The sequence below is a fragment of the Emys orbicularis genome, chromosome 23 (genome assembly GCF_028017835.1).
Source record: "Emys orbicularis isolate rEmyOrb1 chromosome 23, rEmyOrb1.hap1, whole genome shotgun sequence".
NCBI classification, from domain to species: domain Eukaryota; kingdom Metazoa; phylum Chordata; order Testudines; family Emydidae; genus Emys; species Emys orbicularis.
In genome coordinates this window covers 19,355,949-19,500,127 of record NC_088705.1, presented here as the reverse complement: position 1 = coordinate 19,500,127, position 144,179 = coordinate 19,355,949, and the positions used below count along the sequence as shown (strand labels likewise).

General features: G+C 44.6%; 1 protein-coding gene across 4 annotated transcripts; it reads right to left on the bottom strand.

Annotated features, from left to right (window-relative positions):
- Positions 1–53,403: 53,403 nt before the first annotated feature.
- HNRNPR (heterogeneous nuclear ribonucleoprotein R) lies at positions 53,404–121,759 on the bottom strand. Of its 4 annotated transcripts, XM_065421850.1 has the most exons (12): positions 121,624–121,755; positions 114,015–114,183; positions 111,567–111,685; positions 111,041–111,148; positions 109,709–109,822; positions 94,746–94,922; positions 76,904–77,039; positions 71,438–71,643; positions 61,963–62,112; positions 58,914–59,035; positions 58,193–58,734; positions 53,404–53,456 (listed from the first exon to the last, which is right to left on the bottom strand). In XM_065421850.1, the coding sequence occupies exons 1-12, from the start codon at positions 121,699–121,701 to the stop codon at positions 53,443–53,445; spliced, it is 1,935 nt and encodes a 644-aa protein (XP_065277922.1). In that variant the 5' UTR covers positions 121,702–121,755; the 3' UTR covers positions 53,404–53,442. The 4 variants fall into 4 exon arrangements, with proteins under 4 accessions (XP_065277922.1, XP_065277923.1, XP_065277920.1 ...); XM_065421848.1 differs by lacking the exon at positions 53,404–53,456 and having other exon boundaries at positions 56,568–58,734; XM_065421849.1 differs by lacking the exon at positions 53,404–53,456 and having other exon boundaries at positions 56,568–58,734; positions 114,015–114,180.
- Between the last annotated feature and the right edge of the window lie 22,420 nt (positions 121,760–144,179).

Sequence of the window (144,179 nt, the reverse complement as noted above, 5' to 3'; positions counted from 1 at the left end):
TTCATAAGTTTTAGAGTTCCTATGCCCTCCTTGAATACTCACAATGCCTGACATAGTGTCCCTTTCAGTGGTTGTTTGACTGTTTTAGTGACTACAGCATGTTTATAGAGTCCTAATCCAGAGGAATCTTAGGTAACCATTCACGTCCCCACAGAGCCAGTCCCCGCTTCTCAACAACATACAAGTCTAAAAAACACTGCTTATTGTTATACTCCAGATTTACTTGCATCACTCCGGTTGGCACTATTTTTTCTCCCATATATTTTTAGTAATATCAGTGGCCCCTTCAGTTTGGTATTTAGAAAAGTTTTCTCATATTCCGAACGTGAGATAACAGACATGGCAGAGCTAGCATTCAATTCCATTCTGAGCATTTTCCCACCACCCAGGGTTTCAACCAGATTGCTGACTTTTCATTTTTGCTCACCCTATATACATCCAGGCTGGCCACTCCACTCTCAGTGTCACTACTGCCTCTGGCTACGGAATGTTCAGTGATATTCCTTTTTCTGTATTCTGATTGGGTCTCTTCCTTATTTCTCTTAGTGTGACAAATTACTTGGATTTGACTTTTTTTATTACAGCAGCTACAATCTGCATCTTTGAATTGGCAATCAAAAGAAGTGTGGAACTCTTTTCCACAGTGAAAACATGAGTCTGTCTGCCGAGCGGACCGGCTCTTGCTTTGAGTTACAGATAGTTTATGCGTTCCTACTTCAGTTTTAGTGCTGGTATGCAATTCTATTGCATCTCTTTCTGCAGTTTTCATTGCTACTCCAATTTCTACTGCCCTTTTAAAGGTAAAATTTCCCTCAGGTGAGAGCCTCTTCTGTATGCTTTCATTAAGCAGTCCACACACAAATTTGTCTCTTAGGGCCTTGTTAAGCCCATCCTTAAAAGCACAGTGTTCTGATAATCTTTTTAATGCAGTCTCAAAAGAAGAAACAGATTCACCTTCAAGCTGATTCTGCTTATGAAACCTGAAACTTTCTGCTGTAATCAGGGTCTTGGGTGACAGGTGCTCTTGAACAATCTGCACTCTCTCTTTTAAGGTTTGGCTGGCTGGCTTCTCTGGGGTGATCAGACTGCGTACTAAACTGTAGGTTTTCCCCCCAGCCCACTCAGTAAAGCTGCTACATGTTTTTCTGGGGAATCTCATTTACTTCAAAATACTGCTCCAGCCTCGCTGTATATGACGGCCAGTCCTCCATGGCACTGTCGAAGGCCTCCATTTGTCTACTATAGCTGTCATGTCAGCTCGCTGCTGTTAGGTTAGTTGTTCAGAGTACTCACAGTTGTAGCAGGCTCCTCTTTCCCACCAGGACTGCAAGCAATGTCACCCATTGTTTCACTAGTCAGATGTACAGAGGGTTCTTGAAATCCTCCTCAGCAATTGTTGTGTCTTATTCTCTCTTGCTGCAGATTAAGACAATTACTTTTTGTCCTCCCTTCAGTGGACATGGAGAAGAGGAAGTTACTCACTTTGTGCAATAACGATGGTTCTTGAAGATGTGTCTCCCTATGGGTGCTCCCCTGTAGGAATATCTGTGCCCCTGCACCTCTAATCAGAGATTTTTGGTGGCAGCCTCCGTTGAGACCGCACATGCGCTCTCCCTCCCTTATGGTCTGCCTCGAGGCTATCTAGCACTGCATGGGCAAACTGCCCCCCCTCAGTTCCTTCTCTACCACAGAGCCCTGTGGAGAACTCAGAACTCAGAGGGGAGGAGGGTGGGTTGTGGAGCACCCACAGGGGACACACATCTCGAAGAACCATTGTTACTGCACAAGGTGAGTAACTTCCTCTTCTTCTTTGAGTAGTGTCCCTATTGGTGCTCTATTGTAGGGGACTCCCAAGCAGTACCCACCACTGGAGGCTGGACTTCAGAGTGGAGTCTGTTACCACAGAGAGTACTGGAGTCGAAGATGGCATCAGAGGCTGAATTTCCAGTGATCGCATAATATTCTGCAAAAGTGTGGGCAGAGCCCAAGTCACTGCTTTGCAGATTTCCAAGATAGGGACATCTTTAAGGAATGTGACTGAGGTAGAGATTGACCTCGTGGAGTGCATATGGACTCTGGATGGAGGCAGCAGGTTGCACCCTTATAATAATAATTAATGGAGATATCCCATCTCCTAGAACTGGAAGGGACCTTGAAAGGTCATCAAGTCCAGCCCCCTGCCTTCACTAGCAGGACCAAGTACTGATTTTGCCCCAGATCCCCAAGTGGCCCCCTCAAGGATTGAACTTACAACCCTGGGTTTAGTAGGCCAATGCTCAAACCACTGAGCTATCCCTCCCCCCAATCCCTTGATAACAGTGATTAATGCAACCAGAGACGCATTTGAATAGTGTTTGAGCCATTTTGTGCAGCGTTTGGCTCTTTCTGTGAGCTAAAGGAAGAGCTTAGGAGACATCCTGAAGAGGCTAAAGAGAGAGCCTCTCCACCCCCAAAGATACCTAAAAAAACCCCTGAGTATTATGATTCCTGATGTCAGATTTGTGTCCATTAATTCTTTTGCGTAGAGACTGTCCGGTTTGGCCAATGTACATGGCAGAGGGGCATTGCTGGCACATGATGGCATATATCACATTGGTAGATGTGCAGGTGAACGAGCCCCTGATGGTATGGCTGATGTGATTAGGCCCTATGATGATGTCACTTGAATAGATATGTGGACAGAGTTGGCATCGGGCTTTGTTACAAGGATAGGTTCCTGGGTCAGTGTTTTTGTTCAGTGATGTGTGGTTGTTGGTGAGTATTTGCTTTAGGTTGGGGGGTTGTCTGTAAGCGAGGACAGGTCTGTCTCCCAAGATCTGTGAGAGTAAAGGATCATCTTTCAGGATAGGTTGTAGATCTCTGATGATGCGCTGGAGAGGTTTTAGTTGGGGGCTGAAGGTGACAGCTAGTGGTGTTCTGTCCTATCTCGGGGCCTCTCCTTTTGTCCCTCCAGACCCACGAACATGATACAGTTCTGCGGTGACCTAGAATCCTACTTTCGACTACCAATGCCATCATGTGCCAGCAATGCCCCTCTGCCATGTACATTGGCCAAACCGGACAGTCTCTATGCAAAAGAATTAATGGACACAAATCTGACATCAGGAATCATAATACTCAAAAACCAGTGGGAGAACACTTTAACCTGTCTGGCCATTCAATGACAGACCTGCGGGTGGCTATCTTACAACATAAAAACTTCAAAAACAGACTCCAACGAGAGACTGCTGAGCTGAAATTGATATGCAAACTAGATACAATCAACTCAGGATTGAATAAGGACTGGGAATGGCTGAGCCATTACAAACATTGAATCTATCTCCCCTTGTAAGTATTCTCACACTTCTTATCAAACTGTCTGTACTGAGCTATCTTGATTATCACTTCAAAAGTTTTTTTTTTTCTCTTACTTAATTGGCCTCTCAGAGTTGGTAAGACAACTCCCACCTGTTCATGCTCTCTGTATGTGTGTATATATATCTCCTCAATATATGTTTCACTCTATATGCATCCGAAGAAGTGGGCTGTAGCCCACGAAAGCTTATGCTCTAATTAATTTGTTAGTCTCTAAGGTGCCACAAGTACTCCTGTTCTTTTTGCGGATACAGACTAACACGGCTGCTACTCTGAAACCTGGAAAGTCTCTGTTAACTAAGAATCCCCTGAGCTGAGTGCATCCCAGTTTCAGTGAACTGCAGAGGGGGTGTGGCCCAGCACAAGAAAGCAGGAAAATGGCTACCAGTGAAGCAGCAACTAAACTAAAGCTGGCTAGACTGGAAGCAAAAAAGAACAAAAACAAAAACATAAAAGACTGATGGAGAGGGAGGAGGCTGCCCACAAGAGAGCTATGGAAGCAAAAACAGCAAGGGTGGAGGAAGAGGAAGCTGCCCACGAGAGAGCTATGGAGGCCCAGAGGGAGGCCCAGAAGCATGAACTGGCTGTTGTGGAGTTGAAGAGACAAAACCCTCCACCTGCTGGCTCCACTTCCCCAAAAATCCATAAATGGGAGTGACTGTGTCCACAGTATGAGGAATCCAGCAATATTGCCAAATATTTCATCACCTTTGAGAGACTGTGCACCCTCCAATCCATCCCTGAAGCAGGGGCGGCTCCAGGCACCAGCGCATCAAGCGCGTGCCTGGGGCGGCAAGCCATGGGGGGCGGGAGGTCCGCTGGTCCCGCGGTTTCGGTGGCAATTCGGCGGCGGGTACGCCAAAGGCGCGGGACCGTCGGACCTCCCGCAGGCATGCCGCCGAAGGCTGCCTGACTGCCATGCTTGGGGTGCAAAATACATAGAGCCACCCCTGCCCTGAAGATCAAAAGATGACCACATTGATAGCAAAATTGACTGGCAGAGCTCTGGACATATTTAATAAAATGCCGATTGATGATGCTTCAAACTATGGTAAATTTAAGGAACTGGTTTTGAAACAGTTTCAGGTTACACCTGAAACCTACAGGGTTAAATTCAGGAGTCTTAAGAAGGGATCTGGTTTGAGTAATGTGGTTTATGTAAATAAAATAAGAGATTTGGTAGATAAGTGGGTAAGGGGGAAAGGCATCACAAGCTTTGAAGGAATGTGTGATTTGGTTACTCAGGAACAATTCCTGAATATGTGCAGTGATGATGTAAAACAGTATTTGTGGGACAAAAAGGTGAATTACCTGGGTATGGGCAAGCACAAGCTGCAATCAAACATAAACCACTGGCAGAGGGGTACAGGGTTGGGGGAAAGCAGAATCACCATTTTACCCCTGGGAAAAAGGAGGCTGGGCGGTCACCTCCTCATTCCCCTGTTACTCGTCCCAAATTTCCTGTACAAGCAGAGGAGCCCAAGAGCTATCATTGTAAGTCCACTGAGCACCTGAGGAATAAGTGTCCCTTGCTGAGTAGGAACAAGCAGTAAGTAACACATAAAGCTGCTACTTCTCAGAGCCAGGCTGTGGCCTCTTTCCACACAGGATTTGTAAAGCTTGCTTCCACACAACCAAGCAATTAGCATATGCATGCTGTTAAAATCAATGGTGAAGTGCTTCTTGGATTGAGGGACACAGGTGCTAAGATTTCTGTGGTCAGGAGGGACCTGATCCAGGAGAAGGATTTGTTGCCAGGTAAAATGGCAGAATTAGAACTGGTATGGGGTTACAAAGTCCTGGCACCTTTAGCTAAAGTACACATGCAAACTAAGGATTTGCAGGCTGAACTAACTGTTGCCATGGTGGCACACAATTTTGCACCATTTCTACTGGGGAATGATTTCTTTAATGTGGCAAGATCTGTCCCAGGGTTGGTTAGCAGTAAGAAAAAATCTTGTGCTAAAAGCCCCAGGGGGTGTGTGAAGTCACATGAACTGCTGGTGGAATAGGAGAGTGTCTCTTTTTAGATTCCTCTGTAGCAGTAAAGAATGCAGCTTTGGGGGCAGGGATGGTTGTAGCCAGTTCCTGTAGCCTCGGGGCTCAAGGCAAGTTCCAGAGGGAGGGGCTGGAGGAAGCCAGCTCCTGTCCCGTAATCAGCTCCCTGGGAGAGAGGGATGTACCACCTTGTAGCAGGGGGGCCACCCCAGATGCTGACTGCCAGAAAGTTGCAGGTCAGCAGGGGGCAGGGCCTGCCCTGGGGTGCACAAAGACATGTGTCCCGAAGGTGTAAGCTGGGGTCCTGGTGACTGCTGGCAAGCCCAACCTGAGTGAAGAGAGACCCTTTACTGGCCAGCAAAATTCCCCTATCAGCTTTGGGGCAAGTAATTCAGTCTGTGTTGAAGCAGATGGGTGTGTATGGCTCAGCAAGACAGGGTGCTGGGGTCCCGAGCTGGCAGGGAAAGCAGTAGCAAAGGTAGTCTTGGCACATTAGGTGGCAGCTCCCAAGGGGGGGGGGGCGGGTCTGTAATCTAACCTGTCACAGGTGGGTGTGCCATCATTTCTCCTATGCAGCTAGCTCAGGTGATGGCAATTAGAAATACTGTCTTCATGGACAGGTGTAAGAGAGAACAAGTTGCCATGGACTCAAAGGGAGGTCTAGCCAAAGCCCTGAGAACTAGGTTAATATCCCAGGTTGGAACAGGTGCTCTCACATGCGGGAAGAGATTCCCAATGCCCTTAAGGAATCTACATGTCAGCAGGTGAGCAAATACCAATTATCCATCTACCTGGCAGTGGAAAGCCATTTTTGCCAAGAGATGTACCTTAAGGGAGCTGAGTGAGAGTTTTGATCTCTTGAGTCTAAAATGTAGTGTAAAATCAGAGGGAGGGAAGATGAGGTTGGGTCTATGTGCTTAGAATGACACCAAACTTGGAAATGTTTCCATATTGTAGGTAAATACATTGAGTGATCAACTTTTGGCTGTGTAGCTACATGTCGTTCACCTCGTCTGAGAGAGCAGGTGAGGAATGGGCCAAAGAGGAACCAGAGGAACAGGAGGACATATTGCCATCTGTGTCAGGTAAGGGGACCAGACTTGTCTTGGCCAGGAGGGGCAATCAGAATAACTCTCACTTTGTCTCACTGAATTTTCAACAGGACCTTGGATAGAAGAGGAAACTGGAAAAAGGCATACAAGAGGTCCTCATCCCATGGGAGGATGAGGGCATCTCCCAGTGAATGTTTCACCAGGCCAGCCCTGGAGCAGCAACGAGGACATTTCTTGTTCCAGTAAGTAGCAAAGAGATCCGTAGTCAGGGATTCCTCAGTGGATGAATATATCTTGAAGCACCTCTGAGCTTAGTTCCCATATGTGGTCGTGAAAAAAATTCCAACTGAGACTGTCAGTTGTCACGTTCTGTATCCCAGACAGCTGAGATGACCACATTGTGATGGATGCACCAATTCCAAAGTTTGAGGTCTTCCTTGCAGAGGGAGGGAGATCTGGCACCTCCTTGATGATTTATGTAAAATATATAGGTCATGTTGTCCTTCATGACTTTCGTGTGGGTGTTCTTGATGAAAGGCAAAAAGTGTGCACAGGCATTCCTGACAGCCCTTAGCTCCAAAAGATTGATATGGAGGGTCAGTTCTGCCCTGAACCTTGTGGTTGTGTAGGTGAGCTCCCCAGCCTATTAAGGAGGCGTCTATCCAGGACAGTCTGTGTAGCAGGAGGAACGCTCTCACCTGTACTGCATCAAGGCTGGCACTGATAAACTTCAGTTGTTATACCGGACTTAGTGTGCCGCTACGATGTAGAGCGCCTTGGAGAATACCCTGGGTGGAGCAGTCTGTACTGATAATGGTCTTGCCCAAAGGTAACCCGTAGGATTGTACGGTTGGTTGTATCGAGATATGGAAGTAGACATCTTGTAGGTCGCAGGCTGGAAATCAATCTCCTTGCTCTAGAGCTGGAATAATGGCTGCTAGCATGACCATCTTGAACGTCTGTGCCTTCCCGTATTTGTTTAATGCCCTTAGATCTAGAATGGGCCTCCAACCTCCCTTCGCCTTGGGGATCAGGAAATCATGGGAGTAAAACCCCTTGCTCCTGAGCTGCACCAGGATTGGTTCTATAATCCCTAGGCATAACAAATGATATATTTCCTAATGAAGTAGGTTCTCATGAGAAGGGTCCTTGAAGAAGGACAGGGAAGGAGGGTTGGGATGAGGGTGGAACACAAATTGAATTGCGTAACCGTTTGAAATAATCTCCAGGACCCATCTGTCAGAGGTGATATTCTGCCAACTGCTGTGAAAGAGGGCCAGGCAACTTCTGAAGGGGTGTGAGAGGTGTGTAGATGGCAGCTGATGTTGCAAGATATACATGTTCGGGCCCTCAACCAACCCATCAGAAGTGCTTAGAAGAGGCAGTCTGAGAGGTCATGGACTGGGCTGCGGACTGCTTCAGCTTTTGAGCCCTGGCCCTCTTATGCTGTGACTCGTAACAGCGCTGAGATGGTAGGTATTGAGGAGGTTGTGACCTGTGCTGTGGCTGAGAGCTATAGCTTCTCTTCTGTCCCACAGTGTGGATTCCTAGGGAGTGTAATGTGGCCCGGAAATCCTTCAGGGTATGGAGAGAAGACTCTGTCCTCTCCACGAAAAGCTTGGGCCCTTCAAACTGGAGAGCTTCTGCAGCTCTTTGGGCAACCCAGAAATGTGTAGCCAAGAAGCCCGCCCATTACCACTGTCCTGGAGACCGGGCGGGCTGCTGTATCGGCTATGTCCAGTGCTGTTGCTAGACCCTCTCTGAGAATGGCCTGAAACTGTTCCTTTTGTGTCTCTGGTAAATGTTCCAGAAACACATTGAGTTTCCCATAATTGATAAAATCATATTTGGCCATGACAACTTGGTAAGTAGCAACTCTATACTGTAATGTTGCCGACAGATAGGTAGTCCTCCCAGGCAGGGCCGGCTTTAGCAAGTGCGGGGCCCGATTCCTGGGGCTTGTGCTCACCGGGCGGCGCTCCCAGTCTTCGGCGGCACTTTGGATTGCCGGCCGGGGGAGGGGAATCGCGGGGCTTGCGGCACTCCGGCCAGGGTCGCGGGGCCATGGGGCAGCCGTGCTCCAGCCGGGGTCATGGGGCCACGGGGCTGTCATGCTCCGGCCGGAGCTCCAGCCGCAAGAGCGGGGGGGGCGCGGGGCTTGCGGCGCTCCAGCCGGGGTCACGGGGCTGTGGGGCAGCCGTGCTCCAGCCAGGGTTGCGGGGCTGCGGCGCTCCAGCCAGGGTTGCGGGGCCGCAGGGCTGTCGTGCTCCGGCCAGAGCTCCAGCCGGGAGAGCGGGGCCGCGGGGCTTGCCGCGCTCTGGCCAGGGGAGTGGGGCCGCCGAAGACCCCAGAGCGGACCACCGCCGCCCGCCAGAGTGAGTAAAAAAAATTAAAAAGGTGATTAAGGCGCGGGGCCCTCTTAGGCATGGGGCCCGATTCTGGGGAATCGGGCGAATCGGCCTAAAGCCGGCCCTGCTCCCAGGGCTGATCGTATGGGGTCGACTTGGCATGATGTTGCTTGCCTCATGCATTAACCATATCCACTATAATGGAGTTGGGTTGCAGATGTTGAAACAGGAAGTCTGCTTCTTTGGGAGGGATGTAGTTTCTACTAACTTGTGATGTGTATCCGCCAATTCCTGGAGGGGAATCTGCAGCTCATCTGCCATCCTCTTGGTAAGATCCAGAAAGTTCTTAAAATCATCACCTAGTGATGGGGGGGTAGGCATTACAGCCTCATCTGGTGGAAATGAGGGGAAGTTTGCTGGAGGGGTAGCTTCCCCTTTGAGCCCTTCTTCCTGTTCTGAAAAATCCTCCTCCTCCCCTGGCTCAGGAGCTCTGGACATCTAGGCTGTAGGAGACCATCTGGTGGACTCTCTCTAAGAGACACTGGACGGCCACAACATGTGGGATGTGGTCACCCAAGGATCACAATACAGCCATATGGGGAGGACGGTATGGGCGATGGGGTTACTCCAGTGGGCCCATACCACGATCATGGGTCAACTTGATGGAATTGAAGAGGACCCTTGTATTGTGACGGTGGGCCACGATGAGGGGCCAGGGAAATGACCTCCTCTTGGCCACTGTCAGACTCGTCACTAGGTAAGGGTGGTGCTGACTGGGGTATTGGTAGTACACAGCCTGGTGCTGAGAGCGATTCTGGGTGCCAAGATGTGCTCAGTACCAGGGGCCCAGTACCAAGTATTGAGGATTGCGGTTCTTCCCCAACCATCAGGTCTCCAGGGTACTGGAGTTTATGTGGTACTGTGGGCTCACTCGGCACTGCAGAGGAGTGTCCATGGTACATTGTTAGTTGAGAAGGTGCAGAGGACTCCCTAGATGGGAGTTTTGTCACACCTGGTATTGAAAGTTTTTTCTATGCCACTCTTTTAGAGATGATACAGTAATTGTCTTTCGCCTTAGGGGGGTGGTACCACTGCCTCAGAGCTTCAGCCCCTGGCTTCTCCAGGCAGTGTGGCAGAGCTCATAGCAGAGGTCCCCTTCTGGGTACTGTGCCTCAGAGCTGCTGGTGCTGTTGGCACTGAGGTGGCCACACTGGGGCCAACTAGTTGGAGCCCATGTTTTTTAAGGGGACTCTGCTGGGGGTTTTTCACGACTCTACCCCCTTTGAAGTTAAAGGCTCTGGGGATGATCTGGGGTCAGCACTGGAGACCCCTGAAGACTGAAGTGCCCTCTCCATAAGGAGGAGTTTTAACTTCAGCTCCCAGTTCCTGCAAGACTGCAGCTTTAGCTGGTGGCAGGGGAAGCACTTCTGAGGGATATGGGAGTCTCCCAGACACCAGACACAGTCAGAGTGTATGGCCATTACAGGAATCAACTCCTGGGCATGTCCTGTTTCAGTGAGGAATGCAGAAGAAAGGTCTTCTTTCCCTCTTTCTGTTTTTTCAGATAAAAAAAAAAATCTTCTAAACCTTCGGGGTGGGGCGGGGGGGAGGAATCCCCACAGACAGGGCAGGAAATGTAAACTAAAGTTCTTTTTTTTCTTTAATCCCAATGGAGTAAAAAGGAAACACTATTAAGGAGAACAAAAGAAACAAAAACTACTACTTATGCTAATGACATATGCTAATAAAGGAAGGGACAACTGCTTGCTCCGTTTGAGGCCAAAGGCAGTTGAGAGGGACTGAGAAGGGTGTATCGGGATGTACCCCCAGGGTACAACCTGGAAGCTATTGGAACCGCTGTGCTCCCAACTATTCAGCTAGGTTGACCTCCCACACTGCTTTGCTGGTGATAACCAGCCAGCCCGTTATCACCCAACATGACAGCAGATGGCACCACATACCCAACTGAGTCACCTGAGTGCTTTACCTAAGCCACTTATGGACCAACAATAAAGGCACCAGCCAATTTCCCAGCTCCCCAGCCTTGCACCCCCTACTGGAGTATAAACCTAGAATTATACCGTCTTGCACTGCACAGGGGTCTGTACGGTGCAAGCTCATTAAATTAGTCTGCTCTCCCCTCAAAGTGGGGAAGATATTCAACAGCCCTTGTTACCAGAGCTAAGATTTCCAAACACTTCAATCAAAACACACTGGTTAAGATAAAACATAAAACAGGTTTATTAACTACAGAAAGATTTTTAAAAGATAACAAACAGATCAAAGCAGGTTACCTAGGAAATCAAAAAAAACCATAATCTAAGTCTCATACAAACTAGGTAGGATTTGGATCAGCAATATCTCACCCTGACTGATCATACAAAGTTTTAGCTTCCTTACACAGGTATTTCTTCTTTCCCTCCTGGGATCCCCTTCCCTAGTTCAGTCTTTGCTCCTCCGGTGTTTCCAGCTGTTGTCTTGTAGGGGAGTGAGTCCCAGTCATGATGTCACTTCCCTCTTATATAGTTTTTCCACAGGGCGGGAACCCCTTTGTTCTAAGCCAGGTTCCCAGCCCAGTTTGTGGAAAAGTACAGGAACCAAAATGGAGTTCAGCATCACGTGGGCTGGTCACATGCTCTTACAAGCCTTCCTGAGCAGCCATTATTCATAGACTGGCTGAAGCATTCCCAGGTGAGGACAAGCCTTTTTCATGGTCCATTATCTTTGTTGATGGGACATTAGCACTGTTTAGCTTTTTCGTTGATGTGCCTGAAAAGCTAGTTGTGAGTGTTTCGAACTTCACAAAATCTTTCAATAACATACATAGCAAAGCTTCATAACTTCACATACAATGACAGCACATGCAATCCAATGAGATTTTAATGTTTAGCAGATCAAGACTTTTAAAATGATACCTCACAAGGCATATTTTGTACAAAACATATAATCATATCACCATGGTAAACATGGGGTGCAGAATGTCACAGGGGGGGTTGCCCGCACAGTGCTAGATAGCCTTGAGGCTCTCCTCGAGGGAGAGAGAGTGCATGTGCAGGCTCATTGGACACTGCTACTAAAAATCCCAATTAGAGGTGGAGGGGCGCAGATACACCTACAGTGGAGCACCCAGAGGGACACTACTCGAAGAAGAACAACTGATCACCACTCTCTTTGTAACAGCTCTTAACATATTTGGAGGCTATCAGGTTCCCCCTTTATCCCTCCCCCTCCCACACCTTTTTTTTCATGACAAAACATAACCATTTAAAAACAAATCTTTCACCATAGGTCAGGTTTTCTAAACCTTTTATCATTATTGTTGCTCTCCTCTGGATTCTTTCTAATTTGTCAACATTGTTCTTAAAGTGTGGCACCCAAACCTGAACACTATACTCCAGCTGAGACCTCACCAATACTTACTAGAATGTAACAATTAGCTCCTGTTTACATACGACGCTCCTGCTGATGCACCCTCAGAATATTAGCCTTTTTCACAACTCACTGACTCATATTCAATTTGTGATCTATTTTAACACCCAGATCCTTTTCAGCAGCACTGCTGCCTGCAGTTGTTCCCCATTTTATTGTTGTGCATTTGATTTTTCCTTCCTAATGTAGTATTTTGCACATCTTTATTGAATTTCATCTTATTTTATCTTATTCTCCCATTTATGAAGATAATTTTGAATTCTAATCCTGTCCTGCAAAGTGCCTGCAACCCCTCCTAGCTTGATCTCACCAACAAATTTTATAAGCATACTCTTCACTCCATTATTCATGTCCTTTGCATTTATCAGCATTGAATTTCATGTACCAACAAATTGCCCATTCAACTGGCTGAATTAGGTCTTTCTCAGGTTCCTCATAGTCCTCTTTGGTCATGACTGACCTAAGTTATTTTGTGTTTTCTGTAGATTTCACCACTTCACTCCTTCCCCTACCCTCTTGGCAGTGCCAATATGGAACCTTCTGCCACTGACCTTTTGTTTTGTGTATTTAAATCAGTGGGATTAGTCACAAAGGTTTGTATAGTGCTTAATACAATGGGATCCTTGTCCATGATGTGGGCTCCTGGGTGCTATGATAATATAAATAAAGTTATGCAGGTGCTTAAGTTCTTTCCTAGACTGGGGGCTACAAATGACTTGTTTAGCGTGATGTGGCTGACTGGAGTACAAGTAGGACTAGGACATCCCTCAACCAAGAAAATGAAACCTGATTAACTTTTTTATTCAGACACTCTGGTTTTTAAAACCTATTTAAATAAGAGCTTGTCTATCCCTGGAGCTCTTCCTGACTAGCTCCATGGGAACACTTATTCCAGAATAACAGTTTAAGCTAAATCAGACAAGGCACTCAATGTATTTTCCATTGTAGGTCACCATTAAGGAACACTTTAATTCAAGGCATCTCTAGCTTTGCCTAGTGCTAAGGGGCGTTCATTTGATTCTGCTGTAGCTGGTGATACAGCTGCTGGGAAGCAGTCACCTTATTTTGTTTTGAGATTTGTCACAGCTAACTGGACTTTCCTTTCCATTTTTCTGTAGATGCGGTGGCGCTCAGCTGCAGGGACTAGGCTCAGGCTGGCAATGGGTTTGAAACTCCCCGGCTCCTACTGTGACACCCTGGCACCTTGATGTCATAGAATTGTTTTGTACAAAGTGTGCCTTGCAAGGTGTCATTCTAAACATCTTGATCTGCTGAACATTAATATCTCGCAAAAAGAACGAGGAGTAATTGTGGCACCTTAAAAACTAACAAATTTATTTAAGCATAAGCTTTTGTGGGCTAAAACCCACTTCATCGGATGCATGCAGTGGAAAATACAGTAGGAAGTTTTATATATACACACAGAGAACATGAAAAAATGGGTGTTGCCATACCAACTCTAACAAGAGTAATCAGTTAAGGTGGGCTATTGTCAGCAGGAGAAAAAAAAACGTCTGTAGTGATAATCAGGATGGCCCATTTCCAACAATTGACAAGAAGGTGTGAGTAACAGTAGAAGGAATAGTTCTACTTTGTGTAATGACTCATCCACTCCCAATCTTTATTCAAATGGTGTCTAGTTTGCAAATTGGATTGTATGTGCTGTCATTGTATGTGACATTATAAAGTTTTGCTATTCATGTGTTACTGAAAGATATTGTGAAGTTGGAAACACCCACACCTAGCCTTTCAGGTACAACAATGAAGAAGCTAGACAGTGCTAATGGCCCATCAACAAAGACAATGAACCATGGAAAAGCGTATCCTCACCTGAGGACACTTCAGACAGCCTATGGATAATGGCTGCTATGACTCAGCAAGTCATGCAAGGGCATGTGACTGGTCCACATGATATTGAACTCCATTTTGGTACCTGTATTTTTCCATAAAAGGGCTGGGAACTTGGCTTAGAACAAAGGGGTTCCCGCCATATGGAGAGACTATAAAAGATGGGGAGTGACATCATTTTGGGGCCTCACTCCCCATACAAGAGAACACCTGAGGAACAAAGACTGAACTGGGGGAAGTGCTGGTACAAGGCTAAAGGGATTTCTAGCCTGTGTATGGAAGCTTAGTGGACTGCTTGCATCATCAGTCAGGGTGAGATATTGCTGATTCAAATCCTATCTAATATATTAGGCTTAGACTGCAGTTTTATTTGCTCGGTAATCTGCTTTAATGTGTTTGCTATCACTTAAAATCTATCTTTCTGTAGTTAATAAACTTGTTTTATGGTTTATCTTAACCAGTGTGTTTTTGAGTATTTGGGAAAATCTCAGCCCACTTAACAAAGTGCATATCCCTCTCCATGTGGAAGGAGAGAGAATAAATTCATAATGGTTGGGTTTTTGACCAGGGCAGGGTAGTACAACTCTGGAGTCCTAGGCTGGGGAGCTGGTGGTATTTTGGCTGTAGCCTCTCTATTGTTGGTTCATGCAGTGGCTGGCCAGAGCCTGCATGTAACTGCAGCTGGGTGTATCCCTGCCAGTATGAATGCTGGTGGGAGTGTAGGACCAGGAGCAAGCGATCTGTAGCTTGTCACAGCAGCACAGTGTAAGAGAGAACCCAGGCTAGCAAGTCAGAGGGCTCAGTGGTACCCCAGTTCTAGGTTGCACCCCAGGTGGGACCTGCCACACCTACCATTCACATCATCAGATCTTGGCAGGCCCCACTCAGCTCTTCCCTCTCCAGCACAGATAAACAGAGTACCAGGCCCAACTGACCCCCACCATTCCCCAGTGCCTGCCAACTCTGTTTTGTGTATAGAAAGGCACACGGGACTCTGTTGCTGTGGGATGATGCTCAGATCTAACAGAGTCCTCTGCAAGGGGGAGATTTAGCTGCACCTACACACACTGTCCCAGCCTGAAAACTATGGGCACTTTTACTGCTGGAGGGCAACTGGGTGAAGGAGCATGCTGTGGTGCTGCACGGGGGGGGGGGGGGGTGTGAGAGAAGAGGAGCATCTGATAGGAAACAGAACTTCTGGCATTCACAAAGATGTAGTGGTTCATTGCTACCCCATAACCTTGTGGCAGCTGCAATACAATATCCAAGTGTGTATAAAATTTCTCAAGTAGCAGGAGAGCAGCTGTATGCATCCATTAAAAGTTACCTTTCCTAGCCATGAATAACTTGGTTGAGACTGAAGGAGCTCAGTCAATTTAGGTTACTGAAGAGAAGGTTAAGAGGCAACTTAATCATAGTCTATAACAGGGGTCGGCAACCTTTCAGAAGTGGTGTGCCAAGTCTTCATTTATTCACTCTAACTTAAGGTTTTGCGTGCCAGTAATAATTTTAATGTTTTTAGAAGCTCTCTATGTCTATAATATATAACTAAACTAGTGTTGTATGTAAAGTAAATAAGGTTTTACAAATGTTTAAGAAGCTTCATTTAAAATTAAATTGAAATGCAGAGGCCCCCGGACCAGTGGCCAGGACCCGGGCAGTGTGAGTGCCACTGAAAATCAGCTTGGGTGTGGCCTTTGGCACGTGTGCCACAGGTTGCCTATCCCAGGTTTAGAAGTACCTTCACAGGGAGAAAATAACCAATACTGGAACTTTATTTTAATCTAGTAGACAAAGGCATATCAAGATGCAATGAGTGGGAGTTGAAGTCAGCAATGTTCAAAATGATTTTTTTTTTTAAAGTGTAATAAACCATTAGAAGGGATGGAGCAAATTCTCTAATCATAGAATCTCGGAAGCCACTTGGTGTTTCTAAGATTGAACTAGAGCCTATCACAAATCATTGACCTAGATACAGGAATGTGTGCATATGTTTTAACAAGGCAGTTTAACTTCATTTTCAGCCAAATCTTCTAAAATCAACCCTTGATGGGACGTTTCATTAACTGAGCCCAGGAATGATTTGGTGGTGCCACCTGCAGATCTATTGTCTAATAAATCCACAGATGACTCCTCCCTGCTGCTAGAGATGGGACTGATATGCCCCACCTCTACAGCAATGACACAGCCCTTACCTTCCTCGAGATGTTGCTTTACTCCACACCATTCCCCTACCACATTCGCATAGTTTATGATAAATAACCTGATCCAAACCACCAAGGACATTTCAGCCTTGGTATTTAGAAAGGGTATTCAGAAGGGAGGAGGGTATTGAGAGGGGATTCAGAAGGGAGAAGGTAGATCAACACACAACTGTGAAACTCTTCACAGGGAGGTTTCCATAAGAGTGGCCACACTGGGTCAGACCAAAGGTCCATCTAGCCCAGTATCCTGTCTTCCAACAGTGACCAATGCCAGGTGCCCCAGAGGGAATGAACAGAACAGGTAATCATCAAGTGATCCACCCCGTCGCCCATTCCCAACTTCTGGCAAACAAAGATTAGGGACACCATCCCCATCCTGTCGAATAGCCATGGATGGACCTATCCTCCATGAATTTATCTAGTTCTCTTTTGAACCCTGTTATAGTCTTGGCCTTTACAACATCCTCTGGCAAAGAGTTCCACAGGTTGACTGTGCATTGTGTGAAGAAATACTTCCTTTTGTTTTAAACCTGCTGCCTATTGATTTCATTTGGTGACCCCTAGTTCTTGTGTTATGAGTAAATAATTCCTTATTTACTTTCTCCACATCAGTCACGATTTTATAGACCTCAATCATATCCCCCCCATAGTCTCTTTTCCAAGTTGAAAAGGCCCAGTCTTATTAATCTCTTTTCATACGGAAGCAATTCTGTAACTCTAATACGCCCTTTTGTCACCCTTCTCTGAACCTTTTCCAAATCCAATATAGCTTTTTTGAGACGGGGCAACCAAATCTGCACACAGTATTCGAGATGTGGGTATAGCACAGATTTATATAGCGGTAATATGATATTTTCTGTCTTATCTATCCCTTTCTTAATGATTCCCAACATTCTGTTCGCTTTTTTGACTGCCACTGCACATTGAGTGGATGTTTTCAGAGAACTATCCACAATGACTCCAAGATCTCTTTCTTGAGTGGCAAATCATTTTATATGTATAGTTGTGATTATGTTTTCCAATGTGCATTACTTTGCATTTATCAACACTGAATGTCGCATGCCATGCTGTTGCCCAGTCACCCAGTTTTGAGAGATCCTTTTGTAGCTCTTCACAGTCTGCAAGGGACTTAACTATCATGAGTCGTTTTGTATCATCTGCAAATTTTGTCACCTCACTGTTTACCTCTTTTTCGAGATCATTTATGATTATGTTGAATAGGACTGGGCCCAGTACAGACCCCAGGGGGATACCACTATTTACCTCTCTCCATTCTGAAAACTGACCATTTATACCTACCCTTTGTTTCCTGTCTTTCAACCAGTTACCAATCCATAAGAGGACCTTCCCTCTTATCCCATGAGAGCTTACTTTGCTTAAGAACCTTTGGTGAGGGACCATGTCAAAGGCTTTCTGAAAATCTAAGTACACTATATCCACTGGATCCCCCTTGTCCACATGCTTGTTGACCCCCTCAAAGAACTGTAGTAGATTGGAAATCATGCCTCACCATTTACAAAAACCATGTTGACTCTTCCCCAACAAATTATGTTCATCTAAGTGTCTGATAATTGTTTTTTACTATAGTTTCAACCAGTTTGCTCAGTACTGAAGTCAGGCTTATCGGCCTGTAACTGCAGGGAGCATCTCTGGAACCCTTTTTAAAAATTGGGTTTACATTAGGTATGCTCCAGTCATTTAATACAGAATCTGATTTAAATGATAGGTTACAGACTACAGTTAGCAGTTCTGCAATTTCACCTTTGAGTTCCTTCAGAACTCTTGGTTGAATACCATCTGGTCCTGGTGACTTATTACTGTTTAATTTATTAATTTGTTCCAAAGCCTCCTCTGACACCTCAATCTGGGGCAATGCCTCAGATTTGTCACCTAAAAAGAATGGCTCTGGTTTGGGAATCTCCCTCACATCCTCAGCCGTGAAGACCAATGCAAAGAATTCATTTAGTTTCTCCGCAATGGCCTTATTGTCCTTCAGTGCTCCTTTAGGCTCTTGATTGTCCAATGGCCCCACTGGCTGTTTAGCAGACTTCCTGCTTCTATACTCAAAGTATTTTTTTTTTTTTTTTGAAAGTGTGTCTCTGGCTAGCTGTCCTTCAAATTCTTTGTTGGCCTTCCTATTTGTATTTTTACACTTCATTTGCCAGACTTTATGCTCCTTTCTATTTTCCACACTAGGATTTAACTTCCACTTTTTAAAAGGATGCCTTTTTGCCTCTCACTGCTTTTACTTTGTTCTTTCGCCATGGTGGCACTTTTTTGGTTCTTTTACTATGTTTTTTTTAATTTGGGGTCTACATTTAAGTTGAGCCTCTATTATGGTGTCTTTAAAAAGTTTCCATGCAGCTTGCAGGGATTTTACTTTTGGTGCTGTACCTTTTAATTTCTTAGAGGGGTAGCCGTGTTAGTCTGGATCTGTAAAAAGCAACAAAGAGTCCTGTGGGACCTTATAGACTAACAAATGTATTGGAGCATAAGCTTGTGTGGGTGAATACCCACTTCGTCAGATACATGTAATGGAAATTTCCAGAGGCAGGTATAAATATGCAGGCAAGAATCAGTCTAGAGATAACGAGGTTAGTTCAATCAGGGAGGATGAGGCCCTCTTCTAGCAGTTGAGGTGTGAACACCAAGGGAGGAGAAACTGCTTTTGTAGTTGGTTAGCCATTCACAGTCTTTGTTTAATCCTGAGCTGATGGTGTCAAATTTGCAAATGAACTGAAGCTCAGCAGTTTCTCTTTGAAATCTGGTCCTGAAGTTTTTTTGCTGTAGGATGGCTACCTTTAAATCTGCTATTGTGTGTCCAAGGAGGTTGAAGTCAGTTTTAAGAAGGTTATAAACTAAGTCAAGAACTTCCCAGCTCATGCTGCCCAGCACTAATGAGAAGAGCCTGCAGGGTCAGGATACTCTGTTTCCTTTAATTCATCAAATTTTCCCACATAGGTACCAGTAAACATTCCATCCTCAACATCTTGTCCCAGATCTTGAACTTTCATTTCTATTAAGTTGATAGGGTTGACTGATTTTTTCATCTCTGTGGATACTGCTATATTGGCATGGTGGTAAACTGCACTGAGAAGACAGTAAAGGAAAAGGAATCCACTTCTGTCTCTGGTAAGGTATGCATTCAGAATTAAAAATAAAGTCCAGCTGATTGTCATGACTGGCCAGAACAGCTCCCATAGGTGAAAGGGACTATAAACTGCATCTGTGCCTGCATTTTGTAGGGCAATTCCCTTTCTCCACATTTTTGGTACCTAACACTCAATGCCTGAAGTCAGTTCAGCACGTACTTTTGGCACAAGCAGCGAGTGTTGCAGTTGTGGACATCTGCATTCCGGCAGGTATTTTGATTAACTTTTTTTTTTTTAAATTGCACCACTGCAACACATACTGATGATACTAAAATCCTCTTTCAGTCACTGATGTAAGTTCAAAGTAAGTGACTCTTACACTACTGTAATCCCAATCAGGACTTGGCCCTTAATTGGGGCAAAGAGACATGATCTCAACCAAGAACGTTTGAGTTTAATTGTTTTGGGGATTCTTCCCCCCCACCCCAATAGCCAAAGTTACTGAACCATGCTCCACAGGAATCACTGGATAAAGTTTAATTTTATTGATATTTTAACAGTTGAGTTGAGCCAATACAACATCTTCAGAACATCTAAATGAGCTACATGTATTTTGAAAACTAGGGTGGAAAATATTTTAGTTGAAAGCTGAGAGCTCGTATACAGATTGCAACCCAAAATGAATGGTTATGACAGAGGATTCCTCTTCTCCTCTTGGTTTAGCAGGGAAAGGGTGCTGCATTGAGATCAGGTGACTTGAAAAACACCCAGACCTTTGGAAAACAGCCACAAAATACTGACTTTAGATAGATGTTTATTAGAGGAAACTGGCCATTACAAAAAGGACCAATAAAAACATACAATACATATACATAGTTTTCAATACACAGCAAACTACAACAGAGAACACTGTAAATACACTTACAACACCCACCTGATATTTTGATACACATGTAGTTCATTTCTTGGATCACATGCTGTCTGATCAGCAGGTACAGGAACTCCTCGAAGAGGACAGCAGTCTAAACAATGCTATTTTTGCATCATTTTTCTAGCTGTCATTTGTCCCTTTTTAATAGTGCCAATGTATTCCAAGACAAAAGAAGGCCTTTTTCTTCCAAAATATAGATTGAATACATTGTTGTAGCAGTTAACGCTTAACTTGAGAATACTTGTAGCAACTCTGTTTAACCTGCACCATTAACGTATCCACAATGTTCTCCTGAATCTCTTCCTTTCTAGTCTGAATTCTCATGACTGATTTAGAACAGCAAATAAAAATACAAGATCTAATAAAAGGAAATTTGGGATTGTGCCAATGATCTCATTTTCCTGCTCTCAAATTCTTATGGTTCATTATTCCTCATTGAACATTTCAGCTTCTAAATAAACATTTATCTAGTCAGGGTATCAACAAGACCAATCACTTTCATTGGTATGAGGGTAGCAATTCAGGAATTTAAACTGAAGTCCCCTATAAATGAGCAGTCTGTACAAAAACTTGTATAAAGAATCTTGCCATACTTGCCACAGTCACTTTTCATTAGGCTTCACAGCAAACACTACCTTAAAACTTCAATGAACTTAATTACCTGTCCTTAACCACCTATCCGTGGTAGAAAGCTGCATTCTCTCACCACAAAGCAGGCAGTGATACCTAATTTGAACATGTACGCAAGCTGCCTGGAGAAAAAAATTGGTACCTATACAGTGCTTTCCATGTGAGATAGGTGAATATGCACTATTCCCATTCTGCAGATGGTGAAACTGAGGCAAAGAAGTGAAATGACTTGTCAAAGGCCACAGAGCAAGTCAGTGGCAGACCAAGTCCTTAATTCCAACCAGTGTTCATTGCTCCAGACCATGCTACCTCTAGACAGCTAAAAATGTGTTCCTAGCTCTTCTTGCATTGTTCTTTAGATCTTATCCTGGTTTCAGCTGCTTCCCATACACTTCACACACTGTTCTGGGAATCTAAGATGAGACAATGTTAAGGAAAGTTAAGAGTACAGGCTTTTTGCTGCTTACGTATCATTCTCTGTTATCAGCTTGCACCTCAACAATGTTTCATTACTTCTTAAAAAAGACATTGCTATTAAGATTTGGAAAATATATAGCAAAACCACAATAGAGAAAAGATATTAGCCAAGCAAAAGATGTACTTAGCATCCAAGTCTTCCCATGTTAGTACATTACAGAGGTTTTAAGTTTGATTCATTACCATTAACATTCACAATATTGGCTTCCACTTCTAGTGTAGACTCCAATTATTTGTAGTGTTGCTAAACCAAGCTATCAAAACAATGAATTGGAAATAATTAAACTCTAAAACTAAACAACAGAAGGATATAGCAATTATAAAAAGGACACACAAGGAAGAAGAGATGTTTTAGATTATATTCATAACAGATAAGGCAGCCCTAAAGGAGAGTGATAAAGGAAGACATAAGAACATAAGAATGGCCGTACCGGGTCAGACCAAAGGTCCATCTAGCCCAGTATTCTGTCTACCGACAGTGGCCAATGCCAGGTGCCCCAGAGGGAGTGGACCTAACAGGCAATGATCAAGTGATCTCTCTCCTGCCATCCATCTCCATCCTCTGACAGACAGAGGCTAGGGACACCATTCTTTACCCATCCTGGCTAATAGCCATTAATGGACTTAACCACCATGAATTTATCCAGTTCTCTTTTAAACACGGTTATAGTCCTAGCCTTCACAACCTCCTCGGGTAAGGAGTTCCACAAGTTGACTATGCGCTGCGTGAAGAACTTCCTTGTATTTGTTTTAAACCTGCTGCATATTAATTTCATTTGGTGACCCCTAGTTCTTGTATTATGGGAATAAGTAAATAACTTTTCCTTATCCACTTTCTCCACATCACTCATGATTTTATATACCTCTATCATATCCCCCCTTAGTCTCCTCTTTTCCAAGCTGAAAAGTCCTAGCTTCTTTAATCTCTCCTCATATGGGACCCGTTCCAAACCCCTAATCATTTTAGTTCAGAAAAGGGCAACCTTTTCTAGTGCCAGTATGTGTTTTTTGAGATAAGGAGACCACATCTGTACGCAGTATTCGAGATGTGGGCGTACCATCGATTTATATAAGGGCAATAATATATTCTCATTCTTATTCTCTATCCCCTTTTTAATGATCCCTAACATCCTGTTTGCTTTTTGACCGCCTCTGCACACTGCGTGGACATCTTCAGAGAACTATCCAACAAATTCTTGGACTGCATTGCAGACAACTTTTTATTTCAGAAGGTTGAAAAAGCTACTAGGGGGGGAAGCTGTTCTAGACTTGATTTTAACAAATAGGGAAGAACTCGTTGAGAATTTGAAAGAAGGCAGCTTGGGTGAAAGTGATCATGAAATCATATAGTTTGCAATTCTAAGGAAGGCTAGAAGGGAGAACAGCAAAATAGAGACAATGGATTTCAGGAAGGCAGATTTTGGTAAGCTCAGAGAGCTGATAGGTAAGGTCCCATGGGAATCAAGATTGAGGGGAAAAACAACTGAGCAGAGTTGGCAGTTTTTCAAAGGGACACTATTAAGGGCCCAAAAGCAAGCTATTCCGCTGGTTAGGAAGGATAGAAAATGTGGCAAAAGACCACCTTGGCTTAACCACGAGATCTTGCATGATCTAAAAAATAAAAAGGAGTCATATAAAAAATGGAAACTGTAATCTGTCCTAAAGGATGAATATAGGCAAACAACACAGGAATGCAGGGGCAAGATTAGAAAGGCAAAAGCACAAAATGAGCTCAAACTAGCTACGGGAATAAAGGGAAACAAGAAGACTTTTTATCAATACATTAGAAGCAAGAGGAAGACCAAAGACAGGGTAGGCCCACTGCTTAGTGAAGAGGGAGAAACAGTAACAGGAAACTTGGAAATGGCAGAGATGCTTAATGACTTCTTTGTTTCGGTCTTCACCGAGAAGTCTGAAGGAATGCCTAACATAGTGAATGCTAATGGGAAGGGGGTAGGTTTAGCAGATAAAATAAAAAAAGAACAAGTTAAAAATCACTTAGAAAAGTTAGATGCCTGCAAGTCACCAGGGCCTGATGAAATGCATCCTAGAATACTCAAGGAGCTAATAGAGGAGGTATCTGAGCCTCTAGCTATTATCTTTGGAAAATCATGGGAGACGGGAGAGATTCCAGAAGACTGGAAAAGGGCAAATATAGTGCCCATCTATAAAAAGGGAAATAAAAACAACCCAGGAAACTACAGATCAGTTAGTTTAACTTCTGTGCCAGGGAAGATAATGGAGCAAGTAATTAAGGAAATCATCTGCAAACACTTGGAAGGTGGTAAGGTGATAGGGAACAGCCAGCATGGATTTGTAAAGAACAAATCATGTCAAACCAATCTGATCGCTTTCTTCGATAGGATAACGAGTCTTGTGGATAAGGGAGAAGCTGTGGATGTGGTATACCTAGACTTTAGTAAGGCATTTGATACGGTCTCGCATGATATTCTTATCGATAAACTAGGCAAATACAATTTAGATGGGGCTACTATAAGGTGGGTGCATAACTGGCTGGATAACCGTACTCAGAGAGTTGTTATTAATGGTTCCCCATCCTGCTGGAAAGGCATAATGAGTGGGGTTCCGCAGGGGTCTGTTTTGGGACCGGCTCTGTTCAATATCTTCATTAACGACTTAGATATTGGCATAGAAAGTACGCTTATTAAGTTTGCGGATGATACCAAACTGGGAGGGATTGCAACTGCTTTGGAGGACAGGGTCATAATTCAAAATGATCTGGACAAATTGGAGAAATGGTCGGAGTTAAACAGGATGAAGTTTAACAAAGACAAATGCAAAGTGCTCCACTTAGGAAGAAAAAAAAATCAGTTTCACACATACAGAATGGGAAGAGACTGTCTAGGAAGGAGTACGGCAGAAAGGGATCTAGGGGTTATAGTGGACCACAAGCTAAATATGAGTCAACAGTGTGATGCTGTTGCAAAAAAAGCAAACATGATTCTGGGATGTATTAACAGGTGTGTTGTGAGCAAGACACGAGAAGTCATTCTTCCGCTCTACTCTGCTCTGGTTAGGCCTCAGCTGGAGTATTGCGTCCAGTTCTGGGCACCGCATTTCCAGAAAGATGTGGAGAAATTGGAAAGGGTCCAGAGAAGAGCAACAAGAATGATTAAAGGTCTTGAGAACATGACCTATGAAGGAAGGCTGAAAGAATTGGGTTTGTTTAGTTTTGAAAAGAGAAGACTGAGGGGGGACATGATAGCAGTTTTCAGGTATCTAAAAGGGTGTCATAAGGAGGAGGGAGAAAACTTGTTCACCTTAGCCTCTAAGGATAGAACAAGAAGCAATGGGCTTAAACTGCAGCAAGGGAGGTCTAGGTTGGACATTAGGAAAAAGTTCCTAACTGTCAGGGTGGTTAAACACTGGAATAAATTGCCTAGGGAGGTTGTGGAATCTCCATCTCTGGAGATATTTAAGAGTAGGTTAGATAAATGTCTATCAGGGATGGTCTAGACAGTATTTGGTCCTGCCATGCAGGCAGGGGACTGGACTCGATAACCTCTCGAGGTGCCTTCCAGTCCTAGAATCTATGAATCTATGACTCCAAGATCTTTTTCCTGACTTCTTGTAGCTCAATTAACCCCCATCATATTGTATGTATAGTTGGGGTTATTTTTTCCAATATGCATTACTTTACATTTATCCACACTAAATTTCATTTGCCATTTTGTTGCCCAATCACTTAGTTTTGGGAGATCTTTTTGAAGTTCGTCACAGTCTGTTTTGGTCTTAACTATCTTGAGCAGTTTAGTATCATCTGCAAACTTTGCCACCTCACTATTTACCCCTTTCTCCAGATCATTTATAAATAAGTTGAATAGGATTGGTCGAGGACTGACCCTTGTGGAACACCACTAGTTACCCCTCTCCATTCTGAGAATTTACCATTAATTCCTACCCTTTGTTCCCTGTCTTTTAACCAGTTCTCAATCCATGAAAGGACCTTCCCTTTTATCCCATGACAGCTTAATTTATGTAAGAGCCTTTGGTGAGGGACCTTGTCAAAGGTTTTCTGAAAATCTTAAGACCATCCCAGACAGAAAAATCTGTTAAGACCCATGTTGCGTCAAGGCAAAGGAGGCTGGTGCTGGATGAGTAGATACAATCTGATATACAACTGTCAGTAAATAACATGGATGGATGAAGCCTCACAGCCAAGTTTTGCCAGGAAACCACTTTGTTCCTCTAAAGATGTGAATATGATATTCTGTAGCCAATGCCTCCCTTCCACAGCAGATTTTATTAGGTATTAGTAATGAAAACACTGATCTCCCAAAGGAAATATCTGGCAATGTACAGTAGAACCTCAGAGTTACAAATACCTGAGTTATGAACTGGCCAGTCAACCACACACACCACACTTGGAACCAGAGCAGGGGGGGGGGGGGGGGGGGGGGAAATACAGTACAGCACTATGTTAAACAAACTACTAAAAAATAAAAGGGAAAGCAACATTTTTCTTCTACATAGTAGTTTCAAAGCTGGATTAAGTCATTGTTCAGCTGTAAACTTTTGAAAGAACAACCATAATGTTTTGTTCAGTTACGAACATTTCAGAGTTACGAATAACCTCAATTTCTGAGGTATTCGTAACTGAGGTTCTACTGTACTGCAAACTGGCAGACCTTATGTATGTGGGGTCTTTGGGTTCTACAGATAAGCCAAAATTGGAGTTGAATAGAGAAAATATTTGTTTTGTATCTGATTAATTAGGCATTATCTTGAAATGGTGTAGTATGAAGAACTGGGGAAAACACCAAACACTTTAATCTGAGCCAGACACTAACAGGCATGTGTGCTTACAAAACAACCAACCAACCAAACCCACTTTCCAAGTAGCAATCAGAAAGGTAGAGATCTGGGAATGGTGTACAGACTACTTACTGTGTGTTCTTCCTGCTGTACAATGGAAATCTCATGTGAGACCACTAAAAGATCAGCTATAGAACAGATTGTTACTTTGGTTACTGTCCCTTACTGTCTCATTGTGTCCTTGGGTATGGACAGATTGACAGGTGTACACTTGCTGTCTTCTACTTCAATAGTAAGCTCTTTGGGACCATTTTTTGTTCTGTGTTTGTACAGCACCCAGCCAAGTGGGGCCCGGGGCCATGAGTGGGACTAAGCACTGTCGCAATACCAATAAAAGGCAATCTAACAATCTTGGACTCAGTAAGTACGGTCTCTCCTAACACTTCTGAAAACAGAATGAATGGTATTGCACGACACTTCTCGCAGGCCTTGTATGCAGAAGGAGTTTTATCAAGCTGCACTGGTGGGAGCCCTACTGTAGATGGGTCTGTTGGCATCAGACACTACAGTTAGACTAATAGCTAAAAAACATTTGTTTGTTTAATTCCCCTGTTGTCCATAAGGCCTTAAAGTCCCAACTGGGCCCGATGGAACCACAGGAGGCTGAGGGGGCACATGAGCTGCAGAGAATTACTTAATACCGTGGAAGGGATTTTCAGTGACGAGCACAATCCATGACACTAAAATTAAAGACAGCAGGCAACATCATATGTAACAGTGTTCCACTGAGTTTACTAACAGAACATCTTGTAGCTAGTCAGGATAATCACAAGGGGTGAATGGGTGAAACGATCACCAATTCTGCAGAAATTATGAATTTTAAGATTCCTCAAGAACTACTTGGCAGCTGTGATTCACAACATGGGGCCGTTTCTCTGCAAGATGAAGGCAAGCAGAGAAAACTTCAGTGTGTGGAACTTTGGGGAAGTATGAGCTTGCCAAATCACACAATTCCTTCCCACTAAGCCACTCTGCATCTGCTGTGCTCCTCCCTCTGGGAAAAAGCAATGGCTGATGGATTTGCATAGTCACAGATCCACCAGTGCTGCCTCATTCCTCCCATCTCTACACAATGAAGAGCAAAGATGTAATCCAGACTGAACAAGGGATTCAGAATTTGCAAACTGCCCCGCTCCCACAGAAAGCTGCATAACATAAGGGAGGTATTATGGATCTAACAGTTGTGAAGCAACCTGTTTATGAAATGTACTGACAGGGATAAGGATTTTGGAGTTCACTTTACCAATGACAGCAGAGTGTGTGATGGTTCATTGTTTAATTGGAGAAAAAACAGGAACAGAAGGGGTATTATAAACAAAGGAAGTTATTTATTTAGTATTAAAGTGCTGTGAGGTCTCCACAGAGATGTATACATATTTGGAGAAGGTCTTCTAAATGACCTTATTTTGGTGACAGGAAGCTACAGAGGACGACAGGGGGATTCTTCTTGCTTAGTGTAAGTACTACCTATATCCCAGATAGAGATTCGAATGAGGATACATGTGAATTAAATGCAAGCAGCAGCAGATGTGGATCCCCTTGCAATTAAAAACAAGATTAGATTTGGAATTTTGCTGGCAAAATCCACCTTATCATGGTTCTAGGAAAGAAGAATTCCTTGGAAGCTAATGGTACCTCTGAATATAAATGGAACCAGATGCTTAACTATGTATTCATGAGTATGTACCACCGTGAAAATCTTACAATTCTGGAATGAGGAAGATGTTTCCTGCAAGACAGTGGCAGGGGCCTCAGGGGAGGGGTTTACCTTCACTTGGAGCTCAGATCATGCCTCAGAAACAGGTAAATGTATTCCCTAAAATGAAAGGGTGGGCCACCTGTGCACCTTGATGGTTTTTAACCTTCTCCGCTTCTATGTTTATTTCAATTTTTTTGCTAAGTGAGAGTTACAAAGAAAGTTCCTATCACAATCAGGAAATAAGTTCCTCAGAACCGCAGGCCTTTAGTTTGCTTGACGAAGTGTAAGAGCAGGTTACAAACAAATGGAGGTCATTAAGTAATGGTTTGGAAGCATAATGTATTTGTAGCCACTTTGTATCCAAAAAACTTAAGTCAAACTGAAAAACAGAACATGAGCAGAGGTTTAATCCAGAAAATATGGGCCTCAAAAATACAAAAAAAGAGAGGCTAAAGATCAAAACACACAAGAAAATCCAAGTACGCATACTGTCAGAACCACGTTAGATCTGGAGAGAAAAACAAAGGGAATCATAGGAAACACTTCATTCTGAAGTTCTAGTAGAACTCTACCCACTCCCTCCACTGCTAGCGTGTAGGTAAGGTTCAGTTGATACAAGTCAGTGCACTTGATCTGTCGAACAGTTTATTAGACCTCCACCTGGAAAGCTGACTAAACATCAAGCCAACAGAGCCCAAAGAGGCAAAACTCCTGCCCTTTTAATGGATGTTCATGCCAAAGGGGAAAGTAGCACTAAGATCTCACCTTCCAAGGGCCTGCCCATGCAATAGTGTCTTTGCTATTCAGGAGGTTTAAAGCCAGAGTGCTGCACAGGCAGGAGGCTTTACTTCAAGCATGGAAGACTCAGGGAAGCGGTCATGAACAAGGAGAGAGCCAGAGTCATTCCCGAGGTCTGCTTTCCCTCTCACAATCCTAATCAGACACACAGTAAGGAAGAAGTGGGCTGTAGCCCACGAAAGCTTATGCTCAAATAAATGTGTTAGTCTCTAAGGTGCCACAAGTACTCTTGTTCTTTTTACAGTAAGGAAGCTGAGCCTTCCTCAGTCACTGAACTCTCTACTTAGCTGACAAGGGTGGTGGGGTTTTTACTCTACTTTGCCTTCTCCTTCCTTCCATCCCCTCTTGCATGGCATCAGTCACTTGCACTAGTACTGCAGTATTACTGGGAGTGAGCTCCCCAATGATACATTATAAGTGCGCTCTGAGGTTCCCAGTCATCACTTTAAGCATCAATGAAGGGAATGAAGAAAAAATAATCCACAATAGCAGAAATATTTCCCCCGTTTCCTGCCATAGAAAGTTGTTTAAGACTGAACCCTGCCCAGCTAAAGAACTAACAGTGTGAACGGTCTTAAAAAGATTAGCTAGATGCTGAAGATGATTCTGTGAGCTAGACAATTAATTTTCTACATTTGCTAACAGAATTAGTTCTAATATATTAGTAAATGGGAGCTTAAATTTTTCTGACAAAGCAAGGACTGTGGGCCACAAACTATGGTTAGGCTCCTAGATAATAGAAATCCAGGCAATCTAGAAAGTTAAAAAGGAGAAAGATTTTTAAATGAATGTAACAATATTCAAAATAGTAAATAGAAGAGGCATACAACTTCCTCTACCTTTCATTTATCCTTCCACTAGGTTTTCAAAGTGGAAGGATATATTGCATAAACCCACCAAAAGTAAAACTGTTTAAATATAAATATTGTGAGTCATGTTCTAATAGCAATTAGCCACTCTAGAGTGCAAATCAGTCTGCTATTGGTGCACTTGTTGGGTGGCAGAAGGCATTCAGCCAAACAGCACATCCTGTCAGTTCACTGCTACAACATAGCATTGGAACTTCATGATTTCCTAAATTAATGTGCAACAAAGCTCAATTGTTATACAAACCTTGAGAAATTAAGACAAAATATATCAAATTAATTATCATCACAAATTAAACCTTCCACCTCAGGCTATTTTAAATAAAGAGCTACTGGACCAAAGATAAGCCTGGTGTAAGCAGAGATTCACTGCAGCTACTTCCCTGTTATTGAATTTTTCTCGTTGAATGTACTGCAGAGCACAACACTAAGAAAATTTAAACATTTGTGCTTTACTAAACACCCCTCCACCCCAAGACACTGGCTTACAAATGTCATGTCATATATTTTAGGAAGCAATGCAGTGCAGCATAAAGCAGATGAAAACTATACCCATTTTGGAGGCCTGCTTAAATTGTTTGGGACATTACCAATCATATTTCTGCCTCTGCATCTCAGTGTTTCTCCCAGAATGGTGTTACATTATTCAAATGAAACATGCAAATTTTGATTGTAAAATATTGTAGAAGTTTTTCCAATATAAATTCAAAGCTTATCCAAGATGCAATTCAACTGATCTAGCCTGATTTCAAATGGTGAATGTATTGACATGGAGATGAACAGAACAATTATTTGGATGAGATGATTCAAGAATGCCTAAAAACAGTAATAGGGAGGAAATACAAACACAAAACTACACTGTAATTTGAGTCCAATTTGCTCTTCAGAAGCATGAGAATGAAAAACTATTACTACTTACCATACATCTAGATTTGTAGCATCTGATGAATATCCTAAAGGGAGGGAGGCTAAAATGTATTAGTAAACATGGGAGAGAAGACATTTTAAAATCAGACACTACTAAAATGTCATGAATAAGATTAATTTCTGACTGGTGTTTCTCAGTGAAACAGGAGATTAGTTAACCATTTCCAAAGCATCTGCTCATTTAATAAGTCATTAACATGGCCATCCCCACTAGTCATGGAAAAATTTTTACACACCGCTACCTCGATATAACGCGACCCGATAGAACACGAATTCGGATATAATGCGGTAAAGCAGTGCTCGGGGGGGGGGGGGGGGGCGCTGCGCACTCCAGTGGGTCAAAGCAAGTTCAATATAACACAGGTTCACCTATAACGCGGTAAGATTTTTTGGCTCCCGAGGACAGCATTATATCGAGGTACAGGTGTATTAGGACATATATAACCAAAAGGTTTTCACTTCTCCTTTCCTTACACCAGCATCTGCATTCTTTCAGAAAGGAGCAAAATAGCATTCAGCTCATTGACTGAGCTGTGATTAGGGCATAATTTAATATCACAGGGAAGTAAAGGGACCATAAGCACTGGTATCACACCACTTTTGCAGATATTTATAAAGATGTCATTGTCCAGTATACCACAACTGAAATGTAGTCTAAGTATCCAGGTGCCTTTGGCACTACAGTTCAGTCCCTTATTATTATAATTTGGAGCTAAAGATCTCATATTCCTTTTTTCCAAAGAGCTCTCTCTGAGTGACCAATACTATCAAAGGCTCTATGCTTTGAAGGCAAAGCATCCCCCCCTACACTAAGCCACAGCAAACAGACTTGGTGCAAGAAGGTCCCTGCAAGGGGGAGGGAATACAGAAGCTTTCCCATCCAGGCATACCCCCTTCGATGAGAGTGACCAGTGGATCCATGTAATTGCAGATCCAGACCCCATTCCTGGCCTGACTCTCCTCTGGTGTCCAGAATCTCCCATAGAGCAGTACTCCATGGTACATATCATCCCATGCAAAGACACTAGGAATCCATTTCAAATGGAACACTGAATCCACTGCCACCAGGGTATTCCATGCTGTAGAAAAGATTTGCCCCTTAAAAACTGTAATAATCACAAGTAAAACCAATCTGGAGGTTGACCCTATCCCCTAATAGACTGCATCTCCATTTGTGAGCATCAGCTCTCCCCCTTGTCCCTCAGTGCTAGCAGTCAGTATTACCTGGCTTCAGCTGATTTATCCAGAAGGAAAGAGGCATTTTTGTTCTTTGCTATTATGGACTATGTATTCTTATTCCTTACCCTACCCTATTCATTCCCCACTGACTGCTGCGATTGCAACAACACACCGCCGGACGTGAAAGACAGAATTGGTTTAGGATACTGAAGCAGAAGTGGGACATTAGAAATGCTAGGTGGTTGTTCCACGTTCCCAGTGGATCGACTATATTCAGACTGTCTGGTCTCCTTCCTCTGAACAATGGGCCACCCACTAAACCATTAATGCAATTTACTCTGAAGGGAATAGGTGTTAAATCTTTAATATTAGCAGCCTAACACTTTTCTCTGATATACAGTATGTCCCACAGAGCAACCATTCACTAGCCCTAGGGAAATGAACTGGATGATCTCATAGTTGGTTTCTTTGTTTTTTGTTTTTTTTTTTAAATAATATCTCTAACTTTTGTTATACTCTCCTGGTTTTAACACAACTCTAGTAGAGACTTGTTAATCAAGAGCATTTGTAATTGTTACTGGCTATATTTTCATTGTGAATTAACGTCTACATTTTGAATGAGAAATGACTCTCACGGTGTGCTTATACAGAAATTATGTAAGTTTTATAGGGTTGCTTGCCTCTGGACTCTTGATATAGTGCTCTGAAGCCTTCAGTAAGTTACCAAGCATTGATTTGAAGTGTCCTTTTGAGTCATGCCATCTGCAAGGATTGCTAATTCAGAATTACTACACAGCCACACCCCTCATTGGTAATTCTGACAACTACTCTTGTCATCAAGATTTAGTTGGGAATTGGTCCTGCTTTGAGCAGGAAGTTGGACTAGATGACCTCCTGAGGTCCCTTCCAACCATGATATTCTAGGATTCAAGAGCAAAACTGCAGTCATCAGAACTCAGGGATTGCCTTATTCAGTTTTCTGTGTCCAGTTTGTTGTATATCACATCACACAATTTTAATCTGAAGTCATACAAAATGACTTTTTGCTCTCCTAAGACTTAAATTTATTCATTGTCAGATGCTTGGTTAGAGATCTGAGATGGCAAAAAGGTAGTACATACACTTCAAGCCAGTAAAATGCCTCATTGTTGGCAGGTGAAGGAATTAAGACATCAGATTAAACTAAAGCAGTAAGCATACAGATACATCATTTATATGCTACCACTCTGTTGGCTGCCATGCCTACAAGCAGTTTCTTCTGTCACACTTTTGAAAAGTCAGATTTCAGTCAGGAAACAGGATATTTTTATTAGCCAACAGATTTTTGACATATTTGTATATCCCCTTAGCAACCTGACTTGTGATCTTTATTTACAAAGATCCATTCAGTCCAATGGGACAAACTAATGCAAACAAGACTTGTAGTTATAGGCCCAATGAAAGAGGGCAGGGCTGAGATGATACTATCCACACTTTAATAGTTTATGTGCATAACCTATCTCAGTTACCTTCTTAAAATCTAACGTGTGATCCCAGCCATGCCCTGCTTCCCCCCCACCAATAAATCACTACTGCCACCTCATCCTATTCCTCAACACCTGCATTTAGGAAAGTTGAGACGTAGGGAAGACAGGCCTGGAATCCCTAGAATCCTCCAATTTGTTGCTACATTTCCTCCTTCAGGACTACACTCAAAGGTAAGTACCAGAAGAAGTCCAAGGATATGGGAATGGAGTTCTAAGAAGTCTTTAGTCTTACCACTTTGGGCACTGCATGACTTGGCTGCAGCATTTTCAAGTAAGCAGACCACACATCCCCCTTTCTATGCATACCGTCCCCGCAATTTGCCTGTTTTCTAATACTCACTGGTTGTTATTGTGTGTTTGATCTATCACAAGTTATATCAATTCATTCTATCTGGTAACTCTATTTTAAACAGGGACCACTGATAAAGGAACTGAGGGAGCTGTGCTGCCTCCGTTCTGTAGAATTAAGCTGCTGATGTAAGTAGTTTGGTATTAAATATATATCCCCCAATGTCTAGACACATTAAGACCCAGAAAACATTGGGCCTACCAGAGTGGGAGATGACCTCTGTACATGGGGTTAGCAAGCAACCTCTGCCTACTCTAGGGATTCCTTGACAGGAGACAGGTGGATGAATGGATTGCTATAGATAGGAAATGCAATTTTACTTAGAAGCTTGTTCATTAGAATAATTTTGAAAGAGTCTATCAGTGGCTTTACTTTGAAAATAAGGGATGCTTTATATATCATCACCTCTAGCATGTTCCATTAGTTCTCTGTTGCCCTCTAATGGCTCTGACAATAACAGTATTAAAGAAACTGCTAAACAAAATGCAATGCAATCGGATTAAACATTATGCTTGACTCACTTGACACATGCTTAAGTGTTTTGCTGAATATGGATAAGCTTAATCACATTCCTGAAGTTAAGCATGTACTAAAGTGCTTTGCTGAATCAGCACCCACATAATGAACACCCAATATGGCACGTATGGGGTGCACTTGACCAAGAGTATAGCACTAAGAAAAAATGCACCAAAACCAGAGTCCCTTTGGAACAAATCTTAGCAGTATTCTAACAGTGCCCCAGCAGGAAGCTTGGTAGCCACGCCATATATAATTGGTAAAGTGTATTTCAATTCAAGTTTTGGTTTTTAGGGGGTACTTGAGTCTCCTGTTGGCAGCCATCATCTATTGAAAGAGGACATATGTTATCAAATGGAATCTAATGTCAAAACTCCCATGCTGCTATAATACCAACACTACCACTCCTGCTTTTATACAGTGCTTTCATCAGTAGATCTCAAGGCACTTTTAGAAATGAGTGCAAGTATCATTACCTCTATTCTACATGTGAGAAACTGAGGCAGAAATGGAAAGTAATTTGCTGGTTTAAGGTTCAGAAAAAACACTTTTGTAAATAAGCTGATTTTTAGGACTGTCAACTAATCGCAGTTAACTCACGCGATTAACCCAAAAAAATTAATCGCGACTAATCGCAGTTTTAATTGCATTGTTAAACAATAGAAGATCAATTGAAATGTATTAAATATTTTGGATGTTTTTCTACATTTTCAAACAAAAACATTGATTTTAGTTACAACACAGATTACGAAGTGTACAGTGCTCACTTTATATTCTTTTTATGACAAATATTTGCACTATAAAAATGATAAAAGAAATCATATTTTTCAATTCACCTCATACAAGTACAGTAGTGTGATCTCTATCGTGAAAGTGCAACTTACAAATGTAGATTGTTTTTGTTACATAACTGCACTCAAAAACAAAACAATGTAAAGATTTAGAGCCTACAAGTCCACTCAGTCCTACTTCTAGGTCAGCCAATCGCTAAGACCAACAAGTTTGTTTACATTTACGGGAGATAATGGTACTCACTTCTTATTTACAATGTCACCTGAAAGTGAGAACAGGTGTTCGAATAGCACTTTTGTAGCCGGCATTGCAAGGTATTTACGTGTCAGATTACTAACCAGTTGTATGGCCCTTCATGCTTTGGCCACCATTCCAGAGGACATGCTTCCATGCTGATGACGCTTGTTAAAAAAATAATACGTTAATTAAATTTGTGACTGAACTCCTTGGGGGAGAATTGTAGGTCCCCTGCTCTGTGTTTTACCTGCATTCTACCATACATTTCATATTATAGCAGTCTTGGATGACGACCCAGTATGTTCATTTTAAGAACTGTAGTGGTCGTCCCTCCCCCTCTGGGTCAAAGGGAGGCCATCCCGCCTCACTACGCCGTCAGGATCGCCACTTAGTATCTGGGGGAACTAACAAATAGGCGTTAGCGTTCCCAGCCAGTCCCACCGGGCTAAATCCCCAACAGTCAATGGGCTCTGGCCCTTAGGCATAGACAGGACCTCCCAGGAGTCCATATGCTCTGGCCCTTAGCCCACGGCAGAGCAGCCAAAAGTCTTTAGTCCCTGGGCCCTTTAAACAGGGGCTGAACAAACACAGTAGTATACGGGTTCTGGGCCCTTTAAGCAGGAGCACAGCAAACCCAGGAGTCAATCAGCTCTGAGGCTTTTAGGCACAGGCAGAACAAACCCATCAGTCAATTAGCTCTGAGCTCTAGATACAGAGGCAGAGTGAACATCCAGGAGTCAATGAGGCTCTGGGTCCTTAGTCAGGGACAGAGCAAACCCAGTAGTCAATAAGCTCTGGGCTTTTGATGCAGGGACAGAGCAAAAGCCCCAGGGGTCAGACGTCCTAGCTCCAGCAGATGACCGACAAACGCAGGCCTCTGGACCTGGCAGGGGTGAGGTGGCAGGTGGGCTCTGGGCCTGCCCACCCTATTCCGCGGGACCCCAACCCAAGGACTTAACAGTGGTGGAGTGGTCTGCCACTGGGTCAGCAGGGATTCCAGCTGCAACATGGGCAGAGCTACAGCCAGACTGAGGTTGTCTGTCCCTGGGCCTCTTCCTCCCCTCGGGGTATACCTGGATCACCGGGGAGTCCTCAGTCTCTTCTGGGTAGGTGGCTAGCGGCAGCCCCGGCAGGTCCGTGGCAGATGCAAGTTCTCTGGCAGGCAGGGTGCCACTGGGCACGGCCGCAGAGTCAGCAACCAGGAACGAGCAGGGTTCGTCTGCCTCCCTCGGTGTCTCAGCTCCAACTGAGCTGAAGGCCCCGCCCTTTATACTTCCTGTCCCTGTTACACAATTCCAGTGGGAAGGGCGAGGCAGGCCTGGCTCCACCTACTTGGGCACAGAGGGTGGTTCCTCCCCCTCTGGCTCGGAGGGAGGCCACACTGCCTCACTACAGAACACTTTCACTGCAGATCTGACAAAATGCAAAGAAGATACCAATATGAGATTTCTTAAGATAGCTACAGCACTCGAACCAAGGTTTAAGAATCTGAAGTGCAATCCAAAAATCTAAGAGGGACGAGGTGTGGAGCATGGTTTCAGAAGTCTTAAAAAGAGCAACACTCCAATGCGGAAACTACAGAACCAGAACCACCAAAAAAGAAAATCAGCCTTCTGCTGGTGACATCTGACTCAAGATGATGAAAATGAACATTTGTCGGTCCACACTGCTTTGGATCATTATTGAGCAGAACCCATCATCAGCATGGAATGGTGGCCGAAGCATGAACAGACATATGAATCTTTAGCGCATCTGGCACGTAAATATCTTGTGACACCGGCTACAACAGTGCAATCAGAATCCCTGTTCTCACTTTCAGGTGACACTGTAAACAAGAAGCAGGCAGCATTATCTCCTGCAAATGTAAAAAAATTTGTTTGAGTGATTGGCTGAAGAAGTAGGACTGAGTGGACTTGTAGGCTCTAAAGTTCTACATTGTTTTATTTTTGAATACAGTTATTTTTTGTACATAATTCTACATTTGTAAGTTCAACTTTCATGATAAAGAGATTGCACTACAGTACTTGTAATAGGTGACTTGAAAAATACTATTTCTTTTGTTTTTTTTACATTGCAAGTATTTGTAATAAAAATAAAGTGAGCACTGTACACTTTGTATTCCGTGTTGAAGTTGAAATCAATATATTTGAAAATGTAGAAAACATCCAAAAATATTTAAATAAATTGTATTCTATTATTAACAGCGCGATTAATTGCTATTAATATTTTTAATCACTTGATCACCCTACTGATTTTATATTGAATCATTATGAAAGCAGATTCCCAAATGAGATCAATTTTCAAGCAGGAAAGTCCAGAAACGCCATTAAATTAAAATCTTATTTTCAAGTATAACGTCCAGTTCTTGTATAGCAAGAAGCATGTCTCTATATGGAAGTTTAAGAAGTTGTGCAAACTAAAGGTAGTTTTATTCAAGTACAATTTCATTCACTGATACTGTCTACATTTGCTATAAACTGAGGCATAGGAGAGATTTGTTTTGGCCAACTCTGGGGTGGAACAATCATGATTCCTCTCAGTCAGAATGCCTGCTGGCTCACTGTTAGAGAGCGATTGGGACAGTGAAGATGTAGTCAATTCACTAAATAAGTCAGTCACTAAGAAATATTAGATCTGTTTTGCTGTAAACTAACTAGTATATATTAGGATCACTCCTTCCAGTTTTTTTTTCTTGTTTAGTAGAAACCCAGTTTCATTTTTTACCTCATTTGAGCCCCGACCCTCCCTTCATTTACAAACATAATAAGGAAGTCCAGAAGTGCAGACTGAATTACTCTATACAAAGTAGACAGTGCTGAAAATATTTTTTTTATGGATATACAGTTTCAGTTATTCTTGCCAGCCACCTCCAGCCAAGTCTACTGGAAGCAGACCAGTCCTTCACAGATCAGGTCACTATGAGCACGTGAAGTAGAGTATATTTAGAGAGGGCAACTTGTATCATGGCCCCAAAGCACTCACGGTACTCCATTCACATTAACTAGATGGCTAGAGAATGTGAATCTGCAGGGTAGTGATAATTCCCCCTCCTTGAGGACAATATTCTAAATTCTACTTTTCCAGCAGAGCCATGTCAAGTAGCTACTAATCAGGCGTGTCAATTTTATGGCAGTCCAAGTTATAGGATTTAAACAGAAATAGCAAGAACTATGTTGTTTAAAGATGGTCTGACACGCTGCACCTCTCCCCTATTGCCACATCCTGCTTATGGAAACAAAACTCCGAGATGGGAACGTTTACCTGTTAACTGGGTCCCAGCACACACATTCCTGACGGGTTGATCTTGCTCTTGACAGGCAGCAAACTCACCCAACTGGAGGAATTAAAGTCTCTGGTGTCCTCTGGGGGTTTTCCTTCACCAGTTGAAAAGTGATTCTATAATACATCTTAATTAATAGAACTAATTAAATAGTTTCATAATTAATTCTGCACCTTACTTTCTAGTCCAGCTGTCTTTTAAAAAAAAAAAAAAAAAAAAAAAAAAGAGGAAATTTAGTCAAGGTGTAAGAGCAGAGAAACGCAAGCTGAAGTCCTAATTCGTATTCCAGCACCGTCCCTGATTCATAACTGGACAAAATACCTGATTTAATCTCCTTGTCTGTAGAAGATAGATAATACAACATCTTGTGAGCTGGGGAAGACTCAATGAATGTGTTATAAAATTACCTGGAGATCCTCAAACAGAAGGTGCAAAACAAATAAAAAAAGAGAAAAGAATGCATGCAGTATCCTGCACTCTTGTGAACTACTTTATGTTTATGAGAGTTGCCAATATGAAAAACATTTTACATTGTACAAAGCAGTGAACATTTACTGGCATAAACAGGCCAGATTAGCTTCAAAGTTAATTGCACCTAAAAAAAGCCTGCACTGCTGTTTTGAAAATAAATGGATAGTACAGAGATGACCAAATTATTCAAATATCAACCTTTGGGCTTATCCTATAAAAAGTGTATGGTAACAAAGATACTGGACTTTAATAAGAAGAAAATTCACGTAAGCAAAATTTAAAAGGTATCATAAAATACTACATTATGTTCTTAAGACTGTAGAAAAACATTGTAAGATACACTATCGTCTGAGAAACAGCAGGGTCAGTTTTAGCAAATCTGAAGCTCACTGACAAGCCATTCATTTGTGGTTCCCCCTCCCAGCTGCAAACATCAAGATTTAGCGTGCAAGCTACTACCATCCTTCCCCAAGCACCCCGAATTCCTTTAAAATACCAGTCGTCACAGTTAATTGTGTCCAGAACTGAAAGAAGATAGGTAAATAGTGGGTGGCAGTGTCCAGCTAAAAAGGAGAGGAGAAAAGAGGAACCTGTAGCACCTGACAGCCAAAGCCACAATGGAGGAGATATCTTTATTTCCCAGGGGCCTCAAGTTATCACTTCAGGACTTTTTCAGTACAAACCAGCAGAAGTAGGAGCAATGAACATCACACTGGCATTTCAACCTCTTCCTTGTGCAAGCACCCTACGTGTGGCAGTTTCAGTCTGAATCAGTACTGAGAAGAAAAAAAATTGGCCTTATAATTACAGGCATAGCCACAAGGGGGCAGTTACGATTGCATCCTCAACTTTAACTTTGGCATTTTCTTATCTGAGAGCTTAACGCTGCCATGTTCTCTAAATGATAATTCCACAGAAAAGCTTACTTTAAATTCTTTCCTGAAAGACTAAAAAGCTTAAGTGTCCTAGGAAATTACAGACATCTGAATTTAAGGAAAAAAATCTCTTGAATTAGGGAAAAGAGAAACAGAAATCCAATCAGAACAGGCAGATTATCTGTTTCTGTATCTTCAGGGGATTAACTCAGAACCAAGTGGATCTTTGCAGCAATCCTTAAATAAAATCCAAAAGCAAATGGGGAAAGAGGGAAAGCAAAAGATTTGAGGGAACACACTCCCAACTGCACTCTAAAGTCACATCTGGTGAGAATTCAGTGTCTAATTTGTAATGGTAAGAACATGGGAAAAAAGACAACTCTGGAATACCACTTGTGCTGTTGGGCAGCACGATGGGAGTAGAAATATTTGTATTATATACAAGCATTTCTGTAGTACTGAGCACGACAAAATGACTTCTTAGTCCTCTAAATAAGTCTACGTAGGCCTCTGTGATGAAATTTCTGATCTAGGTTTTTAAAGTTGTATTCGACCAGTGAGTTCCTGGTGCAACCATGAGCATCCCAGGCTTTATTTTCTTCAGATCTGGGCTCAAGATAGGAACTCAGTAGAGACTGGAGTGAAAAGAAATAAGCACAAAAATGGTCTGAATGACTTTCCTTGTGGAAAACCAGGAAATGGGATTTTCAGGAAGGGGTTCACAGGTCACTTATTTTGCATGCAGGAAGACTCAGGGAGCAACTTAAGCAAGAGCGTATCATTCAGAGCTGCTGCATTTTCCATCAACTATGTGCTCCACAACTGAGATAGGCTTATGTCTGAAGGATCTCCCAGAGTGGCTCAAATAGGCTGACTGACTGCCCTCTGGCTTCCTCATCCACAAGTGCAGGCAAGTCGCTCCAGTCACTCAGCCATGGGTTGGACAGGTGGGAGAGATGTTCCCGGACACTAAATGTGCTCTCTCAGTTTGCAGAGCTTGCAGCTGTTCTATCTTTGGGACAGTTAGCAGTATTATAATAGCATGAACAGAAAAGCCTGGGCCCCTGTACTAACTTATGGATGATGTGCTTGGGTAAACAGGAATGGCCTCAAATTCAGAGTCTCTTGGGGTCACTGACATCAGCAGATGCCCACATCACTAGCTCCACATGGGAGTGCTGCCTATTACAGCAACTTGATCACTTTGTGTTGTGAGGATCTTGGTTACTAAAAAATAAGACCACCCAAGTTTTTCTGGAGAGTGGATAGTTATTCTGGTTAGAACATTCTCTTTGGGGATCCTCTGACACTAAAGAAAAACTTATTAATTTTGTGGTAACTAAGAACTCTATATTCTGTATCTCCTCATGAGTGCTAGTTCCTACTTCTCCAAGGGGAATGTGGCCCAAGTTTCTCCTATCTATGAGGTTCTCTTCTCAATGTGATGCCGATGGATGGGAGGGGGTCCTCTGGTGTCTGATAAACAAAAGAACCTGATTTGGATCCAGACTTTTGCAGATGGAGTGACCATCACAAGAGAGGTAGACAGACAGATATGATGGACAAGAACTATTTCAAGCAGCTGTTCTAAACTGTCCCCAAATAACAGGTGCCTCCTTTATAGCTTATCTGAGAGATTCTTCCCAGCTACAATACCTCTGTATTTTTCCATACTGCCTCTCGGTATGCAATGGACCTCCATAGACTCATAGAATATCAGGATTGGAAGGGACCTCAGGAGGTCATCTAGTCCAAACCCCTTCTCAAAGCAGGACCAATCCCCAACTAAATCATCCCAGCCAGGGCTTTGTCAAGCCTGATCTTAAAAACCTCTAAGAAAGGAGATTCCACCACCTCCCTAGGTAACCCATACCACCCCCCTAGTGAAAAAGTTTTTCCTAATATCCAACTTCAACCTCCCCCACTGCAACTTGAGACCATTACTCCTTGTTCTGTCCATATCCCAGCCCAACAAGCCACATACCCCCTTTCTCACACTTTTATAAGCTCACCAATGAGTATTTGGGAGAAATTTGAATGAAGGGGGTGTCAATAGCAGTTAATGCCTGTGATTAACTGAAAGCAAAGTTAGTGTGTTAATTTTTTTAAACACTTTAATTGCAGACCTCTGAGCAGGAGGGAGGCATCAGCAGCGGGGTGGCTGAAGCCCCAGCCTGCAGCTCTGGGGGCAGCAGGTAGGCTGAAGTGCCGGGCTGGAGCCCCGCACGCCGGGGAGGGGGCGGGCTGGAGTCCCGAGCCGGGCTTCAGCCCCCCTCAGGGCACACAGCTGAAGCCCTGAGCCCTGCATCCCACGGGAGGCTGAAGCCCGCAGACTATATTTGAAAATATAGAAAACATCCAAAAATATTTAAATAAATGGTATTCTATTCTTTAATAGTGTGATTAAAACTGCGATTAATTTTTTTAACCTCACGATTAATTTTTTTAAATTGCTTGACAGCCCCAATTAAAACCCTACATCTGTACTCCCTGTTTCCTGGTATGATGTCTTCTAAATCGAATTATCCAGTATAGAAGGCTGTAAATGAGTGAGTCAATCGGAACAGAGTATGGGGAGTTATGAAACCCAGATTCTATGTCAAGTTGATAATGGTCCACAGCATATTGGGCAACACACTAAAAAAAAGTTGTGTCTATTTCCCCATTTCTAGAATGGAGAAAATATATAACCACCATTATCAAGGATTTGAGACCCAACAGAGGAAATATATTACAAGAGTATTACAGTTAGCCCTGTGGCTATTGCCGTGAGCTCCTTTTAAAGTTCCAGTTTTCTTTTCAAATGAGTCATAAGAGTATGTCTCATGCCCTCCCAAAGGAACTGATGCAGGTGTTTACTAAGAAATCAGTCTTAAGGAACAATCCATGTATGGTCTGATACTCACTTGGGAGTTTGACTCTCCTGGAGACATTAAGGTCTTTCTAAATAGGAGCAACTTAGTGTTTAATTAAAATATGTTTAAAAACAATTTAGACTGGTGTAAAACCCTATGTAGGTGGTCTTAAATTCATTTACCCCTTGCTAATACTGATCCCTTACCACATTACACTCAGCTGATACAAGGTACTTAAAACCCATTTAAGAACATCCACACTGGTGTTTGCAGTGGTTTAACTAAATTTTAAATATAACTCTCTAATTTACACTGATGCAAGTAAGCTAGTGCCTCCCAACCCTTTGAGTGGGAGAGAAAGCTAGCCTCCATTGCAGTCTTCCACTCAGATAAGTGGAAGGAAGTCAGGTCCTGAAAGAGCTGTATGTAACAAAGAATTGTTGTGGAGGCCCAATGAGAGGGCCTCACATAAGTTCGGGCTATTGTGGAGAGAAAAAAAAGAAAAGAGAAGTGCTTGGCAATTAAGCAGGAAATAAAGGCCTCTGCTTTGTGATGGAGGGGCTGCTAGAGACTATGGGTTTAACTTCTCTGATTGTAGCAATTATTCTAGGGGAAGAACTGGATCTTTTTCTTCGTTTTGGTCTCTCCCCTATGGAACCTTTCAGGTGATGGGGGATCATCAGGAAATTTTTCTCAATACCCTCCCAGGCTGAAAGCAATTTGAATATGAGAAACTAGTCTTACTCCTCCAAGTCAGGTGAAAAGAAAGTCTCCCAGCTTTACATAATATAGCCTTTATTCTGCTGAGAGAAATGCATTTTTATAAAAACACAAGACCTTGACCATCAATGCAACTGGGTGTGAAGAAGGCAAAGGAGAGAGGTGGAAAAGAAACATTGGGAAGTTAGAGGAGTTCCTTTCCGCTGACTGGCTGGTGTCAAGAGAGAAGAGCAACGGTCTTGAATGAGTGCACTGAGGTTACAGTGGATCTACTAACATGCAACAATCGTCTAATGGGAAAGGAAGTTTACATGTTCAGCTGAAAGTTTTATTGGCTTAGTTAAGGAGCTGAAGTTAAGAAACCTGTGTCTGGTAAATGAAAGGCAGACCTGATAGTGCTGCCTTTAGTTAAGGTTGCCTATCACTTTTCATTATAAGACCCAGTTTCAGTTGCTTATAAAAACTTTGCCAAAATTAAGCCCAAAACAGTAGAACTTCTCCATCCAAGGCTAAATATTTTGGGAACAATCCAGCTAAAATAGTTAACCTGTATGAGAATACAATAATGGGGAAACATCTTCCCCATATTTAAAAAAAGTTTGCAACAGTTTCACTGTAGCGCCTCCACGATTTGGAGCAAGGATTTGATGTGGCAGAAGGGTTGCACTGCTGTCAGGGTTGTGCCTTTTGCCGACCCCATGAAAATTTCCCCAGATTTGGCCAAGATTTATTTATTGGGGGCTTATATCCCACATGATCAGTAGAGACTTGAGTTTGGCTGCCAAATTTTCCAAAGATTGTCTGCACTGAACGCTCCAACCTGAGAGCTGCAGGGCTGAGCAGAATTTTCCCTGCAATTGTGCCTCCTGGCTGCTGGGCACAGAACTAAGAGCAAGGAGACACTGCTGTGGTCTCAATGCACCCCCCTCCCGTACCGGCACCCCGGTAGTATGGACAAGGTGTATGCAGAGCCCTGCAGAGAGGGGTGGAGAGCAAGTTAATGTGCCTCTTTACCCCCCACCTCCACCCAGGTAGGAGGTGAAAAAAAATCTCCCCCCCCCCCCCCATGGCTATTAGTCAGGATGGGCAGGGATGGTGTCCCTAGCCTCTGTTTGCCAGAAGCTGGGAATGGGCGACAAGGAATGGATCACTTGATTATCTGTTCTGTTCCTTCCCTCTGTGGCACCTGGCATTGGCCATTGTCGGAAGACACTACACTGGACTAGATGGACTTTTGGGGTCTGACCCACTATGCCATTCTTATGTAAGGAGGAAACACTAACTAGAACGAAGAGAGATGAAAAATGGGAAAAAGGACAGAAGCTAGTGAGGAGGTACAAGGACAGAATAAGCATTAGAACACACTCCCTCCAGAACCTGGAATTAAACTGACAAGTCCCAAGTATCTGCTGGCAGAAATGTGGGGTCTCATCCTATTCAGATTCACAGACAATAACTGACTACTAATGCTACTAGTTACCCCATTAGCTCAAGCAGTAGATGTCTGTGCTGCTGATCTGAATTTCCAAATCCTGCTGTTGACCCAAATTGGGAGTCAATATGGTTCCATGTGATGGAATTTGTTTTTCCCCCCCAGTCTGCTTCTTTAAAAGTAAGGAAATTGCATCCAAAAAACTACATTAAAAGAATGTTATGGTTGCAAAGTCAAGCACTCAAGTTGGAATGCCCAAATTAAGATTGCCTGTGCAACCTTAATTCAGCCCCATTGTGCATATGCATTATGGTAAGTCTTGAATTACATGATAAAATACCTTTTGCCACAGGACTCCTGCCTTATCCAGTCTATGGCATGGCTTCCGCTATGGAAATGAATTAGGGTAATCTGCAGGACTCCTGCCTCACTTGTCACAGAGGCTGGAAGGTGCACAGCAAATGAAGCAGTAGATAGTGGGGATAAAAGGATGGCATAGCTATGGTGTTGAATGCTGCCTTGGGGAACTGGATTTTACCCGGTTTCTGCCAGAGTTCTGTATAAATCCCCAGCGTGTCACTTAAACCAAACTTTTCACAAATGGCTGTTAAGTGCATGTTCCCAACGTGAAATGTCTAGGCCCAGATTTGCAGAAGTGCCAAGCATTCACAACTACAACTCAAGTCAATGGGATCTGTGCTTTGAGCATATGAAGCGCTAGAAAAATGCGAACTATTCTGAAAAGAATTAGGCCTTAGATGTCTCAAGTTGGGCATTCAAAATTAGTGGACACTTGACAACGTTGACTAATATCTATCTCAGTTCCCCACCTGTAAAATGGGAATATGACCACCAGTTTCACAAGGCTGTTGTGAAGATTAATTCATTAAAACATGTGCAGCACTTATACTAGAGTTACCACCATAGAAACATTCATGAAAAAGTTAATGACTTTGTATTTTATTTTAGTGCAGGGAGTTTGAGTGGTGTGAAGTAAATAAGGCCTAGAGCCAGACATGGAAAGAGGAGCATGAAAAGTATTGAGTAACTACCCATTCACTGAAACCAGCAGGAGTCCTATGGAAGAGATAGTATGCGATTACGTAATTAAAAACTACTAGGGCGGCAAATTAAAATTGCAAACAATTTGGGCATTTTCAAACTTGAGTGTTTGACTGTGCAGCCTTAATGTTTTTAAAATAATTTTTTCTATGTAATTAACCTCTGAGGATAGGACAAGCAGCAATGGGCTTAAATTGCAGCAAGGGCGGTTTAGGTTGGACATTAGGAAAAAACTTCCCATCAGGGTGGTTAAGAACTGTAATAAATTGCCTAGGGACACTGTGGAATCTCCATCATTGGAGATTTTTAAGAGCAGGCTAGACAACCACATGTCAGGGATGGTCTAGAGATAATACTTAGTCCTGCCATGAGTGCAAGGGACTGAATTAGATGACCTCTCGAGGTCCCTTCCAGTCCTATGATTCAATATTCTGTTATGAGCTACAGTATTAACTCAAAATGCACTCACTGACATGAAGACCGCTGGTATTATTTCTCAGAAGACTTGTGTGGCTCCTGTAGTTATTTCCGTTGTGGCTTGCTGTAACTACGTCCTCCATGTGTCAGATAGGGGAGCTACTAACCCACCATTTTGACTGTTCCTGTGATTACACATGATCCTTTCACTTGCTTTGTCTCCAAATGATTGTCTTACAAAATTACATTTAACAGGTCCCATTAGCTTTTATTCCCAGCTCTACACAGCCTATTTGGGACGCCAGTGTTAAAACACAACTGTAAGAGTTTACTTTTTTTTTTAAGCTTGTTAAAAGTATTTTAGTAAAATGATTCAGATTCCAAAGCCAGACGGGACCACTATGATCATCATGAAAAAAGCACCACTCATGATGCAAAAAACCATGCTGAAGTATAAATATGCTAGTAACTGCTTGTAAAGTGACATCTCCAGTCGATGGGCTTGTCTACATTACCCACGGGATTGATGGGCAGCAATCGATCCAGCAGGGGTAGATTTAGCGCAATAAATCGGATTGCCAAGCGCTCTCCCATCGACTCCGGTATTCCACCATGGCAAGAGGCGCAGGTGGCATCGACGGGAGAGCAGCAGCCGTCGACTTACTGCAGTGAAGACACCGCGGTAAGTAGACCTAAGTACGTCGACTTTAGCTATGTTATTCACCTAGCTGAAGTTGCACAACTTAGATCGACTGCCCCACAGTGTAGACCAGACCTATGTTTGCACTTGGAGTTGGAGTACTGCCTCAAATCTGTAGCTCCAAGGAATACAACCAGCCACCAGCTGTGGGTTTTGACATTGTTTTATTGTGGTCGCTGTAAAAACTGGCACAAACTTCAAAGATTTAGAATTTGATCATAATAAATTGCTGCTGTAGGCTATTAGAACTATTAATCTCTAAATTCATACAACTTTAAGAGGAGTTAAGAGGCCATGAAGACAAGGTGAGTTTATCATCTGTATGTTGTGTGCTAGCTACTTGAGTGTAGTATACAGTATGGTCTGTTTGGGGGACCGTGTGCTGAGCTTAGCAGCCTGCAGGACAAAGCTGAGAGCTTCTTAATGAGACTGAGCCCTAATCCATTTAGAGTATCCATTAACTGTTAATCAGGGTCGGTGCTCCTCAGTGAGAAAACAGGTGTTTAAAAAGCCAGTTCCTAAGTGACCAGAGCTACCAAACAGGGCAGTTGTGCAAGGGAGTTTAGAGAAGGAGCAAGACAACCAGGGATACCTAACATTCTCCACGCTTAGGTCAATAAACACCAACAAAAAACCACACACAAAAAAGCTACAGGAGTGAAAAGAATGCAGGCAGAAGTCCAACAGCAGAGTGGAGGGTATCCAGTTTATTGCACTGAATGTGGCATGTATGATTACCTGCCTTATATATGCATTCAGTGCAAGAAGCTCATGGCCCTCAGAGACAGAGTACAGGCTCTGGAGACCAAAGTGGCTAAACTGGAAGCGCAAAAGGAGTTAGAGAGGTACACAGAGGAAACTTTCAGGGACACAGTGGAGGAGTTCCACCTCCAGTCTGACAGCCTCTGTGCTGCTGTAGATGAAAGTCTCGGGGTAGAAGATCATCAAACTGGAGTGGAGGGAAATGATCCCATGGTTGGGACCCTCCTTCCAGATGATGTTTTGGTATCCTCTCACACTCAGGATACCCATCCTGCGGAGGGAATCCCATTTATTAGGAAGAGACAGGTAATAGTAACAGGGGATTTGATCATTAGAAATACAGATAGTTGGGTTTGTGTTGACCGGGAGAACTGCATGGTGAATTGCCCCCCGGGTGCATAGGTTGCAGATCTCTCGAAACATCTAGACAGATGTATGTGCAGTGATGGGGATGAGCTGGTGGCCATGGTAAACGTAGGTACCAATGGACATAGGAAAAGGTAGGAGAGAGATGTCCTGGAGGCCAATTTTAGGCTGCAAGATAAGAGATTAGAGTCCAGGACCTCCATGGTGGCATTCTTTTAAATGCTTCCAGTTCCACAGGCACAGTGAGAAAGACAGGCAGAATTGCAGGGGCTCAATGCATGTCTGAGATGATAGTATAGGGAGAAGGGATATAAGTTTATTAGGAACTGGGGAACCTTTGGGTAAAGAAGAAACCTATACAGGAAGGATGGGTTCCACCTAAACCAAAACAGAACCAGATTACTGGCATTCAAAATTTAAAAGGTCATAAGAGGGGTGGGTTTTTTTGTTTTAAAAAAGGGCTAGGGGAAAGGTGCGGAGGAGCACATGGTTCGGACAGACATCCAATAGAGGAGGATATATTAACAGGGATTCTCTATACCCTAGTAAAGAGGAGAGGATAGAAGTTGATAAAGCAGAGGTACAAACTGAACAGAAACAGTCAAATGAAAAAAGTCCCATTCAATTACATCACATTAAGGGAGACAAATATTGACCAATTTTGTAACTGCATGTATACAAATGCTAGAAGTCTAAATACTAAGATGGATGAACTTGTGTGCCAGATATTAAATGAGGATATGGAGATAGTAGGCATCACAGAAACTTGGTGGAATGATGACGATCAATGGGACACTAATACCAGGTACAAATTATACAGGAACGATGGGAGTAGGTTACAGTGCCATCCACCTACCAGTGTATGTGAAAGAAAGCAGAGTCAAATATAGTAAAAATCAAACTAACATAGAATCTCTCTATATAAGAAATTCCATGCTTGACTAGGAAGAGTATAGCAGTATGAATACTGACCACCTGACCAGGATGGTGGTGGTGAAATGCTCAGGAAGATGAGAGAGGCTATAAAAATAGAAAACTCAATATGGCAGATTTCAAATATCCCCATATTGACTGTGTACATGTCACTACAGGACAGGATGCAGAGAGAAAGTTTGACACCATAAATGACTGCTTCTTGGAGCAGCTTGTCCTAGAACCCACAAGGAGAGAGGCAATTTTTGATTCAGGTCTAGGTGGAGCACTGGGTCTAGTCCAAGAGGTGAATATAGCTGAACCACTCAGTAATTAAACATAACATTGTCGTTGGGGGGAGGAGGGGAAATACTGAAGAAGCCTACCACAGTAGCATTTAACTTCAGAAAGGGGAACTACACAAAAATGAAGCTAGTTAAATAGACGTTAAAAGGAACAGTCACAAGAGTGAAATGCCTGCAAGCTGCATGGAAATATTAAAACCACCATAGAGGTGCAAATTAATTGTATACCCCAAATTAAAAAGAATAGTAAGAGGACCAAAATAAGAGTACTTATTAGCTGGAAGAGACAGCGGAGGAGAAAGACCTGGGTGTATTGGTTAATCACAGGAGGACTATGTGCTGCCAACTTCATGTGGCTGTGAAAAAAGCTAATGCGATCAGGAAAGCCTTTGTACCATTATACAAGACATGGTGAGACCTCATCTAAAATACTGTGTGCATTTCTCATCTCCCATGTTTAAGAAAGATGAATTCAAAGTGGAACAGGTTCAGAGAAGTGCTAGTAGGATGATCTGAGGAATTGAAAACCTACCTTATGTGGGGAAACTCAAAGAGCTTCGCAATCTTAGCTTAACCAAACGAAAGCTGATGAGAGATACGATTGCTTTCTCTAAATATATCAGAGGGATAAATACCAGGGAGGGAGAGGAGTTATTTCAATTAAGCACCACTGTTGACAAGAACAAATGGATACAAACTGGCCATCAACAAGTTTAGGCTTTCAATTAGATGGAGGTTTCAAACTATCAGAGGAGTGAAGTTCTGGAACAGCCTTCCAAGGGGAGCAGTGGGGGCAAAAAACTTAACTGACTTCAAGTTCCAGCTGGATAAATTTATGAAGAGGATGGTATGATGAGACTGCCTATAATTATATGTGGCCCATCTACACCTGCTAGAGGCAAATATTCCTAACAGCCAGAGATGGGGCACTAGATGGGTACGGTGCGACATACTGTACCTCAAAATAGCACCCTGTACCCACATATTCACCACTGTTATAGGGTTATGATATTTTGTACAAAGAATGCTTTGCAAGATAATCATATAAAAAGTCATGATTGCTAAAACTCATTGTTCTGTCAAAATACGTATATCATCATTGTATATGGATTTGAGAGATTTTGCTATATGGTTGTTAATGAAATATGTTGAGAGTCTGGGAGATGCCCACAGCTAGCTCCCACAGGGGCAACAAGGGAGGTGGGCCCACACCTAGACAGGTGTTAAGAGACCCTCACCAGCCATTGACCAGCAGGGAAGAGTAAACAGATTTACAATTCAACAAGAGAATTGCTCAAGCTCCACACAATAGGGATTGTTTAACTCTCTGACTCAGCAAGGCACACCCAAACACCCGATGCTTGACTCTACTTTTGAGCAAGTTATTTTTCCAGGCACATGGAGAGTATAAAATAAGGGACAGTGGCATCGTGAGTCCACCTCTCTCCATCTCCATAATTGGAAACAAGAACTTTTGGAAAAGAGAAGCATGAGTGAACTGAGGAGGGATGGTCCTAGCTAGAATGCTTTCTAGTTAGTATGAACTGTGAATAGAATTCTGCCTGCAACATCTAGTAGAGTGATTCAACCTTGCTTGGTCTGATAACGTTCAGAATATAGACTGCAATTTTACCTTTTATTTCTTATGTAACAAACTATGACCTCTATGCATAACGCTTATAATCACTGAAAATCTATCTCTGTAGTTAAACTTATTTTAATGGCTTATCTTTACCAGTGACTGTCTAAAGTGCTTGGGGAATCTGCTCAGATGACAAAGGCTGGTGCAGGTCCACCATCTTTTGATAAAGCGGTGAACGAATTAATGACTTTATATTGTTCAATAGAAGGTCTTTAGCAGTGTAAGATGGTATATTTCTGGGGTGCAACACTGGTATTTGTTTGTATTTTTCCTGTGTGGGGTTCATGAGTGGCTTAGAGAGCATTCATACAACTTAGCTGGGTGTGTCCTTGCAGCATGTTATTGACGGAGTGATCACAGCACCTGGATGAGTTTGCTGCTTGACACTAGCAAAACGTCATGAGAGAGCGCCCAGGCTGGAGAGTCAAGAGAGTACAGTGGTCCCACAATTCCAGGTTGTATCCTGGGGATCTGTCACAGAGGGTTGAGTTACTACAGAAAACTCTTTTCCAGGTGTCTGACTGGTGGGTCTTGCCAACAAGCTCAGGGTCTAACTGATTACCATATTTGGTGTTGAGAAGGAATTTTCCCACAGGTCAGATTGGCAGAGTGCCTGGAGATTTTTCACCTCTCTCTGCAGGTCACTTGCAGGTTTAAACTAGAGTAAATGATGGATTCTCTGTAACCTGAAGTCTTTAAATCTTGGTTTGAGAACTTCAGTAATTCAGCCAGAGGTAATGGGTCTATTACAGGAGTGGGTGAATGAGGCTTTGTGGCCTGCTAAGTGCAGGAGGTCAGAGAAGATGATCACAATGGTCCCTTCTGGCCTTAAAGTCTGAGAGTCTATGAATGCCGCCAAGGCTAAACAGAGTAAAAAACTGTTAGAGGCAAAAAGGAATTGTTTAAAAATTGGAAGTCAAATCCTACTGAGGAAAATAGAGCATAAACTCTGGCAAGACAAGTGTGGTAGCAAAAGTCTCAAAAACTAACAGCAAAATTTTTTTAAAGTACATTAGAAGCCAGAAGCCTGGCAAACCATCAATCAGTGGGACCACTGGATGATCACGGTGCTAAAGGAGCACTCAAGACAAAGCCATTGCAGAAAAGCTAAATGAATTATTTGCATTGGTTTTCACTGCAGAGCATGCAGGGGAGATTCCCACACCTGAGCCACTCTTTTTAAGTGACAAATCTGAGGAACAGTCTACAGTGGTCTATAAATTCATGACTGGTGTGGGAAAGTAAGTAAGGAAGTGTTATTTACCCCTTCTAATAACAAGAACTAGGGGTCACCAAATGAAATTTAATAGACAGCAGGTTTAAAACAAACAAAAGGAAGTATTTCTTCACACAACGCAGTCAACCTGTAGAACTCTTTTGCCAAAGGATGTTGTGAAGGCCACGACTATAACAGGGATCAAAAAAGACCTAGATAAATTCATGGAGGATAGATCCACCAATGGCTATTAACCAAGATGGTCAGGGATACATGGGTGTCCCATGGCCTCTGACTGCCAGATGCTGGGAGTGGATGACGGGATGGATCACTCAATTGCCCTGTTCCGTACATTCCCTTTGAAGCATCTGGCATTAGCCATTGTCAGAAGACAGGACCCTGGGCTAGATGGACCATTAGTCTGACCCAGTATACCCATTCTTATGTTATGTAGGGAAGCAGATATTGCACAAGCCAAGCACAGTACTAGCAGGTATTGTACAGAATTCCCACCTCAATCTTGTCAATGAACTTCCATCTTGACATGCAGCACCTTCTATTTAACTCGTTTCCTCAAAGTTTTGCCAACATACCTCAACTCTGTCGCAACATTGTATAGTTGCAGGCTTTCCATGAACAATGCCCATCTGTTCTAGATTGCATGATGGTTTCGCTAGGTGCTTAAATGTTCTAGGACAGTCTAGTTGAAACCTCACAACTCATTTTCAGGTGTCCAGGTTCAACAGGGACATGCACTATGCTATTGCCACCTCTATTTTAGTAAGGTCTCTTAAAACTATGGTTTTATGAATTTAAAAGGCCTACTGGGAAAAATTCTTCATCAGCTTTCTGAGACTGGTGAAGAATCATTTTATATGCTTCATTAGCTTGTTCCTGATGTAGCCAAAATAAGCTTGTTTTAATTCTTGATACACTTTTGAAGTACCTAGAGCCTCCTATGTCTAAGACACCTATAGAATAGTTTGTTTTCAAATATTATGCAATCCTAAGTAATTTCGAAGAGAAAAAATAAAGATCATTTAGCTAAGAAGTTCAACTGCAGAAGCCAAGTCATGCTTACCTCTTGGATATGGACATGATGATTTTAACTTCAAGCATTACCTTTACATTTGGAAACTCTCCGTTGAAATGGTGGCTCTCGACAAATGCTTATAATAAAGGAACGAGAGCCTGGTTCCTCCCTCCACCCCCAAAAGCCCTTTCATCTTACTGAAGAAAATTAGAAATAAAGTTCTCTTACCGACAACTCCAATGGTTAATGTCCCCTGCGAACCCCACCTAGCAAGTCGACATCATGACATGTCAGGTCAGGGCAGCCTCAACCACGCTTCCCTGATAGTCAGGTAATAAAAGGAAGGCATTAAAACAGGAAAGGGACACTTACAGGTTTCTGGATAACATCAGAAAATATGATGCAATATATTCTGACTTGTCACTCAGAGCTTCTGGTAACCTCCAAACAAGATGTTAAAATATTTCTCCAGAGGGACTCAACTACGTTAAAATTTCACAGGTTCCTGACCGATACTCAGTTATTTGACAGATACACCTTGCCCATGTAATGTTTTGCTTTAAAAAAATAAATAAAAAAAACTACTACAATCAAGATTTTCATTTTAAAGATTAAGATACTCTTTTCTACTCAATAGATTTTAGATGCTAAATTAAAATATACCAGTTTGTCACTCTAGACTTTGTCCAGACAGATTAAGTAAGCCAATTCATTACACACAAAGCAGCTTCATACAAGTCTTAAGTTAACAGAAGCTCCCATTTTTTAGAGAAATAGGAAAACACGCATCACCCAGTGCACTCTTTCTATAAGGCTCTTGGCCACTCTCACAAATAGTTCACTTGAGTGATTGAGAGCCCAATTTTGCAAGCTGTAGTCATTCAAGTTGCCTTACTCACACAAATTGTTCTATTTAAGTCAATGGGTGAGAAAAGATTACAGATAGGAAATTTTCAGGATTTGACCTATATATAGGAAAACAGTAAGAACCCAACCTTTTAGTACTTCACCAAGCAAAACTCCTGTTGAAATGAACGGAGGTTTTGTTTGCATTAGGACTCCAGGATTGGGTGCTTAGTGTAATACTACTTCTATACTAAAGCGTAACATTCCCTCGCGATACTTTGCATTTTTTTTTATTACTAGCCTTATAGCAAGAGTGTTTATTGTTTTTTTATTATTCAAATACAACAAATGGGCTTAGATAATGGGGTCCAAATGCAGAGGGGGCAAAAATATAACCAGGTGTCTATAAATACAAAAATCACATTAATGTGGCTATCTCCTAGTCCTTTTGGATTTAAGAATTTTGAATAAATACTTAAAACAGTATGCTTATTGAAAGATTGTCATCTTGTATCAATATATACACTAATGAAACTGAGTCCTGTTAGAATAAATTATAGTACTAGAAAAGACATTTAGCCCTTTGTAAATGCAGACTAACCTTAATGAATTGTTAAAATTAAAATTTAAGAATTTAACCTTTTCAATGTGAAATTAAGTCTACCAGAACATAATTGCTTTAACATTTTTGCTCAAAAAGTTTTGGAATTACTAGAAATCTGGCAACCTATATTTTTTTTTTTTTTAAGTCAAACACCTTCATATCAATACAGACATTTAAGCAACTGCTATAAATGAGTGATCAAATAATTATAGGAATCCCATTTCATGGCTCCCCCACCAACCCCAGCAGGACACTTGCACAATTGAATTTAAACATGGGTGTGTGAGGAGAAACCCACTTTCAAGATGAAAAATCCTGCCATAAAACAAGTTATGCAGAAGGAAAGGTCAAGACACAGATGTGCAAGAGTAATTTTTTTTTTTAAATTTTCTTTACTATTTGGTTCTGTCAAAATGGTACTGGAAAGGTGGTATAAAATTCTTCCTGTGTTTGTCACTGAACATGCTATGTTCTTCCATTTTGATATTATGGTATGTTTATGGTGATATCTTTTGGTGCAGTTTTCTCTAACTTCAATGTATACCACTGATTCTTTCCAATAGTTTAGTGTGTCTTCTAAAAAGAAGGAGTTTTATTTAAAGAGTTTTTGCAAGTTTTAACTGGTGCATTTGGGCATCCACAAGTTGCATAAAGAAATCAGTGCAGCTTGTAAGTCTTGCAAGTATCAAAATTAACTGAATTTCATTTTAAATTTGTGTAAAATAGATCACTTCACTTCCAGTGTCTATCAAGGCATTAGAATAACTTGTATTTTGGTGTAAAGGTATCCAAAAATGCAGCTTTGTAGTACAGGCAATCAGTTTTAATGTTGTCAAGTGGGGTAGCCGTGTTAGTCTGTATCCACAAAAACGACGAGGAGTCCAGTGGCACCTTAAAGACTAACGGATTTATTTGGGCATAAGCTTTCGAAAGCTTATGCCCAAATAAATCTGTTAGTCTTTAAGGTGCCACCAGACTCCTCGTTGTTTTAATGTTATTTCTGTTCCTTGCTATTTTCTGTAACAGATTATATTAGAGTAACTTTAGCCTTTGTCCATATAAACAAATATTTTGACACTTTCCCTCTGTCAAGGGTCTCTAAGCTGTCTGAAATGTGCATTAAGTAAAAGTTCTGTTCCTTCCAGGGAGGGAAGGCAGTACTTAAATTTGACTCCAGTTTATCTATACCAGATTTCCTCCCCCCATCTTTATAATTTACTAAAATGGGAATACTATTTGGGACTGTGGGATTTTGTTTGGTTACCAAAAAGAGATACATCTTTTCATGACAATTACTTTAACTACTACAAAGCCAGACTTTGATAGAAGAGGGTAAGATGTATGCTTCTTGTATTAATAGAATTACAAGCCAGATAGTCACTATAAGCGTAAACCTGCAACCCTTACATAGGCCGTAGTCCCACTGACTTCACTGCTTGAGTAAGGAATAAGGACTACAAGATTTGGCCCAATGATTTAAGGCAGGTTTTTTTTGTTTTTGTGTTTGTTTGTTTTTATAAACTGGCATACCGTGACTAGAATGCAAGTTAAAAAATGCTTTATGGACTGTTGTATGGCTGATGTTTTTATTGGATCTGTACCCTTTAAGTTAGTACATGGACACAAAGGGAAAACTCATTTTGAGAAGCAGGTATACATTTTCTCACTCCAGTTCGGTCAGGTCAGAAGCCATAAAACCCATGCAAATGTCTACCAGACTCACAAAAACAAAACGGTATGTGGGGGAAGAAATAGTCTCTACATTCTGATCTAATACAATTGTTATGAAAGACACCAAACAGCACCGAGAGGCAAAGGGAACATGTGCCCACTGAAGTTTAATGTCCCCAACAATTTGTGTGTTTAGAGTATTGTAAAATAGTTTGATCAACATATCTGAGGGAGTGTGTTAATTTGGACATTCAGCAGGTCCAGAAATGATATTTTTTCCTTGTAACAGAAGTTTTAATCCTTTTGTTTTTCTTTCTTGAAAAGCAAGTGTTCACTGGGGTACAGCACAGCCCAAAAGATACCGAGAAAACTAATTTCAAGACTTGGCAGTCAAAAAGACCTCCAGGATTGTCAAAGGTAGAAGTCAATAAAAGCAACAAAATACTCCAAAACACATAGCTAGTAATCACCCAGAAAGATGGTGACTAGCATTTTTTTAAATTTAAGCCTTTATTAAAAGGCATGAGAATTCTAAGGCAAATTGTTAATCATGGCAGATCATCGAAATGCCAGTGACTGAATTAAGCAGAACGTAGAGAACATGTTTGTGTTGTCTGTAGCAAACTCAGTCTATATTGCCACAGCACTTTAACTTACAAGTCTCAACCTTGTCATAAACATTAGCAAACACAAATTTAACCATTTGACCTAAACTAAGATTCTTGGGACAGAGACTCTCTTCCTATATGTTTGTACACCACATAGTACAATAAGGACAGATACCTATGTGGGGGCTGCTAGAGGCCCCAACAATACACAATATTAACAGAAAGGAACAGGGGCTAACAAATTGCAGTCTCCAAATTCCTTCTCCATACGAGATAATTATAATTAATAACTGTTAACAAGCTCTGCAAGAACATTCAGATGCATTTGAACCCTTTTAAAAAGCAAAGCAGTAAGTATCAGAACTAGATGTGATTAGGTTATAGAACACCAATTAAACAACAGTGCCCCCTTTGGACTATTTGTAATTTCGCCTAGCTTTGTCTGATGTCCACAATGCTACATGTTGGAAAGCACAAGAAATTTGAATGAATTTGATCACTCACATAGGCAGTTATACTTTGAAAACAATGTTTCTTCCAAGAATTACCAATGAAATAATGTTTTAGGACACAATTGAATTTGAAATAGGTAATGTTTTGAATAGATTTTTGAGTTTTATTGAAATCTTACATGAACAAGAAATTGGAAATACAATCACATCAAGGAACAAATTGCCACGGCTTTGACGTTTAAGCCAAACAAATTTTGTAGGGCAGATTTTCAAAAAGGTGTGAAGTAATAACAATTTAAAAACACAGTTAACCTACTTCTAGGAATGCAAAACATACAATCATGTTATTTTCAATACAAGAAATCTTAATTTTTTTGTTTTAATTTCTTAAAACTACTAAGACAAAGCACTAGCTTTTACTTTTATGTACAGCATACTCCTATGTAGTCTACCCAAAATCCGAAAAAGGAAACTGTCCAAAACCAGAGGTTCTGCAAAATCATGATTGAACAGTGTGCCCATCCTGCTTTTAAACTGCTAAAATGAAACCTAAAACAATAAAAGCACTGAAACCCCAAATGGAGTTTGGGAATTCTGCAAGCCCAATAATGTCCAAGTGCGTTTATGAAAAAGGAAAATAAAAGACTCGAATATATACACAATAGAGTGATTTCAGCCCAATACAAATGGCAGCCAATTGCTACTGAAAGATGAAACATTAAGCCAATTAATTTATTTTTTTTAAAGGGTGTAGAGCTATAGCCAATTCTATGTTGCCAATATCATTCTCAAGCCCTCCTCACTTGTCTACTTCCACTGTTGCCCATAAGTATCCTGATAAAATTCCTGGTTGTCATTATTGTAACCATAGTTACCGGCATAGTCACCACCTTGCTGGAGCGGCTGCTGAGCGATGGGTTGGGAGCCCCAGTTCTGCTGGTTGTTGGTCTGGCGGCGCTTGGAATCAGGTTGGTTGTACCCATCTGCCTTTCTCTTGCCTCCTACGTTGCCCCCACGGTTGCCCCTGGCTCCACGAGCACCACGTCCTCTCTGCTGCTGTGCAGGACCCCCTCTCCCACCCCTGGCTCCTCTTGGTGGTCCCATGGGTGCCCCCCTCTGTGAATAGCCAGCTCTACCTCTTGGTGGTGGTGCTCCCCGCCCCCTAGGTGGTGGTGGAGCACCTCTCCCACCCCTTCCTCCTCCTCTTCCTCTTATAGCATAGCCATCATCATAGCCATAATAGGGATCTTCATAGCCACCACGGTAGTCATGATAGTCGTAACCATAATAATCATCATAATAATCTTCATAGCCATAGTAATCTGGGGGATAGCCATATCCACCTCTCCCTCCACGACCTCTGCCTCTAATAGGAGGTGGCATACGAGGTGGAGGGTAGTAATAATAGTCTTCATACCTAATAAAAAAAGAAACATGCATTATTTGTCTTGTAAGAGTCTCCTAAACCACCATTACTTTCTGCTTAAATTTAACAACATATGGGCTGGGGAAGGACTGCCTCGGTTAGCTTACGTTCTGTAGCAGCATGAAGTTCTGCTATTTGTACATTACAATACTGCAGAAGTGAAGACTTACGCAGTGCTTCTGGAGGCTTGTCTGGCAGCCTGGCGTTCTTTCCTTTTCTTATCTGGTGGTTTAGCTAACACTATTTCAATTTCTTCCCCCTCTATCTCTTTTCCATTCATTTCATTCATGGCCTGTATGAAAGTCAGAAAAACACCACATTTAAGTTTACTTCCAAACATAAGAAAAATGTTAAGCCTTTCTAAAAAGGTTCACTAGTTCACCAAAAAAGATGCAGTTGAAATTGAAGGGAAAATATAATCAATCCATTCAAGGATTTCACATTGCAGGATATATCAAACAAAATTAATAGACCTTTCACCCCCAAATTTTAACTTCTGCATCTGTTATGAAGGTTACTTGAGCCACTGGAAGTTAAAAACTTCCTTCAACACTCCCATTCTTACACTAGCTATAAGGATGACATGTCAATTCCATTCTAAATCCTTCTATCATTAACACTGAAACATTTGTTTTGATCTCCTTGTCTTTGTATGATAAAGTGAAAAACAAAATAAAATTTTTAAGAGCCCCTCAATAAGAAATCTGATCTTTGCCAAGTCTAGAACTTACTAAAAACTGAGAAGCAACTGAACTGTATACTGCATAGATCCAATACTCCTACTTTCTTTAAAAAGAAACATATATTTCAGATAGATGCACAGAAGCAAGTTCTTGACTACAGGTATGATCAGCATGCCCACCAAAAAAAACAAACACCTATGAAAACCTGATTTGCATGCACATCAGGCATTTATTCACAGAAAAGTAGTCTTCAGCTAGACCAGACATGTGCACACTGACTACATTTCAAAGTCTGGTCCTCCCTCTGAAAGGTATATGGTAAAAGAGGAGCAGAAGGCCATTTTGCTAAGAGATCCCCAGGCAAATGCTACCCATGGGATCCTCCAGGGATGCTCCACAGCCAAAAAGAAAAAAAGTGAGCAAGTTGTAACTCCCTGAAGTCACATAGGGTTGGCTGGAGGGTGGGAAAAGGATCCCTGTGAAAGGGCGGATTTAAGGGGCTCTTGGACAGTGTTAATTGTGATCTCTTAAACCTTACTAGAAAGAGGAATCCAACATTTTGGAGAAAGAAAATCTTAGTAACTGAAGTAGACTTAAAGCTGACTAAATACTTCGTCTGTTCTCAATTGCTCAAATTTTATTCTTGATTTAATGTCATTTCACTAATTCTCCTGGGCAGTAATTTCTATAAAACAGAGCTCCCTTTCGCTTAATTAAAACAGTAGACTCTCTCAATGTATAAACAACTACAGGATACAGCTAAACAGGTGTTCTCAACAAAATTTTTGGTGGACTCAGTACAGCCACCAACTCTTGCTGGTGACCGCTCTGACAAATTCTCCTAAATACTTAATTAACTTAGAGAAAGCAAGTAAATATGTACATATACATGTACAAATCATTGCAATTTATTTATGTAGGGGATTTTTTCGCAGTCAATAATAAAAATAACGTACAGTTCTATTTTATAGTGCCCCAGCCCCCGCTGCCTCTCAACCCATCAACCTCTGGTTCCTGCTGCCTCCCTCCACCCTCCTGGGTGCCCCATTGTCCCCTCCAGGCCCCACTCCTCCCTGCCCCCCATTGCCCTGAGCTACCTTCCACAGCCTCACACCGCAGGCTCAGCCCACTCCTTGCCTCTTGGCCAGGGAATCCAGTAAGACTGGCCCTGCTGAAGCCCCATCCCCAGAGTCCCACAGCTGAAGCCGGGCTGGGAAAGGGGGGGGACCCTCAAGCCCACCTCTGGCTGAAATTGGGGGGGGGGGGGGGAAGAGGGGCTGAAGACCTCTCCCAGAGCCCTCTCCCTGGGCGCTGCAGGGAGGAGCCGCTGCTTTGCCCCCTCCCCCATCTGTGCCCAGTAGGCTGTCGTGGCCTCAGGAAAAACCCCTGGTGGCCGCATGCAGCCACAATGGCCACATTTGAGAAATGCTGAGCTTTGATGGAGAGAAGCCGTATCCTCATCCCCAGGCATTGGCTCAATAGTAAAAAGTTGAGTGCCCGTTCAGCAGGCTGTTGCCAAAAACTACTTATGGAAGAATGAATCTGCAGCCACCATGCACACTGCTCCAGACTCTGGTAGCAGAGCAAGGGCTCAAGTGGTTAAGTCAGTAAGCTTCTTTCGACTCTCCGTCAATGGGAGAGCACGCAGCAAACAAGAGCCAGAAAATTACTCCTGGGGGAATTCTGTGCCCCTGCGCAATACAGAATTTGCACAGAATTAATGTTTGTGCACAATTTCCTGTTTCCCCTCACAGAATTGGGGCTGCAGAGCTGCTGGTAGCCATTAGGGGCCATTGTACTCTGCAGAGCCCAGCCCTGTGGGGATAGAGGCTCTGCATGCTCTGGCTGCCTGGCTTGATCCTCATCCACTCAGGGATGGAAAACGGACTGGGAGACCTGGCTCTGGCAAAGAGTGAGGAAGGGCAGGGCCACACCACACCACACCACATCTCCCAGCGGGACAGTAAAAAAGCTGAGGGGACTAAAGGCTCTGGGAGGGAGGGAGTGCAAGCGTCTTGGCTCAGGGGGTGCCCCCCAACTGGAACTGGGTCATCATAGGGGTTTCTCTCTTTCTACTTCTGGGGGAATCTCCCCCCTCCCCCCCCCCATCTGTATCATGGACATATTTGTTGACAGATATTTCGAAATAAGTGACCAAAATAATTTAAACTGGAGTGAGTCTATTGTTATTTTGACAAACAAAATATGCAGAGTTTTAAAATATTGTGCGCAGATTTTTTATTTTTGGTGCAAGATTCCCCTGGAGTAGAAAATGCTTTTTAAAAAGGAATTTCTGCAACAGCAATGCTTGTTGAACCTTTCTAGCTACTGAAATGATTAGAATAAATTACTGGAGTTTTCCTGTAGCAGGAGCAATATCAAAACAGATCCTACACTATATAGAATTAAATGTACACTGCAATGTACCATGAAGTTGAGAAAAATAATCTTACCAACATACACTTCCTATATATTTTTCACCAAAGGCTAAGAGTTAGTGTTTAGCCATTCAAAGGTAAGAAAGCCACAGTCTTACCTTTACCGCCGCACCTCTATCCTCGAAGTGAACAAAAGCATAATCCTTTAATTTCTTCACTCTTTCCAGCTTTCCAAATTCTGAGAAGGATTTTTCGAGGATTTCTTCTGTCACTGTAGTGGCTAAGTTTCTCACAAACAAAACTTTCACCTAGTGAAGATAAGCATCAAAGATGTAAGTAATTCCAGAACTAAAACAGACATCCGAGGGAACAAACGTATTAGCTGACTTCCAATAAACAAACCCCATTCCTCCACTATGCTCTACTTCCTAATGACAGATTTCAGTTAAGTCTTGAAAAATTCAGTGCCTATTTTCAAAGAAAGCCGGTCATATCCTTTGGGGTTTTCAGTTTAGTTGTTTCCCTTGCTGGGAACCAGTGTTCCCTCTAAGCTGTGCAGCGGCTCGAGAGTCAATCAAGTACTGGGCACTTGATTAGTAGAGCCCCACACAGCTGCTTCCGGGACCCTCCTGCTTGCTATGCGGGGGGGGGGGGGGGGGGGGGGGGGGGGAAGGGGGAGAGAGGAGGAGGAGGAGGAGGAGGAGGAAGGTGGCCCCCACCCATGTACCCCATCTTCACAGAGCAGGGGAGAAAGAACAGGGCAGCTCAGGAGCAGGACAGAGCTGCTTCTGAGTGTCTCTCTGCTTAGAGACAATGCACAATGTCTCATATACTTCCCCAGCAGCCCGTGCGCGCGCGCGCACACACACACAGTCTGTCACTCACCTCCCAATACATACTTGTGTTGTTACTTCTTAGTACTTCCTGCAATGCACATATATTCTCTGTAATTTTATTCTTTCAAAGTGCTGTTATTTTAGTTTTTTGACTGGTCTATGCATTTCGTAACTTTATTTCTCTCATGTTTAAAATTTAATTCCTTGAGTAGTGACTTCTAAAATGTCCTGGCTGGAGTAATTATCCCTATGGTAACTTTAAAAAAATATATATTGTATCTAGGTCTTTTGTTTCCACTGGTGGCGCACATCACCTCGATATTGGTGCACATAACAAAATTCATTCCGCACACGGATACAAAAAAATTAGAGGGAACGTTGCTGGCAACCAGTGTCATGTGCAATATGATCAGGGTTTCTGACTGGGAACTCTAGAGTCTGGGGGCACATTCTTCACTCCATTCTGTTTTTTGATGACACTAAGGCGGTGCAAGAGAAAAAAAGACAGTTATGAAAAAGTAACTGTTGTTTTTCAAGATGTGTTGCTCATGTCCATTCCAGTGTAGGTGTGCGCGCGCTCGCCACATGCACCAGTGCCGGAAGTTTTTCCCTCAGTGGTATCTGTAGGGGAACCAGCTCCAGCGCCCTCTGAAGCGGTGTGCATATGCCACCAGCTCCCCCAACCCTCAGTTCCTTCTTGCCGGAAACTCAGACAGTTGGGAAGGAGGGCAGGTCATGGAATGGATATGAGCAACACATCTCAAAGAACAACAGTTACGAAAGGTAACAGTCTTTTTTTCTTCAAGTGCTTGCTCATGTCCATTCCATTGTAGGTGACTCCCAAGCAGTACCACCGGAGGTGGGTAGGAGTTCATGGACGTGTCGATTGCAACACAGCTCTGCCGAAGCCTGCATCATCTCTGGCCTGCTGAGTGATGGTGTAATGTGTTGTGAATGTGTGTACTGAAGACCACATCGCGGCCCTGCAGATGTCCTGGATAGGGACATGTGCCAGGAAGGCAGCCGAAGACGCCTGAGCCCTAGTCGACTAAGCCTTCACTATCAGTGGAGGCACAGCCTGCACCAACTCGTTACAAGTATGGATGCAGGTGGTGATCCATTCGAAATCCTCTGAGAGGACACTGGAAGGCCCTTCATCCTGTCAGCTGAAACAATAAAGAGCTGGGTTGATCTGTGGAAGGACTTGGTATGCTCCAGATAGAACGCCAGGATGCGCCGGACATCCAGAGCGTGCAGTCGCCTCTCCTCATTGGTAGAGTGAGGCTTCAGACAGAACACCGGGAGGAAGATATCCTGGTTGACATGGAAATGCGACACCATCTTAGGCAGGAAAGCTGGATGGGGCTGCAGCTGGATCTTGTCTTTGTAGAATACCGTGTACGGTGGCTCCGAAGTGAGGGCTTTGATCTCGGATATACGCCTTGCCAAGGTAATCGCTACAAGGAATGCAACCTTCCACGACAGATGGGAAAGGGAACAAGAAGCCATGGGCTCAAAGAGAGAACCCGTGAGCCTGGAGAGGACTAGGTTGAGGTCCCATTGGGAGACCGGGTCCCAGATCGGCAGAAAGAGCCATTCAAGGCCCTTCAGGAACCTGATTGACATTTCATGCAAGAATACCACTTTACCCTGGACACGAGGATGGAAGGCCGATATGGCTGCCAAGTGCAACTTAATCGAAGAGAGGGCAAGGTCCTGGTGCTTTAAGTGAAGCAGGTAATCCAGGATGGACTACACAGACAACTGGGTAGGGGAGATGTTGCACTCAGACACTCAGCAGGAAAAAAATGCTTCCACTTTGCCACGTAAGTCGCTCTGGTGGAGGGCTTTCTGCTTTCCAAGAGAACCTGCTGTACCTGACTAGAGCAGGCCTGTTCCTCCGGATTCACACAGCATCCAAGCTGTGAGGTGGAGAGAGGTGAGGTTTGGGTTCAGGAGCTGACCATGATCCTGTGAGAGTAGGTCCGGGTGGCTGGGCAGTAGCCATGGGGCCATGAGCATGCCAAACCAATGCTGGCAAGGCCACGCCGGGGTGATCATAATGACTCGTGCGTTGTCCCTCTTGGTTTTTGAGAGGACTTTGCTGATAAGTGGATTTGGCGGGAAGGCATACATCAGGGCTCCCTGGAGAAAAGCATCGGAAAGGGAACCTCTGCCAAGGCCTTGGATTCAAGGTCTGATGACACTTTCTGTTCAATCTGGTGGCAAACAGGTCCACTCAGGGAGCCCCCCACTTCTGGAAGAGCGCCCTGATTACCTCCAAGTGGAGTGACCACTCATGGTGAGAGAAGGACCTGCTACGGTGATCCGCCAGCATGTTTTGGACACTGGGGAGATGCGAAGCTTCCACGTGGATCGCATGCTGAATGCAAAAGTCCCACAGGTGGAGGGCATCCTGGCAGAGAGCTGATGAGCATGCTCCCCCCTGTTGACATAGAACATTGAGGTCATGTTGTTCATCAACACCTGCACTACCCGATCGGACAGCGGGGGAAGGAAAACACCGCAGGCTAGCTGGATGACCCTGAGCTTCCTGACGTTTATACGTAACGCAAGTGCCTCTCAAGATCATAACTCTTGAGTTTGCAGTGTACCGAGATGTGCTCCCCAACCAAGGTCGGACGCATCCAATATCAGGGAGACGGTGGGTCGTGGACTCTCGAACGGCACTCCTTACAACACCAACCTCGGATCAGTCCACCACTGCAGAGAGGTAAGTACTCTCGGAGATATGACATGACTTATGAGGAGAGGCTGAGGGAACTGGGATTGTTTAGTCTGCAGAAGAGAAGAATAAGGGGGGGATTTGATAGCTGCTTTCAACTACCTAAAAGGGGGTTCCAAAGAGGATGGATCTAAACTGCTCTCAGTGGTACCAGATGACAGAATGAGGAGTAATGGTCTCAAGTTGCAGTGGGGGAGGTTTAGGTTGGATATTAGGAAAAAATTTTCACTAGGAGGGTGGTGAAGCACTGGAAGGGGTTACCTAGGGAGGTGGTGGAATCTCCTTCTTTAGAGGTTTTTAAGGTCAGGCTTGACAAAGCCCTGGCTGGGATGATTTAGTTGGGGACTGGTCCTGCTTTGAGCAGGGGGTTGGACTAGATGACCTCCTGAAGTCCCTTCCAACCCTGATATTCTATGAGGAACCGTGATGACTTTTGTCCAGGTGATGTCTGGCCAGAGAGTAGACTGCTACTAGCCACATCTGAAGGGTGTGCGGCCTGAGTCTCGCATGGCGGACAACATATGTGCATGCTTCCTGTAGCCCTAAGGATTAATCTGCTGGTCTGTATAAATATATCTTTCTTATAAATTTGAGTATTTGATGTAATAGGCTTATATATTTATATTAAAAATAAGTTTGGCTGTAATGCAAGAGACCTACAGGCCAAAACCCTGTATGTGAAGCGAAGGCAAAATTAGCACATTTTGGGACCCTCACCCAGAAAAGTAAAAATAGAGAAAACACCCACGCAGATGTCTAGAGACCTTTTGCCTAAACCAACAACAATAAAGGATGGCAAAAGGGGATTTTTCAAAGTGCCCACAAATGTAACAAGTACACCACAAATGCGTACTTACCTGTCATCCATACGCACATACATATTAGCCTATGGGGTAAATATACCCTAACATTTCTGTGGAGGAAGGATGAAATTTGGGCATAAGAGGAAGGATTTCCGACTAATGCCCTATAAAAAGGCGAGGCAGATCGCCATTAGGGAGGCAATCTACTCCTGTCTACTCTTCATTGCCTCCACCTTCAACAATGTAGCGATGCTACCCATCTACGACGGCTATTAACTATTAATAGGCTGTACTTTATTTCTTTTCAAACTTTAAGTTTAAGTTAACTAGGCTAAGCTTGCGTTTATTTCAGTTTAAGATTTATAAAGCTAAGTAAAGAGAGTAAACAGCTCTGCATTTAGCTTCCTCTGCCAGGTGTGAAAACCAAAGGCATTGTCCCTTATTTTCCAACACCAGGTTATTAAAAGTGAGTATTAACCAAAAGTGTATTACTACATACATATATACATATCTCTTAAAGAACTGTGATACTTGTAACTCTGTAATCCTAACTGTTTTACCATTTGCTTACTATTTCATTGATTTTAATACAAGGTCTTTATGACTATATCTGTTTCAGTGTAAGCTTCCTGTCATACCCCCGAAGGTCCTTTTATAAACTCTGAAGCCTGATTCAGGCCGAACTTTATCTTCTGATCAAACAAATTGGCAAGCCAAAACCCATACTAATTAATATCCATAATAATAATCATTAATTAATTAAAATTATTAAATATAATTAAATTAAGTGGATACATTAAATCAACACTACTAACACACCCCAAATCAGGCTACATTCCATGTCACCCAATAGTCTGAGACAGACCCGGGCCGTGGTGAGCAGATGTGCAGTGATGCTGGCAATTAGATGTCACACTGCCTTGAACCTGGCCTCTGGCAGAAATGCTCTGGCTTGGGTAGAGTCGAGTACCGCTCCAATAAACTCTAGCCATTGGACTCGATCAGAAGGACCAGAGCTCGACAAGCAGCTTGCAGCACCTCGACACTGCACTGGACCTGGACCAGCCCTTGATGAGCCAGTCAAGGTATGGGCAAATCTGGATACCCCGACGCCTGAAGTAGGCTGCCACCACCGACATGCATTTCATAAACACTCTTGGCGTTGTTTCTAGACCAAAAGGGAGCACTGCAAACTGGTAGTGGACAGTCCCAAATATGAAACGTAGGAACCGTCTGATCATGGAATATCGATATGTGAAAGTAAGTGTCTTTCAAATCGAGGGCAGCGTACCAGTCTCATGGATCTAGGGAAGGAATGATGGAGGCCAAGGAGACCATGTGAAACTTCCACTTCTTGAGATTCTTGTTGAGGCTCTGCAGGTCGAGGATGGGCCATAGACTCCCGTTGGCCTTTGGGATTAAAATAAAAAAATAGCAGGAGTAAAACCCCTTGCCCCTTAAACGTAGCAGGACTTTTTCCATGTCTCCCACTCCCAGAAGGCTCTGCACCTCCTGAGCAAGCAGATGCTCACAAGAAGAGTCCTTGAAGGAGGACAGGGGCAGGGTGGGGTGGGGGAAAAGGAGAAAGAAAAACGGGAGAGTATATCCCCCTGCTACTGTGCTGAGGACCCACCGGTCAGATGTTAGAGAGGCCCAGGCAGGAAGGAAGGGGAAGAGGCGGTTGGAAAACAGGGGAGCAGGATCCAGGACAGACTGGAAGGTCACCCTTGAGTGTACCCTCAAAATGCCTGCTTCCCACCCAGTTGGTTACAGGTGGAGCTCGAGTGAGCAGAGGATGCCAGATGGTGGCCTTCCCGGCACTTGTAGCCCTTTCCCTTTTGACAAAGGGCTCTGACCAGTGTTGGCTCCTGAACCAATTGGTCTGTGGCAGCTTAAATCGCTTCCTCGCCGGTCCCGGTACATACAGGGCCAGGGTGCACAAGGTAGCCCTCGAGTCTTTCAGGCCTTGCAATTTATTGTCTGTTTGCTCAGAAACCAGTGCCAGGCCATCGAACGGGAGATCCTGGATGGACTGTTGAACCTCCGTCGAAAGGCCTGATGACTGCAACCAGGACGCCTGCCTCATCAAAATGGCTGAGGCCATGGTTCGGGCCGCAGAGTCTGCCGTATCTGATGCCGCTTGGAGGGCTGCCCTGACCACCGCCCTGCCCTCATCGAGGATAGCCAGGAATTCCTTCCTGGGTTTCTCTGGCAGTGAGTCTGAGAATTTGGCCATGGACTGCCAAATATTAAAGTCATAACAGCCAAGCAAGGCCTGATGGTTGGCCACACTTAGCTGGATGTAGAATAAATTTTTCTACCAAAGAGATCGAACCTCTTTGCCTCCTTGTTCTTAGGTGTCAATCTCGGTTGACCCTGTCTGTCATGCTCATTGGCTGCCGACACAACCAACCAGTGAGCTTGAAGCAGGGTGGGTATAAAGATACTCATACCCCTTAGTGGGGACGCAGAATTTTCGCTCTGCCCGCTTGAAGATGTGGGTGCAGGGAGGAGGGCGTCTACCACAGGGCCTTAGTGATTTTCACCACTCCCTCGTGCAACGGCAATGCCACGCTGGCGGTGGCTGCAGCACCCCATACATCAAATAGGGAGTCCAAGAGCTCTGCCAGCTCCTCTGCTTCCAGCCCCAGGTTTGAGGCGACCCTCTTCAGGAGCTCCTGGTGAGCCTTGGCATAGTCCTGGGGAACTGGGTGAGAGAGCCCCCACTATCACCTCATCAGGCAAAGAGGACAAGGAGGCAGGTACAGGCAGGTCTGCCAATTCCGCCACTTCTGCCATGGGAGCCTCAGCACAGACTGGCTGATCCTGGGGAGCCCGCTCTGGTTCCGCGTCCAAATCAGGTGGTGGGCGGGAGACTGTCGCCGACCATTTGTCAGATGCCACCAAAGCCGACCTATGCCCCTGCAATGGTTGGGGAAATCCCCAGGGATTCCAGAGATGCCAGGGGCCCATGCTGCCACCGGTGGCCCAGCAGGGAATGCCAGTGCCTCTGATGGGTGACCCTGGCCCGCGGGGATAATCTCCTCCTCGCTGTCAGAGCCCAAGGAGGGGGGGGGACACATGTCTGGGGAACCAGGATGGTGCCAAGGCTGCCTGTCTATCCCTATCCCGTCGGCTCTGGCCCTGGACCTCCGCTGAGGACCTGTAGAAGGGCGATGGCTCTCGGTGCCGTGATCCCGGTGACGGCATTCGGTGGATCAGCAATGGTACCCAGCGATCAAAGCCTTACACTTAGCAAGCAACGTCGCTCCGCTGAGCGGGAATGTGAGTGAGTAGACCGACGTGTCCGAGACCGTTGATGCGCTTGCGGTGAACTGCACCAGCAGTCCAGAGAGCGGTGACGGGGCTCCAGGGACCAGCATCTTGACTCTCCGGAGCGGTGCTGTGAGCTGGGAGACGGGCTCGGGGACTCCCAGCACCAGGGCTCTGGTGCTGCGCCTCTGCGGGTCTGTGCTAGCCCACTGGCTATCAGCGCCTCGAGCCCAAGGAACGCTGCCTGGAGTCCAGGGACAGACCCTGGGAACTCTGGCAGGCAAGCCGACCCTCGTCTGGTGGCGCTGCTCAGGTGAGCGCTGACAGGGCACCCCCTATGGTGAGGAGCAGTGCTGCACTGATGGGGATCGCTGAAAGGGTCCCAAGGCAAGTTTACTCCTTGAATGGGGCACCTCTGTGACCAGTGTAGGTAGCACGGACAGGGACAGAATGTCCTTTGCGGCCTGAAAAGCCTCAAGCATGGACAGCACCACCAGGTGCTGAGTGCCTCTGCTGCTCCGAAGTTGGAGCCTGACCTCCATCTGGATGGCGAAGAGCTGTCCCTCATGGATCTTTGCTCTCTCCTCCCCTTTACGGGGTATAAGAGAACGTCCCCTCCCAGCCTCTCTTTGCTTTTTAGCTGGTACCAGGGATGGGGATCGGTGCCGGTCTGAGGCCAGTGCTGGTAGCGTGCTCCGCACCGAGGCCGCAGTGCTGGGAGTAAAGTCTGATCTGGTCGGCTCTGAGGCCTGTGTAAGGGCCGACTCCATAAGGAGCGCTTGGAGATCAATGTCCTGCTCCTTTCTGGTGCGCAGTCAGAAGCTCTTGCAAATGCGATACTTGTGGCTAACGTGGGTTTGCCCTAAGCACTTCAAACAGCTTCTCTGGGGATCACTGACTGGCATAGGTTTCTTGCACAAGTCACAAGGTTTGAAGCCCAGGGACCAGGGCATGCCCCATCCCTGGGCTAAGTCCCATTCGGGACTAAAACTAACACCTAGTCTACACTAAGGGAACTATAAAACTAACAAATTTCTAACAACTATATACAGAAAGTTCACAACTAGGCAAGGTTGAAAGGAGTAAGCTTGCCGAGGCAAGGAGATGTTCCAGCACCATCACTGATGGTAAGGAGGAACTGAGGGTGGGGGGAGCCGGCGGCACCCCTTATACCGGTGCACATGCATGCCCCTTCAGAGGGCGCCAGAGCTGTTCCCCTACAGATACCACTGAGGGAAAAACTTCTGGCACCGGTGTATGTGACGAGCACACACACCTACAATGGAATGGACATGAGCAAGCACTCGAAGGAGAACTGGTCTCAAATCCCTTGCTAGGGATTACCAATGGAACAGAGATGGCTCTTATGCTTGCTCCCTCCAGTACAGGGAGGGGGGAACGGCTAGAGTGAGATTCTCAGAACTGTGGTCCAAACACATCTCCCTCATACTCAGTGTGCCCAGAGGAAATTGGATGCAGCAGACAATCCAGCCCTCAATATCTGTGCAAGGTTGTTTTTTGTTTTTTTTAATTGAGCAATAGAATACTAAAGTTTATACTGCTGACATAAGCCACATGCCTTGAGGTCAATGAGTTATGGGTAGATTCATCTTCCTCTAAAGCATCCAGTATCTGTCACTGCCAGAGGCAGAATGCTAGAAAAGCTAGACCATTAGTTCAATACAGTAGGATAGTCCTATTTAAATCTACACTAATGGGAATGGCCTCTAGTAGAAGTGCCCTGTACTGCCATACTGGACAGGTAAGTTTGATTTCTAGTGCTAGTTATTTCCACTCTAGGGGCTGGAGTATTGGATGAAAATGCACTCAACTCACAGAAAAGTAAGTCCATCTAACTTTTAGAGATTCCCCAACCAAGTGAAGAGTGACATCATTCAGAGGCAGCACCAAAGCTGCTGCCACCAAGGTGTAAATAAAATCATCACAGACTGCAGAGTAGCTCTGCCATCCCTACCTTTGCCATGACTTCTGGATCTGGTTCCTCTACAGGGTCAGCCCATTCCACAGTCACAACATTTCCCCAGACTTTTACTTTCCCACTCATCAACCGACGTCGAGCCTGTGCTGCAGACTTGTGATCTTCGTATTCCAGGAAGCAGAATCCCCGGTTCTTCTTCTTATCATCAGGTTGATGATAAAGGATTACATCAACCAAACCCTCTGTAAAACCAACAGCTGGATATAGTTTAATAAAATTTAAGGCCAGAAGGAACCATTAAATCATCTAGGTCTGACCTCCTGTATATCTCAGACAAATTCCACCCAAATACCCCTACACTGAGCCCAACAACTTCAATTAAAACCAAAGCATTTTATTCCTCAGGATACTGAATTGGTATATGCCACATGCAGAAAACAGGAGAAACTGAGGTGCCACCAATGCTTGAGGCCCCTGCAATGACAGGGAATTTATTAGGTGAGGGATGCGAAAGTGATCCTAGCAGAAGAACTATGCTTCAGGGGAAGACAAAAAAACCCACCAAGGTACCTGCCAATCCGACCTGGAGAAGATTCCTTCCCAACTAAAAAACTAGAAATCAATTAGATCCTGACCATAGGAGCAAGACACCAGCCAGGCATCTAAGACAGAATTTTCTATACCATCTCAAGAGCACTAGCACACCCTGCCCATCTCTACCCATGGCAGATCTGATGCTTCAGAAGGAGAGAAAAATCCATATTACAATTGGGTATTGGGGGATAAAAAAATCCTTCCTGACCCCTGCAGGCAGCCATCTGAGGCCTGAGATCAGATTATATAGTCACCATAATACAGAGCTACAAGTGTTATGAGGATTTTGAGGGAAATGCAGCCAGTCTCATTCTCCCCCAAACCCCACAAGGGAAGGGGATGATGAGAGGAATTCACAGATTCTCAAGTCAGGAAAGAACACCATGACTATCCAACCCAACTCCAGCACACAGGCCACAAAACTTCTCCCATAAACTGGATTGAAGCATGTATTTCAGGAAGTTCTCTAATCTTGTCTAATCTTAAAGCCTGCAAGAGTCCACCACCTTATCGGGTAAACTGTTCCACTATTTGATCATCCGGACTACTAGGAAACTACAGCATTTCAGGGTTGAATTTGTGCATCTTCAACTTCTGACCCATGCAGGGTGGATAAAAATCAATGTTTTGTTTTTGATACGTTTTTTCCTCAAAAAGCATTTTATCTAAAGATAGTTTTAATTAAGATACATTATAGCTCAAAGATATCCCATCATAGAATAGGGATTATAAATTCTAATTCTATAGTATTAGACAATATATTCATGTAACGTTTAAGAAAAGTTTTGTAAATGAGTTCCAATCGTTCACGGATTGGGGACCAAATCTATACAGAAGCCTGTGTAACGCCATAAGAAGTGTCTCCAGAGGTAACATGCTTGTTAACAGCAAAAATGTTTTTAAAAATACATATATAGAGGTGAGAAATAACAGATGTCAACTCTACTGTCCCTCTGCAAATTTGTGTACACAGAGTCAATCCCTTACCTCTAAGTGAAAAGTTTCAAAAAGTTCAATGAATCGAAGATTGTTGGGGGCAGAATAGATCTGGACAAGGAGAAGTCTGGCGATAAATGTGAGAAGCAAGCTTGTTTTGTTAAAATATTATAGGTTTGCTGTTGAAGAAAAAAAATCCAGACTACTTAATGTTGTTTTAGTTAAATAAAACAATTTAAATGTCTGTCTGGTGATGTTCTCCTCCTAATACAGCATGGAAAGAAAATCCTCCAAATATTAATGATTAACCTGTTGAATTGGAGATATTTATGAAGTCATTGAAGCAGATAGTTCACCTCCCAATTACTTTTAGTAAATGAAAAACAATCAATCATTCATTTTCTGATATAGCTGTAAAACTAATCTGAAAAGTTTTACAAATAAATCACGGTTTAAAAATGTATAGTGCGTACCTTCTAAAAATGAAACCTATATCTATCTCTGAGTTGTGAAGAATATGTATTAAGGTTATAACAACTAACTAGAATGCACTTTTATTTAGAAAACCATGATTAAATCCAGTCTTCCTGACCACTGATTTAAATCATGATTTAAATCAATTTGATTTAAATCATGATTTAAATCAATTTGATTTAAATCAAATCCACCCCGCTACCATGCGATCTTGTTATGCCTCTATCAATGAGATTTAAAAGCTCTGCAGTACACCACATATCTTTTCCATGTGCAAGTACCCATACAGTGAACAAGCCACCTCTCAACATGCTTCCATCAAGTCTCTGCAGACTCAACGGTTGAACACTGAACTAAGTGCATCCAAGTACCTCTGTAAGACAGTCAGATATATGCACACAATTTAACCTGACTTTTTTGTGTGTGGGTATCAGAAATTGGAACTCTCCACCAAAAAAAACAAAAACAAACAAAACCCCACACCACTCCCCTACAACAGATCCACCTTCATGGATTCTGCACACCAGACCTATTAATTGTCAAAAGTGGATAGGAGGATGGGGCATATGATGTACAGCATATTCCATTTCAGCCCTGACTTGGACGTTATTAACCAAAACATTTAGTGACAGTTAAGGTTGCAACGTGACGCATCTGACCCACTCAAAGCCTTAAAGGAAGAGTCTCCTGCATTCCTTGACACTTCCATGCTGCATTACACAATCCAGGAGTCCATAGGACTTTCACTTCCATTCCCCAGCAGATACTGAAAAGCAACACATATCCCAGCTTCAAACCTGTATTCTAACATAGAATTGTGTTGATGCAAAAGTACGACACCACATCTATGCAGTCTGTTAATCTGCCTTAATATTACTAAGGTCACCATTAAGGTTTTGCATTAGAGCAGTGGTGGGCAACCTGCGGCCTGTCAGGGTAATTTGCTGATGGCCCGCGAGACAGTTTGTTTACATTGACCGTCTGGAAGGCACAGCCGTTCGCAGTGGCCACGATTTGCTGTTCCCAGCCAATAGGAGCTGCAGGAAGTGGCACGGGCTGGCCATCGCTTCCTGCAGCTCCCATTAGCTGGGAACAGCGAACCGTGGCCACTGGGAGCTGCGGGCGGCCAATGTAAACAAACTGTCTCGCGGCCTGCCAGCGGATTACCCAGATGGGCCGCAGGTTGCCCACCACTGCATTACAGCGTGATAGGGTACACCAGGGGTAGGCAACCTTTCAGAAGTGGTGTACAGAGTCTTCATTTATTCACTCTAATTTAAGGTTTCGCGTGCCGGTAATACATTTTAACGTTTTTAGAAGGTCTCTTTCTATAAGTCTATATTATATAACTAAACTATCATATGTAAAGTAAACAAGGTTTTCAAAATGTTTAAGAAGCGCCATTTAAAATTAAATTAAAATGCTGATCTTACGTCACCAGCCTGTTCAGCTCACTGCCAGCCTGGGGTTCTGCTCACCTAGGCCGGCAGCAGGCTGAGTAGAGCCTGCGGCCGGGACCCCAGACCTGGGGGTGGATGTTTCAGGGGTCAGGGCAGAGGGCTGGGGGTATAGGGGTGCAGGGCAGAAGGCTGAGTGTGTGTGTTGGGTTCAGGGCAGAAGGCTGAGTGTGTGTGTGGGGGTGCAGGGCAGAGGGGTGGGGCTGTGGGGGTGCAGGGCAGAAGGCTGGGTGTGTGTTGGGTGCAGGGCAGAAGGCTGGGGTGTGTTGGAGTGTGGGGGGTGCAGGGCAGAGGGCTGAGTGTGTGGGGGGTGCAGGGCAGAGGGCTGAGTGTGTGGGGGTGCAAGGCAGAGGGCTGGGGTGCTCGGCTCGTGGGGGTGCTCCCAGCCCCCTGCCCTGAGCAGTTCATGGCAGGGGGCTGGAAGGGATATGCCCTGTTCCACCCCCTTCCCCCAGGCTCCGTCCCTACCTCTCTCTGCCTCCTCTACGGAGCTGTGTGCACGCTGCCGCTCTTCCCCCTCCCCCTCGCTAGGGCCATCAGCTGATTGGCCAGGGACGAAGAGGAGGCGGGGCAAGAAAGCACCACGCTGGGGGAAGAAGCGGGGGAGGGGGGAAGCTTGGCTGCCGCAGAACCAAGCTTCTGCCTCCTGCCCCCGCAGGGGAGAGTAGTGGGCGGGGGGGCTGAGTGGGGCTGGGGGCCGGGACCGCAGCAGGGAGCTGCGTGCCACTCAAAATCGGCTCGCGTGCCGTGTTTGGCACGTGTGCCGTAGGTTGCCGACCCCTGGGGTACACACTTGACTGGCTGATACAGTTTGGGTCTCAATTCAGGTCAATAACAAGGGTGGGGACATACATGGAAATATAAAGAGCAGACGGTAGAAGTTCATGGTTTCCAGGTCAAGGAAGCTTCCCCTACACTAAAGAGTATTGTGTGTGAGCCTCTCTCAAAATACTTAATCATCCTACTTCTGAAGTCTATGTATTCTGTGTATCAACCCAAGCTGCACCAAACAAACATGAAAAACTCCAATACAATATCAATTTTAGTTTCTACCTTTTGTCTTATTTTCTTCATTTCTGAAAAATATTTAACACTCCAATCCCTTCTGTCCCAGAAGAGAATTCAAGGGATCCTTTCCCCATCTCTCTCCGAAAAGAGTCAGAGGCTGGGCAGGACAGACTCAACTCTTTTCCTCTCTGCAGTTCTTATAACTTGGTACCCTATTAAGGAAGCAATGGGACATTCCCTTCCTGCAGGAGAATTGCATGAGAGATCAATAATTCTGCACCAACTCTCCCTGCATCTTCTCCAGCTTTGTGATGGCGGGTTGCTTTCTCCTCACAACCTCTGCTTATGATGTGGGGGAGGGGGGAGGAAGAGGAGGAGAGGACAGAAAACAAATGGGGTTAGCACTGGTACCTGACCCAGCTACTCCCTCCACAACTCCATATTTTGTGGGCCAAAAAGTTGCTTGATCATTCCCTCCAACCTCTCAATTGACTCTAGGAGCTGCTTCCATGACATTCTTCACCAGATGGTCCATCTTTAGAGGCTGCCCCAGAGCCTCTCCCTCTATTATAAGATCTGGGTAACTTTGAGTGGTCAAACTCAGAATAAAAATAAGTTTTATTTAAAGGTAGATCAACTCTGACCCTGCTCCTCCCCACCCACTTTTTTTTTTTTTTTTTTTTTTTTTTATAAAGAAAATTTTCAAAAAACTGAGCTCGGCCTTTTAAAGTTAGTTTCTGATGCTCAGTTTCCCCCATATAAAAAGTTTTGTTAGCAGTCACATCTAAAATGCACAGCAGGTAGAGTGGTGAATGCAAAAGAAATATGAACCTTTTATACAGGCTATCAATCTGGAAGTTCATAAAGCCTATGGTACTTCCCACCAGCAATGAACCTGGAACTCCATTTGGAAATAATCTTTCATTATCACTGGCATTTAAAATTTACTATCAGTTGCTATCATGCTATGAAAGTTAATTTCTGGCACTAATCTTTTACCATACAAATTCTTTATTAAGTGGAAGCTCTTTACCTGTGACTTTACTGAACTCTTCCAATATGTTTTCCTTGGTCTTGTTCTTTGGAATTGATCCAACAAACAGTCTGTTGTTCGCCACAGAAATGCACACTCCAAGATGTTTCCCAGGACGGATTTCATAGTTGTCACACTGGGGAATATTAAGAGATGCCACTAGTATATTTCAGTTTTAACTCCTTAATTCAATATGGATCAAAAAGGATAGACAGCCAAAATAATTAAACTTCACATCTCTATTAGGAATTTTAGATATAAGATATTTCAGATATATAGAGTACAGATTTTATATTGTAATAGAAATCATGCTATATTGGCCAGAATTCGAGATTTCTGAAAAGTTCTGAAAAGCCACAACAGACAAAACTACATTTTGATAGCATTTCTCTCCACACCACCCTTCATATGCTGCTTTTCTTCTTAGGCCAAAAGAAAAATTTTCCTGCATCTGGAGAGTATCCTGAATATTGTGGCTGCTACCAGAATACACACACAGTTATATTATTAGCCTGACGTGAAACAGAATCAAAATCAATTAAATTATGAAACAGTCTTGGGCATGCAAACAACATAAGGTTGGTTGTTTCTCTCAGCAGTATAACAAAACATGATACAGGTGAGTTGCATCATACGTGCATTTAACTTACGCGAATTCAACTATACGCGCTCGGCAAAAAAAGGAAAACAATAAGATACCTGTAAATAGTGCGGGTGATTCCACCCAATGAGCGTATGCCCCGGAGTGAGCATGAGATGGGAGACATGAATCTGCTGTTCCCTCAGTTCCCGCGTGCCTCATATATAGTGTGAGCATCTCGCCGCGCTGAGTGTGATTCTAGTGTTTAAAGATACGTATTTTTCGTACAACATGGCCCCTAAACGCAAGCCAACTACTTCATCTGGTGCTCAACCGAAGAAACAGCGATCTGTTCCAACACTGGAGGAAAAACTGGCTGTGATGGACTTAGAAAGACAATATCTCGGTCTCCAATGTGGCGCGTAAATATGGCCACAATGAATCTAGCATCCGTGCCATCAAGATTCGAGAGAGAGAAATTCGTCAAGCCGTGGCATCAAGTGCTCGAATAACTGCTACGGTGATGAGCCAGGTGCGTGATAAGACTTTAGTGAAGACTGAAATGGCTGGAAGACATGAACCGTAAACGTGTGCCTATCGATGGCAACACGTTGCAAGAAAAGGCTCTTAGCCTCTACGCGCTGTTCAAACCTCCTGCCGAAGAGGGACGGCTTTCTGATAAGAAGGAATTCAAAGCCAGCCAAGGTTGGCTTAACAGTTTTAGGAACCACTTCAACCTCAAAAACGTGCAGACTACTGGTGAAGCTGCATCTGCCAATGAAGAGGCAGCAAAAGCCTACCCCATACAATTAAAGAAAATCATAGAGGAAAGGGGCTATCTTCCGGAACAAGTTTTTAATGCTGACTAGACTGGGCTCTTCTGGAAAAAAATGCCCAACCGCACTTACATTTCGAAATCAGAAAGACAAGACCCTGGCTTCAAAGCAGCTAAAGACCATGTGACTTGTTTTTTGGCAATGCAGCTGGGCATTTAATAATGCCGGGCTTGCTCTACAGGGCTGCAAATCCCCGTGCCCTAAAAGGCAAGAACAAAAAATCTCGTGCCTATGTTCAGACAATCAAATGAAAAGGCTTTGGTGACGGCAAAATTATTTCTGGATTGGTTCCACAAGTGTTTCATTCCGGAGGTCAAGCGGTACCTCGAAGAGAAAGGACTTGACTTTAAAGTGTTGCTGATCATAGACAATGCTCCTGGCAACCCTGTGGCACTCCGGTTTGCACATGACGTTGAAGTAGTCTCTCCCCCCCCACAATACCACCTCCATCCTCTCGACCAAGGCGTGATTTGCTGTTTCAAGGCCACGTACACGAGGCTTACGTTCTCACGGATACGTAGCACTATGGATGCTGATCCCAATCTTAATGTGATGGAGTGTTGGAAGTCCTTCAACATTGCCAATTGCATCACTTATATTAAACAGGCAATGGATGCAATCAAGCCTGAAACAGTCAATGCATGTTGGCAAAACCTATGGAAAGAATGTGTGAGTGATTTTAAGGGTTTCCCGACCATTGACAAAGAAGTGAAACGCATTGTTCAGGTGGCCAGGCAAGTGGGTGGTGATGGCTTCGTCGACATCCTTGAGGAAGAAATTGAAGAATTAATTGAGAGCCATAGAGAAACACTGACTAACGAAGAGTTAGAGGAACTGATAAAATCGTCTACAGAAGACGAAGATGACAACGAACAGGAAGAGCCAGCTAGTTGGAATCTTCATAAATTTGCTGAAGTGTTCCAAGCAGTGAAACACTTGAATGATTTAATTTCTGAATACGATCCCTCTATGGAACGAAGCCTCAAAATCATACATAGTATTACGGACGATTTGAGACTGTATCAAGAAACGTTTGAGCAGCTCAAGAGACAATAGCGACAGTTGCTGATCACCATGTTTTTCAAGGAAAAACAATCAGCTGCAGATGAGCCTATGCAATCAACTTCTCGAGCTGAAAGAGCCAACCACTTTGTCTACGACTCGCTCTGTCACCCAAGCTCTCCGTCACCTGGATCGACATCAAGCCCTGACGACCCCCTGTAATTACTCCCGTAATTAAAAATACAGTACTGTAAAATTATATTTTGCATATGTACTCTATTATATACCGTACATTACTGTATACATTAATACATATTACTGTACCGGGTTGTATACACAAAACCATGTACAGTATACTGTACTTTATGGGCAATTTAAGGGATTTTCAAGGGTAATTTTGACTATACGCGATTTTCGCCTTACGCGCTGACTTTAGAACCGAACCCCCACGTAAGATGCGACTCCACTGTATTTACAAATCCTTATTTGTATTTGGAATTACATTTGGAATTTCCTCATTTTCTTGATTTCACATTTCATCTAAGTTGCATGCTCATTATAGTGGCCCAGAGTGATGAGAATACTTTTTTCCTTTTGTGAAGTGCCATAGACAAAGCTTTTCTAGTTAAACTCATTTAACATTTTAAAGCTTTCTAGAAAACATTTGGTTTGTTTTTTTAGTTGCTATCAGCTAATCCACATTTGTCCCAGTTCTAGTCAAAGCCAGATTACTCTATGGGTGACGGTGGCAACAATATGATGAAACATTTATAGGCAAGAGCCCTCTTCCTCTTTTTGCAAATTTCCTCAGTTTATCCAGAATTCCTCTATGACTTTAGGCTGGGATTTTCAGAGGAGCCTAAAAAAGAAACTTAGCAGGCAGAAATCCCATCCAATTTCCTTAAACTGGGATTTTCAAAGCACCTTACCTACTTTCAGATACTAACAGCTGCTCAGGAAAACAGATGTTTGATAAAATGCCCTCAAAGTAACCTACTACTTATTTATGAAAAGTTCAAAATAAAGGTTTCTCTCTCTATTCACTAGTATTGTAATTCTTCAAATTGGGGGGGGGGGAAAAACGGTTACCCACTTTTTGTAACTGTTGTTCTTTGAGGTGTGTTGCTCATGTCCATTCCATTCTAGGTGAGTGCATGCGTGCCCACATGCGCTGTTGTCAGAGATTTTTGCCTTAACCGTATCCCTAGGGCTGGCTGTGGCGCCCCCTTGAATAGCATGCCCATGTGCTGGTATATCAAGCGCCACCACCCCACGCCCTCTCAGTTCCTTCTTGCTAACAACTCCAACAGAGGGGTAGGAGGGGAGATAATGGAATGGACATGAGCAACATCTCAAAAAAAAAAAAAAACCACCAGTTACAAAAGGTGGATAACCATTTTTTCTTCTTCAAGTCCTTGCCCATGTCTATTCCATTCTAGGTGACTCAAGCAGAATCCTCAGATGTAGGCTTGGAGTTTACCTTCTTGCAGTCTGAAGCACTGCTCTGCCAAAGCCAGCATTTTCTTGAGCTTCCTGGGTCAGCGTATTATGCGATGTGAACGTGTGGACGGACGACCAGGTCATAGCCTGACAGATTTCCTGGATCAGCACTGCGCTAGGAAGGCTGCCGACAATGCCTGTGTCCTAGTCAAGTGAGCTGTCACAATCGCCGGCGGAGGCACTTTAGCCAACTCATAGAGGTAGCGAATGCAGGCCATGATCCAGGACTAAAATTCTCTGAGCAGACACTGGGCGACCTTTCATTCTGTCTGCCACAAACAACTGTGCTGACTTGTGGAATGGTTTAGTTCTGTCTATATAGAATGCCAGCGCTCGCCTGATGTTCAAGGCGTGAAGTCTGCGCTCCTCATCCGACGCATGAGGCTTCGGACAAAAGACTGGTAAGTATATGTCCTGGCCCGTATGAAACTGGGAGATGACCCTTGAGCAGAAACGCCGGGTGTGTGTCATAGTTGGACCTTGTCCTTGAAGACCGTATTGGGCGGATCTGAGGTGGGCGCCCTGATCTCAGATACCCTGCGGGGTGAGATTATAGCGACCAGGAAAGAAACCTTTCAGGAGAACATCAAGGGGGAGGAGGCAGCCAAAGGCTCAAGGGGGGGGGGGGAAGGGGGAGAGAGAGGCACGCCCCATGAGCCTGCACAGCACGAGGGTCAAGTCCCAGGGAGGGATGGCGGCGAACAGCAGAGGCTGACAGAGGGAGTTTGCCTGGGAGTTCGCCTAGGGAGAGCGCACTGAGGCTTTCATCTGTGGGTTTCTCTGACTAGTTACTGCAACAGCTGAGGAAGCTCTTAAGAGGAAGGTGATATGGAAGGTGAGCGATCAGCTGTTGTAACCTGCACAGGTTGTGCCATGTTTGTCTTTCTTCCATAGGACAGAAGCGACTTTGTCTGTACAAAGTGCAAGCTGGTCTCCATATTGGAAGAGAAGGTTTGAGGTCTGGAGAAACGAGTATCGACTCTGCGTTGCATAAGGGAAAATGAAGATTTCCTGGACAGACGTCAGGAGATGCTTCTACGGCCACAACATTCTGAAGATCCAGAGCAGGCGCAGCAGGGACAGAAGGATGGTGAAGAAGTTTCGCAGCATGTGACCTCCAGAAGGAGAAAGAGGAGCATCCATGTACCAGCAATGGAGATACAGGTGAGCAATCGTTTCCATGTTCTCTCTACAGGTACTAATGTGGAGAGTGGACTAGATGACACATCTGAAGGAAGGGAGCAGAAGGAGACTCCACCGATTGGAAGGCAAAAGATGCACTGTCCTAGGGATGAGGGTTCCACAACCACCACTCCCAAGAGGAGGAGGAGGAGGGTGCTGGTGGTCGGGGACTCCCTCTTCAGGGGGACTGAGTCATCTATCTGCCACCCCGACCGGGAAAACCGAGAGGTCTGCTACTTGCCAGGAGCTAGGATACACGATGTGATGGAGAGACTGCCAAGACTCATCAAGCCCTCGGATCGCTACCCCTTCCTGCTTCTCCACGTGGGCACCAATGATACTGCCAAAAATGACCTTGAGCGGATCACTGCAGACTACGTGGCTCTGGGGAGAAGGATAAAGGAGTTTGAGACGCCAGTGGTGTTCTCGTCCATCCTCCCTGTGCAAGGAAAAGGCCTGGGTAGAGACTGTCGAATCATGGAAGTCAACGAATAGCTACGCAGGTGGTGTCGGAGAGAAGGCTTTGGATTCTTCGACCATGGGATGGTGTTCCAAGAAGGAGGAGTGCTAGGCAGAGACGGGCTCCACCTAACAGAGAGGGAAAGAGCATCTTCGCAAGCAGGCTGGCTAACCTAGTGAGGAGGGCTTTAAACTAGGTTCACCGGGGGAAGGAGACCAAAGCCCTGAGGTAAGTGGGGAAATGGGATCCTGGGAGGAAGCACAAGCAGGAGAGCGCAAGAGGGGAGGACTCCTGTCTCATACTGAGAAAGAGGGACGATCAATGAGTTATCTTAAGTGCCTATACACAAATGCAAGAAGCCTGGGAAACAAGCAGGGAGAACTGGAAGTCCTGGCACAGTCAGGGAACTATGATGCGATTGGAATAACAGACTTGGTGGGATAACTCACATGACTGGAGTACTGTCATGGATGGATATAAACTGTTCAGGAAGGACAGGCAGGGCAGAAAAGGTGGGGGAGTTGCATTGTCTGTAAGAGAGGAGTATGACTGCTCAGAGCTCCGGTATGAAACTGCAGAAAAACCTGAAAGTCTCTGGATAAAGTTGAGGAGTGTGAGCAACAAGGGTGATGTCGTGGTGGGAGTCTGCTATAGACCACCAGACCAGGGGGATGAGGTGGACGAGACTTTCTTCTGGCAACTAGCAGAAGTTGCTAGATCGTAGGCCCTGGTTCTCATGGGAGACTTTAATCACCCTGATATCTGCTGGGAGAGCAATACAGCGGTGCACAGACAATCCAGGAAGTTTTTGGAAAGTGTAGGTGACAATTTCTGGAGGTGCAAGTGCTGGAGGAACCAAGTAGGGGCAGAGCTTTTCTTGACCTGCTGCTCACAAACAGGGAAGAATTAGTAGGGGAAGCAAAAGTGGATGGGAACCTGGGAGGCAGTGACCATGAGATGGTCGAGTTCAGGATCCTGACACAAGGAAGAAAGGAGAGCAGCAGAATACGGACCCTGGACTTCAGAAAAGCAGACTTTGACTCCCTCAGGGAACAGATGGGCAGGATCCCCTGGGAGAATAAACATGAAGGGCAACGGGGTCCAGGAGAACTGGCTGTATTTTAAAGAATCCTTATTGCGGTTGCAGGAACAAACCATCCCGACGTGTAGAAAGAATAGGAAATATGGCAGGCGACCAGCTTGGCTAAACAGTGAAATCCTTGCTGACCTTAAATGCGAAAAAGAAGCTTACAAGAAGTTAAAGACTGGACAAATGACCAGGGAGGAGTATAAAAATATCGCTCAGGCATGCAAGAGTGAAATCAGGAAGGCCAAATCGCACTTGGAGTTGCAGCTAGCGAGAGATGTTAAGAGTAACAAGAAGGGTTTCTTCAGGTATGTTAGCAACAAGAAGAAAGTCAAGGAAAGTGTGGGCCCCTTACTGAACGAGGGAGGCAACCTAGTGACCGAGGATGTGGAAAAAGCTAATGTACTCAATGCTTTTTTTGCCTCTGTCTTCACAAACAAGGTCAGCTCCCAGACTGCTGCACTGGGCAGCACAGTATGGGGAGGAGGTGACCAGCCCTCCATGGAGAAAGAAGTGGTTCGGGACTATTTAGAAAAACTGGATGAGCACAAATCCATGGGGCCGGATGCGCTGCATCCGAGGGTGCTAAAGAAGTTGGTGGATGTGATTGCGGAGCCATTGGCCATCATCTTTGAAAACTCATGGCGATCGGGGGAGGTCCCGGATGACTGGAAAAAGGCTAATGTAGTGCCCATCTTTAAAAAAGGGAAGGAGGAGGATCCGGGGAACTACAGGCCAGTCAGCCTCACCTCAGTCCCTGGAAAAATCATGGAGCAGGTCCTCAAGGAATCAATTCTGAAGCACTTAGAGGAGAGGAAAGTGATCAGCAACAGTCAGCATGGACTCACCAAGGGGAAGTCATGCCTGACTAAAATAATTGCCTTCTATGATGAGATAACTGGCTCTGTGGATGAGGAGAAAAGCAGTGGATGTGTTTCCTTGACTTTAGCAAAGCTTTTGATATGGTCTCCCACAGTATTCTTGCCGCCAAGTTAAAGAAGTATGGGCTGGATGAATGGACTGTAAGGTGGATAGAAAGCTGGCTAGATCGTCGGGCTCAACGGGTAGTGATCAATGGCTCCATGTCTAGTTGGCAGCCGGTTTCAAGCGGAGTGCCCCAAGGGTCGGTCCTGGGGCCGGTTTTGTTTAATATCTTTATTAATGATCTGGAGGATGGTGTGGACTGCACTCTCAGCAAGTTTGCAGATGACACTAAACTGGGAGGCGTGGTAGATACGCTGGAGGGTAGGGATCAGATACAGAGGGACCTAGACAAATTAGAGGATTGGGCCAAAAAACCTGATGAGGTTCAACAAGGACAAGTGCAGAGTCCTGCACTTAGGACGGAAGAATCCTATGCACTGCTACAGACTAGGGACCGAATGGCTAGGTAGCAGTTCTGCAGAAAAGGACCTAGGGGGTCACAGTGGACGAGAAGCTGGATATGAGTCAACAGTGTGCTCTTGTTGCCAAGAAGGCTAATGGCATTTTGGGCTGTTGCCAGCAGATCAAGGGACGTGATCATTCCCCTCTATTGGACATTGGTGAGGCCTCATCTGGAGTACTGTGTCCAGTTTTGGGCCCCACACTACAAGAAGGATGTGGAAATATTGAAAAGTCCAGCGGAGGGCAACAAAAATGATTAGGGGTCTGGAGCACATGACTTATGAGGAGAGGCTGAGGGAACTGGGCTTTAGTCTTCAGAAGAGAAGAATGAGGGGGGATTTGATAGCTGCTTTCAGCTACCGGGGGGGGGGGGGGGGTTCCAAAGAGGATGGAGCTCGGCTGTTCTCAGTGGTGGCAGATGACAGAACAAGGAGCAATGGTCTCAAGTTGCAGTGGGGGAGGTCTAGGTTGGATATTAGGAAACACTATTTCACTAGGAGGGTGGTGAAGCACTGGAATGCTTTACCTAGGGAGGTGGTGGAATCTCCTTCCTTGGAGGTTTTTAAGGCCTGGCTTGACAAAGCCCTGGCTGGGATGATTTAGTTGGGAATTGGTCCTGCTTTGAGCAGGGGGTTGGACTAGATGACCTCCTGAGGTCCCTTCCAACCCTGATATTTTATGATTCTAAGTGTGGATAGAGGTGCTCCAGGCCCTTTAAAAACCTTGCCTTCATAGGATGGGCAAAGAGACCTGCCCTGGAGTGGAGGATGCAACGCTGAGATGGCTGCCAGGTTGACCTTGATGGAAGATGGGGACTACCCTTTAAGCTTGAGATGCAACAAGTAGTCCAAGACCTCCTGCAGCTAGGCCTGAAGTTGCTGCTCCAAAGCTCAGCATGCGAACTGCTTCCACTTTGCTAGGTAGGTCACCCTGATTGAGAACTTTCTGCTGCCCAACAAAACCTGCTAGACCCAAGCCAAGCATGCCTGTTCTTCTGAGCTCAACCATGCAGGAGTCACGCTATCAGGTTCGGATGCAGCAGGTTGCCGTGGTTCTGAAACAGCAAGTCCAGCCGAAGAGGCAGGGAAGAGGAACAACTGCCAAAAGATCCAAGAGCATGCTGAACCAGTGCTGATGGGGCCATGCGGGGGCCACGAGGATAACCCTTGCTCTGTCCTGCTTGACTTTCACCAGGACTCTGTGGATTAACGGCACCGGCAGAAAGGCATACATGAGCACCCCCAACCAAGGGTGGAGGCTGTCCAGACCCTGGATGGAAGCACTTGTAGCACTTCCTGTTCTGTCTGGACACAAAACAAGTCCACCTGGGAGTTCCCCACCTTTGGAAGATTATATCTACCACAGGGATGGAGAGACCATTCGTGGTGAGATGAGAAAGTCCTACTGACCTGATCTGCCAGGATGTTCCTGGAGCCGGGTAGGTGGGCCACAACCAGATGGATGGTATGCTGCACGCAGAAGTCCCAAAGGCTGAGCACCTCCTGACAAAGGGTCGAGGATCTGGCACCTCCCTGCCTGCTGATGTAATACATTGTGGCTGTATTGTCTGTCAGGACCTGCACCACTTTGCCTCTCAAGTGGGGCAAGACAGCCTGGCAGGCCAGACGGAGGACCGCCCTGAGCTCCCTCACATTGATATGGTGGGCTAAGTTGTCCCGCAGCCAGCAGCCCTGTGTGTGAAGTTCACCCAGTTGAGCTCCCCAGCCCAGATCTAATGCGTCAGAGACCAGGGTTAGAGATGGGGACAGAGTTGCAAAGGGGATCCCTTGGAGCACTGACTGGGGAGCCAACCACCAGCGCAGAGACAGTATGACGTGGTTCGGTACTCTGACTATCCGGTGCAGAGCATGTTTGCTTGGGGTATAGCCCGAGGCCAGCCACACTTGGAGAGGCCGTAGATCTAGCCGAGTGTGAGGAACCACGTACGTGCAAGCGGCCATGTGACCCATCGGGCGTAGGCAGATGTGGCCCATAGTGAGCGGGTGGTCCCTTATCAGACAAATCAGGGATGACAAGGCCTGAAAGCGTTCTTCTGGAAGGCAGGCACTGGCTCACCTGGAGTTGAGAACTGCTCTGATGAACTCTATGCATTGGACAGGCGTTAACGTGGACTTTTCCATGTTTATCAACAGGCCCAGGTGGCGGGAGGGGGAATGCACCAGTTCGAGGCTTCTCTGTACCTGTTCTGGAGACCTGACCTTGATGAACCAGTCATTGAGGTACTGAAACAGATAGATCCCTTGATGTCTGAGGTAAGCAGCCACTGGCACCACACATTTTGTGAACACCCTCAGGGCCAAAGGGTAGCGCTGTGAACTGGAAATGGCGCCCTCCCATCATAAATCGGAGGAAACACCTGTTGCCCAGGAATATAGAAGAGTGGAAATAAGTGTCCTTTAAGTCGAGAGCAGCATACCAGTCTCCTGGATACAGGGAGGGGGATGATGGAGGCCAGGGAAACCATGCGAAACTTCAGTTTCTTGAGAGACTTGTTGATGCAGGCCCAGGATGAGTCTGAGGCCCCCCTTTTGCCTTCGGCATTAGGAAGTACCAGGAGTAGTACCCTTTTCCTCTCATGCCCCGAAGAACCTCTTCTACTGCCCCCAGGCACAGAAGGTTCTCGACCTCCTGAACAAGTAGGTGCTCATGAGAAGGGTCCATGAAGAGGGACGGCGAAGTTGGGGGGGTGGGGGGGTGAGAGGAGAGGTGGCCAAAAATTGCAGGGTATAGCCCCGAGATATTGCGTCCAGGACCCAGCAATCCGATGTGAGCCGCAACTAGGCTGAACCGTAGGGGAGGAGGCCATTGAAGAAAGGTAACAGCCCCTGCTTTTCCTTTTCACTGGCCAAGGAGACCACTAGTGAGCCGGGGGAGGGTGGGTATAAGCAAAAGTCAAAAAAGATACTCAAAACTTTTGGCCAGGAGAAAGTACTTATTTTCAGCCCGTTTTAAGGTGGGAGGGATGGAGGAGAGTGTTTGCCAGATGGCCTTGGCAATGTTGAGGACCTCATCATGCACCACACAAATCAGGGTAGAGGCCGACAGGACACTGAATAAAGCGCCCGCCTGTTCGACCACCTCCTTCACCTCGAGGCCCAAGTTCTCGGCCACCCACCGGAGCAAGGCCTGGTGGTCCTGAAAAATCATCGGGCGTGCTGGCCGTGGAGGGTCCTGCAACCGCCTCGTCCGGGGATAAAGATTATGACTGTCCCACCGGAGGGGGGCCCTGGTCGTCCTCCTCTGTCAGGGAGGGTGGCTTAGGGGTGGGGACCACCTCCCGAGTCTCAGCTTCCGGGTGTGTCTCTGGTTCCAGGCTCAGTGCCATCGGTGCCAGTTGCTCTGAGGGAGCTGCCGATGAAGGGTGGGAACGGATAGCTCAGTGGTTTGACCATTGGCCCGCTAAACCCAGGGTTGTGAGTTCAATCCTTGAGGGGGCCATTTAGGGATCTGGGGCTAAAATTTGTCCTGCTAGTGAAGGCAGGGGACTGGACTCGATGACCTGTCAAGGTCCCTTCCAGCTCTATGAGATAGGTCATAGCCATGACTGGAACCCCCCATGCATTCCAACAAGGCCACTGCACGGGCCACTGACCCGTCTGCCATTGCCTCTGTGCTGTCAATGCCAGATCAGTAACCCATTCCCGCCTCTGGGGGTCTAGGCAACGGGCTGAAGCAACCCTCTGTTCCAGAGGAACCTCCTTCCGGAGACCACGGAGGGGCTGTAGATGCCAGAGTCTGCCTTGAGACCACCGATAACGGTGACTGGTGCCCTGCATGGGGGGGCCAGTACCCACACCATGGAGACCTGTGTCAGTGCCAGAGGGGACCGGAGGCGGGAAGGAGAACATTGCCACGGCATCAGCGATCGGCGACGAGGAGACGACCTGCAGGATGGCAATCGGTGCTGGTAGTACAGGGAACGGCACCTTCCTCTTGGCAAACTGCATTGGTGCGAAGGTGACAGAGACCAACCGCAAGCATCTGCCGGCTGGGATGGAGGCTCCGGCGTGAGTCGGCGTGGTGGTGGAGAGTGCGCCGTTGTCTCGGGGAATCTGTGGCGCTCCACTACTTCTCACTTGCCCTCTTGGGGAGCCTTCACCGAAGCTTCTGGCACCTGCTCTGTAGGCGGAGGCCTGTGCTCCTTCAATGCCTGGGGAGCATGTGTTGGCATCGGTGTCGGCAAGGAAGATGGTCCAGTACTGCTCACGGGAGTCAGAGGAGGACCTTTTACTGGGCTAACGGCCCCTGCTGGAGAAAGCCGACTGCGGGGCGCCGGGGTGAGTGGATGGCCCAAGGCAGTTCCTTTGCCTGCTGTCCCCTGGCTTTTCTTCACTGACACTGGGGAGCCGTGCTTCTGCGTCCTTTTTCAGTACCGGTGACAGGGAGCGGTGACGGGCGAAGCCCAGTGCCGGTGTACTTGGTGACTCATGCCGAGGAGGCGCAGATGGACTCCGTAAGGAGAGCCCAGAGCCAAATGTCCCACTCTTTTTGCGGACAAGGCCGAAAGTTCTTACAGATAGAGCACTTGTCTCAAGTGCTTGGGGGAGGCACATGTCAAAGACAACAGTCACAGGCTTATTACAATCTGTGCAGGGCTTGAAACCGGGAGACTGGGGCATGCCCCACCGGGGGCACCCCCTGGAACCTTAACAAAAATTAAACTATTAACAGGTACTTAATACTAACTACTAAGGATACAAGGCCTCAGGCCACAAAGTCCAAGGGAGAAAAACCGCTAGTCCTTGTCAAGCATGGAAAGGTGCTCTGACTGACCACCACGGGCGGTAAGAAGGAACTGAGAGGGCGTAGGGCCAGCAGCGCCTGAAATACCAGTGCATGAGTGCAGCACACAAGGGGGCGCCACAGCCAACCTTACAGATACTGCTAAGGGAAAAATCTAACGACTGCGCACATGGGCATGCGCACACCTAGAATGGAATTGTAATGTTGCATGATCTAAAAAATAAAAAGGAGTCATAAAAAATGGAAACTAGGACAGATTACAAAGGATGAATATAGGCAAACAACACAGGAATGCAGGGGCAAGATTAGAAAGGCAAAGGCACAAAATGAGCTCAAACTAGCTACGGGAATAAAGGGGAACAAGACGACTTTTTATCAATACATTAGAAGCAAGAGGAAGACCAAAGACAGGGTAGGCCCACTGCTTAGTGAAGAGGGAGAAACAGTAACAGGAAACTTGGAAATGGCAGAGATGCTTAATGACTTCTTTGTTTCGGTCTTCACCGAGAAGTCTGAAGGAATGCCTAACATAGTGAATGCTAATGGGAAGGGGGTAGGTTTAGCAGATAAAATAAAAAAAGAACAAGTTAAAAATCACTTAGAAAAGTTAGATGCCTGCAAGTCACCAGGGCCTGATGAAATGCATCCTAGAATACTCAAGGAGCTAATAGAGGAGGTATCTGAGCCTCTAGCTATTATCTTTGGAAAATCATGGGAGACGGGAGAGATTCCAGAAGACTGGAAAAGGGCAAATATAGTGCCCATCTATAAAAAGGGAAATAAAAACAACCCAGGAAACTACAGACCAGTTAGTTTAACTTCTGTGCCAGGGAAGATAATGGAGCAAGTAATTAAGGAAATCATCTGCAAACACTTGGAAGGTGGTAAGGTGATAGGGAACAGCCAGCATGGATTTGTAAAGAACAAATCATGTCAAACCAATCTGATCGCTTTCTTCGATAGGATAACGAGTCTTGTGGATAAGGGAGAAGCTGTGGATGTGGTATACCTAGACTTTAGTAAGGCATTTGATACGGTCTCGCATGATATTCTTATCGATAAACTAGGCAAATACAATTTAGATGGGGCTACTATAAGGTGGGTGCATAACTGGCTGGATAACCGTACTCAGAGAGTTGTTATTAATGGTTCCCAATCCTGCTGGAAAGGCATAACGAGTGGGGTTCCGCAGGGGTCTGTTTTGGGACCGGCTCTGTTCAATATCTTCATTAACGACTTAGATATTGGCATAGAAAGTACGCTTATTAAGTTTGCGGATGATACCAAACTGGGAGGGATTGCAACTGATTTGGAGGACAGGGTCATAATTCAAAAATGATATGGACAAATTGGAGAAATGGTCGGAGTTAAACAGGATGAAGTTTAACAAAGACAAATGCAAAGTGCTCCACTTAGGAAGAAAAAATCAGTTTCACACATACAGAATGGGAAGAGACTGTCTAGGAAGGAGTACGGCAGAAAGGGATCTAGGGGTTATAGTGGACCACAAGCTAAATATGAGTCAACAGTGTGATGCTGTTGCAAAAAAAGCAAACATGATTCTGGGATGTATTAACAGGTGTGTTGTGAGCAAGACACGAGAAGTCATTCTTCCGCTCTACTCTGCTCTGGTTAGGCCTCAGGTGGAATATTGTGTCCAGTTCTGGGCACCGCATTTCAAGAAAGATGTGGAGAAATTGGAAAGGGTCCAGAGAAGAGCAACAAGAATGATTAAAGGTCTTGTGAACATGACCTATGAAGGAAGGCTGAAAGAATTGGGTTTGTTTAGTTTGGAGAAGAGAAGACAGAGGGGACATGATAGCAGTTTTCAGGTATCTAAAAGGGTGTCATAAGGAGGAGGGAGAAAACTTGTTCACCTTAGCCTCTGAGGATAGAACAAGCAGCAATGGGCTTAAACTGCAGCAAGGGAGGTCTAGGTTGGACATTAGGAAAAAGTTCCTAACTGTCAGGGTGGTTAAACACTGGAATAAATTGCCTAGGGAGGTTGTGGAATCTCCATCTCTGGAGATATTTAAGAGTAGGTTAGATAAATGTCTATCAGGGATGGTCTAGACAGTATTTGGTCCTGCCATGCGGGCAGGGGACTGGACTTGATGACCTCTCGAGGTCCCTTCCAGTCCTAGAATCTATGAATTTATGTGCAAGCACTCAAAGAACAGTTTATTGAAGGGACAGATTAATATTTGATCCAAATTCATTTGAAAATTTGGTTTCAATACAAATAGAGTGATTCATAATATAATATGTAATAGAAACTTATTAGAAGTTTAAGTGAACTCAGAATCTGCTTTTCAACAGCGTGTTGATTAGTTTTTTGTTTTTTTAATTCAAGCCTGATCCCACTCCCACTGAAGTCATTAAAAATTTCATCACTGATGTTAATGAAAGCAGAATCATACCCTATGATTGAAGCCTACAGAAGTCAACATTGTCCCATACTATTTGAAGCTTAATGATCTTAATTCAATCTGAATGGAAACTCAAATCTTTGCTAAAAATAGTTAGTTACTACCAAGTTCGAAAACTGATTTTTTCCAATATCTTGCAGAAAGGACATTTTATTTCTCAAAAGCAGGTTTCATGGTTGAATTCATACTTGGCAAAGAGGTGAAACACTAATACGGGCAGTCCTCAGACTTACGACACAATTTTCAGGAACCAATTGTATTGCAAGCCAAGATGCCGTAACTCAGAACCGCAATCCACTCCATTTGTAAAGCTTTGTAAAGTCAAAAATCAATTGTCAAAAGTTGAATCAGGGTGTCAATTCATAAGCGACGTACGTACTGTTTGTCATAAGTTGAACACTGTAAAGTCAAGGACTGCCTGTACAAACATTGTGGGTTTGAAAATTCTGGATAGGACACTTTTGAAATTTATATACACACAGAATGCACACGTGATAAATTGCAGGTAATTGTGATAAATCATTCACCAGTGACCCATCACCTGCCCACTAAGCCACATCTGAGAGTTATTTTAACATTTCCATATCTTGAGCAGCTTCAGAGAGAACTTTGTGGAGTTTCTTAAACTAACCTGCCCAAGGAATGTTTTCTCCTGCTTCAAATTACTGTCTCAAGGCCCAGCACAAGAAACAGGAGTGGGCCAGCAATGGTTTTTAGAAGTGTTAACTTCAAAGCTGGACTTTTCATGGCCCCTCGGGGCTATGAATTTCAGCTCCATATTATTGGAAAAGATGAATTATGCATGTCCTGCTGGGAATTTGAGTCCTGGAAGAGCCCAAGATAACAATCTTATACAAGTATCAGAGGGGTAGCCGTGTTAGTCTGGATCTGCAAAAGCAGCAAAGAGTCCTGTGGCACCTTATAGACTAACAGACGTATTGGAGCATGAGCTTTCGTGGGTGAATACCCAATACGTTTGTAAATCTTATACAGTGATATGTTTGTTCAAATTCTTAGATTATGACTGCTGAGTTCTTTTCAGTGAGGCTAATAAGCTGCCAGTGTTTGCTTGAAACCTCACCCTGATAACAGGCGTTGGTCCTATTGGGAAAGGGTTACGTGGGTTTTGATGAAGCTGGAGAAAGGCTATATAGCAGTAGTATTCAACTTTTTCAGCCTGAGGGCCAATCACTTCCCCCCCCCCAAGTGGGATGAATTCTCTGGCCCGCTCTGCTCCATTTGGACTATTTAGGCAATACAAGGAGAGCAGAAGGCACCTGCAAGTCACCTGCTGAGAATTCACCCAAGAGCGAATAGAACCAAAGCGTTCAAGTGACTCATATCCTGCAGCCCCAGCACAGAGGATATTATTGGGCTGTGGAGGGGCAGGTCATAGGCAAATATGCTTCCATTCTAGTCCTCCATAGCTGGCATATAGCCTTTTGGCGACAGCTGTCAATTAGCAGTCTTCACCCTTTTTCCCTCTCTTGGGCTGCCCCGCATGGTTCTGTGGGGGAGGGGAGTCATCCCTTACTAAGAGTTCCTCTAGGCTCAGGCTAAGTCAAACGAGTATCTATCCTGCTCTCCCTGATGTCAGGAATATAGAGGAAGAGCTGCTATACCTCAGCAGGAAAAGGTAAAGCAGCTGAGTAGAGCTCTCCTGAGACTGCAGAGGACGCATTAGGAGACAGTATTCCCATCCACTCCTCTGTAGTGAGAAGGCAGATTTAAATGTCACGTAGTGAAACTTGATTGCAGACAGCAGCAATGTCACATGAAGTTGCCCTGTGGTCTTATGAGGTTGTCTCTTCAGATGGCCATATACTGAGGAGGATTAGGTGACACCTTCTCCAGCTTCCAGAAGAAAGGGAGATTGGGGCATTGAGTCTGCCATTTCTCCTGAGGTCTCAGTTCTCTTACTCTGTTCTGGCTGTTGCCTGAGCCCCAGAACGAAGTTAATTTTTTTAATATGGAATCAAACTGAAGTTTACTTAACATAGCTGCCCCCAAGGATGACTTATATGGCCCCATGGCCATAGATTGGACACTACAGGTCTAGTTTAGGGCTCAGCAGCCCTAAGAGTAGAACTCTAGAAACAGCCAAGTCCAGGGATAAAGTCTGAGCTAATGCTTCCTTTAAAAAAACAGGAAGAGTTTGGATTCTATGTACTGTGGGGAACTGTGTTGACATAACAGGTAGTGAAAGTCACTGCTCACAGATGTAACCTAGTAACTAATACTTTATTTTTCCTACAACTCTTATATCGTGATACAATTTAGAGGTCCAAGCAGGCTGAAGCCTCACTGTACCAGGACTGTCCCTAGATGCAGAGCCCCAAACCAAAGATATAACAGGCGGACGAAAAAGCATGTTTGTATCTGTACATAAGGTGCAGAGAGAGTAACAGTACGTTTTAGCACAGACTGGAGGTGTGCACAATTTGTAACCGATCATTAGCAGTAATCACAAATCACCAATCACATAGCCACTGTCACATGGCAATTCACTGCATGAACTATAGCAGAGCTGAGCTTTGAGAAGGGATTTTAAAGAAGTATGTTAAACTTGGTGGAGTAATACTATTAACCTGCTGTGTCCAGAATGAGTTAACTCACCAGTTTGACTGCTTCTTGTGCTGAGTCTTTGCCACAGAAGGTAATAAAAGCATAACCTCTGTTCTGACCAGACAGAGGATCCATCATGAGGCGCAGATCCCAAATTGGACCAGCCTTCTCAAAGAGTGGCACCAATTCATCCTCATACAAGTCTCTGGGAATCTTGCCAACAAAAACCTGGAGAGAAAACAAAACCTCCTTAGAAGCCTTTACAGATTCTGACTTGGAATTGGCATTTTAAATGAAGTTCTCTGGGAACAAAAACTGCATGATATATGAACTATAGAAGAAACCCCTACTTATGGCTGTAATACTATCTATCCATTATAGACTCATTTCACAATTAGGATAAGTCTACACTTAAACTGCTACGCCGGCACAGCTGCAGCTCTAGTGAGTGGCTAAACTGAAGCACTACAGCAACGGGAGCGGTTCTCCTGTCCCAGTAGTTAATCCGCCTCCCCTAGAGACAGTAGCTAGGTTGATGGAAGAATTTCTTCCATCGACCTAGCACTATCTACGCTGGGGGACAGGTCAGCTTAACTACGGCAATCAGGGGCATGGATTTTTTACACCAATGAAAGAGGTAGCTGGGTCACCTTAACTTTTTAGAGTGAACCTAGCCTTAAGTTTTCCAAGCCATTCACTGTTGGTACAAAGGTATTCCATTTTTGGTCTGTCTGGCTTTGCCATTCATAAGTAACATGACCATTCCAAACCTAAAACGTATCACATAAAACAGACAGATTTAAATATGTACTTAACAAGGAAGAACAGAAAACACTACAGGTTTAACATATAAACACAACTGAGGTGATATAGCTATTCACATCTGAACTTCTCCATTTCCTGAGTCTAAACCAGGGGTGGCCCACATGTGGCTCTTCAGAAGTTAATATGCAGCTCCTTGTATAGGCACCGACTTCGGGGCTGGAGATACAGGTGCCAACTTTCCAATGTGCTGGGGGGTGCTCACTGCTCAACCCCTGGCTCTGCCACAGGCCCTGCCCACACTCCACCCCTTCCCACCCCCTCCCCTGAGCCTGCCTGCCGTGCCCTCGCTCCTCACCCCCCAGAGCCTCCTGCACGCCACAAAACAGCTGATTGGGAGGTGCGGGGAGGGAGGGGGAGGCACTGATTGGCAGGGCTGCCAGTGGGTGGGAGGTGCTGGGAGTGAGGGGTGGGGAGCTGCTGATGTATTACTATGGCTCTTTGGCAATGTACATTGGTAAACTCTGGCTCCTTCTCAGGCTCAGCTTGGCCACCCCGGTCTAAACTGCAGTAGCTTCTGTGGAAAAGAAACAAGTTCTCACCCTTGCTGTACATGTTGGCTGGTGGATTTTTTGTTAAGATATAAGCTGTAAATATATACCCATGATAGTTTAAACAATGTAGGATAGAAACTTACTATTTAGAAAACAACTTTGCAAATTTTTGCTACATGTAGTGAATGGCAGACACCCTTAGACTTAAAATTTTGTTCTTCCTAAACTAAGTTTCAAAAATTGGTCGGATTTCCCAAAGTCACTGTTGGACGCAGATCAAAACAGAAATTCATTCCTCACAGGTGAATGTTATTGAGAGCTCTGAGCATCCAAACACAAGTATTATTATAAAAACTGTTTTGAAGATACACACAATGTATGCCTAAGCGGAGAAGTATTGAGATTTTACCACCAATTTACAGACACTTGTCCACACAAGTTCTTTTTCAAACAATGGATTTTTTTTTAAAATAATGCAGTTTTCTAAGAAAGCAAAGTAGCAGGTCTTGAATTTTTTTAAAGCAGTTTTAAAAGAAGTACAAGGGTTTAGGAGCAGACTCAAAAACACCAAATATTCTAGTCACAGGCATACCCACCCTCACATATTCTCACAGCATTTATCTAGACCAAGATTAAAAAAAAAGACATCCTGCATCACATTAAGTCTAAGTGTGGACAACCTGCTGTTAGCTAAGGCCTTTAAACACATACTAAGTTGATGTAATTAAAGGCAAGGCTTAAACTCAATCATCTCAGCACATTAGAGGCAGCGTGCCATGTCTACATTGAACTTTTGTCAGTCAGAATGAGCTAGCTAACGTTATACTTTTAGCCTAGGGTATGTCTACACAACAGCAGGGAGGTGCGATTCCCAGCACAGGTAGACATGTGCACTAGCTCTGCTCGAGCTACCATGTTGAATATAGCAGCATGGCTGCAGTGACCATACCACTATATTTAGCACTCTAGATCAGTGTTTCTAAATGCAGCCACCAGGAACTTTTCTTGCCACAGCCTCTCCCAGGGCCACTAGCAGCAGTTGGGCCCTGCCCCTCTCCGGAGACACAAATGCTGGAGGTGCAGGCAGCTGGTGAATTCCCCACTTTCCCGGGGTAAGGGAGGCAGGCTTCGGCCATGGGGCTTCGGGCTCCATCCACACAGTGGCAGTCTCTGGTTCCAGGCTCCAGCCCCAGGCTCACCACCCCTGCCATCGTCCCTGGGCTCCACTGCCTCCCTGCCCACCTCCCCATCCAGGGCTTAATTTGTCCCAGGGTTTGCCGACGCTGAGTAAGTGTGAAAAGTGATATTAACAAACATACAAATATCACTTTTCACAGCAGAAGACTTATCAGCTTGCAAGTCTTAGGGGGAAAAAGTGAAACCAAAAAAAGCAGGGGGGAAAAAAAACAAACAACAAAAAGAGAAGACCATGCAAAGCACCTTATTTGTGTGTTTCTATTCTGTTTCGGTCCAGTAAAGAATAGAGACAACTGTAAATTATTTCTATTACTGAGTGAAAAAACCCTACATAAATTACAATTATTTGTACATGTGCATATTTATTTGTTTTTCCTAAAGTGAATTAAGTATTTTAGGAAAAATTGTCAGCGCAGCCACCAGCAAGAGTTGGTGGCTGCACTCTGAAGCCACCAAAAATTTGCTGTGAAAACCCCTGCTCTTGATCAAGCAGAGCTAGTATGTGCATATCTACCTGAGCTAGCAATCCCACCTCCTAGCGGTTGGCTAGACATATGCTAGGATAAGAAGTGTGAATGACTAACAAGACTGTGAAATGGACTAGACAGTGAAAGAAGAGAAAGGTTTCCTCTAATCTATTTCAGCTTTAGGGATCATAGGGGATTCTTTTAACAGAAGGTAGATTCAAATAGGTGTGATTTTCAAGTTGACCATTTCCCTTTAACAAAACCCAAGGCAACAATTATTTGCCTAATATTCTCAAACAAGAAGGAGTCCAAGGATGATTAGAATACTCTTCAGCCATGGAGAGTAACAAAACTTTTTACCACCATGTATTAGAGATAAGCAGTATTCAAATCACACTATTAAGCAAAGACCCTAATCAGCTGTGGCACTAGCCACATCATCAGTATCTATGAGAATACGTTAAAAGAGCATAGAGGTTAACTAAATTAATTTGAGAAAGATTTTCCCCAACATGTATGCCCAGCCTACTAAACCCCAGTTTCTACACCCTTTCTGGGTGCAAACCCCTATCCATCCATCCCCAACATACGTTACACATATCCTGACAGGTTCTACAATGCAGTTGTTCATCAATTAAAGAATTTGCAGAACTTTTGAGGCCAGTGGTACCAATGATATAGGAAAAGTTAGGGGGAAGAAAGGTCCTGGAAGTCAAACATTTCTCATTTTTGTGCAACCTTTCAATAACTGGAGTACATGTATGCCTCACTGTACTTACAATAGCACCATTTTTATCTCTCAATACAGAAAATAGACCACAACAGTGAACAGAGGCATTTGTAAGTCTCTGGGCACTTGCAAAAATCTTTTCTGTAGAGTTCATTGACAGGTTTTTGGGGGTTTTCTTCCTGTAAATGAAGTAAAAATCAGACTGGCAGGTAAAGCAAATTCCTGTGAGCACATGCATCAACACCCTGCCATCCAAGAAACAGCAACACCATACATGCTTGCAGAACACCTGACAAAGCACTCTAAATTTTAGTGAAAATTCCTACAGCCAAGTGAAGCAGCTATTATCCCTGTGTTATAAATGAAAACCGTGACTCACCCATGTGTACAGAGGTGTGTGAGGTAGAGCTCTTCTAAATCCCAATCATTTAAATATTTTATTAAAGCTAATGTTAAAAAATTATATAATACATAGGTTGAGAAAAGAGCATCTGTACATCTGGTATAGTGCTTAGATTATCCACAAATACAAAGTTTGTTTTTAAAGTCATAAAATATAGTGCATAATCAGCAGTAACTCAAATTTAGGTGAGTAAATTTAAGAATACAGTTTAGATATTAGCATCCGAGTATTCAGGTACTCTTGAAAAGTTATACAGAGAGCTGGTTGTGGAAAGCACGTATATCAATGAGTGAAGATTGTCTATCAGTAATTGAGAATTTAGGGTAGGTTGTCCATTTAGAAAATACAAACCACGAGGAAAGTGATGACAATGTCTGATCGCAATTGGCTGTCAGTTCCGGGGATGGCAGAGTTCACAGCAACCTTCCCCAGGGGTGGCAGGATGGCTCTGGCCAGGCGATCTTGTGTCACAGCTACCAGGCTCTGGAATGGCGCTTGTAGCTACACAGGATGTGGGGTAGCATCTCATTGGCATAGCTGCACTTCCTGCATCACTTGTCCTGATTCCCGTGGTGGAAGGCTCCATTCAGCAGGACGCAGTTGAGCCGGGCCCTGTGGATGAACCCCCAGTCAGAAAATCGGTTGAAGCTGTCCCCGGGGAGGAAGTGGTTGCTGGCATCCCACTTGCATGTCACCTCGAACGCCTTGCCCTGGTACGACTTCAGGTTTTCCACATACTGGCAGCAGATGGCATCCTTCAGGGTCCTCTCCAGCATGGTTCTAGCTTTCGGAGCGAGGATTGTGTGGTCCGTGTTCTTCACCTATGGCACTAGGACTCCCAGCTCCTACTGTTCCTCGCACCATGTCCAGCAGCAGCTGATGCACTTCTCCAGGCGTCGCGTAGCGGGCACGAGTCCACAGGGAAGCAAAGTCTCCCCCGTCTCTTCCAACTATGCTTTCCAGCGAGCCGCTCAGGAAGGGGGCGACAGCATGGTTGGAGGGGGTCCTGGTGCTTCTTGATGACATCCCGTATGGCACTTTCTGCAATTTTCCTCACCATGGGATCTGGGCACATCAGAAGGTGGAAGGCGTGAGTGATCACTGTAACATTGCACAGATACCCATACGAGACACGTTGGCGTCGCCCTGCCTGTGAGAGATGTAAACCAGTTCATTGCTGGCTCTCTGGGGAAGAAACATCCACTTCTTTACTAGCTGCCTGATGGTGTCGTCTGCCTTGTTCAGAGGTACCTAGCCATAGCAGATCCCCTCAGGACGAATGAGATACGGGGGATCAGGAAGGTGTTCAAGGCGTTGTTCTTCTGCCACTGGTGCCAGTAGGGAGGAGTCGATCCTGGCCACAACTCGTAGGATCTATGCAATGATATCCTCAGGTGTCTGCTGGATGCAGAAACCTGTGGGCGTGCCGAGATGTTAGCATGCTTGCCCATCCTCGAGGAAGATCATAGGTTCACCCTGGATCTGAAAAGACATCGCCTGGACTGAGTCCCTTCTACTGCCATCGATATGCAGGGAAGCGAAGTCCCGTCCAGTTGGCAGCCTGGCTGGTGATGTCGAGCATTTGTTGGAATCACTCGGGGTTGTCTGCAATCAGGACCAGATTTTCTGCATAGGCCAGGATATTCACGGTGTTGCCATACAGGTCAAAACCACGTAGCCCGCAGGAGATGGCTAAGTTGAAAACGATGGGGCTGAGGGGACAACTTTGCTTCACACCACTACAGATAGTAATTTCAGGCCTCTCTCCTTCCATGGAGCGGATGGTGGTGGTGCAGCCTTCATATAGTTCCTGGATCAGGTGGAGAAAGTTTTCAGGCATCCCAAACTCTCGCAGCATGGCAAAAATGTGCTGATTTTGGATTGATGCCCAAAGTATTAGCCAGTTCGAGCCACGCTATGGCACACTGCCTCCATGCCCTCTTGACCATGTGGATGGCAGACTGAAGGACAAGAGTTGTGTTCATAACAGCCTTCGCATGACATGAAGCCTTTCTTGATAGAGCTGATAGCTCCTCCGTTCACCGACCAGTCTGTTTTCCTAGCCGTGAGGCACTTGGCTTACACTTTGTACATGGTGCAGCAAAGAGAGATGGGTCTCCAGTTGCTGGGGTCGTCTTGCTCACCTTTCTTGTAGACGAGCACTGTCAGACTTCTTCCAGGAGCTGAACTGTTTGCATTTGTTGAAAAGTGCAGTTAATACCAGGCAGCCAAGATCTCATTTTTTCAGGATGTTATAGCAAATGCCATCTTTTCCTGGGGCTGTGTTTTTGGTCTTTGTAAGTCTGGTCTCTACTTCCCGTGATGTAAAGTCTTGTTCCAGGTCCCCTGCACAGTCAGAGGATGAAGACACTCTGGACGCTGCACATCGTTCTGAGCTACACGGTCAAACACCCTCTTGAAGTATGAGAATAGTCTCTGACAGGACTGCACAGTAAGATGAGGGCCCATTGAGGATCCCTCTCCTAGCCTGAGGGCGGTTTGACTAGTAGAGATTTCTGGATCCTGGAAGCTGCTGCTAGGTTGTAGCAGAGAGTGATGTTCCTTCTCCTGGCTTCTCTCCTGTGGTGGTGGTGGTGGTGGTGGTGATGATGATGATGGTCATGTCTCCACGCAGGAGTTCTGTGAGCAGTCACCTAGAGGAAAAAGTCAATGACGCAGAGGTGGAGTTAGGACAACAGGGTCGCACGGTAGTGCGTCCAGTTCTCCACTCCGGAGATGTCTAGCCAGTCTCAGCAGTCACACTGTGGCGAGCAAGAAGCAGAAGAGGAGACCCCTGGTAAGTGGTTTTGCTTTGTGAAGTACGGAGGTGGGATGAGCGCATAGAAATGTACATGCTGACTGTGTTTGTGTGCTGGACATTTCCCTGTGCAGCTAAGCAGTACGGCTGAGCAGGATGTTGATGCACACCAAGATTTCTCAGGACTCCTCCAGTGATCTCTCTAGGAAAACTTTCCTGAAGGTACTCGGCAACCCTCTTCCAAAGAATCCTTGAATGCTTTGTTCCTTCCCCCGCTGAAGGAAACTTTCCCACACCATTCTGTAATCACTTGCGCAGAGACCAAAGCAGCACACAGGCAAGCAGCATAGGGACCGGGTCAGAAGCCGCAAGCGTGCAGTAGATGCACCCTTGCTTCCTCTCAGGAGTGAGATATCTGCTACAATGACCCCTGCTGTGGAAAAAGGTGGGAAAATTTACAATACTGTCCGTAGTTGACTGCCCCGCGATTGTTTCTTATTGCTTTTCTCCCCATGTAGAATGCCCCCTCACCCGGAGGTAAACTCACCATGCTTGGGGTGTTTGCTGACATGAGTGCTTGTCATGGGTCTGTGAGAAAGTGATTAGCATGTTATTAGAGGTGTATTTTACTCTACTGTTTCAGTGCTGTGCATATGCTTAATCATGCTTCTGTGTATTGTTCCTTGTGCTTCTGCAAATGTGGCCTTCAGAGGCACCCCTTACACACTGAGGGGCTCCACCAGATAAGAAAACTCCCCAAGATGGAGCAAGTAAGACATGTTCCAGGAGCTGCTGTAATACTTAGATGCAGAAAAGAGGGAATGCATGGAGTGAAAGGAAACCAAAAGGCAGGACAGAAAAGAAAATGAGGGCTTTATTAAGTACACTACTGAGAGGATGATTAAAGTTATGGAGGAGCAAACTGAAATGCTGAAGTCCTTCATACCACTCCAGACTGAGCAGATATGTTCCTGCACTCCCCTTCAGCACATTCAGAACTCTTTCCCATGCCCTCCCCAAATACCACCTGCACATTCCTTTCCACTTTCCCAGACTTCTCACTTTCTCATTCACTCCACGCCCATGGACACCTTTTCAAATCATAGCTGGACTTTATGCACAGCTCTGAAAGTCAGCCCTTCTCTGGTACCTCCTTTCCCACCAAGTAAAGGTGTGTGTTGGGGGGCGGGTGTGTTTTCAGTGCAATAAAAGCAAAACTTTTAAATAAGTAATCTTTGTTTCCCGCAAATTGTGATAGCGGGTGGCAGCAAAACATACACAAGCAGTTTAATCATATGGCCTAGGATTTCAGTAAGCAAGTCACAAGTACTTCCTAGCAAAACTAATTTCATTAAGCATTGCAGTTCCAAGCATAGTAATATACATTACTGGTTCTCATTTTCAAAGTGTTGCCTCAAAGCCTCCCTGACTCAAATTGCCCCCCATTGTGCCCTCCAATGGCCCTGGTATATGGCTGACCAAATTCAGCAGCCAGGGGGTCTGCCTCAGCAGTCCACCCCGAGCACACTTTTCACCCTTACCTTCACAAATACTGTGCAACATACAACACGCGGCTAGGACCATAGCAACATTATCCTCATTGAGGTCTAACCTGTCGTAAAGGCATCACCAGTGCACTTTTAATCTGCCAAACGCACATTCCACAGTCATCCTGCACCTACTCAGCCTATTGTTGAGCCACCCCTTACTGCTATCCAGGTTTCCTGAGCCATGGCATTAAGGGGTACGCTGCATCTCCCAGGATCACCATGGGCATTTCAACATCCCTCACTTTAATCTTCTGGTCTGGAAAGAAAGTCCCCACTTACAGCTTTCTGTACAGGCCCATGTTCCTGAAGATACATGACTCAGCTATTTTTAGTAAAGTTAGGGACAGATCATGTGCAATAAACAACAAGTCACAGAAGTCCCTGACTTTTACTAAAAACCATCCCTGACAAAATGGTGAGGGAAGAGTGTCCAGCATCTCCCCACCCCCCAGCCGCTGAGCAGCTTCAGGGTCCCTCTGCCACCACCAGGAGCTGCGGGGGTGGGAGGCAGCTGCAGGGGTCTACAGCCTAAACTCAATGTAATATATTAAAATAATTTAAATGAAATATATAAAATATTAAGCGGTACATGTTTGCAGCCAACTTTTAAAAGACAGTTGACCCAACGAACTTGTGGAAGTCACTGGCTAAGCACCTGGAACCAGGGCTTACTGAAGTGCTAAAAGAGCTTTGACAGCAGTGGCCTATTCTGAAGGCCGGAGGAGGAGAACATTCTGCGAGGAGAATATTTTTCCCATTTCAGTTTATTTAACTAACTAGTTCATTCAAAGTTAAGAAACCCTGGAACTGAAAAAGCAGGAATGCTTGTTTTTTGCATCCAATGTATGAACAGAAATTAGGTGTTAAAAAAGTTATCCAGCGCACTTAAGATATTTTATGTTTTATGAAATAAAACTGTTTGTCCATTTTTAATTGAATTTGAATTTCCATCCAAACAGAGCTGGACATGATACCAAGTACCCTAATTCTGACCCACAGGACCCACAAGCAACACTTGAAGTTGGGTTCCAACACAGTTTAAGAGTATCATGCACTGAATGGCACACAAACAAAACATGGGGTTTGGTAACTCAGAAGAAAACCAAAGTTAAACATGCCAAATATTCTTCACACAGTTTATCTGATATACTTAACAGGTAAAACAGTAGTTTTCACATAAAACTTAAATCTGGATTTTTAAAGATACAAGAGTTCTTCCCATTTGGAAGAGAGATACAGCAGTCACTTAATAGCAGATGAGTATATTTAAGAATAAGTTTCCACTACAATCTCTATTCTCAAAACACAGCTTTATGTTTGGCCTCTGCCAAAAGATGATTTTTTAAAAGTTTGAGCAGAATCCCTTTGTTTTGGAAATGAGAACATAAAAAGCATTTTCCTCATCGCAAAGCAGCTGCCACTTTTCCCACTCAGGGATAACACAAACATCTGAGCTATGTAATGTCAAATTGAACTTGTAAATAGGCCTTGAGGAGCAGCAAGTGCTTTGCTAAGTTTAATGAAGTTTGGCTTAAATTTTAAGTAAGTTTGAAAGTGTGGAACTTAGCACATTCAATAGATCATAGAATCATAGAATCATAGAATATCAGGGTTGGAAGGGACCTCAAGAGGTCATCTAGTCCAACCCCCTGCTCAAAGCAGGACCAATTCCCAACTAAATCATCCCAGCCAGGGCTTTGTCAAGCCGGGCCTTAAAAACCTCCAAGGAAGGAGACTCCACCACCTCCCTAGGTAACGCATTCCAGTGCTTCACCACCCTCCTAGTGAAATAGTGTTTCCTAATATCCAACCTGGACCTCCCCCACTGCAACTTGAGACCATTGCTCCTTGTTCTGTCATCTGCCACCACTGAGAACAGCCGAGCTCCATCCTCTTTGGAACCCCCCCTCAGGTAGTTGAAGGCTGCTATCAAATCCCCCCTCATTCTTCTCTTCTGGAGACTAAACAATCCCAGTTCCCTCAGCCTCTCCTCATAAGTCATGTGCTCCAGACCCCTAATCATTTTTGTTGCCCTCCGCTGGACTCTTTCCAATTTTTCCACATCCTTCTTGTAGTGTGGGGCCCAAAATTGGACACAGTATTCCAGATGAGGCCTCACCAATGTCGAATAAAGGGGAACGATCACGATCCTCGATCTGCTGGCAATGCCCCTACTTATACAGCCCAAAATGCCGTTAGCCTTCTTGGCAACAAGAGCACACTGTTGACTCATATCCAGCTTCTCGTCCACTGTGACCCCTAGGTCCTTTTCTGCAGAACTGCTACCTAGCCATTCGGTCCCTAGTCTGTAGCAGTGCATGGGATTCTTCCGTCCTAAGTGCAGGACTCTGCACTTATCCTTGTTGAACCTCATCAGGTTTTTTTTGGCCCAATCCTCTAATTTGTCTAGGTCCCTCTGTATCCGATCCCTACCCTCTAGTGTATCTACCACGCCTCCTAGTTTAGTGTCATCTGCAAACTTGCTGAGAGTGCAGTCCACACCATCCTCCAGATCATTAATAAAGATATTAAACAAAACCGGCCCCAGGACCGACCCTTGGGGCACTCCGCTTGAAACCGGCTGCCAACTAGACATGGAGCCATTGATCACTACCCGTTGAGCCCGACGATCTAGCCAGCTTTCTATCCACCTTACAGTCCATTCATCCAGCCCATATTTCTTTAACTTGGCGGCAAGAATACTGTGGGATTGATTCCATTAAGCCACTAGCTGAGCACTTATGTATGAAGTATACGTGCGAGCGCAGTAGTTAACTAAGCTCCATCTTCCTACTAGCTTCAGAAGGAGGGCAAAGTTGATTAGCTACGAAGAAAGCTTTGTCAACAGAACTTGTCAGCTTGTTAGGTGCACATGGTTGTGGTGCTAGCTGTACACAGTGCAAGAGTTTTGCACAATCAGCACAGCAAGGTGATGGCGGATGTTACATCCCCAATCCAAATAGTACAATGTGAAGTATTAGCTGTGTACATAGCCTAAAACTATTTTACACAAGTGGATCTGTGACTGACAGGTGTCTGCTATATAACTGGGCACTTTTCCTTTAGATATACCTAGGAAATTAAACTCAAAAAAATCCTAAGCAAAAGGCTTCATAAGTACTAAGAAGTTAGGAAATGCAAGAGTTAAAGGTTGATATACATCTTTAGCTGCCCCTTGTGCAAACAACGTCAGACTTTGCAATCACAGGCTTAGATGCCAAGCATCCAATGTTTTAGAACTAGCAATTACAAGTTTTCTAAGTATTCATATTTTAAGATGCAGAAGAAAGCCCATAAGAGCATTAATATATTAAAGTGAGCGCCGCCGGAACCCGCCCCCCAGCCGATCGCCGAGCCGCCCGCCCCCCCCGTGCTGAGTGCCGCCGGAACCCGCCCCCCAGCCGATCGCCGAGCCGCCCGCGCCGAGCACCGCCGGAACACCCCCCCCAGCGCGAGCCCCGCGCTGCCCCCCCCGCCGAGCGCCGCGCCGCTGGAGCGCCTCCCCCCCCCGTGGAATGTTGAGCTGCGCTCCTCCCGCCGCCCCTTACCAGGTGCCGCCCCAAGCACGTGCTTGGGTGCCTGGTGCCTGGAGCCGGCCCTGCTCCAGACTAATCAGACCGTAAGGCAAGAAAATGCCTTCTATGTAGGGCCTGTTATAGATTTTGCAAAGTCTTCAAAATAATTCCTCCTGCGAATCAGCATTATCTCCTTATTTTAAAGAAGCCTCAGCAAGTTGATTTTCATCTAGGTCCCAATATACACAAGGTATCAGAAGAGGTAAACAGCAGTATAAAGACAGAGCTGATTACACTAGCATGACATTGTCTCCCTAGTGGCTTCATGAACAAGGATGATTGAGTCTTGGGGGGACTCCAAGGGAGTGCCTTCAGGTAGAAGTCATAATACAGCTATTTAACGCTACTTTATATTGTCCTGAGGGATCAATAGATATTTGTCATTCATACTATGTCATGTAATCACATCAGCAGCACCACACAATGAACTCATTCACCTTTGTGCTTCCAATTTCCCCTCCCATGCTTTGCCTTGCCTGTTTAAACTAAGTGAGTGTACAATGCCTAGCACAACAGGACCCCAATCTCAGTATAAGTTTTAGCAGCACTAGAATACCTATAAATAAGACAGCACTGAAAACAGATGAAAGATCCAGCCTTAAAAATAACAATCTCCTGCTGCTTTCCATTTCTAGGCAATTTACCATTATGAATATTACTATTTCTATACACAAACCATTGAGGCCTGATTAGATGGAATTTAAGACCCAAGTTGTTTCCTTTTGCATATGCATAAGATTGTGAGTTCAATCTTAACTTTAGCGTTTCTTGACTTTTGTTTCACAGTGCCATTTCATGCATTTAGTATACAAGTCAGCTGTGTTAATGCCTAATTCAAACTCCATCTCGGGAGAAGGAGACTGAAGAGTTTCTCTGCCTGTTTATACAAGATGAAATTAGTGCTCATCAGGTTGTCTGTTCTTAAACCCTCTCAACTATACAATGTAGATTCACAGGGGTTCCCATTCACTGTATTACTCGCAATCATTCTTCTACACTAGGTAGAAAGGAAGTCTGCAGTACCAGCAGTTGTATATGGCTAGAGTGGCGGAGCTAAGAAGAGGAAGTGAGAAGCCAGACCACCACTTATATAACATTAATAGCTTCTCAATGTAAAGGATAGTAATAGACTCCTGATTTACATACCAACGTATACAATTTGAAATTTAGTGTCATAAAATGGATACATAAACTCTATTTCTGTAAATAGCTATAGGAGCACAGTTTGGCAGTTTCAGCTATACATCCACATTGCACAGGGTCTTCAATTTAGGCAAACGATGTCAATCTAGGCTACAATTTGGCATACAAACGGTTAGCCAGAATATGATTTGGATATAAAATTCAGTTAAATTATACACTTTGTGAGGGTGATGAGGGAATTTGGTAACAGCAACCATAAATGCATAGACAGAATAAAAACCAAAGCCACTCCAACCACAAATATCCAACTTCATTCAGTTTTCCTTTGTTGAACTACACCTCTACCCCGATATAACGCGACCCGATATAACACGAATTCAGATAGAACGCGGTAAAGCCGCGCTCCGGGGGGGAGGGGGCTGCGCACTCCAGCAGATCAAAGCAAGTTCGATATAACGCGGTTTCACCTATAACAGTAAGATTTTTGGGCTCCTGAGGACAGCGTTATATTGGGGTAGAGGTGTATAACTTCAGGGTGAATTTAGGGCTCTTAAAAGCTGGGGACCTACACCAGACTGAGCCACACAGTGCAGGATAATTAAGGGGTCCTTTCAGACAGGTTTATAAAAAAAAAAATATGTCTTTTTTAAAATAAATATAAATAAATATATAGATATATAGATATATAGATTATTTAAATAATTAATATTTAAATAAATATATTTATTTTTTAATTGAGAGTGATTGTCATTTCCTTTTAATATTAACCGAAATGACTTAAGTATGTAAATAAACATTGATTAGTTGAGTCCACTGTCGCTTGTCCACATCCAGCTGTTCTGTAATATATTTGAAATTTTGCTGCAAGTGAAAATAACTGTCTTCCAACTAGCTGACACATTAGTTTTAAGGTGGTTAACACCAATGGGTTCCCTACAGCGATTTACAGGAAGAGTCTATTAAGATGCTGTGGGGCAGCTATTGATGCCAACGTGTTTGCAGTAAATTCAAGACTATTTGAACGAAAAGTACTTCAATTAACAATTAAATCTGTCTTTTCAGTAATTGTGTTAATTGATTTCACTGACAGAACTGAAGTTTGATAGTAGTCCTCTGAAAGTTTTCAGGATGCTTGTGTAACTGAAACAAAATGTATGTGAACGATCCACAAAATGTAGGCAACCCATCCACAAATATTCATTTATTTAGTATACACTTCATACCTGAACACTTTACTTACATTTGCAAGCATCTGCATCATTTTTTGTATGTAGTCTCTAACAAAACCAATTAGTGTCCCTCAATTTACAGTCATGTTGTACAAGAAAAAGGTCAAATGGTTTCTTTTCAATCAGATCTGATTGGCTAGACTTTTTAAGTCATCTGACGGCTTGGTCATCTTATCCTATTTTAAAAGCTTGTTCAAGTAATTTTACTCTCTACACCATCTCTGCTTCTTCTGCCATCTGTGGTTATTTTCTGCAGAAGCAGAACGTAATTGAGGAAAGCCAATTTGATATTGAAGTGTACCCTTAACTGCAAGGCTCTATGCCAGTAGTTCTCAAAGTTTTGTACTGGTGACCCCTTTCACATAGCAAGCCTCTGAGTGCAACCCCCCTTATAAATTAAAAAACACTTTATATATTTAACACCATTATAAATACTGGATGCAAAATGGGGTTTGGGGTAGAGGCTGACAGCTCGCAACACCCCATGTAATAACCTCGCAACCCCCGATGGGTCCCAACCCCCAGTTTGAGAACCCCTGGCTCTATGCTTTTACTTGTTGTATCGTTTACTTTAGTCATTCTAATTTCCTGAATTAGTAAAAAAGCATAACAAAAAGGCCCAGCGCAATAATCTGCACATACTAACCTCTGTTCCAATACCAGGCTGAATTCCTGAGTAGATAGTGTCTGGAGGAGGGCCCCCATATTTCCTCTGTCCAGTGGTCACATCCAGAGTGTAACCGGTCCTCTCTAGCAAAGCCTGAAAATTGTAAAAAGTTATCATTAAAACCATCTAATGTGACATGAAAGTTAATTGGGATTGACATTTCCTAATTTGCACTTTGTCAGGACTGTAGAGCAAGCTATAGGCCTCCTCAGGAGGCTGTGCAGACCACTGTCAGTGGGCACAGAAGCATTACATTGTATAGAAAAGTTAACAAAAACTGTTTAGCTTGCTTTTCAGAAAAGGAAGACTAAACACACTTCTGTTTTAAGCAAACAGATACATTGACATGGTGTCCCAGAAGTAACATGCAACATATTTCCAGTATTTGCTGTATTCTGTATGATACATTGAACAGCACACTACATGTTCCTCCCAAAAATTGTATGGGGTTTTTGTTTGTTTGTTTTTGGGGGGGGTGAGGGGGGGCCCTAGTTTGCATCCACTAGGCGGTCTATCAAATTCGTGGCTGTGAAAAACACGCCATGGACCATGAAATCTTGTCTTTTGTTTACTTTTACCCCAAGCTATAGGGGTAAAAGTAAATCTTTTACCATCAAAATTCTGTGGTAATATAGATACTTCTGGAAACTTGGGAAAACACATCTAGCACATCGTATGCAACAGTTATGAGTACGAGTCTACTTAAAAACGTGGGGGGTGGGTGGTTGTCACATTTTTCACAAGTTGGTCAGGGCATAAAGAGCAAATTTCACAGTTGTGTTCATATACACCTCTACCCCGATATAACACGACCCGATAGAACAAGAATTTGGATATAACGCGGTAAAACAGCGCGCTGATCAACCTGTGAAAATTGTGTGATTTTTCCACGATTTAAGTAGACCCCTATTCATAACAGTTGCTTAAGATGTGTGCTCTGTTTATTTTAAAGTGTCCAGAAATATCTATATTACCATAGAATTTGATGGAAAAAAGTCACGCAGGCATGTTCTCTTCAGACAGGCCTCAGTCTAGTCCTTCAAAGTAACATACTTACAGTAACCAAAGTTTCATATCAAGTATTTAATTTGAAAGACCTGCTAGTTTACTAGTGGAAGCATGCCTCTTCAGTATTTGTCTTATGTGCATTTCCTGGCAATGTCAGCATGGAAAGCTGCTGAACAGTGTTGTATGCTACTTCAGTGTATTGAAGAGGATTTATGAGAACACTCAAATTTACCCCATCTCTTTCTAGACACAAATATACCTGTTCCTCTATTACAAAAATTAAGCTGCATCTAAATACATTACCTTAATCTTTGCTTCATCTGGTCCCTTTGTTGACTCTTGTACTTTGCTTCCTTGTTTCTCTCTCTGCCTGTAGGTCTTCATAACTCCACATAAAAATGCACTTTTGTTCTGTAGACGCAATTTATAAAGTAATTCAATTGAAGCGTATTATAAAAAGCCATCTAAAGCCACTGGATCTTACACATTAGCTTTTGCAATGTGTCATGTTAAGGATTCCTTTGGCATTTTGATTATTACATAATGTACATCAGCTGAGATGTTCTTAATCAGAACAAACTGATGATAAAGACAATAAGACTCCAGCTAGCACTAACAGGTCACACATTCACTCAGTATAGTGCTCATTCCAACATTAGAGGATTTTGCCTTGCACTCAAAAATACCAATATCAAAGATATATGCCAAACTTCCAATTTGGGTTTGAAACATTAGAATCTGCAACATCAAGTATTTGCTTTATGGGAAGTCAGAAGTGCCAAAACACTATTATACTTATTTGCTCACACTTCTGGAGCTCTCACCTTACCTGTACATGCGACAGGTCACTTTCTTTAAACTGCTGTAATACAGAGAGGGCTCCTTCTTCATTAAATTCCCTAAGAGCATCAATTGCTCTCTCATCAAGATCGACATAAGCTACCAACCCTAAAAAGTTAAAGACAGAAAAGTTACAGATTTCTGTTTAATTATACAAAGCAAGATGGCTAACAACTAAGCTATTTGCTTTTAAATCAAGCAACGGTTATACTGCATATTAGTAAATAGAATTATGCATTATTTAATATTAACTACATACTCCTATACAAGTATATGAAAGGACATGGATATACGAATGAAAAAGATAAATTAAAATGTATATACCTAGGCACTAAAGTAAATTAAGTGCAATATTAAACCAAGAGTGTAACAGTTTCAGAAGCTTTGGGAATCCAGTCTGCTGCATAAAGCAATGCTACGTACCAGGGTTTGAAATAATGAACTCTGGCTCATATTTCCAACAGATCTATGAACCCAAAGCTTTAAGTTTCCTTTCTTTGAATGGAGCCATTCCAAAATACACTGACAGGGGAACATTGCCTATACCCTACCCATAATATGCAAAGGTAGCCACCTGACTGAGGATCTGAGCCACTTATAGCCACCTCCCACCTCACCTCAAAAAGCATTAGAGATGGAACAATTTGTTTACTTCTTGAAGAAGGTGGGAAGAGTGGAGATTACAGTGGATTTTCCACTTGGGAAAGTACAAAAAACATTTTGACCCACCCAGTTTTTAGCAGCCAGAATCCAGAAAGACATTATTTCGAGCCCTGTTATGTACCCCAAGTACACTATTATTAGCTTTACAGGTACAGACCCAAAGACAGTGGACCAGTTCTGAAGCGCGTTTTATTTTGAGATTATTTAGAAGTTTTTCCTCTTTGGAATATCAGTGGTTTTATGGAAGCTGTGGAGTGCTGCCAGTTACAGACAAAGATTACATTTTCCAAGAAACCTGCTGATATTTAACAGACTTCAGTGTGAATCCACATACAGAACTCCTCACAACACTTTTGAACATTCTGGAATTTAAATTACTGCACACTCCTTAATCTCCACTGGAGTTCCGAAACACAATAGCACAGAGCACAAAGACTGCATTTCAGAAATGATCCTGCATATTGGAAGGCACCTGTATCATTCACAAGTGAAAAGACTGAGCAGATTAAAAATCCCAAAGTACATTCCCAAATTTGGCTGTGGCTTCAAAAGCAACTAATAGAGCTGATAAAACCCTGCATAGTGTAGAACATCTTCAGTTGGTATTAAGGAAATTTGAACAAATGTGTTTTCAAAAGTTACCCATGCAATGAAGTCACACTAGCTAGTCAATTACTGGGTTAAAATACTCCTACTTGAGAACTCCTCACAACACAAGGTAACGGCAACACCTTCTAGACTCGAGTCCCACAAGTCCCTTGCCCAGCCATTTACATCTACCCTCAAGCCATGATGTGGATGTCATCATAACCCACACTTAGAGAAATGCATCTCTAAGCAAATAAAAGCTGGCAGACACTCACTGGACTGACTTCCAAAAGAGATCGTCCACACGAGCCAGAATATCAACATACTGAAGATGGATAAGGTATTATTTTGAATTGCCTTCACTTGGTTCATTGAATTTTTAGACTGTTCAAAAAGGAGAAACTGGCATCTTGTCACTGAGGTATTCAGGTAAGTGCATGAAGCAGTTCCATTTATGTCTCTAACCCTGTTCAAAGAACACTCTAAAGAGGAAGAGGAAGTTTCCATTTATAAGACCAAAATAATGGGGAGAAATTACCCCCCCAAAAAACAAAAACAAAAAAAAACCTCTTCCTGCAAAGGGACCCTTTCTCGCTAGGATTTCCAGAGACCATATTATTCAATTTGCTGAATAGCTTACTCCTGGACTTGTGTTAAAATGAAGTTAGAGTGAAAACTTCAGTGTAATGACTGACATGGATTCAACTGTTCAGCTGGAACTAGACAGAACATAAAATCCATAGGCAGACTGGAGTTCAAATGTCGTCCCAGGCAAGACAAGCTAGTTGCTTTCCCCACTGAGCCATCTACTCAGCCCTTTAAGTGTTTTAAGAGTCACTGTGAGGAGTTGACAGTAGAAAAGTAAAAGCAAAGTGATGACTGATTTGGATTAAGAAAAATGTGCAGTTTAGTATGCTGGAACATACATCTTTACTTGTGAAAGTCTAAGACAAACTGATGCACTGTCTCCTGAAGCAACTAGGACATCATTCAACACTAAGGATGATTCCAATAATTAAAGAGTCAGTGTCAAACCCAATTTGCCTTCAGGGAAGTGAAAGTAGCAATACATTCAGAGCTTCACAGATCAAACACAGTGAGAATTTTTAAACCTTAATCTAGAAAATTTGAAAATGGTATGCCCTCACTTTCATAACCAATCAGAAACAAGAAATGTATATTATACCTGTCTGAAATATTTCATCAAGTCTCTCTGCCACCTTCTGTGGGAGGCCTGCCTCTATCAGTGTCTTGTAGTGTTCTGTGTGAGTTACACTGGAAGTATCCATTGGTTCTTCCTCTTCTTTTAACTGTACCGCATTACCATTCACCTGATTAGCCATTTTATTATGCTGCTGGAAAAAATTCAGGAGCTATATTACATTAAGCCAGAAATAACTAGTTTGTAGGACAATGCATGATTTATCTAAACTAATTGTATACATGCTGCAAATGACCTGTATCAAAATCGTATTTAATGCTTTTGGGATGCAGCTGATCTAAGTTTCAATAAGTACAGTCCTGTAACATTGTGGAACATGTACATGGAAGAATTTACATTTTTAAGTACTTCATGTACATCAGATCTAAACTTAACTTTGATTGTCAGTAAGGTATCTGGTTACCATAGCAGCTGGAGTGTACTGGTGTGTTACATAACACCCTTCAATTTGTGAACAATAAGCCACATCAGAACTACTGCTATTTTCATCTCCCATTCCTCTAATCTTAAAATGATTATTTTTATGCAGGGTATCTTAACATATCAATGTCAATACACGTTTGCCAACTTTCACATAGTTTCCTGGCTTGCTGTCATGACTTCTTTCAAACTCAACTTAATGTTACATGAGAGGCCATACTCTTTTGCTCAGGATGCTTCAGAACTCAAACAGGGAAAGTGCCATACTAAGGCATATTACCAATTTCAATCCATAGTGGTACAAATCCAAAAGTGAAAAAACACTTCAGGTAGAATGTTTTAGATTCTGCAAATTGTAGCATAACAAGATACTTGGAATTTTACTAGTTTCAAACGAAGCCATGACTGCATCTTGAATGTCTCATATTAGTAAAAGACTTGATGCAACAATCAATACAGAAGTTGCAAGGATGTGCATTCAAAAGAGGCACAGCTACTGTTTTAGACAACTCCAATGGCCTTTGCCTAATTCACTGTAAATTTTGTCTCAATTTCTCTATTAGCCAGCCAATAGATGTTTTCACCTCAGCTTTCATGGCTGAGGTTGCAACCAACTACCCAATGGAGAGATATATTAGGATGGTCAACTGTATAAGATCAGCAGAGATTCAAATGGTGCTGCACCGTATAAGACATGGAAGAAGAGTTGATGATGCACGTATCAGCAATGGAATGGTAACTACACAGACATATGCAACACGACAGGAACAATGCAATATGTACTGGAATACATGATATGAAGATGGTTCAAGAATAAACCGTTTCTAATGTTGAAGCCTCAAGATATCTAGTCAGCTACCACAGAACAAATCTCCTAAATAACACCCAAGACAGACAAGCAACATATCCAAAGCTTCTAAACTAAAGCCTATGCACTGTTCTGAAAATGCACCAGGACAAATTTGCTGGCTTGAGCCAAATCATTCTTATTAGACAAACAAGAGATTATGCAATGGATTGAGAGAATTGTGGTGACTGGGAGGGGACAAGACTAAAGCTATATAACAAAGCCAACTTCTGCAGCTGCATGACAGGTTTCAGAGTAGCAGCCGTGTTAGTCTGTATCCGCAAAAAGAACAGGAGTACTTGTGGCACCTTAGAGACTAAAATTTATTTAGATATTTATACATACAGAGAACATGAAAAGGTGGGAGTAGCCATCATGTTCTCTGTATGTATAAATATCTTCTTGCTCTATGTTCCAGTCTATGCATCCGACGAAGTGGGCTGTAGCCCACGAAAGCTTATGCTCAAATAAATTTGTTAGTCTCTAAGTTGCCACAAGTACTCCTATTCTTTTTGCAGCTGCATGGTATACATGTATCCACTTAGACTATTCATTCTGCTTCTTGATCAAGCCTCACATTACTTTCTAATAAATTCAAATAAGGTATAGTGTATGGTTTCTATTTAAAGTGACAATATTACTGTACAGAACATGTTACTAGAACCATGCTTATGCACCACTACCCACAATATTAAATCCCAAAACATTACTGCAATGTTAAGTTTGTGCAGTGAATTACACAAAGGTCAATAAATGCAAAATTAAGGCTAAAAATTTGCTTGTGTTAGGTATCTTTAAAAGCCACCCCTCCCCCCAAAAACTTGAAATAGTTTTAAAAATACTGTTTCAGGTGTGTGTGTATATATATATATATATATATATATATATAAAATCAATCAGCCTGAGTCTCATCTCTTCTCTCCCCCCCCCCCCCCAAGTCCTTTGCCAGTTTTTTGTAGTTTGACAATCATTTTTCTTTACTTTAGTGTCTCTCACTTCTAGGGTTTTGCACAAGGAAATTAGATATACAGGGAAAGTGTGAAACTGATTACACAAAGTAAACAAGTGAAATAAACAAATAGCCTCAACTACAGTAATTGCGTTACCTCTAACAGTAAAAATGTTCACAAGTGTGTAGCTTAAGTTGATGTTGTCCCTTTAAGAGGCTTTTTGTAAAACTGGATTAACACTTCGAAAGTCATTTTCACACAGCATTAACATCTTCCATCAGGAGAGAGTTGAAGACTTTAGTCATGTTCTCAAGCTTGTGCTGAGAATCATTGGCTGTACACCTCTAGCTGTAAACGTAATGCATTTGCAGTTCCACAGCTAAAGCTTCTCATAAGCTATGAAGTATTGCTTTTGTAACCTAATGGTATGAAATATTTAGTGTTACTATCAGCTTGGTATTTATGTAGGAGTATACAATCCAGTAAGTTTTTACTACAGTATTACTCCAATGCAGAATGTACTTTTAGTATGAATTTTAAGCCTATTTTACTTCACTTCATGTAAGTCAAGTGTATTCTTCATGTTATACATTTATCTTTGCAAAACAAACTTGAGAATTAGTGAGATCACATAACTTAAGACTATTGTAATGCATATGCACAAGCCAGCCATGTTAAAATTATTCATCCTTAACTATGCATCTCCTGTCATGTGTCTAACTGCAAATGCTTCTTTAACTGTGGTTCTACTCTGAAACATGAAGATATTATGGTAGGAGTATTTTTTGTCTCAGTGATTTCCAGATGACATGCACACCATTCCAATAACAAGCAGTGATTTTTTTCCCCAATCTGCTAGTTTTGCCAACTCAGACCAGAATCTGAGTGTTAAATGGTGGTTTTTCTTTCATGCTTCATCAACACACAAGCCAAATCACATCCTCTGCAACACCCTTATGACCCCATTGTCTTCAATGGGGCTGCACAGGTAAACTGGAATTCAACAGTCATACTGATTGACAAAGAGGAAGATAATCCAGCTCTCTTCCACTTAGCTGTGTCAGCTATGCAAACACACCAGAAGTAAACACCAGTAAAATTTCTTTGTCACCAAAGGAAGTTAATTGAATATGCTGTAAGATCAGTTGATTAAGAAGGTAACAAGTTTACTTTAATTATTCAGACTAGAAAAGAACTTTGAAGTGAAGCAAGTGTAAAAAAGAAAAGAAGGAGAGATGTTTGAGTTTGCACATGGATCATGCCCATGATGTGGCTCAACTACCAACCAGCCATACGTGAAAGCACAAAATGTACATATAAAACTGATTATGTGCACATGAAGAAATTGCACAAGTAACCCAAGTTTCTGGGGGACAGGAAGATTCTTTAACCCAGATGTATGCAAAGATTATAGATACGCTTCCAGAAGGATCATTTACTTTGGTATGCATGAGATATGTAGAATGTGCAAAGATGGGTGGACTTCAGGAGGTGCATACATATAAAGATGTGCCTATTGAGCAAGCAGCAGTATGTAAAGTTTGGGAGCAACTGTAGACTAAGTGTGGATGTTTTGTGTAGAATCCATATTGGTGTCCAGGCCATTACCTATCTGCACCATTTTGAAGTTGCAGAATGGTGTTTTACATAAGACTCCATATTGGCACTGCCAACTATGCAACTGAGGAGAGCACTGTATTATTTTTGTTGAGTTACCTGCCAACCCATATCTCAAAGTCTTAAAGTAACTAATCCTCACTGAAGTCTAGCCACATGCAAAATTGGAACTCTGGGTGTTTCTTAGTTACCTGAGGAGGGAGGGGAGCAGAGAAGAATTATACTCAAGTAATTCAAGTAGTCAAACCTACATTTTTCCACAAATAAAGTTCTCCTTTAGTATAAGTCCAACTACAAGATAATACAGCAGCTGAGAACAGGGACTTGTCCTGGACTGCTATTCAGCTTGCTACAATGGTTGTGGTACCATGGAGCAGCAAAGTTTGTACTTAGTCAACTTTAAAGTGCAGCAGGCATAACTAAAAACCTTATGGATATTTTGCATTGAGCCTGCACCAAAGCCATTTCTAAGGGCTTGTCTCCACTTACTGGTGGATCGATGCTGCAGCGATCAAGCCATCGGGAATCAATTTACCGAGTCTAGTGAAGACCTGCTAAAATCAACCGCCGATTGCTCTCCCGTCAACTCCGGTACTCCACCGGAATGAGAAGCATAAGGTAAGTCTATGGGAGAAACACCTGTCGACCCAGCGCCATGTAGACACCGCAGTAAGTTGACCTAAGGTACATACTCACATCACTGGAGTTCTGTAATTTAGGTCAATTTACCCCCATAGTGTAGACCTGCCCTAAGTTACTTATTTTAATTCCCCTCACCCCCCTGTCATCACCACCTACTAGACAGCTAATGCCTCACTGGAGGTTTAAAGACAGTACATTGAACATTTTGAAGTTCAGCCATTTGATTTATTAGTGTATCAAACAAGTTTTTTTAAAACTGAAAAGTTATATCCTACCCCAGTAGCTTTACTGAAGCACAGTAGAACAGATTTATCCCTCCCTCCCCCCCAAAAAAGTTACCTTCAGTCTAAGATCATGGAAAGTTTAAACCCAAAAGAAGAATTTAAGGAAGATGTGAGGGAATGCAAGGGTTTATAATGGAAGTTGAACTGCGACTTGAATTACTGAAGAACTTCACTAGCTCACACTACTGACTGGCAATCCAAAGAAAGTTTTGCAAGTTCTACACACACAAAAACCTAACTATAATGCATCAGTTTTCCTTAAGCCAGTGGTTTTCAGCCTTGGTCCGCAGACCCCGAGGGGCCCGCAGACTATGTCTAAGATTTCCAATTAAAATGCAGGGGGTCCACAAAATGAAAAAAGGTTGAAAACCACTGCCTTAAGCAATATTTGTGATACAAATGAGTAGTTATTTATGACCGTTTAAATTACATAAAATATACTACAAAACGTTAATTAGTGTAAAAGCTATAGGACTAAATTTTTGCTATGAAGTTACTGTCTTCGTGCAAATTAAGAGCTTTGCAGATTACCAAGGTCCTAAAGTCTAACTTCTAGTACAGTAAATACAATGAGTATTTAACACATCCACCCCTCCAGAGCAGCTTTTCTCAACCTTTCCCATAAAATGACTTCATGATACGGGAAAGCATAGGGACACCTCCCCCACATCTAGAGGGAGGTCATTACGACCCCAAGTTGAGAGGCTATGCTCAAGAGTATCTATATAGACGTATAGTGCCCTGTCATCATGGTATGAATGCCTAAGGCTGCAGAATTAACTCATATTACATTAATCTACATTTGAGTCAACTCCCTCTCAAGGTAGCCTAACAACACTCCAGTTCCACAGAATGATTCTGAGGGCTTGTCTACACTTAAAATGCTGCAAATGCGCCGCTGGAGGGCTTCAGTTAAGACGCTACCTATGCCAATTGGAGGGTTTCTACCAGTGATCTTGCACTGGGGGTTAGGTCAGTTTAACTGCATTGCTAAGGGGGATGGATTTTTTCACACCTCTGAGCAACACAGTTATACTGACCTAATTTCCTAGTATATATCAGGCTTCAGTGATTGTACTAGCAGCTGACAAATTGTGCTAACCCCCCACTCCACAAACGGGTCAGCCAACTCAAGTTACAAACAGGACCACACTCGAGTTAAGGGTTTGGGTGTGGATGGGACTCAAGTTAGGGACAATACTTGAGTTATCACTCAAATTAATTCTACAGTGAAGACATGCCCTAACATCCATGAATTTATCTTCCAAAAGGACACTTAAGTTCTCTATCTGTAAAATAGAGATAATAATCATTTATCTACCACACAGTGATACTGCCAGAATAAATCCATTTGTTTTTGGTGTACACAAGTATTACTGTGATTCTCATCATAACTACCTAGACAGACACTTGAATAGGGATGCTAAATACTCTTAGGAAGCATGGCTTTTAGAATAAAAAGGTTAAGTAGAATTTTACTAGTCTGCAAACCCTATAATTTACACAGAAAAGCCAGTCACTTCACAGAAAAGGATTAAAAAAGCACTGTAGTTAGGAATTACAGAAGCTTTTTTACTCCTACAAAATACACTGTATATGACACTAGTAATTGTTCTGTAATACATCATAAATAGGACTCCAAAATGTTTATGTGGCCCTCACAATGCTCTCCACAGCACAAAAGTATCAAAGCTGATGGAATCTTCTTGCTCAGTACTGGGAGAGAAGACAAAAAAGAAAGAAAAGTAATCAACTTCCTCTAAATAAACCTATAGTGAACCATGGGTCAAGTAGGGTAACTCACTACATTCACAGAGTAATGGATAACAAAGCCACTAAAATACAGTAACTAAATCTACTTTAAAAACCTGTATTTTTAATCAAAATGTTAGTGAACAGAAGTTCAATAAAGTTTACAAAAGAAAATGTAATTTCATAGTAATCAGGTCCTAGAGAATTTTATCTTTCTCGCACTAAACAAGATTTACCATCTGGAACGAAGTAGATAAGTGGTAACTTGAATTATTTTATATAGGTTTAATGCAAAATTTAGCTTACTAAAACCCACACTAGCAAAATACTTCCTACGAGTGGTTTTACAGAGAACAGATGTGTCATCATCATGGCAATACTGATAAATCAGCATTAGTCAAAATATTTCCTAGCCAATCCACGCACACGTGGTAGTGGAGATAAAGGGTCTCATGTGGCCAACAGCCAAGGGGCTTTGCCTCCAGGCAGCTTCCCTGAGCTGCTGTATAGTGGCACAGGCTGAAGAGGGAGAGAGCTGCGTTTTACCCACAGCAGATGTAATGCAATGCGGACGGCGTTTAAGCCTAACACGGAGCAGGAGCCAGCGCCTGCCTCTTGTCACCCACATGCAGGAGCCAATCCACGTGGTCGAGCGGAGCGGAGGAAGTCAGTCTCCCGCTACCCCGTCGCCAGGCCCGACCCGTAGGCAAAGCGGACCTCCCACACACACCGCCGGGAAACAGCCGCCCACCAGCCACGGCCCCGCGCACCACAGACCGGGCAGCGACAGTCTACGCTCCATGCGCCGCTGGCCGCCTCAGCAGCCCCACTCCCCGACGGCCGCACCGTCCCAAGCCAGGTGCCCAGCAGCGCCTCTGCGAGCGCGGCCTACAACCCCCGCCGTCCACAAGGCCCCGGCCGCCCTGGGCCCGCCTCGTCTAGCGCCGGGCCTCGCTAGAGCGTGTGGCTATCCACCATCGGCGCAGGCCCGGCTGAGGACTCTCCGCAGCGGAGCCCGGCTCTCCCCCTCCCCCGCCCGGTGGCGGCCCCGCGACACTCACCGGAGCGCGGCCTGCGCGGCGCGGCTGAGGCCTAAGCAGCGACTGCAAATGGCGCGCACGCACTTCCTTTCTCCTCATGGACGGCGGCGCGACCCCGGCAACACGCGGGGTTTCCCGGAACTGCTTCCAGGGATCCCTGCTTTAGCCAATCAGCGTATTGGACGTCAGACGAGCACCATGCGAAACCTATTAGAGCTGGGAGGCGAGACACCCTTATTCCCTCTGGCCAATTAGAGAAGACAGCGAGACCACCCGCGCAACGACGAAGGCCGGCGCGCAAGCAAGGGCAGAGATCAGGGATTTAAAGAGGCAGCTGCGTTTCTCCCGCCGCCTGTCTAAACAAAGGGAGGGTGAGAAGGGCCCCGCCCCTTACTACCGAGAGGCCTCCGGAGCTGGGCGGGGCTGCCTGCTGGCGGGGCAGAGTCTGTCCACCCTCCAGCCCCGCAGGTCTCCTTCCCCTTCCCCATCCCCATCCTGGGCAGGTCTCTGTCTCCCCCGCTGTCTCTCTCTGCTCCCCTCCCTCTAGTCCAGTCCCCTGCCCTCAAGGCAGCACCAAGTTTTATCTAGACCAGTCCAGGGGACGGCAACCTTTCAGAAGTGGGGTGCCGAGTCTTCATTTAGTCACTCTAATGTAAGGTTTCGCATGCCAGTCATACATTTTAACGTTTTTAGAAGGTCTCTTTCTCTAAGTCTATAATATAGAACTAAACTAGTGTTGTATGTAAAGTAAATAAGGTTTTTAAAATGTTTAAGAAGCTTCATTTAAAATTAAATTAAAATGCAGAGCCCTCCGGACCGGTGGCCAGGACCTGGGCAGAGTGAGTGCCACTGAAAATCAGCTTCCTAACTGTCAGGATGGTAAAGCAGTCAAGTATCAGAGGGGTAGCCGTGTCAGTCTGGATCTGTAAAAAGCGACAAAGAGTCCTGTGGCACCTTATAGACTAACAGACGTATTGGAGCATAAGCTTTCATGGATGAATACCCACTGATGCATCTGCTTTACCATCCTGACAGTTAGGAAGTTTTTCCTAACCTAAACCACCCTTGCTGCAATTTAAGCCTGTTGCTTCTTGTCCTATCCTCAGCAGTTAAGAACAATTTACCTCCCTCCTCCTTGTAGCAACCTTTTATGTACTTGAAAACAGTCCCCTCTCAGTCTTCTCTTCTCCAGACTAAACAAACCCAATTTTTTCAATCTTCCCTCATAGGTCATGTTTTCTAGACCTTTAATCATTTTTGTTGCTCTTCTCTGGACTCTCTCCAATTTGTCCACATCTTTCCTGAAATGTGGTGCCCAGAACTGGACACAATACTCCAGCTGAGGCCTAATCAGCATGGAGTAGAGCGGAAGGATTACTTCTCGTGTCTTGCTTACAATACTCCTGCTAATACATCCCAGAATGCTGTTTGCTTTTTTTGCAACAGCGTTACACTGTTGACTCATATTTAGCTTGTGATCCACTATGACTGCCAGATCCCTTTCTGCAGTCATTTCCCATTTTGTATGTGTGCAACTGATTGTTCCTTCCTAAGTGGAGTACTTTGCATTTGTCCTTATTGAATTTCATCCTATTTACTTCAGACCATTTTTCCAGTTTGTCCAGATCATTTTGAATTTTAATCCTATCCTCCAAAGCACTTGCAACCCCTCCCAGCTTGGTATCATCCGCAAACTTTATGTGTGTACTTTCTATGCCATTATTTAAATCATTGATGAAGATATTGAACAGATATTTGCTTGTCAGTAGCAGTACTCTTTGTCCTGCAGTTGTTAAGAAGTCAGTTTCATTATGTACTCAGTGCTGATATGGCTGGTCTGCAAAGGGGCTGAGAGTATTTTGAAGTCTGTGGAAGTACTTTGAGATCTTGTCTACACTTACAATGGAGCAGCGGCACTGGTGCTGCTGCGGCGCTGTAGCAGTTAGTTAAGATGCTACCTCTGCCGAAGTTAATCCACCTCCCTGAACCCTGGTCTACACTACGAGTTTAGGTCGAATTTAGCAGCGTTAGATCGATTTAACCCTGCACCCGTCCACACGCTGAAGCCGTTTTTGTCGACTTAAAGGGCTCTTAAAATCCATTTCTGTACTCCTCCCCGACGAGGGGATTAGCACTGAAATCGACCCTCCTGGGTTGAATTTGGGGTAGTGTGGATACAATTCGACGGTATTGGCCTCCGGGAGCTATCCCAGAGTGCTGCTCTGGACAGCACTCTCAGCTCAGATGCACTGGCCAGGTAGACAGGAAAAGCCCCGCAAACTTTTGAATTTCATTTCCTGTTTGACCAGCTTAGCAAGCTGATCAGCACAGGTGACCATGGAGTCCCAGAATCGCAAAAGAGCTCCAGCATGGACTGAAAGGGAGGTACGGCATCTGGTCGCTGTACGGGGAGACGAATCCGTGCTATCCGAACTCCATTCCAAAAGACGAAATGCTGGAATATTTGAAAAAATCTGCAAGGGCATGAAGGACAGTGGTTATAATAGGGACCTGCAGCAGTGCCGCATGAAGCCAACCAAAGAGGCAAACGGCCACTCCGGGTCAGAGCCCCAGACATGCCGCTTCTATGATGAGCTGCATGCCATTCCAGGGGGTGCCCCTACAACTACCCCACCCCTGTGCTTCCCTCCTCCCCCACCCCTCCCAGGCTACCTTAGCAGTTATCCCCCCATTTGTGTGACGAATTAATAAAGAATGCATGAATTTGAAACAACAATGACTTTATTGCCTCTGCAAGCAGAGATCAAAGGGGGGAGGGGAGGGCAGTTGGCTTACAGGGAAGAAGAGTGAACCAAGGGGGCGGGTTTTCATCAAGGATAAACAAACAGAACTTTCACACCGTAGCCTGGCCAGTCATGAAACTGCTTTTCAAAGCTTCTCTGATGCACAGCGCGCCCTGCTGTGCTCTTCTAACCGCCCTGGTGTCTGGCTGCTCAAAATGGGACGCCAGACGATTTGCCTCAACCTTCCATCCCGCCATAAACGTCTCCCCCTTACTCTTACAGATACTGTGGAGCAACAGCAAGCAGTAATAACGATGGGAATAATGGTTTTGCTGAGGTCTAACTGAGTAAACTGACCCAGCGAGCTTTTAAATGTCCAAAGACACATTCTACCACCATTATGCACTTGCTCAGCCTATAATTGAACTGCTCCTTACTACTGTCCAGGCTTCACGAGCCATGGGACCATGGGGTAGGCTGGGGTAGGTGCGACCGCGCAGTGCTGCCGACTGGGAGAGCAGCCTGAGGCAGAAGCCTCCAGCTGGCATGATATTCCAGGCAGGACTGAATATCCATTGGACCAGGGGTCTCAAGCTCAGATGACCCCGAGGGCCGCATGAGGACTAGTGCATTGGCCCGAGGGCCGCATCACTGACAGACACACACACTGCCTCTGGCCCCGCCCCCACTCCACCCCTTCCAATTAGGCCCTGCCCCTGCCCCACCTCTTCCCTGCCCCATTCCAATCCCTTCCCTGAAGTCCCCACCCCAACGCTGCCCCCAGGGGGTACAGAAAGGGTGCAGCGGGGGCTGATGGCAGGGAGTTAAGGTGCAGGAGGTGTGCAGGGTGCTCAGGGCAGGGAGTTGGTGTGTGGGGTACAAGAGGGGTGCGGCAGGGGGTTGGGGTGCAGGGTGCAGCAGGTGGCTCAGGGCAGGGAGTGCAGGAGGGGTGTGGGATGCAGCAGGGGGCTCAGGGCAGGGAGTTGGGGGTGCAGGATGCAGCAGGGGGCTCAGGGCAGGGAGTTGGGGGTGCAGGAGAGGTGTGGGATGTGGCAAGGGGCTCAGGGCAGGGAGTTGGGGTGTGGCAGGGGGCTCAGGGCAGGGACTTGGGGGTGCAGGAGGGGTTCAGAGTATGAGCTCCAGCCTGGTGCCGCTTACCTAGAGCGGCTCTGGGGTGGCAGCAGCACCCACTGGGGCCAGGGCAGGCTTCGGTTCCAGCTGCTTCCTGGAACGGTGTCCCTGCAGCCCCTGGGGGAGGGGGAGGGGCTCAGGGTTCCCTGCTTGTGCTGCTCTTGCCGCTCCTCCAGATACCTCCCACGAAGCTCCCATTGGCTGCGGTTCCCTGTTCCCGGCCAATGGGAGCTGCGGGGGGTGGTGCCTGGAAGGGGAGGCAATGCCGGAGCCTCTGCCTCCTTCCCCCTCGGCCCGAAGGGGCATGCTGCCGGCTGCTTCAGAGAACAGCGTGGGGCTCGCAGGGTCAGGAGGCAATCCCACGGGTAGGCAGAGGGGTGTGGGGAGCTTGGCGGGCCACACACAAGAGCCCCGCGGGCCGCGGGTTTGAGACCCCTGCATTAGACGAAACTTAAAGAAGAGCATGACCTGCTGCCTTTCCTTTTTTTTTTTCCAGGCATCCCCGACCGACCTCACCGAGGCCGGCCAGGAGCACCCATGTCTGCCCAGGCAACCCCAACCAACCTAACCAAGGTCAGCCAGGAGCACCCACGGGACGAGGATGACGGCTGCTAGCAGTTGTATTGCACTGTCCGCAAGGCAAGGCCAGGGGATGCTGCTGTGTAGCACTGCAGTACCGCGTCTGACAGCAGCACCCAGGAGACATACGGTGACAGTGAGCTGAGCGGGCTCCATGCTTGCCGTGGTATGTCGTCTGCAGGGGTAACCCAGGAAAAAAGGCGAGAAATGATTTTTTGCCGTTGCTTTCACAGAGGAAGGGAGGGGGGCCTGACGACATGTACCCAGAACCACCCACGACAATGTTTTTGCCCCATCAGGCATTGGGAGCTCAATCCAGAATTCCAATGGGCGCTGGAGACTGCGGGAACTGTGGGATAGCTACCACAGTGCAATGCTCCGAAAGTCGACGCTAGTCTTGGTACTGTGGACGCACACCGCCGACTTAATGCGCTTAGTGGGGACACACACAATCAACTGTATCAAATCAATTTCTAAAAAATCAACTTCTATTAAGTTGACCTAATTTCATAGTGTAGTCATAGCTACTGCTTCTCAGGGTGTGTCAATAGGCAAAGGCCTCTCATTGACATAGCACTGTCTACACGGGGTGTTAGGACTGTGTAACTACGACGCTCAGGGGTGTGGATTTTCCACACCCCTGAACAATGTAGTTATACTCATACACATTTGAGAGAAGACCAGGACTAAGAGTTTGATATTAAAAAAAATTAAATCTGAGGCCCTGTTTGAGTTGACCATGGTGTACCTTTAATATAAATATCCATGTGTTTTTCAAATAAGTAGTCAATGAATAAGTTTTTATAACAATTAACAGTCTCAACCCATATTGATAATTTGTATTGCCATAACCATAGGTGACCAGTTTCCTCTGTATCTTTCATTGCTGTAACTCAGACCTGAAAGCTATCTCCTTATAGACATCACAGTGGGGAATTATCAAATAACACTGGGCTACAATTTTTGAGAAGTCGGCTGCTTCAGAGATAAAATGTGCTATTTATTATGTATTTTGATGTGCTGAATTCAAATATGACAATTAGAACAACTGATTGGCTACTGTTTCTAAGATATTTAAGTTTTTACATTTTATGTCTATGTATATTGTGTAGATAGTAGAGTTTTAATCATAAATTGTAAACCTAGGTCTTTTCATGTGTTTATGGTTGCTTTACATGATAATATTTCACCTGTCCTGTTTATGTAACACTTTAAAAATCAGCAAAAGGGTTATATAAATAAAATTTATTATGAAACAAAAGGCAAAAAACTATTCTGTACATAGTTTAGTCCTATTCAGTGTCTACTCGGCATTTCTTGGCTTGTCTCTTGTATTCATTAAATGGAGCATCTCTTGTCACTGTCCAGCAATAGTCTGCAAGCATTGCAGGGCTCCATTTGCCCTGATAGCGTTTCTCCATTGTTGCAATGTCCTGGAGAAATCGCTCGCCATGCTCGTCGCTCACTGCTCCGCAGTTCAGTGGAAAAAAATCTAGATGAGAGTGCAAAAAATGTATCTTTAGTGACATGTTGCAACCAAGGCTTTTGTATGCCTTGAGGAGGTTTTCCACAAACAAGCTGTAGTTGTCTGCCTTGTTGTTTCCGAGAAAATTTATTACCACTAACTGGAAGGCTTTCCATGCCGTCTTTTCCTTGCCTCGCAGTGCATGGTCAAATGCATCATCTCGAAGAAGTTCACAAATCTGAGGACCAACAAAGACACCTTCCTTTATCTTAGCTTCACTTAACCTTGGAAATTTTCCACGGAGGTACTTGAAAGCTCCTTGTGTCTTGTCAATGGCCTTGACAAAGTTCTTCATCAGACCCAGCTTGATGTGTAAGGGTGGTAACAAAATCTTCCTTGATTCAACAAGTGGTGGATGCTGAACACTTTTCCTCCCAGGCTCCAATGACTGTTGGAGTGGCCAATCTTTCTTGATGTAGTGGGAATCTCTTGTACAACTATCCCATTTGCAGAGAAAACAGCAGTACTTTGTGTATCCAGTCTGCAGACCAAGCAAGAGAGCAACAACCTTCAAATTGCCACAAAGCTGCCACTGATGTTGGTCATAGTTTATGCACCTCAAAAGTTGTTTCATGTTGTCATAGGTTTCCTTCATATGGACTGCATGACCAACTGGAATTGATGGCAAAACATTGCCATTATGCAGTAAAACAGCTTTAAGACTCGTCTTCGATGAATCAATGAACAGTCTCCACTCATCTGGATCGTGAACGATGTTGAGGCGCTGCCATCACACCATCGATGTTGTTGCAGGCTACAAGATCACCTTCCATGAAGAAGAATGGGACAAGATCCTTTTGACGGTCACGGAACATGGAAACCCTAACATCATCTGCCAGGAGATTCCACTGCTGTAGTCTGGAGCCCAACAGCTCTGCCTTACTCTTGGGTAGTTCAAAATCCCTGACAAGGTCATTCAGTTCACCTTGTGTTATGAGGTGTGGTTCAGAGGAGGAGGATGGGAGAAAATGTGGGTCCTGTGACATTGATGGTTCAGGACCAGAAGTTTCATCCTCTTCCTCATCTGACTCAAGTGAGAATGATTCTGGTGCATCAGGAACCGGCAGTCCTTCTCCGTGGGGTACTGGGCGTATAGCTGATGGAATGTTTGGATAATGCACAGTCCACTTTTTCTTCTTTGACACACCTTTCCGAACTGGAGGCACCATGCAGAAGTAACAATTGCTGGTATGATCTGTTGGCTCTCTCCAAATCATTGGCACTGCAAAAGGCATAGATTTCCTTTTCCTGTTCAACCACTGGCGAAGATTTGTTGCACAAGTGTTGCAGCATATGTGTGGGGCCCACCTCTTGTCCTGATCTCCAGTTTTGCAGCCAAAATAAAGGTGATAGGCTTTCTTAACCATAGTGGTTATACTGCGCTTTTGTGATGCAAAAGTCACTTCACCACAAACATAGCAGAAGTTATCTGCAGTGTTCACACAAGTACGAGGCATCTCTGCTCACTTTGGCTAAACAGAAATGTGTCCCTTTGCAAAATCAAACACTGACAAATAAGAGAGCACGACACTGTATGATTTCTAGAGCTGATATAGGGCAATTTGTTCAGCAGAGTGATGTAAGCTTCATTATGATTGCATCATCCATGACTTCTAGGAATAACATAATGCAATTCATATCATGTATGATGCAATACCAGCTTCAGATTGCATCATTCATTGTTTTGCCTAAAAAGCAAGTACTGTCCAAACCGAGTCCTAGATTTATTCATAGATCCAGTCAAAGATGTATTTTAGTCATTTCTGGTTTAAATTGAGATCCCTTCCCTTTATAACTCACTTATCCTCCGCCATTCCCAAGTCAAGGGTCATATATACTGACCCAATAGGATATCTTGAAAACTAGAGCCAATCAACAATTTTAAGCATCATTTTCGTTCTCAGTGACCCAGAATTAGTAAAGTTTGACTACATTTATTTCAGAAGCATTTTGGCTGTAGAGCAGTGTAATTAAAGATTATATAATGAATACAAAGGATGCAGATTTAGGATTGGATGGGCAACCTTAATTCTAGTATTTTTAACTATTGAGTACTTGACTTTTGCAATTTTTAAAAGTTCACAATATAATTGTATATGTAACTTTCTAGGTTTTTCTTCTTTTTTAAAGAAAAACACATTTTATCATGTGCAACTAACAACTTCTCACATAGGTCAACGGTAGGATTACGCCTTTACCGCTATAGCACAATCCTCTACTGCTTGAGCTAAAGGACTCATTACATTAGCTCACAGAAGCAGTGGCTATTATCCTCTTTAACCAGTCATTAGAGGGGATGCAAAATGCAAATGTAACCATGTGTGAGTTACTGAAACAGTGGGTTATGTAAGCAAGAGGAGACCTATTTTACAGGCAGCGTGCATAGTTTTTGCAGGTTCTTTTTGAGAAGCAGTGTAAGTAAATGGCTGAGACTTTGGTTTGTCATATTAGAGACCTGCATTCTATTCTCAGGTAGGACAGATATTACCTTATGCAGCTTCTGTCTGTAAAATGCTTGCTTCCGTTCTAGGGAAAGTCTGGGACCTTACAGAACTGTTTTGAAGTGCACAGAATTATTGTAAGTTCTTTGGGGATAGGGAACATCATTGTGTGTGTTTGAACAAAGCATAGAACAGCAGGGTCCTAGTTCAGGACCAAGGCTGTTTGATGCTACCACAGTGCAATAATACCAGTCAATAGAAAGTGACACTTTAATTTATGGCATTCTGGTGCCCAGCCCAGTGCACCTTCCCTTAATCAAAAAAGTATTTTGATGAGCAACAGCAGGAGGCAAGGTCATTTTGTGTGTCCCCTGTTGATAGAAAACATCGTTCCATTAGGGAAGACTTGTTCAGGGCTGATAGCCCTGCATTGGTTTGTCATAGCTTCTCAGTTACAATCTCTCTACTAGGTGTCAAACCTCTGCTACAAAGTGGATGCTCTAATCCACAGTAAAGGTTATAATCATAAGTGGCGTTCATAAAACAAAGTGGAATTCACAAGTTGATCCAGACTGTCACAGTATGCTTCTCAAGGAAGCCACAGAAGATGCATAAGCCTAGTTGGAATGGGCTCTAACCTGCAAGGGTGGAAGTAGTCTAACGCATAGCATGATCTAATGCAGCCGTTCTGAACATGGGGTCCGCGAACACTTTTGGGGGGGCCCTGCGGCTAAAACCCAGAGCCCCAGCACCTCCTGCGGGGCTGAAGCCCTGATCTCAGGTGCCCCCGTGGGGCTGACGCTGGGAGCAACGGGGATGAATCTCAGAGCCCCCCGTGTTCCCCACGGGGCAGAAGCCCTGCACCCATGGGCAGAGTCGGGAGGCACAGGGGTGTTGCCCCTGCCCCAGAAACTACACTGCAAGAGCAGGGCAGTCCCGAGGCAGCTCCACACACACCCCTCCACCTCCTTCTCTCCCTGCCAGGTGGGAGATGGGAAGCCAGAGCCTGGCAGTGCGGGACAGCTGCTGCTCTGGCTGGTGCCATGGAGCAGGCAGCCATGGCTTTCCCTTGTCTCCTGCTGCTGCAGAGGATTGAAGCTGCTCCTCAGCTCCCAGTCCCCTTTGTTCACGCAGCCAGTAAGAGCCACCGGGTTGGGGGACCTGGCTCCATGGCTGGCTGAGCCCTTGGGGAACAAGGACTGCAGGGCACCCCTTCCAGCACACAGCCCCTAGCTACCCCGCTCCCTGTACCCCGAGCTACCCCCCTGCCCGCACACAGCCCCTACCTACTCCCCCTGCACCCTGAGCTACCGCCATCCCTGCACACAGCACCTAGCTAGCCCCCTCCCTGCACCACCCCCTCCCTGCACCCTGAACTACCCCCCATCCCCGCACACAGCACCTAGCTAGCCCCCTCACTGCATCGAGCTAAGCCCTCCCTGCATCAGGCTACCCCCTCCCTGAGCTAGTCCCGCCTGCACACAGCCCTTAGGTACCCCTCTCCCTGCATGCATATTACCTCCACACACAGCTCAGCTTTAAGATGCTAAACAAATCTATGAGTCAATTGGAAATAGTCATGCTCTCATTACAAATATTAATACAATATTTTCTGGTACTGGAAAGGAGAGTAAAAGGCATTCAACTCAGGCTTACACAATTTCTATGGGATGTCAATTCTTAATTTGATTAATACTTCACACATATAGAACAGTAAAAATAAGTAATAAAGCAACACAGAAAGCAAACAAAACCACAAACACGTGCCAACACTGAAAATATGAAGGGAAGTAAAATATCAAGTGGTTGGTTATGGGTATTTTAAATTAGTGTTTAGGACACACTCTGTGCAAGGTACAACAGAGCCCTATAGAAACAGGCAACATTAAAGTTTTGGTGACACACATTGTGAAACCAGCTTAAAAAGTCAGTAGGCTCATAACGTTTTTACAAGCCCTTTAAGTAAACGGAGCACATTGCAAACTCTGAAGCCATGTGTCAGACAGATCCCTGCTTCAAAGAGCTTGCAAATAAAGTCTTCATCCTACAAAACACCTAGCACCAAACCCAGTGCTTGCTACTTATGAGTCAATGGGAGTACTCTGAAGAGCCAGAACTATAGCAGATAGCAGAGATCTGGCCTTAATGATTTCCAATACCTCTCCCCAAACAAATTCTAAACTTTAATGGAGATCACTTGTCTGCAATCCAGACAAGTGATTTCCATTAAGTTTTAGAATTTGTTTGGGGAGAGGGCCGGACAAGAGTTTGGCCCTAACTCCTGCACAACAAAGTGCTGAAAGCCCTTGGAAATATTTGAAAGCTGTGCTGTGCCCCTGGTCACTGGTGAACACCAGTGAAGATCAAGTACTCCATTACCACTGGGAGAGGTAGTTTGTCTGGGACATAGGCGCCGACTCCGTGGGTGCTTTAGGGCTGGAGCTCAATGGGTGCTCCACGCCCCCCCACACCAGCTCACCTCCGCCCCTGAGTCCTGCTTCTCCCCCCCCCCGCCCCCCTCCCTGCACTTGCACTGCAAAATAACTGTTTTGCACGGCAAGCGGTGGGAGGAACGGGAAGGAGGAGTGTAAGAGGTTGGACTCACCCCTGCAGCACTTCCTGCTGGTTACTCCAGGGAATCAGCTCAATCCAGCCCAGAGCACCCTCTGCAGGCCAGTGATCCACCTTGTCACTACTGGCCCCCAGGTCCCTCCCAGGACCCCAGTGCCCCTTGCTCTGGGTGCTGCCCCCTGGCAGTACCCACACACACTAGGTCTCCCCACCCACTAACCCCACCTCACCTCAGTGTAAGGCTACTGCCAGTCACCATCTAGCCCCACTCCCTGGGGCAGACTGCAGTGTCATCCACTCATCACAGACAAGGTTGGGTTTGGACCTGCTGCCTTGGCCTACCTTTGGCCCAATGCTAGGCCATAGCTTGGGGCTTTCCAGGCTGGAGCTCCCCAGCCCTGCTCCACTCAGGTACCCCCATCTCACACTCCCTGCAGCCAGGCCCTTCTCTCTCTGAGTGCAGAAGGAGACTGCTGAGCTCCTGGCTCCCAGCCTCTTTATACAGGCCAGCTGGGGCCTGATTGGGGCGTGGCCCAGCTGCGGCTGTTTCCTCAATCAGCCCAAGTCTTTCCTTCCACAGCCCCAGCCCTCTGCAGGGCTGGCTTTAACCCTTCCCAGGCAGGAGCGGGTGACCACCCCGCTACAAGGAGGAACATTTGGGTTTTAGGCCCTGTGGGTCCTCCCCTTAGGCTGGGGGGGGATCCTTTAGCCCGCCCACTTCCCGGAACCCAATATGTACAAGGAGGAACATGACATGCTCAGGAAAGAGGCGGGGCCAGGGCAGGGATTTGGGGAGGGGTCCAATAGGGGCAGGGAGGGGGCAGAGTTCAGGCAGGGGCGAGCACCCATCGGCACCAAGGAAAGTTGGAGCCTGTGGTCTGGGAGACACTCACCATCCCCTAAATGACCAGGTAGTATCAGTGGCTGGGAGGGATCCCCCTAACTTCAAAGTGGTCTGTGGCAAAAAAACAAAAATAAAAAACCAGAACCACACAACACCACCTTCTTCCACCTTCAGCTGCTAAAATCCTCTAGCCCTTCTTCCTTGGAGATCTAGCCCCAATAATCCATGTGTTTGTCACCGTCAGACTTGATTACCATCACTGTACATGCGGCTAAACATTTGAGCAACGGAGACACCAGCTTGTGCAGAATACAACTGCCAGCCACTGTGAACTTACTACTGTGTTCTCCATTGGCTCCCAGAGGCACCTCTCCTCACCTGCCGCAGCCCAGCCAGGTAACCTGGCCGGGGGAGGGGGTCAGCCGAGCTCCCCAGCCACTGCAGCCCTTCACGCACCAAACTCCCCCCGTCCACTACCCCTCTCACTACCTTCTATTCCCCCACACCACCAGCTTACATCTGTGTGGCTCCACTAATTGGGTGCGCAGCCCTTGCTGCTCTCTTGTGCAGCCGCTCAGGCACGCACCTTAGAGGGAACGCAGCTGCCCACCCAAAATAGAAGTCAAACTACACCTATGCCTGAGCCCCCTCTCCTCTCAGCCGAGAGTCCCAAGTCCTTCTCTCCCCCGCTGCACCCTGGAGTTTTTATAGCATGTTGTGGGGGGCCTCAGAAAGAAAAAGGTTCAGAACCCCTGATTAATTCATTAATGCAATTAAGTCCATATGGATAGTCTTTGGGTAGGATAGGATATTGGTTGACCTTTCACCCTTCCTGCATACGCTACAAGTAGTCTAGGAAAGCTTCTGAATGGCTTTATTCTGTCCAGCTGAAATGAAAGCGCCCTGGTGTGCAGTTTGGCTTCTCCCATTTGAAGTGGGGCTTGGGAAAGAAAACTGGCAAGTTAATCACATGAAAATCTGAAGAAATCTCAGGTAAGAATTTAGGAAGAGGTTTAAGGGTCACCTTGTCCTTAAGGAACACTATGTAAAGTGGACCGACCATAAGTGCCTGAATTTTTCCTACCCTTTGGGCTGATGCTATTACTACAGGACATTTTTATAGATAGATGATACAGTGAATATGTTGCTAGGGGGTCAAAAAGAAGACCCACTCACCTGACTAAAACTATATTAAGATCCCAGGAAGGAGTGGGCTCCTGGACTATATTGCAGCCTTATGGAGCTGATGTATAGCCCTGAGTGCTGTACGGATAGCTAACAGAGACCCTGATTCCTGTAATTCTAAGAGAAACAAGTGGCATTGTGCTGCCGCTTCATCCATTTCACTGCACAGGTCAGTCTAACAGAGTCCCTCCTACTGCACACTAATATTCTGAACTTCAGCAGAGCAGCTTCTTTTGTTGATAGGTAACCAGCCAGCATCCACATTGGCTAATGTAGTGTTGCTGGGTCCAGATATAGGACCTTCCATCTGTTCTGGGAGATCACATCAGGAAGGACGGGGGCTGATTTGACAGGTTCCTGGAGTCTGAATATCAGAATTTTTTGGGCCAATCTGGTGCTAACATGATCATTACTACTAAGTCCTGTCTGGGGTTCCTAGGATCCTCAATATTAGTAGCATCAGTAGTTTAGGTGTACATGATCCCTGGAGTCCACAAGATGAGTAAAGTGGATGTCAGAGGGCCTGGGCTCAGAGCTCTCCTCCCAACCTCCCACCAAGAGAGGGCTTTTGGTACTTCTTGTTCCAGTGTGTGGTGAATAGGTCTACTATCAGATAACCCCACTTGAGGAAGATGCTCTGCAAGATGAAGTCCTTGACAATCCATTTGTGGTTGCTTGTAAATTGCCTGCTGAACAGCTCCACTAGGACATTCGGTAAGCCTGGTAGGTGCAGAGCTACTGGTGTGATTTAATGACAAACACAGTGTGGCGGGTTCCCCCCAGGGTGCCGCCTGGAACTGGGGTACCACTGAGCCCCCTGATCCACCAGCCTGGGCTCCGTCTCACACTGTACTGCTGTGACAAGCTACAAAGCCTTCCAGCCTGCACTTTTACCAGCATGCATACAGGTAGGGACACACCCAGCTGCAGTTACAAGCAGGCTCTCTGACCAGCCCCTACATGGGAAGGCTACTCCCAGCTCCTCAGGCATGCACCCCCTCTGGAGTATAAACCGAAAATTATGCCGTCTTGTGCTGCACAGGGAACTGTACAGCATAAGCTCATAAAATTCACCACCTCCCTCAATGTGGAGAGGAGTATGCAACAGTCTTTTGCCCCTGAGTTATGATTCCCACACACTTCACTCCAACTCACTGGTTTAGATAAAGCAAAAAAAAGTTTATTAACTACAAAAGATAGATTTTAAGTGATTATAAGTGATAGCAAACAGATCAAAGCAGATTACCTAGCAAATAAACAAAAACACAAACTAAGCTTAATATACTAAATAGATTGGAAATGAATAGCAGATTATCACCTTAAAAGATGATACCAGCAGGCTGCAGATTCTTAAGGGGCAAGCTGCACTGGCTTTACAGCTTGGAATCCCCAGGTGTTTCATTCACAGGCTAAAAATCCCTTTAGCCTGGGTCCAGCACTTCCCCCAGTTCAGTCTTTGTTCCTCAGGTGTTTCCAGGAGTCTTCTTGTGTGGGGAGTGAAGAACACCAGATGATGTCACTCCCTCCCTTATATAGCTTTTGCATATGGTAGGAACCCTTTGTTCCCAAAGCTTGGTTCCCAGACCGGTCTGTGGAAAAATACTGACACCCCAAGATGGAGTCTAGAGACATGGTCTCATCACATGTCCTTGTAGAGTCATAGCAGCCATTACTCGGAGGCTGTCTGTAGCATTCTCAGGAAGGCTCCCCAGGTGGGAGCTAAGCTTCTCCTAAGGACTGTTTTGTTTCCTAATGGCCCATTGCCCCGAATAGGCTCTTCCCCACCATCTAGACTGAAAACATCTTGTCTAGTGGGCATTACTCCGGTGTAACTACATTTGAAATACATATACATAGTCAATATTCGTAACTTCAGATACAAAAATGATACATGCATACAAATAGGATAATCATATTCAGCAAATCATAACTTTTCTAATGACATCTCACATGACCCATCTTGCATAAAATGCATCATAATTATGCCATAATCATATAATAATAATATCACTGTGAAGAATATGGGGTGCAGTGTCACGTAGGTGCAGAGCTACTGGAGTGATTTAATTAAAAACACACCAATTCCAGAAGTGAACAGCTTCTTGGCAAAGAGGAGATGATCTTTTGCCATAAAACACTGCTGTAGTATTGTTTGTCATTACTTGGACCATTTGCTCATGTAGCATGAGAAGAAATGCTATGCATGCTAGACAAATAGTTCTGAGGTCCAGAATGTTTACATGAAAGTGAGTCCCTTCAGAAATCCAGAGTCCTTGGGTCTAAAAGTGGTCCAAGTGAATTCCCCTTCTGAGCATGAAGACAACAGTCACCAACATCTTGGTAGGGAGATATGGAGAAAATGGTAACCCTTTGCTTACCTGGAGAGGGTTTGTTCCACCATTCTCGGGATGAGAGGACTTCTCAGAGGACCTTTATTTCTGTGTGATGTCTGTTTGGGAGATACACAGATTTCAGCCATCCTTGCATGGAGCTCAGATGAAGTCTGTCATGCTGTGTGACATAAGTAAAAGAGGCCACATGACCCAGAAGTCTGAGGTGAACTCATGTTTGAAAGTGAGCTTGTAGCTGGTTTATGAGATCTACTGTGGTGTTGAACCTGTCCCATGGCAGACAGGTCCTTGCTGCTGTGGAATCTAGCACTGCCCTTTAGCAGTCTATTATTTGGGTTGACAGCAGTAACAACTTTTCTTTGTTGATCCTGAGGCCCAGTGTGTTGAAAGGATGTAGGATCAGGTGAATGGAGTCATTCATCTGATGTTCCTCAAATGAGCCAAATTGTCCAGGTATTCCTGGATCCCTTGTCTCTTCAAGTCTTCTTTCATATTTAGCACAAGTCAATATCTAAATTGTTCAGCCATCTAAGTGCTGCATCATCTAGGAGGTGTTGCAGTTCACTCTCTAATCTTTTCATTGTGCGCTCTTCCACCACGTGTTTGACTGTCTGCATTGCTGCCCCTCAGTCACACTGTGAAGATTGGGCTAAGCCAAAATTTTTGCATGGTGGCAGCCACACTCGCTGTTCCAGTTAGCAGCCTGTTAAACCAGGATCTGCATCCCAGATTGCAAACAGGTGGGTGTAAGTTAGGACTTCAGAAGTTCATCAGTATGTCTGTCTATCCCTTAGTTGCTGCTACTCTGCAAGGATATAGGTGTCAGCTCTCATATGCCATTGTTCATCCAAGATTGACAATGGACCAGCAGCACTGGACATGAATGTATGAATGGCCACCACAAAAGGATGTTACAAAGTTGGTTGTGGCGAGGTGTGTTGCTTATTTACACCTATTGAAACCATTGTCAGCCTTGTGTGCAGCAGATTGTTTTCATCTCTCATAGCCCTCTGTGCATTTTTAAAGGTGATGGCATCTCGTCAAAGTTTGGGGAAGCTATATGAGCCAACACATATCAATTAAATGTTAATGTGTGGCTAAGGCAATCACTAATGATACAGGTAGCTGGATTCAGCTCTAAATCAACCAGATGCGTGAGCCAACTCCTACTCCAAACTGCTGCAAAATAGTCCATGGGAAGGAATACCAGTACCAGTACTGAGGTCCATAAAACATTTGCCTCTGCTCCTTAAACGGTTCCTGCTAGTTTCTGGAGCACAGTGGGGGAGGTCATCTTTTTCTTTAAGCATTCTAGAGGGGACTGGTATGTTAGACTACAGTCCAGGTTGACTCCTAAATAAGTGACAACTGGCTGGAAAAGGAATAGACTATCCTCAACACAGACTGAAAGGAGTTGATTGGCCAGGTCATTGTTCAGATGGAAGATTGTGGCCACCATCTTAAATTCACTTAATGTAAGTGTCAGCTGAAAGATAAGTGGAGAGAGCATTCATGTCCTGGCTGAGTGACCATACAATATCGTGTCAATCATTACCCACATCAGCGAGACAGAAGTCAACTGCATATACATACTTATCAGCCTTAGTTGTTGGTAGGTCATAAGTCTATACATTGAAAGGAAGAGGAGCTAGAACAGATCTTTAGGGGACTCTGTTACTGTGACACCTAAGCTAGCTGACTTTGTTTCCAGCTTGTAAGATGAAGCTCTGATTTGTTATTTCTGTGTTGAACTGCACCAGAGGCTCACCGAGAATAGTCTGCAACAGTGTCTTATGCAGCTGACAGATCCATCAGAATGGCTCCAACTTCCTTGTCCTTCTCAGAGGCATCTTCTATGTCTTGTGTTAGGCAAGTGACTTGCTCTTGGGTACACTGGTCTCGTCTGCAGCCAGCCAAAGCAGACAGCAGTTGTGGTTCAATAACTTTGTTGATGCGCATCAGAATCAGTCTCTCCATAAGCTTTGTATGTGGCACAAAGAAGAGAGATAGGTCGATACTCTTGGGATCTTCCAGCAGTATTCCTGGTTTCAGAATAGCGATGACCTTTGCCCTGCACCAGAATTTTGGGATGCAGTTGTCCTGGAAACATTGGTTGGGAACCCAAAGCAGCCAAGTTTTTGGGCTTAAGTGAAGAAGGAACTTCATGTGGATGTAATCCAGGCCTAGAACCTTTCCTGTTGTCATAAGCTTATGGCCTGGTCCAGCTCTTTGAAAAAAGGAGCCATCAGGTTTGAATCCACACTAGGAGCCTGCCAGTAGAGCCCTGCGCAGGACTAGTGTAGAGCCCTGCAGCAGAGCTGGGCTTCCACAGGTCTCGCAGGACTGGGAGTGGATGGGAGCGGGATTTTAAAATAGTCCCACGCAGGGCTCTACCTGCCACTTGTCTGTAACCTCAGTTTTGATCTCCTGGCTAAAAGACTAAGCCAAGTTCTGTGTACAACCATTAGCTATTAACTGGGATGTAATAGCGTTTGCGGAGACTGGAATCTCCTTTTTGCAGAGGTGGGACACTCCAGAAAGTCTTTTGATGATCTGCCAGGCTTTCTAGCTAGCATAAGTTAAGTCCATGTTTGTTACTATCTCTCTGCATCAATCGAACCTGATTTGATCCAGCAGTTGAATAAGTTCCTTGCTCTTATTAATGACCTTGTGATGGGGTATACAAACCCCACACTGGGCCGGAAGGCTTAAAGGACAGAACTGGACCCTGGCAGCCCTGCAGCATATGCGCCAACTGAAGAACGGGTTGAAAATGGATCAACCCAGCTCAGAAGGGGGAGGCTGGGAAGGAGGATAGACCTACCCTGCAGACTCCTGACAAGGTCATCAGAGAAGCCTCTCTGAGGGAGTAAGACAGTATGCTGAGCCCGGTGGGGCTGACAGTTTGGTTACCTTTTCTTCTTCTTTTTATCTTATCCAGGACCCAAAGTGGGGAGAAAAAAGCAGCAGTAGGAAGTGATCCAGGGAGGGTAACTCACAGGGCACCTTTGGGGGCCAGACATTGTTGATCCTTCTAGGGCCATGGATTGGAGGCCAGTGGAGTGCATGGGCCTAGGCTGCCCTACCACTGCCCCCACAAAAGGAGGGAGCGAAACCATCTGTCCACCTCACCACACCTCTGATTAAAGGAGGCCAGGACTGTAAAACCAACCCACTGAGAGGGAGTTATTAGGTGCGCTAACCACTAGGTCACCTAACTCACCAAGGCCTTTATTACAGACCTCCTGTTCACTATCAGCATATTTGAATTCCTGATAGAGCTTAATTGCCTCTGACAACCACCCAGGGATACATGGTCGAAAATAGCCTCTAAGGATCAATTTCTTAGCAGCTGACTGAACTAATTCACAGAAAATTTGGTAGGAGGCATTTATGTTGGATGGACATATCAAGTCCAATTCAGCCAGTTTGCTGACATATTTCTCTAGTTCTGCCTGAAAGACCTCCCACTAAGCTTTCCAAAAATTCCATGGGGACTTCTGTAAATTGTTGATATCTGCAGGCCCATGGTGTTCAAAGATGGCTGATGTTGAGACTTTTGGAAATTTTCAAGCACCTTTCACTCTATGACCACTGGATGGCAGTTGCCTAGAAGATGAAAATGCAATGTTGGGTGAAGAGCCTGTTGTCCATCTGCTACTGTGAAAGCTTAGTATTTGCTTTGGGTTGTAGAGAAGTTGTAGGTCAGCACTTGTTGCCTATTCCATTAGATTTTCTCCATCTGTGCTGTTGTCAGGATATCCCCAATTGACATGCAAGAATTGAAGTCTCCACAGTAGGTGGAAGGACCTGAAAAGCTGGAAAACAGTGGTAGCTGGCCAGTTAACTGATGGAGGCTTGTAGATGTTGATCAGAGTAAGCCCATTCACCCTTATCACATGCCATTCTATGATGTCATTTGGACCAGATGCCAATATTGAGGCATCAGACAGCCCTTCTCTAACATAAGATGCCATCCCATATGGTTTGTGACAGCACAGCATGGAACAGGAAGTTGCATATTGGTGATTGAGTGCATCTCCTAAAGCAAGATTATGTGTGCTTCAATGTTTGTAGTTAGGAGACAGAGGATATCCCTTTTAGCTACCAATATCCCCTCGATACTGAAATGCAGCATCTTGAGAACCAGCCCCAATGGCTGGGTTTGCAGTGCTGTCTCTAAAAGGGGCCCCATTGGAGGATGGCTGTTTTGGGCTGTTTGTTGCTTCGAATGGGAGCCTGTGTTCCAGATTCTTCAGGTGAGCTGCCATGACTGTTAATCATGTGGTGAATTCTCTTGGTGCAGTTGAAATTCTGAGTTGCAGAACTTTGTACTGATATCTAAAAACCAAAAAGGGTTATGTACAGGGAAATGTCACCATTGTAATAGGGCAAGCATGTAGAATCATAGAATATCAGGGTTGGAAGGGACCTCAGGAGGTCATCTAGCCTAACCCCCTGCTCAAAGCAGGACCAATCCCCAGACAGATTTTTGCCCCAGATCCCTAAATGGCCCCCTCAAGGATTGAACTCACAAGCTTGGGTTTAGCAGGCAAATGCTCAAACCACTGAGCTATCCCTCCCCCCACAGGGACAGAACTCAGGAAAGCCAAGGCAAAGAATGAGTCACAACTGGCAAGAATTGTTAGAGACAACAGGAAGGGGTTCTACAAATATGTTAGGAAAAAAAAAAAAAAGAAAGATCAGGGATGGTGAGGGTCCGCTGCTCAATGGAGAAGGTGAGCTGGTAACAGAAGTTGATAGGAAGGCAGAGCTGCTCAGTGCCGACTTTGCTTCAGTCTTCTCACAAAAAATAACATGTGACTGGATGACTAGCGAAGTTACCACAGACAATAAAGGGGAACGGATGCAGATCGGGAGAAGAAAAGAAGACATCAGAGATCTTCTAATCAATTTGAATGAATTAAAGAAAGCGGGGCCTGATGCTATTCATCCCAGGGTGCTGAAGGAATTAGCTGAAGAAATCTCAGAGCCACTGGCAATAATATTTACAAACTCATGGATAACAGAAGACCGGAGAAGGGCTAGTGTAGTGCCCATCTTTAAAAGGGGGGAAAAGGAGGAACTCGGGAACTATAGACCAGTCAGCCTGACTTCAATACATGGGAGGCTACTAGAGCAATTCAATTTGTAAATACCTGGAGGATGGAGGGGTGATCACTAGCAGTCAGCATGGATTTACTAAGAACAAATTATGCCAAACCAGCTTGATTTCCTTCTTTGACAGGATAACTGGTTTGGTGAATATGGGGAATGCAGTGGACATAATATACCTGGACTTCAGCAAGGCTTTTGACACAGTCCCACATGACATTCTCATAAATAAGCTGGAGAAATGCAGGCTTGGTAGAACTACATTAAGTGGAAACAAAGGGTAACTACCCCGATATAACACGGTCTTCGGGAGCCAAAAAATCTTACTGCGTTATAGGTGAAACCGTGTTATATCAAACTTGCTTTGGCCTCGAGCATCTCCTTTATTAATAGTCACCCACATCCGACCCACACCTACTTCCCGCCCCCTGACTGACCCCTCAGAATCCCCGACCCATCCAACCCCCCCGTCTCTAATCACCCCCAGGAATCCCATGCTGAGCCACGCGCCGCACCGGTATGGGCGCTATGACCTGGGGAGCCGGTGCACGGAAGCGCTCACACTTGCTCGACCACATCAGCTGGGGCGATCCCTGTGGGGGCGGGGCAGGGGGAACTGGCCCGGCGGCCGCTGCCCTGTCCGCGGAGCATGCCCAGCCTGGCGCGGCGGCTGAGCCTGTGAGGGGGAGCAGGGCGGGCAGCCTCGCCCAAGATGCCCGCGTGCACCTGGTCCCCGCCCCGTGCCCACATGGTGCCAGGGGAGGGTGAACCATTAGCGGGCGGCTCCTGCCGTGCGTGCCCACGCTCAGCCCGTCTCTCCTCCTCCGCAGAACCCTGCGCAGCCCGTCTCTGGTGAGGACGCTGCGGCCTGCTGCCTGCTGGGGCGCATGGAGCCCGAGTGCGGCGCGCTACGGACCCAGAGAGCCCACCTGGCGCTGCTGCGAGCGGGGCGCAGCCTGCCAGCTGGGCCCGCTGTGTGTCGAGCCCTCCAGATACCAGATTGGAGGGAGGTCTCAAGTGAGGTTCCACAGGGATCTGTTCTTCTGGGTCCGGTGTTGTTTAACATCTTTATTAGTGACCTGGATGTAGGAATAGAGAGCATGCTGATCAAATTTGCAGATGACAAAAAACTAGGGGGGGTTGCCTATACTTTGAAGGGCTGAGCTAAAATTCAGAGAGATCTTGATAAATTGGAGAAGTGGGCTATAGACAACAAAATGAATTTTAACAAAGACAAATGTAAGGTGCTACACTTAGGGAAGAACATGGGTGGTGGGTATCGCAGGCCAGGAGAGGCTGAGCGTTCCCAAACAGCCAAGCGTGGCCTCACCCACACTCTGCCCCGAGACCCTCCTGCTTCCCACTCTTCCCCCATGGCCCTAGCCCAGGCTACTCCTCTTCCCCGAAGTAGGCTGGGACTAGGGCAGGCTGGCCTGCAGCCCGGGGCCGGAGGTGTGCACCTCCGGCGCTCCAGGGCTGGGGGCGCTGGGGCCGTGCCACCCGGCATTCTGGAGCTGGGGTCGCTGGGGCGGGCCGGCCAGGTGGTGGCGGTGGGGGGCTTGGAGCCCCATCGGGTTAGGAGGGTGGGAGGGGCAGAGCCTCAGGCAGAAGGGGCGGGGCCCGGGACTAGCTTCCCCACATGGGCAGTTCACGGGGAAGAAAAAACAAATGCACAAATACAGAGTGGGAAAACCTGGCTTGGCATCAGCACTGCTGAGAAGGATCTGAGAGTTGTGGTGGATCACAACCTCAACATGAGTCAGCAATATGATGCTATTGCAAAAAAAGGCTAATTCAATTTTAGGCAGTAGTACTGTTGAAACGAGTCTGAGGATTATAGTGGACCACAAGCTGAATGAGTCATCAATGTGATGCAGCTGCAAAAAAGGATAATATGATTCTGGGGTGTATAAACAGGAGTGTCATATGTAAGACACAGGAGGTAATTGTCCCGCTCTACTCAGCTCTGGCAAGGCCCCAGCTGGAGTGCTATGTCCAACTCTGGGCACCACACCTTAGGAAAGATGTGGACAAATTGGAGAGAATCCAGAGGAGAGCAACAGAAATGATAAAAGTTTAGTGCTTTTAATT

Excerpts from the sequence above, each read along its gene's own strand:
- HNRNPR (XM_065421848.1), bottom strand. The coding sequence starts at position 121,701 with ATGAGGAGAAAGGAAGTGCGTGCGCGCCATTTGCAGTCGCTGCTTAGG. Across the intron at positions 114,184-121,623 it reads GCCGCGCAGGCCGCGCTCCG|CAGCATAATAAAATGGCTAA; the intron begins GTGAGTGTCGCG and ends AATTTTTTCCAG. Across the intron at positions 111,149-111,566 it reads GTGACCTGTCGCATGTACAG|AACAAAAGTGCATTTTTATG; the intron begins GTAAGGTGAGAG and ends TTGCGTCTACAG.